General features: G+C 56.0%; 5 protein-coding genes across 9 annotated transcripts; all 5 read left to right on the top strand.

The window, feature by feature from the left end:
- Positions 1-2,181: 2,181 nt before the first annotated feature.
- IP6K2 (inositol hexakisphosphate kinase 2) lies at positions 2,182-22,338 on the top strand. Of its 2 annotated transcripts, XM_057417571.1 has the most exons (6): positions 2,182-2,246; positions 15,700-15,998; positions 18,109-18,331; positions 19,130-19,305; positions 19,988-20,163; positions 21,556-22,338. In XM_057417571.1, the coding sequence occupies exons 2-6, from the start codon at positions 15,797-15,799 to the stop codon at positions 22,051-22,053; spliced, it is 1,275 nt and encodes a 424-aa protein (XP_057273554.1). In that variant the 5' UTR covers positions 2,182-2,246; positions 15,700-15,796; the 3' UTR covers positions 22,054-22,338. The 2 variants fall into 2 exon arrangements, with proteins under 2 accessions (XP_057273554.1, XP_057273552.1); XM_057417569.1 differs by lacking the exon at positions 2,182-2,246 and having other exon boundaries at positions 15,618-15,998.
- A 5,346-nt stretch (positions 22,339-27,684) lies between these two features.
- NCKIPSD (NCK interacting protein with SH3 domain) lies at positions 27,685-62,779 on the top strand. Its single transcript, XM_057417567.1, has 13 exons — positions 27,685-27,946; positions 43,274-43,386; positions 44,150-44,351; positions 47,342-47,426; positions 49,463-50,085; positions 51,388-51,558; positions 52,452-52,538; positions 53,307-53,445; positions 57,725-57,805; positions 59,066-59,194; positions 59,601-59,693; positions 61,136-61,308; positions 61,841-62,779. The coding sequence occupies exons 1-13, from the start codon at positions 27,776-27,778 to the stop codon at positions 62,042-62,044; spliced, it is 2,271 nt and encodes a 756-aa protein (XP_057273550.1). The 5' UTR covers positions 27,685-27,775; the 3' UTR covers positions 62,045-62,779.
- Positions 62,780-66,381: 3,602 nt separating this feature from the next.
- Positions 66,382-95,440, top strand: CELSR3 (cadherin EGF LAG seven-pass G-type receptor 3). Of its 3 annotated transcripts, XM_057417638.1 has the most exons (36): positions 66,382-69,485; positions 75,077-75,709; positions 77,179-77,401; positions 77,830-77,945; positions 78,773-78,861; positions 79,269-79,426; positions 79,627-79,790; positions 80,188-80,313; positions 80,458-80,627; positions 80,831-81,016; positions 81,154-81,264; positions 81,518-81,686; positions 81,937-82,078; positions 82,221-82,341; positions 82,640-82,823; positions 82,903-83,004; positions 83,592-83,606; positions 85,099-85,193; positions 85,835-86,044; positions 86,443-86,626; positions 87,099-87,248; positions 87,541-87,721; positions 87,984-88,151; positions 88,474-88,600; positions 88,770-88,976; positions 89,078-89,252; positions 89,663-89,775; positions 90,085-90,164; positions 90,762-90,888; positions 91,471-91,584; positions 91,729-91,865; positions 91,970-92,076; positions 92,638-92,811; positions 92,938-93,138; positions 93,496-94,567; positions 95,233-95,440. In XM_057417638.1, exons 1-36 carry the CDS (start codon positions 66,407-66,409, stop codon positions 95,258-95,260), a joined length of 9,438 nt encoding a protein of 3,145 aa, XP_057273621.1. In that variant the 5' UTR covers positions 66,382-66,406; the 3' UTR covers positions 95,261-95,440. The 3 variants fall into 3 exon arrangements, 1 of the variants encoding a protein (XP_057273621.1); XR_008973244.1 differs by lacking the exons at positions 90,762-90,888; positions 91,970-92,076; positions 92,638-92,811; ... (1 more) ...; positions 93,496-94,567; positions 95,233-95,440; XR_008973243.1 differs by lacking the exons at positions 90,762-90,888; positions 91,729-91,865; positions 91,970-92,076; ... (2 more) ...; positions 93,496-94,567; positions 95,233-95,440 and having other exon boundaries at positions 89,663-90,164; positions 91,471-91,527.
- Positions 95,441-98,141: 2,701 nt separating this feature from the next.
- On the top strand, positions 98,142-104,307 carry SLC26A6 (solute carrier family 26 member 6). Of its 2 annotated transcripts, none has more exons than XM_057417641.1 (20): positions 98,142-98,313; positions 99,422-99,576; positions 99,839-99,978; positions 100,063-100,173; positions 100,435-100,607; positions 100,693-100,857; positions 100,945-101,097; positions 101,264-101,346; positions 101,434-101,581; positions 101,678-101,791; positions 101,895-101,972; positions 102,100-102,195; positions 102,277-102,383; positions 102,466-102,535; positions 102,687-102,779; positions 102,858-102,962; positions 103,422-103,607; positions 103,742-103,796; positions 104,055-104,176; positions 104,258-104,307. In XM_057417641.1, the coding sequence occupies exons 2-20, from the start codon at positions 99,449-99,451 to the stop codon at positions 104,279-104,281; spliced, it is 2,151 nt and encodes a 716-aa protein (XP_057273624.1). In that variant the 5' UTR covers positions 98,142-98,313; positions 99,422-99,448; the 3' UTR covers positions 104,282-104,307. The 2 variants fall into 2 exon arrangements, with proteins under 2 accessions (XP_057273624.1, XP_057273625.1); XM_057417642.1 differs by lacking the exon at positions 98,142-98,313 and adding an exon at positions 99,050-99,127.
- Positions 104,308-104,679: 372 nt separating this feature from the next.
- Positions 104,680-112,977, top strand: LOC130603690 (cytochrome b-c1 complex subunit 1, mitochondrial). The gene is made up of 13 exons (XM_057417645.1): positions 104,680-104,798; positions 105,230-105,370; positions 105,813-105,899; positions 106,849-106,978; positions 107,162-107,360; positions 107,974-108,053; positions 108,191-108,306; positions 108,700-108,843; positions 109,567-109,727; positions 110,720-110,805; positions 111,292-111,380; positions 111,925-112,000; positions 112,800-112,977. The coding sequence occupies exons 1-13, from the start codon at positions 104,727-104,729 to the stop codon at positions 112,862-112,864; spliced, it is 1,446 nt and encodes a 481-aa protein (XP_057273628.1). The 5' UTR covers positions 104,680-104,726; the 3' UTR covers positions 112,865-112,977.
- Positions 112,978-117,653: the final 4,676 nt, after the last annotated feature.

Here is a 117,653-nt window from a genome sequence, read left to right as displayed (position 1 = left end):
GGGGAGAGGAAGGTGTTTGTGGGATGTTTATTGCCTATTTATGTTGTGAGTGATTTTGGCAGTGGAATGAACAGGCTCCTTCCTGATTGCCTCCTCAAGCAGATCCTCGCTGCCTGCTCCTTCGTCCTGGCGAGGAGGAGGGCTGAGGGGCATTGCAAGTGCAGGGACTCCTGCAGCCGGGTGCCTCACATTCACCAGCCCCACACCATTGCTCAGGGTGAAATTCTCAAGCAGTGGCACAGGGTCACCCGGAGTGCCTGGTGACCCCAGGACCAGCCTTGTCTCTGTGCTGGAAGCACAGTTAGCTTCAGGCTCACCCCAGAGGCGACAGGATGGGGGCTGGAGGTTCAGGAAGTGTCCCCAAGCCGTGTGTGGGCAAGGGCAGTGCAGGGATGAAAGCGTTGCCAAGCCCAGCTCGACGGTGACATCTTGGTACAGGCATGAGCTGTACTGGGGACACTGGTGGGGGGGAGGCGGGAGGAGGCCGGTGACTCGCCTGCAGTCACTGTCCTGCTTGTTAAGAGCAGTGGAAAGAAGCGCAGCGAGGAGCAAGGCTTGAGGCAACCTAATGCTGCTGTGAGCATGGGGGAATATTCCCAGCCTCCAGAGGCGTCGTGCAGGCACCCACTGGGGAGGGGTCCCACGGGGGCACCTCAGCTCCCCTCTCCCCGTGGCTGGGGAGCACACATCTGCTCTGGGCTTGCGAAGGGAGGTTAAAACCAGCAGTATGGGTCGATAATCTTCAGCTGTAACTGCCAGGCTCTTGGGTAAATGACAGGCCTGCCCTCTCATGACCAGCTTCAGCCCAAGGAGGCACGGATTTCAAACAAAGCCTTTCAATACCCAAGGAAAGTCATCAGTTTGCAATGGTGAGAGACACATACAAAAACAGATTTTGAAATGAAGATAATCACGATGGCGCCAGCCAGATAAATGGCGAGACTCTCAACAGGCAGCCCTGCTTGGCTTCGACCCGCAGCCTCATGGACAAGAGAGGCATATTTTAAGCAGTGAGAACCAAGGGGTATAATTGTTTCTTACACAAGACCGTACACATGCTTGTACTTTAGAACAAGGAGAAATCAGAGCTCTCTCGCCCTTTGAATCTCATTGATGAACCTATGCTCACCCCCCAGAGCAGGGAGCTGCTCCCGAGCCAGGCAGGCCCGGGCCCACGCACGGATGGCAACGGGGAGCGGAGGCGGGAGGTCTGTGTGGGGTGCTCAGATGCAGCCCTGCCTTGGCAGCCCATGGCAGAAAGGCTGGGTCCCTTGTGGGAACAAAGGATGCCTTTTGCTGGGTGTGTTGTACAGCAGGACTGCGGTGGCTTGTGTGGCTTTTAGCTCTCTGACCTTTATTTAAATGAAATGCAGAGTAATTTGTATCTAAGAGGAGTTGTTCTGTCTGATTAGTGTGATTAAATAGATGGCAGAGCGTTACTAAGTTCATTGTCAGAGAGACTGTTGCTTAGTAATTTAAACTGCAATAATCTCATTATTCAGTTGTGTTTCCTCACAAGTGTCCTTGCGGGCACTTCAGGAGCTTGCTGCAAACCCCGACAACCGCAGTGGCATCTAAAACTTTAGATCACAGGCTTCAAGCGGTCCCTCAGGGTGAAGCTGAGCCGGGGCAGCCCCCGGCGCTTGCGGCTGCGTTTGACCGACGGAGATTTGTGGTGGTACAGAAACAGAAACACAGCACTGAGAGGTGAGCTCGGGCACACGGCCCGTGAGCCTCCTCTGCGTGAATGGATCCACACCTGCCCTTCCTCTGCCTCCTCAGCCAGGGCCACGTCCCGGCACAAACCGAGATAAACTGTTTGCAACCAGCACCGGAGTTACGGAGAGCCCTGTCCATGGCTGCTGCTGCCGCAAGTCAAGGAGGTGAACTCCGAAGGCTGTATAGGGCATGGGGAGAGGGAACCAGGCTCACACCAGGCAGGGCTGGCACCGGGATGAGGGCACCTGGGGCCTCCAGCTTGGCCAGAGGCACTTGCCTCCCGAAGGCAGAAGCCGTGCCCTGCGATCACCTCCCGGAGCCAGAAGCCGTGCCCTGTGATCACCTCATATGGCAGAGGCAGGGCCCGCACGGAGGCTGGGAGCCACGGAAGGGCTGCTTCCCCCGGGTGCTGCCTCCCGTGCAGCGGGCGCACGCCTGCCGGGCCCGGCTCCCCGGGCAAGCGCTGCCCCGTTGACGTCTGAGGAACAAAAGAGGCGAAGCCGCCGCCGCCGCCGGGCTGATACCAGGTAACGGGCGCGTCCCGCCGCTCCCCGCCCGCCATCGCTTCCGCGGTGTCCCCCGGGCCGCCCGGCCCCGACCGGGTACCGGGCGCTGCCGCCGGTGTGTGCGGCGCCGCGGGCGCTGCTTCCGCAGGGCCCAGCCCCACCCGCTGCGGGAGCTCGGTGCCGGGCCTGGGGGAGCCGGGCGGCTCCCCGCGGGGGATGTTCGGCGGCGGCAGGTCAGCGGGAGGAGCGGGTTCTGGTCTGGCAACACCGCGGGGGTAGGGGTTGTGCGGATGGGGGGAAGCAGACAGACAGCGGTCACGGAGCATCCCCGGCCGCATCGCGCTTCCTGCCGAGCCTTGGCCCCGCTGCGGGGCTGTGCGGGGGGGTTACCGGGAGGGGGATGCTTCGGCAGCGCTGCTGCGGCGTGGGGCTGCGCTAGTGCTCCGTGTCCGGGTGACCCCGGGGCTGGTGGTCGCCCCTTGCCGTTACTCAGCAGTTCTCGGCTGCCTGCATTATGAGATGCCGGGGTGATGGATGTGCTGCGGGGTTGAGGGATGCTTCATGCACTCACTCAGAAATGACACGAACTGCCGTAAAAAAAAGGTGTTCGGGGATCTGTTGCATAATGGGACGCGCTGCTCGCGAATACCCCTCTGTGTGAAACGGAAATAACCGGGTGATGTGATGTTACGAGCTGGTTTGAGTGTCACAGATGTGTAATACGTGTTTAACGTGGCTGAGGGCCCTCAGGCTCTCAAACAAAACGATGAAGGAGGCTTTGGGGATCGGCATTCCGTTTAAGAAAATAAATGTTATCGCTGTTGATAGTATAACAGGCTGTTGGTAGCTACACCCTGATATGTCCTGGCCTTAATTCCACTGTGAAAAGTACGCTGATATCTTTACTGGTATGTGCTGGAATTTAATTGCCTTCTACTTGTAGCCTATTTCTTTTTTTCTTTGGCACAGTGCCTTCTGTGACCCATATACTCAGGTGTTTTCAAAATGCATTCTGTGCCCATATGCTTTTTTAGACTTGTGAACATCTAAGGGGGAAGTTCTGTGCCAAATATTGCAGTCAGAATTGAATATTTGGTCCTGGAACATTGAAGCTAATGTGAGTTAAAACTTTTTAGTCAGCTGGAACGGTCATTACTCAACATGTAACACTCAAATGAGGGCAGAACAGTTCAAATGTGACTCCTGAGAATGACAAGTTCAGGGTTATTTTGGTTTTTAGACATCTAAGAATTGGCATCTTTGCTCATAACCTTGCTTATGTAAGAGAAAAGGTTTTTGTAAAGTTCTTTAAATTAATTTGTGTATTTTTAGGGCTTACAATGAAATTAAGGGCTGGAATCGGGGTTTTTTCCGTACAAATATGTGCGTTTTAGGAAAAGGGTGGTTAATTTGTTTACGTGTGGCCTGTTTAGGCTAACAACATTTTCCAGCTTGTTAGAGTCTTTTCTTGCCTGGAGTGTGTCACTGGGGGAGGAAGAAGCCAATGATTGAAGTGCCAGAATTAAGGAAAAAAGCTCTTCAAAAAAGAGTTTCAGGTGCTCAGGAGTGCTCCTGGGTAAGGGTTGGTTCCAGCCATTCCTGTGTGCTTGTTTGTGGCACTTTCAGAACTTAAACTCGGCCGTGTAGCTTTTAATAAATCTGTGAATTTAGTTAATTGAAAATCTGTTCTCCTGCCTTTTCCGTCTTCACTGCTTATTCCTTTCTGAAGAAATTAGCTGTTGTCCGTGGTACTTTCGTTGTACAGGTAATGTCAGCCTTGTGTTGCTGTTTCCCCTTGAGGAAAGGTAGATCAGAGGGGTTGTACCCATGTGGTACGGTAGCTTGGAAGGCAGCTGGAAGGCTGCATAGTGGTCAGTCCTGTGAATGCCTGGCCTTGTGCTCTCAAATTCTTTCCCTGCCAGTTGCTTGCAGGGAAGACTTCAGATTTGTCAGGCATGTGGCTTTGCAAAAACGGGATGAGAAAAGGTCTTAGAAACTCCTTGTTGCCTGTCAGCAAATGGGCCTCCAGCCCGGTCACTGGTGTGCTGGTACTTTGGTTATTCTCTGATCAGCTGGGGAGTGTGAAGGGGTATTCGTGAGCTGGTTTTTCTTTTGAAGGGGAGGGGATGGTTGTAAACCTGGAGGCACTGAGGCTGTCTCAGTCTGTCAGCTGTGGTGCTAAGGACACAAATATCTGCCCTTTGGTTTAGGCGTAGGTGGAGGCAGGGAAGTGTGTGCTGCCAGGTTAATGGTGGAAGACTGACTTCATTGGTGACATAAATTCCACAAGGATATTATATCTAAAGAGAAGAATTAAGTAGAAGTAACTCTTGGAAAAATCTTTTAATTCTTTACTGTCTGAATCCTCTGATGAACTGATTCAGATAAGGTCTGGGGGGGATTCTGGAGTAGCTGATACTAAATGTCGGTTACTTTTGATGATTCTCATTTGGTGGTGGTTGAGAGTCAGGAGACAGCTGAGGTGTTCCTCTGGGAGGTCAGGAGTGCTGCTTCTGTAGCTGAGTCCGTGCCTGCCCGAGGTTGGGAGCAGTTCCAGATCCAGGACAGGCAACACAAGTGTGTTGTCAGCAATGCTTCTCAAGCTGTCCTGCCCGGGTAGCTGCGCTTTGGGTGGGAAGGGCTGGGGCAAAGGCAGGGCTCTGAACTGAAGCACGATTTGATGTGGGTTTTATTGTGAAGCTGAGGTGTAGCTTCTTCCTGTTTGATGTAGTTCATTGGTTTCCTTAATATTTCTGCACCAGTGCTCAAACACAGAACTTGTTTAATGAGTAGAACCCTATTTCAAAAGTTCAGTTACTGCATCAAAAGATTGAAAGGGCAGAAATTTAGTTGTGACTAAAAATGTTAACCTGTATGTGCTCTGCTGCTCTGGCTGTGCCCAAAAGTGTGTAGGTAAGAGCTGAGTGCAGTGGGGTTTGAAGCTTTATTAGGCTGACATCTTATATTCATAGTAATTCTTGTGTATCTGGTGAGCATGGGCCAGAACTGAAAGCTATCATGGGCTGGATCTGAAAGCTATCAGGTTTTTACACTGCTGTGTGGAAAAAGCTTGCTGCCTCTCATTCAGTTCATCCACTTATCAGTTGTTGAATTTGCTGATGCTTAAGCCTGTCCCTGTTGGCAGGAGCTGCGGTTGGTCTCCAGGCAACGCTGGGCTCTGAGCATCTCTGCCTGCTCCAGAGAGGAAAATTTTCCATTGCGGGGAGAGGATTTTTCCTCCTGCTAATTCTTTTATCTGGTTTTGTGTTGTCCAAGGTTATTGTATTTTTGAAACAATACAGGGACAGTTTTCAAATATCAAGAGGCTACATTTTAGGGTTTTCAGATATAACTGCAGATGTGTATTTCTATAGCTTTTGTTAGAAATACTCATTAGAATGTTATTTTTGCGCCTTTCTTAATAACTGTGTTTCAGAATAATTCTTCCCTCCTTTTGCAAAAACCTGTATGCTACGATATAGCTACATACAGCACAGTATGATGTGCTGTAAGTAGCTAGAAATTTCTCTCCCTGCAAAATCTGAAGTACTGGAAGCAAAACTGCTTGTTCAAATGAAGGTCTGATGTTGGTTATGTTTAATCAGGTGTTAGTGAAATCATCACTGAAATCTTTTGCAGCTTCTTTGCTCATGTAGCACCAAGTCTTTGAGGTCTGACTGTCTCTGTGGGGGCAATATGATGGCAAGTGAGTTTTTGGTGTTTTTTTTTATGGTGACATCAATTACATGAATGTTCTCAGTTTCACCTCTCTTCTTTGTAAGAAGGAAGTACATGACATCATCTTGCTGTATGTGTTGTTGGCTCTTTCAGGTTGACTCAATTTAACTGGAGATAGGAGGTTAAATCAGTGGTGGATGTGTTCATACTGATCTGTAACTGGTGGTGTAACTGGGAATTTGGTCAAGCTAACTCAGGAAAGAAATGGATCTGGCGTAATGGAACCAGTCAATTTCCTGACATCTGTGAATGTTAATGTTAAGGATATAGTTCTAGATGGGGAGGGAACAAAATAGTTTGGAGAATCATTTTGGAGTTCATGGAGATAGTCTCTCATGGATGAGCAGTAAATGTAGTAAATGCTGATTGAGCTGCAGTGAGTGGTGTGTGATGAGAGATCTTGCTGTTCCTTCAGTGCAGCACCACCTTCCCTGCATTTAAATGCAAGTGCCGAATGGTGATTTCTTGTTTGAAAGTGCAAATAATGTATTAAGTTCATTTTGCACAGTTTGCTTTCTAAAATAAACTATCCTTCAGAAGCTTGTTGAATTTTTACTTTTCTCCTAACTGCTGATTTTAGAGATACAGAGTTGGAAGATGAGCACTAGGGGGGATGGAGGGGCTGTGTTGCAAGATTTGGTAGAGAAAGTGGCACTCATCCTGTCTGAGTCTTCCTTTTTGGTCAGTGACAATTTCTCTGACAGTTGTGCAAACCAGACTTGCTTGTGCTGTAGATTCACTACCTGCTATAAAATTTGCCTGTAAAGCAACAGATGTATCAAGGGGAATGAGTCTGACTGTGGTTGTGTCCCTTACAAAAGCAGCAGCTCTTCTGCAGTGAATGCCGCATCTCAGCCTGCAGGGTGCTGAAAGCAGAGCAGCCGGGCCCCTGCAGAGCTGCCTTTCACAGGTTACTGACATGGATAAGGGTTTTCTCAAGTGGTTTTGTCACTGCTGTTTGAATATGTAAACTGTATGAGATTAAAATGGATTAATTCTTTGACAGTGATTATTCTGGTGAGCCTGTAATTGGCCCCAGATGGTGTATGTGAGATCACTGAGCAGTGAAACATGAAATACAGAAATAATTCTTGGAATTGTTTTTTGGTTGGTTTGGTGTCCCGTCCCGCCCCCCCCCCCCCCGAAGTGTTTTTGGATGACTGCAGGTGAGCTTTTACAAAAGAGTCTTGTCCCTCTTACTAGGGAGAAACTGGGGGTTTACCATGGGAAACATTCACGACTTTCCCCTTGGGTTTGTTCCATTTCTGAGTTTGTCTTGTAAGACTCCTTTCCTTTCCTTGATCTTCTCCAATCTACTGTAGTTTAACAGGAAGCACAGTGAAATGATTCTTTAGTGTTCTGAGATGAGCATCCAGGTATTTTCATAATTTTTTAGGGAAACCATGTAGAGGTCACTGCATCATGTACACTCTTTCCTTTAAGATGCGAGTCTGGTTTGTGTTACCTGATTTGAGATGTGTTTTCAGTAATTTGGAATGTTTTGAAACAAATACAGTTGACAAAGATACATTAAATGCATCTCATGAGCTTGAGCTGCTTTGGAACAAAACCTCCCCATCTGTCATCAGAAGTAAAGGCTTGGAACCTACACTTGAAGAATTATAGTTAAAAATGTGGATTGGTGTTTGAAGCCTGGTGACTGTCTACTTCTTGGGGTGCTTGGCCATTTTCAACAAAAAGGGACTAAACTTCTTCACTGTAAGTATGTTGACTTCAAATGAAGAGGTCTGTATGGATGAATGTACACATGAATGAAATATGTAATAGTGCATTTTGGGCACCATTCTTCCTGTAATAGTTTATTTACTGTTGATCTTTGCTTTGTGCTCCTGGAAATTTTTGGTCGAAGAGTTAAACTGGATTGTAGGATTTGGGCATCTGAGCTTAAATTTAACAATCTCGTTCTGTGGGCTGCTAATGTTTATAGTGTAAAATGTGTTAGGGACTGGGATTTCTGAAGGGAATACAGGTAAAGTCTTTCTGTAGTTCAGTGATGTGTCCTTTGAACAGGACTTCACAGTTCTTCTCTTGAGCAGCTTTTCGTTTGTGGCGAGTTGCTCACAGCTCAATGGCCAATCACAAAGATACTGGGTTCTTTTTCTTGAGAGGCTAGAAATACAGTTCCCAGACTGCTAAATTCATGGTAACAAGAAAGCCTGGGATGTATTTTAATCTTGGTGCTAGAATTTATGGCGGTTTTGGTATATTGAATAATACTTCCATGTGTGTAATCCACACAATTTAGCTCTTGCTGTCATATTTTTGGGAGATTAAAGGCTGAATGCTATTTTGGTTTCTCCACGACAAAGGGTAGTATTGTCTTTTTATAGCAACTGGTGGTTTAAGTGCTGGTGCCAAATACTGTTTTAAGATGGATCAGTTTCTAAATAGGAAGTATAAGTAGCTTAGTTTTGGTGGTTCGGGTTCCTTAGTTTCCATGGCATTTTTACTTGGAAAAGAAGCTAGTTCTTAAATTACATATTCCCTGGAAAAACTGCATGGCTCAGGACTGCATGTTCTTTTCTGGCTGAGTATGCTTAGTAACCTGTAACTTGGCTTTATTTTAGTTCTAGAGAGATAAAATAGCTTTACTTGAGAGGTAAAGCTGGCATTTCTCCAGAGCTTTGTGTATGTGGTTGCTGAGTTTGCAAATGGTGTTGAGAAAGCTGAAAGCTGTTGTATTTTGGGGCATCTCTAAATACTAGTTGTATTGAGCATGTAACCTCCTGACTGAGGTTTTGGGAACTGCAGCAGAGGCAGTGCTCTGCAAGTTCTGTTAAGCAAAAACTGGAAGCTCTTGGTTACTCTCTCTGCTTTACCAAGCACAAGGATTGGGGCACTGGGTTCCTCCTAGGAGCATAGAGCTGGTTTAAGGACGATGGGGATAATTGTGCATGAAGAACAACACTTGAACATTACGCAGCTTCAGGTTGTTTGTTCATAGCTTGCTCCCTTCATAGGTTATTCCTAATGTTCTGCAATTCTTCATTTCATCTGTTAAAGCTGTATTCAAAAGTCCTTCTGGTATTTGTTACAAGAGGTGGCTCTGCAGCTGTGGTGGTAAATTTACAGGTGCAAATACATGTCTTAACCTGTGTGGTAGTGTTAATTTCCTATAGTAACTACTATGGTGTTTTGGTTATAATTAAAGGAGTCAAAACTGGAAGTCCATGTTTAGAGAGTAAAAGGAGATAACTTGCACATGCTGCTGGCTTAAAGAAATGGCTTTTTGCTGAGATTGCATCTTTCTGTGCACTTTTGAGCATCTGAATGCACTGCCTTTTCTATATTACAGATGAAATTCTTAGTTTATAGAAAAAGCCTGATAATCTTTTTACAAAAAAAGAGCTCTCAAGGCTGGCCTGTACTTGAGCTCAGAGCAGGATCTGGAATGTAGCACTTGAGAGGCCTTTGTCATGGTAGCCAGCGTTGTTCTGCACTCTTTCTGTAGAGAGGAGGGAAAAGACCCAGAGAAGCAGTACCTTCAGGTGTGACATACCTGACCCGAGGCCCTCAGAAGATTTCAGGGTGATGTTCTGCAGTTTTAAACTGCCCAGAGATTTATAAAAACCATTTGGTAGTTCTGAAGATCTGGTAAATGTTTACAGAATGTTGGAAACCTAAATGCTCTGCTGAGTGTGGCTTGTCCTGTGCCAGTGATGGGTGAGCTCTGGCACACAGCACAGGGTTTTCTCAAAGTCTTAATGTCAGTGGATTTTGTTCAGTTTTACTGTATAAACTTGCTCCAGCAAGTTTCTGTAACTGGTGTGGAGAAAGGCTGGGGCTGCTGCTTGGATGAACTGGTGAATGGGTGCTTTCCACCTTGTAATGAGCATCCCTTGTTGGTGAGAATCTTTGGTCCTTAGCCTAATGTTACAATAGGATCAGGTCTGTACCTTGCTAGGCAGGCCTGCAGATCTGCAGCATTCCTAAAGAGCGTTACAAATGTAGTTTGTAGAAACTTTGTGCGTGAATTCATGTGTAATTCTGTGTTCCTACGTTCAGTCTGGTTTGTGTGATTAAGTGAATTAATTCAAGAGATTTCTTTTTCCATTCTATCTGGATCAGTTTTCATTTTTTCCAAGCTACAGCAATGTGGTGCTGCAGTTGTCAGCCATTTAATAATGACAGATTAATAAAAAGAGAAAAGCGTATCGGCACTTCCAGCTGGCTTCTGTTGTCTTGTGCAAGCACCCTACATTGAGCAAGAACTTGCTCTTTTTTGGCTTTTGTATCTGTAGGTGATGGTAAATGCATCCCTGCAGTGCCCGACTCCATCACCCTCATGATTTACCAGTGGAAGCTACAGCTAAAGTGATCCTGCTTGGAAGGGGAATGCACATGTAGCCTCAACATGTAGGTGCAGACAAGCTTGCAAGTGTTCCTGCTGAGTATTTTTACAAAGCCTCATGCTTACTCATCTGTGGGTAAAGTCATGTGGAGATAATTTAATGATGGCTACATTGATTTGCTGCAGCAGAGCTTAAATAACCTTGACTTGTGTAGCAACTTACAGCTCAGCATCCTCTTTTTTTCTTTCCATTACAACCACTTGGTTTAAAGTTACAGTTAATGGAAAAGAGGTTTGTTTTTTTTTTCCCCCACTCTAGTCTGTCTTTTAAAGCAAGCTCCATGGAGTAGTTTTCTGAAATACCTCATGGGTCTGGGGGTTTCCAGACACTGCCCATACTTGTCAGTGACCGTTGCAGAGACCTGCAGCGTGTTGGTGCCTTGTGTCACATTTTGTCCTTCTCCATGGGGGAGACCGAAGATGAGAGAACTAAAAGCCATGTGCTCACCTGAATGGTATATTCCTCCCAGTGTGATGGGGGCACTGCTCCTCTTGCCCCTGATGCTGAAAGCTCTGAAGTTGCTGGATCACACTGGCATCACTTTCTGTTCAGGGGAAGCTTTTTGTTTACAAGGCGGGGAAAAAATGTCTGAGGATCAATAATGTCCATGAAGCTTTGTACTGTAGATAAACGTTTGTCTTCAGATGAGTTACCAGGATGAGTGCTTGCTTCCTGTAATCATGCAGAGTTTAAGGTTGCTCTTGAGGCTTTTCCCAAACCTGCAGGATTTTTATGAGCACGTTCTTACGTGGGCTCTGCATTTCTAGGTTGATCTGATAAAAAAATCGGAAACCTCCAGTTTATTGCTTTAACAGAATTCAATTATTACCATGCAAGATACAAAAGACTTCAAAAGCCATCCTAGTATAGGACTTGAATTATATTTAGTGGTATAATGAATCCTCAAAGCAGGGAATTTGTTAAAACCATTGTGATGGGTGAATGCACAAGTTTGGTTTTTCTTGTTTGTTTTTTGTTTACCATTAAGATGTAAAAAATCTGTTGTACAGGGTTTGCTCCCTAATCTGTATGTGGCTTATCTTAAAAATGTGATTTTTTTTTTTTTTTTTTGTCTTCCTGGTGCTGTTTTAAAGCGGCTGACTGGGCAGCAGAGGATTTGAGTAGCTCTGCTCTAGTCTTCAGACTCTCATTTTCTGATGTCGTTGCTCAGCTGATGCTCATTTCTTCTTGAGTATTCTATGGGTTGAAGCAACACTCTTTGGCTTCTCTAATGGGTCACCGATAACTCTTTTTTTTTCCTTCCTGTTGGCTGGCTGTGCCATTCCTCTGCTTCCTTGAGACCTCCAGAAGGGACTTTGCTTTGGTTCAGTGGGCTGTGGTGTCCTACAGCAGCTCTGCTCTGCAGGTACCTGGCCTATCAGCTTCCTCTTTGAGCTGCCCACTGAACTGAGGAAAGGGCAGGCAGAAAGCTTTGCTGCTTGCTATTTCTGTTGCTGGGAAGCTGATTTATGGCTATTTGGAGCTGCAGAACTGACCTCCCAAAGTAAAATGTCTGTGCTTGGGAGAGCCCTGTTCTAACAAATGAGTTAGGAGGCCAGCTCTGCATCAGTTACTCTGCTGTTGCAGAGCTTTGGGTAAAGGTGTTATTTTTGAGACTTATGAAGGAAAGAGCTGCTGCTTAGTTGAGAGCTCTGTGCTCTGCAGAGGATCTGTTCTTCAATGCAGTTACATGTGGGATGTGACTTTGTAATGACATGAAATACCTTCCAAAGGATGCAGTTACCTGAGATAAGTGTCTGACAACACTATTTCATTGTGTTGTTGTTTTGATGGTCATTGTCTCGTGTGAGAATAAGATGTCTCTGCATGTCACTTCTATTTTACAGACGGGTTTTAAACACCTTCTGATGCTTACTGTATGAATGTCATTGCTCAAGCTTCTGTTATTGTGTTATGGCAGATTTTTCTCTGAATGCTTGCTGTTGATATGTCCTTTGAACAAAAGATACTGGCCAAAGGCCCTTAGAAGCACATGGGAGGAAAAGGGCAGGTACACTGAGCCTGCATTTGGGATCTGGAGAATTGCCTAACACCAACTGTTCTGGGCTCTTTGTTGCCCCAGGTGTTGGAAACAGATGGGTGTAGAATGAGAGGAAAGGCAGTGAATGGCATTGTGCCTCCCTTGGTCACAGCTATGCTGCTGAGGCTCTTGGGCTTAGGTCAGAGGGTTTATTTCTAAGGAAGTGCAACCAGTTTGATGTACTTGTGGAGTTGTTTATGGAAGTGAGGTATTTGTAAATGAAACAGCAAAGCATTTCTGATGAACATTGCAATTGTGCTCCAGGTATTGTTGTTAATCTGTAAGGCACAACTTGCAATATGAGTAGAGCCATAATGACAAACAGATCCTGCTTGTGGTGATGTTAAAACACAAAGAGAAAAAAACCTAAAGATCTTGCTAAACTTTTTTTTTTTTTTGCAAGTGAGAGTAACATTGGATGAAAGCAAACTGAACTTATTGGTGAACAGGGCTTCTTATCTTGAAAAGCGAAAATACTCAATTGTTCAAAGTACAAGGTAAAACCTCAGGATTCATTAAAGTCTAAGTTACTGGCAAGACTGGGGGCTTGCTTCTGCCCTGAGTGCTGTTGCTCTGTTCAAATCATGTGCATTACAGGTTCAGTAAGAAGGCAGCAAATGGCTTTACACAAATCAGGAGCTGGATTAAAGGCCCCGTAGCAAGGAAGCCCTTGCTGATGCTGTTGAGTCCTTGAGCACAGTACTGTCCGCAGAGCTGTGTTAATACAGCTTCATCAGGGGCACACACTGCACAGGTCTCATACTAGAAATAACACGTGGGAGCTGTGCTGTGGTTTCCAAAGATAAACCCAAGGAGAGCTCGCTAATGCAGGCAGAGTAGATGTCTTCACTTGTCAGAGTTTTGCCCTTTGTCTCTGGTAGGTTTGCATTTGCCTTGTGGTCATGCAGTCTGAGTGCACTGCGTTTGACTATGTTTAGATGCTTCCAACATTTCTTAGAAAAACAGCCCTGCCTAAACATTTCATAACTGATATTTTTATAACATCAGGGCTATAAAAAACTTTCTTTGTTATCCCTGAAATGGGAAGTGACCCTGTGTGATGTGCTGCCAGGTCTGACTTCTTCAGGAAACAGTGGAGTAGTGTGAGTGGTCCTGCCCAGCTCTGTGCCTGGCAGGAGCGCCTGGTGCCTCTCCAGCACTGGCGTGTATGTTCAGGCAAATGGCTCTCTGGGGATGAGCTGGGTAAACAAGGTGGGTGCGTTGGTGCACTAACAGTGTTTGAGGTTGGGGATGTTGCAAGGTGCTTTCTCAGTTCGAATTGGTGCAGCTGCCAGTCAGTGTGTCTGCCTCAGGGGTAATGAGGAGGGCAGCCATGGGATGATAATACTGGTCTTGGAAAGAGTTGCTGCTGTGATGCTGTTGAAGTGGCTGTGCCAGGGTAAAGCTCTGTCACCACAAGATCATGCACGCATGTAACTGTGCCTCCCAGTGAAAGCTGGCACTCTTATGGCTTTCCCTGGGAAATTCCAGAAGACGGGAGGCATTGTTGGCTCTAAGAAAACCCGATGAAAACTCCTGAGGCTTATAAAATTACTGGTGTGCTATACAAACACAGATAGATGCTGAAAGTTTCTCTAATAGAAAATGGAAGCAACTCTCAGGCAGAGCTTACTCGTGAACTGATGTGGCTTGCTAAGTACACATTGGCTGGCAAGTCATATAATTGTAGAATCCCAGACTGGTTTGGGTTGGAAGCTCATCCAGTTCCAACCCCTGCCACGGGCCAGGGACACCTTCCACTAGAGCAGCTTGCTCCAAGCCCCATCCAGCTTGGCCTTGAAGTCGACTCCTTATGTGAGGAGCAGTACAGCCCTGTGTGGAGTGGTGCTCCTGCGTGGAAGCACGGAGCAGATGTGTCTCCAGAGCCTTCTGACTGCGGTGCCTGCAGAGGTGGGTGCGCTGCCTGGGGCATGGGGTCAGGCTGGGGCACGTGGCTGTCCCTGCTCCCTGTGCAGTGAGGCTCTGCTTAGTTGCAGTTAAATAGGTTTCTAAATAGGAACGGCTGGTATCTGGGGTGGGAGTGGGAGGTTTTTGCCTGTGTGTCTTGAAGCTGAGTTGTGTATGTTGAGGTGGGTGAGAAGCTTCTCTGGGGATGCAGTAGCTGCAATGATGATTGAAGCTCAGTGATTTTGCTCTCATCTTAAAATACAAATGGCATATCAGGAGTGTTGTTTCCAGGAAATACTTTTGAAGCTTGAATTTGACGTACTCTTGTCGAGGTGGCCTGAGCTGCTTCTGTATTAAAAAACCCCAAAGCCCAACAAAACAAAGCCCCAGCAACCCGGTAACTTTTTACCAAATATGGCTCTGAAAGACAGGAATTAAACCCAAGCCCAGTGCAGCGGTTGGTGTGTGGGGTTGAAACTCCACTGCCCTGTTGCCCGCGGGTGCAGGTCGGCATTCCAGGAGTTCAGCTGATCGATCTGTTTTTCTGTAAGCAGTTTAGTTGTTTAATGCAGTTAATGCCCTTACGTGCAGCGCACGCCGTGGGTGCCTGCAGGTCCCTGCTCTTCCAGTTAACTGAAAGCTGGTCAAGATCTAAGGAGGACAAATAAAAATAGACCTGTGACCTAGAACACTTTGTAGTCTCTTTGAATTAAGTGCATTATTGTTCTCATAATGATCTTGAGACAAAATAAGTATGAGCTTGTTTTTAGCTGCAGAAAGTTAATGATTAAAGCTTGGGTCTAAAATTAGAGCAACTCGACTCTAAAACTTTACTGGAAGGTGCTGGCCGGGCCGTGGGGCTGAGGTTTGGCCCCGCTCCCATGCGTGCGTGCTGCCGTGTGGAACGGGGGGCAGCGGCACAGCCCGCTCCTGCAAAAGGGCTTCTTGGCGTTACTTTTCCATGCGGGAAGTCATCACCCATGTCAGACGTGAAACGTGCGAGTGTCGTTGTGAGCCAGCCGCTCTCCGGCCTGGCCCCGCGGGTCTCTGCGGCTGCGGCCGCTGTCCGGACGGAGAGGACCGCGCATGCGGTGCCACGGCGGGTTCCCGCGGGCTGTGCGCGCGGGAGGGGCGCCGCGAGCTCGGTGCGCGGCCGCGGGCCGGTCTCCGGCGCGACGTGCCCGCAACACCGGAGCGGCGCCCACCGCGCACTCTGACCCGCGCATGCGCTGCGGCGCTCCGGGGGCGTGGTCGCAGCGCGCCTTGTCTGGGGGCGCCCCACGCTGCCCCGCAGTCGGCCGCCTGCGGATAGCGGGTGGTGGTCGGCTCCGTTCGGCTCGGCGGCCGGTTTCGGTACCGGCTCGGCGTGCGGCGGCACTGACGGCCCCGCGCTCTCTTGTGTTTGCTTTAACAGACTGTTGGATCGGCATAAACACCGTCAGGTCCCGGAGACTGCTGGCTCTGAACTGCCTTCACGACTGTCGCCGCCTTCTGTCTAATGTACTACAAGGATGAGCCCAGCATTTGGAGCCATGGAAGTGGAGCACTATTCCAAGGGAGTTCTGCTCGAGCCTTTTGTCCACCAGGTCGGAGGACACTCCTGTGTCCTCCGGTTTAATGACAAGACCATCTGTAAGCCCCTTATCCAGAGGGAACACCAGTTCTATGAGACTCTCCCAACAGAAATGCGTAAATTCACTCCGCAGTATGAGGGTGAGTATCCAAACCTTAGGATGGGGTTGGGCTTTTTTTTTCTGTAAACACAAGCGTGCTGTGCTCTCTGTTTCCTCTGAAATCTCTTCTGTGTATTTTGATGTTGTCTGAGGCAGGCTGTGGAGATGTTGTCTGTTGTCTGTCTCTTTTCGTGTATTTTGATGTTGTCTGAGGCAGGCTGTGGAGATGCAGGGTGGAAGGGCTTGCCAAGTTGGTGCTTGGGCTGACTAACAGCTTTAGGTAGGGCAGCTCTGCTGGTGATAGCCCATGTATCTCCCTTAGGCACAGGTAAGCAGCTGAACAGCTTGTGAAAGTTTCCAGTAATTCCCTGCTGCTTTCTTCTTTTCTTTCTTTTTTTATCCTTTTCCCCACCACTGGTGTAATGTTTGTGTACAGGATTTGGGGAGATTGGTTGGCATGTTTTGTGTAAACTCAGTCGTGCTCTCCCTTGTTTTGGGATTTCTCCTCTGACTCTCGTTTTGATTGCAATAAACACACGTCAGTAAGGTGTCTTGTTGGATGTTTGCAGTGTTGTTTCTGCCATTAAGGAAATGAAAATTCATGCCATTTAGGTAGGGAAGGATCAAGTAGCTGTGATGAAGCTGAGTCAGATGTTATGAAGGAGTGGAAATTCCAGTTCTCCTAAGAATTGCGCTAGTTAACAGAAACACTTCTCCTTCTCTTGGCTATTCCATCCACTGCCACCTGGTGATTAATAAATAATGTGTCTGAAGCACTTTTTTTAAATGGAGTTGCTTTTTATGGCTGTTCAAATCAATGTGCTTTAAGGGTGATGAAGTTTTCCATACTGTGTGAAGGTGGCAGAAGACTTCAGAGGAGATCTGTCACAGTTAACACTCCCTGCATGCTTACAGAGACTTTTGACACATCTGACTGCAAGTTCTGTTGGACTGGAAGAAAATGGCATCTTTGATACTTCTCAAGATGTACTAGTGTATATGGCTTTGGGGGAGTGTGGGGAGGGAGATTTAGGGGTAAAAGGCCTTTCGGTCCATCTCTGTTACTTTTTCCAGGATAAAGCCAAAGGCCGTTTGCTGCTTGGCTCCCCCCTCTTTCCTGCTGTCCTTCCTCTGTGGCAGCAGGACTGTGAGTCGCTGCTGTTGTGCTCCTGGCCTGGCTCTGGCAGTCTGGGAGCCACCATCCCAGCTCACAAGTGCCAGTCTCTCACCAGGAGGTCTCCCCAGCTAGTGTTGAGCTGCAAGAGCTGTGCTTACTGATGTGAGAATACAGAGAGAGACTGAAAGGAAAATTAAACCCAGCGCAGGGCATTGTTATGGCTTCTTCGTTAACCATGGAAAGTCGCATCTGACTGAGGCTTTTGAAGTGCAGTGCTCTGGAGACTCGTGAGGGGAGGACAGGGGGAAAATGCTTTCAAGGTTCACCATGTTTCTGTACCACAGACAGGTCTGGTTTGTAGTGTGTTTTTGTTACTTATTTCATAAGACTGCTGCATAACCACTATCAATAAAATATATCCCAAAATGGACAAAAGAACTATGTATAATTCAACGTGGTGATTCTGAGTGGAAGCTGTGGGACTAGTTTCTGTTGTAATGTGACGTTTTCCCTGTTTTGCTCTACTTGCAAGTCTTGCCTTTCCCCTGGGGATCTATTAACCAGATCTTGTTTGGATAAGTGCTTTTTGCTTTGCTGTCACGCAAAACTTAAAGCTTTTTCGTGAGAGATTTTTGTGCAGGTCACTTCTCACTACAAAATGTTAACAAATGTTTTACATCTCACTTAGGGTCAGACCAGTCAGGTTTTTTAGATTAATAAAAGCATTTATTAATTGAAATTGTCTCCTGTTATTATTTGATTCTTATTTGGCTGCATCAGAGAGAGAAAAGAACCTTTTGTATCATTTTGTCAATATAACGAATTGTCTTTTATAAGGTGTCATTTTTGTCTAGGTCTTTTGATATTTGTTAGGTTGGCAGATGAGGTTTGGCCTGGGGCAAGATAAAAACTAAGGACCAGGGTAAGAATAAACCCCAAAAGTTGCTGTATTCTCAGTGTAAACTCATGTACTCTAAAAGGCTTTCTTACCACTTCAGCAATTCCTGATGGTCTCTGTCCTTTCTCTCTCCAGGTGTGGTGTCGGTGAGCTTTGAAGAGGATGAAGATGGAAACTTGTGTCTAATAGCATATCCACTGAATGGGGACCATGATAACTTAGAAAACTTAGATAATTCTGACTGTGAACCCAAAAGTAAACTGTTGCGGTGGACTAACAAAAAGACAGTGTTGTTAGAAAATGAGAAGATATCCAAGGAATGGGTCCGGCAGCACAGGAAAGAAGAGAAAATGAAAAGGTCAGTTTGAGGGAACTGGAATGTGGAGTGTTGGAGCGTAACAATTTTTGCTGTCCAGTTAGGATGTGGTCTCCAGAGAACTCCAGGGAATTCTCCAGAACTCTTTAACTTTCAGTTTTGGTTCTTCTCTTGTTTCTTCTGTTTTTCCTGACCTCTGCAGAGCAGATGGGGTCAGTGGTGAGACAGCCCCGTTGTGCTGGGTCTGTGCATTTTGTATTTCTTTATTTTGCTGTGGCCGATTAAAAAAGGTCAAATTTGAAGCTTCTGGGGAAAAAAAAATAATAAAGGGGGTGGAGAGGAAACCCCCCTCCCTGCAAAGCACAATAGGTGTGAAAACCAGGTCAGAAATACATGTGTGAGAATCCTGCTTTATCGCTGTTAACATTTTCCCCTTTATTCAGTTATGTGAATTGTGCTCACTGCATAGGGTGAGCTGTGCTGTGTGTGCTGGAAGCAGCGACCTTAGCAAAGGATAAATCTTACAGCTCCTTCTGGCATTACTGCAAGAAGTAATGCAAGTAATGGCAGTAATTGAGGCAGGTGGAGAGTGTAGAAGTAGCATTACATGTTTTGCAATGTATTTGCCTATATGCTAATTTATATTAATATAGAAGTAGCTTTATAAAGGTTGAAATATTACTGATGGGCAACTTGTCCACTTGTACAGAAAGCAAAATAAAGCTGATGCTGTTAGTGATGGTCAGCAACGTAGTTTGTAAAGTTAAACCCACTGACAACTTTTTTAAAGTGCTTTTTTTGTACTTGACCTCTAATTTGCTGCTTTGTTCTGTTTTCTAGTCACAAATTGGAGGAAGAATTCGAGTGGCTGAAGAAATCTGAAGTCTTGTATTATACTGTAGAGAAAAAAGGGAATGTCAGTTCACAGTTTAAACACCATAATCCTTGGAGCATGAAATGCCACCAGCAGCAGTTACAGCGGATGAAGGAAAATGCAAAGCACCGGAATCAATATAGTATCCTTTCCTGAAAATACCTCAGGACAGTGAGCAGGGCTCTGGTGTCTGTTCCTTGTATGTGCCGGGTAAAGTACAGAGCAGGCTCAACAGCAGCATGGAGACTCTCTGAAGCTGTGATTGATTTGGTGACTTTGTGGCTATTCTAGCATGTCATAAAGTAGCTGGGTTAGGAAGTTCAGATGCTTAAGTCAGACCTACAAGTTGTGGATTAGTCAGTGTGCTGCTCTTACGGCTTGCTGTGGTTTGAATCTTCCACAGAGAACAGAGACTGCTGAAGTGCTTTTTAACTGCAGTGCTTCAGAGGTGGCATGAAAACACTTCATTGTTTGTTAATGATACTGAAGCACACAAAATCCTCATTCCAACCCCCCATGAAAAGTCTCATGCTAGACAGGAATTATTTTGTAATTCCAGATCTGATGCCAGGCTATATTTCCATATGATCCTGGTTACTTTTTTCCCCATGCAGTGTGGAAATCAGCTTGTCTTCTTTAGAGACCAGTGAAACTGGAGCTAGATGCCCCTTCTGCTTTATGGCAGTTTTATGGGACTATAATCTGTGATAGGCTTCTGCACACTGGGCATATTTTGGGTGTGCTTGAAGTTAAGACTGTGGCACTGTGGTAATGGTTTCAAAACCTGTATTCCTCGTTGTGAGGATTGTTCCTTAACTAAGCAGAATTCATCCTGCTGGAAAACCTGACATCTCGATATGAGGTACCATGTGTGTTGGACCTTAAAATGGGCACCCGGCAGCATGGAGATGATGCCTCGGAGGAGAAGAAGGCCAATCAGATCCGCAAGTGTCAGCAGAGTACATCAGCTGTTATTGGAGTACGAGTCTGTGGCATGCAGGTGAGAGGAAAAACAGTTATGTGCAGGGCAGTGGGCTTGCCCCCGCTTCTGCTAGTGGGGTTTTGGCTTATGTAGTCATCCATGTGTTACCATCTTGTGTGCTCGTTTCGTTCAGCAGCGGGAGTGAGGCTTTTGAGTGTCACCCGGTGAAGGTGGCAGCATCCACAGGAGCACCCTGTAGCATGTCTTCTGCATCACTGAATGCATTCTCTGAGCACAGCAGCAGCACTTCCAAGCTGTGTAGTGAAATTACCAATGAGCTGATGTTCCAGGGTAGCACAGGAGCCAGCTGGAAAGGGGGGTCTGGCAGTGCCCACGTGTTGAATACAGCATGTGGCAATTTGCCAGCATTGTTAAGAAGCTGCCAGTGCTGTCTCTGGCTTTGAAGAGCCCCAGACCTTTCACTGCTTCCAGCAGGGTTGTTGCAAAGTGCAGATGAGAAGTGGTTTGGTCAATGTGGGGAGACTCGTGGTCAAATAAGGAGACAGTCATGTGGACTTTCACCTGAGTGTTTTGTTTACCTGTGTCTGTATTCCTAGAGGGAGAGATGGAAAACAACTTGTTTGTGTTTGAGGCTTTTCTGAAGCCTCTTTCCTCCCATCCAGTCGATTCCAGGAATGCCAGCAGTGTTTGCTGGGACTTGTTCCACAGCATGGCTGTTGGCATGTTTGGTGTTCAGCTCACTGTTTAACTTCAGGGAAAAGCATGAGGCTGAAGTGGAAGCGTGGGTGCTGTGCTTCCAGCCCCACTGTGCCAGGATGTGATCAGGGCCTGGTGGTTGTTCACCTTCCAGTACAGATCTGTGCTGGGAAACAAAGAGGAGCTTTGGAGGCACCTGCAATCCCTGCTCAGCCCAGCTGCTGAGGCATTACTGAGCTGTGTGGGGCACAGACCATTCTGCTGTAGGAAGGAATCTTCCTGCAGGAGCACCTCTAATTTCTTCAAGTGCAGAGGCTGATGGGCACACCCCAGTTTTACACGGGAGTGTTTGCTGTCCCGTAGAGCCGTGTTCTGGGAATGACTGGTGTACTGTGAGTAGGACAGGACGTGAGCTCGGTGAGCAGCTGTGCTGCCAGTTGTAGCCTGACTTTGGCGATCTTGGCTGCAGCTTTCCTAATCGCATTTAAACTCCTTCTGACATTCCCAGTGGAAAAGCCCAGATCTTAAACTGAAGGAATTTTCCATTTCCTCTGTGCCTCCGAGTTCCAGAACTGCTGGATTTCTTGTTAGCGGTTGTAGCTGTGCAAGAGTAATATTTAAATGAGTAGTAGCACGTCATCCTGTAAAAGCTTTCCGTGGCATGACTTGTCTTTTGGTTTTATTCTTCCTCAAGGCTTTGAGTGTATCCCCAGCAATTCACCTATTCGTGTTCTCTTGTGTTTGTGTGTGCAGGTCTACCAGGCAGGCACCGGACAGCTGATGTTCATGAATAAATACCACGGAAGGAAGCTCTCGGTGCAAGGGTTTAAAGAAGCACTTTACCAGTTCTTTCATAACGGCAAATACCTGCGCAGGGAACTCTTTGAGTCTGTTATTAAAAAGCTGACTGAACTCAAGTCTGTCCTGGAGAAGCAGGAGTCGTACCGCTTCTACTCCAGCTCCTTGCTCATCATCTACGACGGGAAGGAGAGGCAGGAGGTTGCTGTCGACTCGGACCCGGAGGACTTGGAGGACCTTTCGGAGGAGTCTTCGGACGAGTCGGCGGGAGCGTACGCCTACAAGCCGAGCACCAGCACTGTTGATGTGCGGATGATAGACTTTGCCCACACGACCTGCAAGTACTATGGTGAGGACAGTGTGGTGCACGAGGGCCAGGACACGGGTTACGTTTTTGGACTTCAGAATTTAATAGATATTATTAAAGAAATAAGAGACGACAGTAGCGAATAAACTGTGGATGCACGTCAGTAGAAAGCACTATTGTGACTCTTTGTATTCCAGAATTATTGGCCACTTTCTGGTGGTAGGAATCTTTACAGGCTCTGCAGGGATGGTCCCCTCAGGGTCAGACTTGTTCAGAGGGCATTTACTTACATTGGTGCTGGACCTAGCACTGGCAAAACTTGGTATCCTTATTTATTTTAACTTTCTTAAACATTCCATATTTGATTACTCAGATACCTCTGTTATCCCTGTGTGTATACGTTCCAATAAAATTCTTTTTGTTCGTTGTAAGTGATGCTTCTGTTGCTGGTGACTGAGGAGGATGTGGAGCTTGGCTCTTTCTGGTGCTGTGATGCTAAAGCAGCAGTTAGCGAGGAAGGCTGCCCTGCCTCATGCGACCAGCTGTGGAACAGCACCTCTGCTCCGAGCATGCTGTCATGGTGAGGAGCAGCACGTCCAGCAGAGCCAACGACCACCGGCCCTTTGCGGGGAGGCCAGGGCAGCAGGGCCTGTGTGGACAGCGGATGAGGGACCCAGCACAGGAGATTGGATGAAAGACCTTCAGGGTCCCAGCCATAGTGGTACAACTGATGAGTGAGAACTTGTCTCTTAAAACATATCCCAACGCTAGCACAGGGTGCCCAGAGAAGCTGTGGCTGCCCCATCCCTGGCAGTGTTCAAGGCCAGGTTGGATACAGGGGCTTGGAGCAAGCTGCTCTAGTGGAAGGGGTCCCTGTCCGTGGCAGGGGGCTGGAACTGCATGAGCTTTCTTTGTCCTTTCCAACCCAAACCATTCTGTGATTCTGTTTCCCATTTCAGGCTCTCTCACCATGGAACCTGTTTCTAGAGCTGTTGACATTTTTTAATCTAAACTGAGCTGAAATACCTGTAAAACTCCTCCAGGATTAGCTGCAGCAGCAGCACCTGGGGCAGAGCTTGGAAGGTCCCAAGCCACTTAGTGCCTTCCTTGGGACAAATGAACAGGAAGTAAGTGTTGGAAAGTGAGAGGACAGTGAGTAACTGAAATAACAGTAACACCAAACCATGGGCTCTTCTAAAAGGGACATGTGTTTGTCCAACTACAGATAAATGCCTCCTCCCATTGTGAGGTAAGAACACAGAGCGTGGAGGAGCCGAGGAGCACGTGGAGATGTTGTTGCCTGTTCAGGTGCCCAGGATGGAGCAGGAGCAGGCGCTTGATGCTTTGGTTGGTTGATGCTAGTGGTTGGTGGGGCCGGAGCCTCTCCCGCTCCGCTCTGGAGAGCAGGATGCAGCAGGAGTGCTGTGTGTCCACAGTGGGAAGGGACATCCATCCCCCCCCCAGTTGGCTGCAGCTTCAGTTTTGTATTCCCTGGCTGCTGCTATCAAGTTCTCCTGATCAAAGTCTCCCTGACTGCTGTTGGGTGGTGCTCTTGCACTTGCAAAGAGGTTTCATTACCTTTGCTCTTGGAGCATTAGTGTTTGGTTGCTTTTCTTTTGTTTGTTCCACAGTGTTTGGGCACAAACCAACGTCAGAATTAAAGGGTTATTTTCACATGGTGCAGTCATCTCACTGCTCCGTGCCTGCACACAGCAGGGTTCCCCGTTGGGTGGGTTTGCTGATCCTTCTTGATGCTGTTTGAGTGTCCAGTGCTGGGTGCCCCATCGCTGCTCCTGGCACTGGCTGCAGCCACCCCTGGGGCTCTTTGTTCTGGTTTTGGCACCATCACTTGCCAAATGCTTTGGGCAGCACTCCCTGCCTGCTGCCCCTGAGATGTGGAGCTTGGTGCAGGGTGAGGGGATGCAGGTGCTTGTAGTGGGGTTTGCCTTTGGTTCTCCTGGCTGGGGCACGATGCCCTCTGCTAATGAGCTAATGGGAGCCTGTCACTGGTGCTGCATTTGAATGAGCCTGTGCAGATTCATCAGATACACGGTTTGACTTTGTAGTCTGAAATTAGCAGGGATAAAGTCCTCTAATGCACTTGTGTTACGTAGGAGCTCCGGAGGGAATTCATAATAATCCGATGAGAACAATCGCATTTGCTCTGATGCAAGCTGCCTCCAGAACAAGTCCTCTTTGTTTGCTGCCTGCAGGCAAGGAGCTGCCTTCTCAGAAATGCTGCTAGTGGTGTGTGTTTGGGCAGCAGCCAGCCCAGAGCACTTGGGGGTGCAGATATAGGTACAGACAAAGCTCCTCCAGCTCCAACCCCTGTCACAGGCAGGGACCCTTTCCACTAGAGCAGCTTGCTCCAAGCCCCTGTGTCCAACCTGCCCTTGAACACTGCCAGGGATGGGGCAGCCACAGCTTCTCTGGGCACCCTGTGCCAGCGCCTCAGCACCCTCACAGGGAAGAGCTTCTGCCTAAGAGCTCATCTCAGTCTCCCCTCTGGCAGCTTAAAGCTATTCCCCTTGGCCTGTCCCTGCAGGCCCTTGGCCAAAGCCCCTCTTCAGGGGAGGGGCCTTCAATAAAGTTTGTATTAATTACTATATAATCATTTAATCCCCAGGTGGAGCTGGTGCTGCTGTAGGAGGGCAGGGCACAAACCTGGCCCCTGGCCTGTGCTGCTACAATCCCTTTGCCAATATTGGCCCAAGGATTATCCGAGGTGGTGCCATCACTGCAGAGCAGCACCCAGCATTTGGAAGCTTCCCGGGCCTGCAGCAGGGGAGCAGGATGGGAATGACCTCCTTGGACAATTGCTTTAAAATCTGCCAGAGCAAAACGTCAGCAGGAAAAGTCTGCTGCCCACACGTTGGTGTAAACCATGGCTCACCCAGCCCAGGCCATGTCCTGAGGGGTTAAAGAGGGGTGACTCAGCCGGGTCCCTCTGACTGACACATTACTTCATGAGGTCAGGACCAGGTTTGTTTTCCTTCTGTGCTGCTCTGCACAAATCCCTCCGAGCAGTTCCTTGTGTGTGTGCAAAGGCAGTTGTGTAACTGCCAGCCTGGGGCACGCTGCCCATCACCGCTGCGCTCAGAGGGCAGGACTGGGACCAGCAGGCCCCGGGCCTGGGGAGGGGTGCGTGGGTGCTGGGGGGGGCGGGAGCTGCCCCTCTGCCAGGGCACGGAGCGATAGATAACGGGAGAGCTGCGACCGGGCTGGGAAGAGGCTCGAGGGCTCTGCTGCTCCTGCTCTGCTGCTGCTGCGGTGGCACCAGGCTGACCCAGGGTGCAGGAGGTGATGTCCGTGCCCAGGGCTGCCAGCGCGGTGGGGATGAGGCAGCCCCTCAGAGAGACAACCTCGGGCAGGCTCTGGAGCCGCGGCAGCCTCTGCGGAGCGCGTTTCCGCACGAAGCCTTCCCCCGCTGCGTGTGCCCCAAGCGCGGCTCCCGCTGCTCCCTGCGCTCTGCCTCTGGCACCGGGCAGGCGGACGGGAACCCCTCTCTGCGGCCGCTGCTCTGTGCAGGACGCGCACGTCCTGCGGCTCCCCTGGGTCTGGTCCCCTCCCTGGTGGCTTCCGGAGGTTCGGGCAGGACCCACCTTTTCCTGCCAGCCCGGCCCAGCGAGGCCATCGCCCGGGGAGTCTGCAGCGGGGCCTGGCCCTGCCCCGGGGGCTCTGCAGGGCGAGCGGCAGCGCCTGGTCCACCCTGGCTGAGCCCTGGCCCCCGGTTGCCCACAGACCCACTTCCCTTCGGCCCCGGGCTCGCGGGGAGCTCATCTTACGTAAACTGGTCACTTTTAGCCCCAAACTGGGGAGGGGGCTGCCGGGAATCGCCACGGGTCGGCTGGCCAGAGATGAAACGCATTCCTGCGGCCGGCGCCGGCTTTCCCGGTGGATGGAGCTCCGCTTTGATGGCGCTGGGGACCTGCCGGGGCGTGTCGATAGTTGCCCCCCACCTCGCATTGCGGCTGGGCAGGGCAGGAGCCATAAGAGGCAAAGGACAGCCCGTGGGCCCCCCAGGGCAGAAGACGCCTCTGTCCCTGTCCTGGGCTGCTGCCCCTTGAAGAGCCGCTGGATTCCTTCCCCGAACTGGGTCCTTGCCAGCGGGGATGGACACAAACGTGGCTTTTATGGAGCCAGAGCACAACATTTCCCCGTGCCCGGGCAGCAGCATCCACGCAGGTCAGCGGCCCAGTGTCACTGTGACCCCTGCCCAACGCAGGGCAGCTCGCCCCGCTCAGCAAACGGCCCCGGCGCTGCGGAGCACTCAGCATCGGGCACGTCCCGCTGTCCCCGGCCCTGCTCCGGACACGGTGGCTCCGTGTGGAGCCGGGTGTCCTGTGCTGTCACTTGGCCACGCTGCAGCGGTGCCCCAGCCTGGAGCCAGAGCAGGGCAGAGGGGACCGGGAACGGCGGCAGTCTCGGCGGGGAGCCGGCTTCCTTCAATTGTATGGAAATGAGATTGGCCAAGGGGCCTCCTGCAGCCGCCTCTCGCCCGTCCTTCACTCGCAGCCCGTGTGAGGGCAGAGCAAACCCCTATACCCAGTGGGGTGCCTGGAGCCAGGCCCCGCCGTGCGCTCCAGCGGGATCCGCATCCCGGCGCACCTCAGTCACCCGCCAGGCCTCGTGCACCCTCCCTCCGCCCAGGGCACCGCTGAGGCGCGGGGTGCTGCGGGGACACGTCCCTGTCCCCCCGCCCCATGGCCACTGTGGGCAGCAAAGGGCGGCGCTGCCGGTGCCGGGGCTGGCCGGGGCTCTCCAGGTCAGGCTGTGACCGGGGAGTTAATGAAGAACAGGGCGCTGCCGAGCGCAGCCAAAGAGCTTGTTTGTCCCAACGGAGCGGGGCCGGCCGCGCTTGGTGCTGCTCCCCTTCCCGTGCAGCGCCTCCGTCCTCCTGCAGCATCCCCCCCCCCTCACCCGCCCCAGCCCTCCCGACCTTCTGTGTTCCCCGTTTCCAGGAAGCGCAGCTTTGGCAGGGACCGGCCGCTCCTTCCCCGCCGCGGGAGGGGCCCGGGCCCCCGCCAGCCCCTTGGGTTGCGCAAGGAGCCCCGCGGGCGCCTCGGCCCCGGGCAGGTGGAGCAGAGCGGGTCCGGAGCCGCCACCTCTTCCCCGTGCATCGGGATCGCAGGGAGCGGCCATGGGCAGAGCAGCCCCTCAATGGAGTGTCGGGGCACCGTGTCCCGGCAAGGGGCTGGGGCAGAGCTCCCCTGGGCGGCAGCGCGGGTTCTGGGGAGCAGATGGAGCTGGAGGGGTAGGATTTGGAAGCGATGGGTGGGGAAGGGGGAGTTCGACCCAGCTCCGCTCGGGACAGGGACATCACTGTCCCGGCCCGGCTGAGCTCAGCCCCGTGCCCTCACTGCTCATCCCCGGTGCTTTTTTGCCCAGCGAGGGCCGGTGGAAGCACAATAATATTTGTGCACCTAAAAGTAGCAGGATCGATCCCGCAGCTGTTTCGCAACGTGCTGAGGACCCGGCGCTGTCAGCTGTGTCAGGAACGTGGCGCTGGCGAGGCGGTGCTGAGCTCATGATGCTGTTGTGCAACGCTGCCCTCCGCCGCCCCGGACAGACCGGGGGGGGGGGGGAGCCCCTCAGCGCTCCTGGGCGTCCTGCGGGGAAGGGGTGATGTTGTCTGCGGTCTGCAGCTTCAGAAGTCACCCGGCAGTGATGCAGCGAGGATATTGAGCGGGGGCGGAGCCTCGCTGCGGGCAGCTCCGCCGCGCCGGCAGGGGGCGGTACGCGTTGGCGGTTGGGGGGCGTGGCGTGGCGGTGACGCGAGGGGCGTGTCCCGCGGAGGTGGGGGCGTGTCCCGCCGGTCCGGGCCGCTCCGCTCCGCGCCGCTCCGGAGGAGCCGGTGCCGCCGCTGCCATGTACCGGGCCCTGTACAGCTTCCGCTCGGCAGAGCCCAACTCGCTGCCCTTCGCCGCCGGAGAGACGTTCCTGCTGCTGGAGCGCAGCAACCAGCACTGGTGGCTCGTCACCCGCGCCGGCTCCGGCGAGACGGGCTACGCGCCGGCCTCCTACCTCCAACGGCTGCAGGTGCCCGGGGCCGGGGCGCGGTGGGACCCGGGGCCGGGCAACTGCGGGCGGGCGGCGGTGCCTGCGGTCCGGTTTGCGGTGACGCCGCTCGGAGCAGCCCCGTGCGCTGCCCGCGCCCCTCCCAGTCCCTTCAATGCCCCTTCTGGAGCCGCCGGCTTCGGCCGAGGGAAGCGGGGAGTGCGGACGGGGTTACCCCTGCAGCACCCGACCCGCGTGCGGCACCGTGCGCCTGCCGGGGCAGGGCCGGGGGTTGAAGGGAGGCAGGAGGCGCGTCCTGTGGGTGCCGCGTCCCGAGAGCGCCAGCGCTGCGGGGCAGGGCGAGAGCTCCGTGGGGACTAGGGCCGGGTGAGGGTCCCGGGCAGCAGCGCGCAGGTCGAGGCCGCTTCACTCCGGCAGAGCTGGGAGAGGAAGGCAGGGAAATGCCGAGGTGCTGCGCGGGGCCCTGCTCCCGGAGCGCACCCGATCCCGGGTATCGCTGGGGTCTCCCACCAGCAGCCCCGGTGGTGTCAGTGCGTAGCGCTGGTGCGGTCACCTCCGTGCCGGCCGCTCAGCCGCGGGGGCTTCCATTGCCCCCCAGCACCAAGGGGTGATCGTGTTCCTGGGGGACTGGCGACACCAGTACTAAACCCACACCATGCCGGGGCTGGGAGGCACCACGGCAGCTGCCCGTGCCTGTAGTGGCAGAAGTCACAGCCAGGCCGGCGATGCTGGTGATTGAAGAAGCTCCGAGGGGGCTGCTGCAGCCCTCGCTGGGTCGGAGCAGGGAGGAGGCACCTTTCGGGTGCTGCAGCAGTGGGTGAGAGCCCTGCACCCATGCAGTCATGGGAGAGAGGTTGGTTACGGCTTGTGCAGTGCAGGGGCTGTGTAGTGGGGGCTTCTGAGGGACAACGTGGCCCCTGAAATTAAAGCAGGCCTTTCATGTAAGGCTAATTCACTTTTGTGCTTTTGGGCCTTGGGATAGCTGTGGGGGCCGTGTGCTTGAAACCCTTTGCATCTGTGAATGGGGAACTGCACACAAATGCTGTGAATGTTACAAATGGGGTGTCTGGCTGCAAGGGGTGGCAAATCCTGTGTTCCAGTGAGCTGCTGCTGCTCCTTCAGGTGCCACTGAAGTTGTGAACAGCAGCCCCTCAGCCTCTAAGTGTGGGCTTAGCTTTGCAGAACACTCCAGTGCCACCAGTGTGACCTGGGGAGCCTGTACTAGTGTTAGGGCACTGCTGGGCCCCTAAGCTGGCTGCTTGGTCCAGGAGCTGCCCTTCCTGCGAGCCTGCACCTGGCCTGACTGGAGGGGACATGTTGTGTGGCAGTAAGCCCTTAAGCTATTTACAGGAGCTGTTAGAGAGCACGGATCGCACTGAACTGCTGGGTTTTAAGCCCTGTCGTGGCACAGCTCCAGGCTGCTGCTCCTCAGTTTCCCCTCTGCAGTCCCCTGCTCTCTGCCCGTGTGATGTGACGTCTTCTCGCTGCTGCCGTGGGTGCAGGAGCCTCCTCCCCGGCTGCCTCTGGAGCTGCCTTCCTGCATCTCTCCACCGTGCTCCTACCGGCTCCCGAAGCTTGTACATGAAGGACATTTCTGCCCTGACTTTACATTCATTTCTCAGATCGTGTTTTGCTGCAGCCTTAAGGCAGTGTGCAGCCTGCCAGGCTGACTCCTAGCACCCAACACAAACGCACTCACATCAAAGCAGTGCTGCTGGTGGCTTTGTGAGCCTTCTCCTCTGGACCAGATGAAACTTTCCCAAATGCCCTTAGAGCCGGCAGCGCGAAACAGAGGAGCTTTCCCTGCATCTGCTCATCCCTTCTGGCTGCTAAATTTCTGGCACCTGAGCTTGCCTGATGGTGCATGAGGCAGCAAGATCTCATTTGCTGCTCTGCAGTTGCAGTAATGCTCTGTGTCTGTGACTCTCTGCTGTTCCTGCCAGCTCTGAAGAGCTACTCTGAAGTCAGAACCTGCTTTTATTTATGGGAGAAGGCACCTGCTGGCTGGGAGCTTGCTCGAGACTTTGCTGCGTGTCCGGGATGAGGCCAAGCACTTGTCACCCAGTTTTGGGTGCTGGGACTAATTGGTGTCAGCAGTAAATGCTGCCCTGGTCAAGACAGAGGGAAGCCACAGCTGATGGTGGTTGGTGCTTGGCAGGGAGGGAAGGGGGCCAACAGGAGTCCCCTTGCAGGGGTGCACCGTGGCTTCCTCAGCAGCGCAGGCAGGTTCAGGTGAACAGGAGGCTGCAAACAGGCACAGCCCTGTGAGGAGGCTCAAGGAACGGGTTTGGGCTACTCGTGGTGCTGCCCTTGGCTCTCCAGGGCAGAAGCTTCCTTACCCGCTCCTCTTGAGTCTCAGCGGGTTTTGCTCGGCGTTCACAGGTACAGGAAATTCACGCCTTGGCTTCTGTGGAGGAAGAAATAATTCCTATTTATTACTTAAAGCTTGTTCTTGGCTGATGCCTTTTCATCACAAATGTGGCAGAATTTTGTACTGCAATCCTTGTGGCTCAGTGTTGCTGTTAAAAGAGGGTTAGTTGTGTGTGTGTGTGAAAACAGCTAACAGATCCTTCTTAGAAACACATAATGCCTCTAAGAAACAAATCAGGGCTGAGCCAGGGCACCAGAAGGTGCAGATGATGTGAAGTTAATTAGAAGTCATTTGGAAGCAGCCAACTTCAGTTGATGTTCCTGCTGATTTTATTCTTCTGTAGTTCTCATTGAGTTCCATTGTGGGGGTTTAAGAGCCATTCCAAGTTGGGGGCCATGCTGGGATAGATACTGATGCCATCAGGCAGCGAGAGGGAAGGATGGGGCAGCAGCGCAAGCTACTCACTACAAGGCCAAATCCTGCTGCAGTGAGGCTGATGGCACAAGTGCCATTCCCACGGAGTGGAAGGTGCTGTCAGCACCAGACTGGGCTTTAGTATCCAGCTTGGTGCTGATGCTTAAGAGATGTACGAGTGGCAGAGAAATAGAGGCTGCACTGGAGTTTAGCGTGTCCTTTGGAGTCGGCCGCTCCAGGAGACCTTCTGAAGCTTTATGTGCACTCACTCAGTTTTGAAAGCTTCTGTAGGAGCAGGAGGTCCCTCGGTGTCAGGGAGGCACAAATGCTGAGTCTAGCAAACAGTGAGTGTCCTCCCTTTGGGTTGAGCAGCCTGTATGTCTCTATGCCTTCACCAGGCACCACGGCTGGGCTTGCCTGCTCTCTGGTCTGCACTGCCCCAGGCTGTGTTCCCTGTCAGGGGGCGTGTTAATGCACTGAGGAGGGACCTGCAGCCGTTCGGTGCTGTGTTGGTAAATGCCAGGGGTGCAAAAACAAGGGCTGAGTTGCAGGGTGATGTTTCCCGGTGAAGTGGGAGTGGGTTAGCATGCACCTCAGCTGCATTAAGCCATTAGGAAACAGCTTTGAAATTACTGTTGATAGTGTTTTCCAAATGACTTTATTTGGAATAACAAAGAACTTGTTTGCAGTGTGGGGTTAGAGCCTCTGCTCAGCCAAGGGCCTCTCTGGTGGGTCACGCTTTCCCCCTGTACCTCTGGGGGGAGTGGGAAGGGGCTGTCTGGGTGGGAAGCTGCAGGTGCTGATGGCCAAGAAGCTTTGAACCGTCTGGTGAGAAAATGGACCCAGCCGGGAGCGCAGTTTGAGGATGCTCTCGTTGCTGTTCGCTGTATCTGCCACAGGAATAAACAGGCTGTGATAAAAATACGAGTCAGCTCGGTGCAGCCTAGCAACAACCGAAACCCTCCTGCAGGCTGAGCCCTGCGCAGCACAGGTACCACCGGGCGGGTGGGCGCAGGAGCAGTGCCTGCCTCCCGCGCCCTCCGGCTCCTGTGGAGGAGATAGCTCAGTTCACTGCCTCGCTGGAGAGCTCCCTGCTTTTAATCTGGTTGCTTTTCTGCCAGGGTAGCAAATGTACTGATTCGGTGGTGCTAAAGCGGAGATGATGATGGTTGTGAGCACGGTGTTGGTTGTGCAGTGTCAATGAAACAATCAGATACTCCCATCGCAAATCCCCAGGCGCTGGAAACTTACAGAAAAGCACAATTGCCAAGGCTCAGAGTTCCTCTCTCCAACTATGCAAGACCAGCTTTAACCTTGGCATTCCTGAGCCGGGCAGAGCTCCTCTGGTTGCTCCTGGACGGAAGGCAATGGTCGTGGTGCAGACCATCTCCTGCACTGGAGCCTGCATCACTGCTTGTCATCAGCTGCAGGTTTGGTGGTGCTGTCGATGGGTGTGAGAGCTCAGCTGCAATACTCACAGATCCTGAATAAGAGCTTAGGCTAAAATTAAAGCTTTATTTTGGAGGCAGAGCAGCTGGGAGCACGCTGCAGCTGAGGCTGCTTCACACACGCGAGAAACGCGGAGAATGAAGCATTCTCCTGTGAGCTGTCACAGTAGCAGACACTATCGTGCCAGAGCTGCTTTGGGGTGAAGTTTTGTTCTTGAGGCTGAGTTACAGTCAGAGGAATTAGAGCCATTTCTGATTACTGTAGCTGAAGACTTGGAATTTTAGCCACAAGTTCTGCAGTCTTCCACAGTTCAGGATGATTAAAGTGGAAACACGCTAATGATCTGTAGTGTCTGCTTTTGCTTGGCTGTGAAGACATGTTCTCGCTTTTACTCTGATGAAAAATAAGTAGGCTTTTGATATCTCATAAACATTGTCCTCGACAGCCATCTATGAGCAGTGCTGGTGATCGGGGCTTACTGCAGCTGCACAGTGGCTGGGTATGGAGATGTCCAAGAGCCTACATCTGCTCTTGAGCAACGTGGCTGCTTGCCTGCTCATGGTAAAGTAGGTTGTATAGCACAGGTATGTCTCTACAATAACAGTGCCAACAGCAAGTCAAGCTGGTGGATGTGCTACACAGCAGCTCTGCTAAAGTTGTCCCACCTCCAGCCATCACTGTCTTCTGCCTCGAGATTACTCCATTGCTGTCCTTGCCTTGAACAGGGTACCAGCAGCTCAGCAGGAGGTTGGCAGATGGCTTTGAACATGAAGGGTGCATGTGCCTGGGCTTGTGTTTGGGCATCTCTTGTCATGATCCCGGGCTTGTGTTTCCTTCCAGAATTCCCAGCATCCCAGCAGGTGACCTCTCAGTAGGGAAAAATCCCAAACAAAACCAGAGGAGAGGTTTGTCTTGAAAGCAATAAGCCAGAAAGTTCATGGAAATTGATTTTTCTGAGATTTTTGCTGTGTGTGAAATGCAGAGAATTTGTACAGAGAACACATGAGAATACAGAGCTGGGATACAGGAAATGCTTGTCCTTGGAGAACAGCGTGCAGGTGTTGTTAGTGATGCTGGAAAACAGCACACAAGAGAAGAGTAACCTCCGTGCTCAGAGCAGCCTCTGCACTGGGAGTGGCTTTGGCAACAGCAGGCCATATCGTGGTCACTGGCTGACCTAAGAAAGTCCCTTGTAAGGTCTGAGGCATATTTAATCCCCTGGGGAGGGTCAGATCCCGTGGTGTAAAATGGGTATTTACATCCATGGAAACCGGGTGAACGTGTCTGTGGAGGTGGCTGTGAGGAGAGCTCTGGTCCTGAAGCAGAAGCAGCCGCCTCTTTGTCTTCCCTACTCATGTAGCTCAGATGTACATGAAAACAAACAGAATTTTAAAGAGCATCCCAGCATCCCCCCCCCATGAAGGATTTAAACACTCTCTTTCCCAGCCAGGATTATGTATTCAGCAGATGAGCTGTCAGTCTGGGTGCTGGAAAAAGGATAAATTCCAGAAGTAGTTTGGAAGGAGGGAAGGACAAGCAGCCGTAGTGCGTGACTGTAGCATTAGATAGTCCACACGGATGCTGACATCCTACATGGCCAGTGCTGTAACCAGAATCTGACAAGGCTGTGCCTGCAGACTGCTATGCTAACGGGTGCTATCTCGTGATGGGGAGGAGGTCCCGTTCCCAGGGCTGCCTGGGGAGTGGAGATGACACAGCAGAGCCATGGGCCCAGGAGAAAGAATTGCTCTCAATGCTGGGACTGCTCCTGCTGATGGGCTGTGAGAGCAGTTTGGTTCCTGTGCTGAGGCATAGAGAAGTGGAGGCCAGTGCTCCTGGAGGAATCCGGTTCATGCTGCTCCTGTGAGTTGGCATCTGGAACTGCAATGGCTTGTTGTATTCAGAGGAGAAATTCTCATCTGAAATGAAGAGTCCATTGAGGTCCCTGGAGACCCTCCTGTGGGCCCTGGCTGTGCTCATTGCCCTCTGGCCCTGAGCCAAAGCAGGAGCTCTGGTGGGTCCTGGTCCTGCCTCTGGAGGAGCATCCCTTTGCTTCCCCAGTCAGTGGCTCACAAACAGAGTTTTGACCTTTACAGGAAGGACTTGTCAGGCCTGATTTGTCTTGGTCTTTATCACATGGCAAAGCCTTTGATTTCAAACAAGGGTTCTGTATCCTGTCACATGGGAAGTGGCACAGGACACCATTCACAGGACTGAGCTGTTCCTGCCCGCTCCTCTCCAGCCCCCATCGCGCTCTTGCTGCGGGGATGTTGAGCATTATTCTGGGCAAAGCTCTGTTGATGCTAACAGAGGAACAGGGCTGTCCCGAAGACAAGCCCCAGCACCCTGCAGCAGGAGAGCGGGGTTGGCTTCGTTTCAGCTCCTCTGTGTCCACACCCTGACACGAAGAGCTGTTCGCTTCCCTCTCAAGGGAGCAAAGCTCTAATAATCCTTGTCCCCTTTAGCATCAGGCTTCAGCAGGAAGGGAAAGTAACGTTTTGGCAGCGTGGGCTTTTTTGGAATGAGGTTCATGGGTTTGTTTTTCCCTGGTTGTCTGTTTGCTGAAGTTGTTGAGGAGAAGCTGTCTCTCCCTTCCTCCTTGGGTGCTGCTTACTTCTTGGTTACTGCGTTGTGAAGCTCATGTCCCTCCTGTCCATCGGCACAGCTCAAGGGACGGTGCTGCCTGGCTGCAAGTGTAGTGAGCCCATTCCCCTGACTCGGGCCACCTTTCCTGCTAGGGAAGTGTGCCTGTGGGTAGGTGGCCAGCTTTGCTGTCGTGCTGGTGGGGTCTGATCTGCACGGCTTCGTCCCTCTTCCCTGCTCAGGCAGGGGTGGTTGGGGACAGTGCTCTGTGAGAGGCTGAGGTTGGTGCCCGTGATCTGGAGCTGCCACCGCAGGCTGATGGTTTAGTTTGTTCAGCTGCTCAAAGCTTTCATTACAAAAAGAATCGAGCTATCGGGCTGAGCGTGCTTAGATAATGCCAGGCTGTGGGGCGTTCCTGCTAAATCACCGTGCCGAGGTCGGGTTAGATCTCTGGTAAGTCAGAGCTAGCAATTATTTCTTGGTTTATTTGTTTTTCTCTTACAAGTGGGGACAGTGTCTTGTACAATGGAAACCTGAGGGCAGGCCCCAGATCCAAACCTTCCATTATAGTGAGTAGAAACGAGGAGATGAGGGAGGAGATGAGGGAAGAGCTGCAGAAATAGACCCTCACCCACGACGAGGGAGTCGCCTGGAAGCTGGGATCGTGTCCTGATGAAAAGGCCTCCAGTGCCCGTCCGTCAGGCCTGGGGCTGTATCTGCAGAGCTGCTGCTATCATGGTTGGGGTGGCAGCTCCCACGGTTCCCGGTCCCGATCCAGCGCCCTCGAGCTTGCTAGCCAGGCTGAGCTCAGCCTTGGAGCTGTGTCCTCCTGCTCCTGAGGTGGAGGAAACCCTGATGGCCACGCAGGTGACTTCCACCCCTCGCAGGTGGCAGAAGGCAGAGGTGCCAGGCAGGGCCACATCAGTCGAGCTCAGCATGGTGCCTGTGCTGCGGTGGTTGCACAGAGCTGTGGCAGCTCCTGTAAAGCACAGATGGCTGCCTAAAGAGATCAGGCAGAAGCTCCTCACCGAGCAGACACATGCAAACCTCCGTGGCCTCTCAGTCTGGTGTGGTGACAGTTCCTTGCTGGGTGAACTCGGTGAATTCTGCATTTTTCCAGGCTGCTTGAACACAGCCTTTTTCCTTGTCCTCCTGAGGACATCCCTGTGTTTGCAGGGGGATGGAGAGGCACTCTGGTTTGACCATCAAGTGTGCTGTGCAGGTCAGCAATCGCTCCAGGAGGCAGGTCCAGAGCCCATTTCCCTCCATGCCCAGGCTTGGCTGTCCCTGAGGAGTATTTGGGGAGAAGCTCAAGTGTTAGAGAAGCCCACGTTCTTCAGAGTGTAAAGAAGAACTGTGTGAAAACCCAGCACCTCAAGTCAGAAGGATGATCATAACAGTCGTTATGCACTCACTGCCGAGGCTGAGGGTTTCCTGAGCCAGCAGAATCAGTGCTTGCAGCTGAAGACATTTTCCATTTGACATCAAGAAGCCAATGTCCCTTGAAGTGCTGGGTTCTAAGTAATGAAGATTTTGGCTGCCCCAGAATTACCTTTGCTGATTTAAGCTGAAAAATGCATTCCTTTTCATTTGGTTTCGGAATTGATTTTGTGTGTCTGTGTTCCATGAGCCTGATGACCCCCATGGCAGGGGTTGGAACTGGATGAGCCTTAAGGTCCCTTCCAACCCAAGCCAGTCTGGGATTCTGTGACCTCAAAGTTATATTGAGCTCTGGTCACTTTGAAAGCTTTTGAACACCTTTAATACGCTACTAAAGGCTGAACAGAAGAATTCTCCCAGCAAAGCCCCTGTTGGCAGCGTTTGGTGACTCTTTGGATGTGTGGGTTTGTCCCGCTGGAGGTGGCTGGGGAGATTCCCTGAAATACAGCACTGCTCTGGGTGATGCGGCCGAGCGAGGCGGATGGTGATGGGGTGGATGCGGTGTATGACGAGGGGGATGCACTGATTGATGCTGTAATGAGGTGAGCTGGGTGCAAGGTCTGTGCATGAGCAGTGAACAGCCCAGCTAATGCAGGAGTCTTGTTCTCTGCCCTGGGAAGCGAGGAAAACAGGATTAGGCTGTTCTGCTGCCTGGGGCACAATGTCCTAAGAGGACATTACCCCCCTGTTCCCATTTCTTGGTGCTTTCTGGGCAGCCTGTGCTGCTTTAAGCTGCCACAGGAGATGGGATTATAACCCACAGCTAGAGCAGTTGGCTGTTTTCCTCTACAGACAGTGTGGGACACCAGTGAATTGCTTTTCTTCACAGCTCGCCTCTCACTCCTCTATGGTGAACTGTCAGCACATCCAGCTGAACCGTGTAGTCTTTTTTTAACATCCAAACCCCACTAAACAACCCCCAGAATTTGTTCTGGAGCTGAATCTGGAGATAACAGCGAGTCAGCCTCATCACTCTGATAAACAGAGCTCAACATGTGCTTCTCAAGGTGCTTTTGTAGGGCAGTGATGCTGTCAGCCTGCCTGAGTTTGCAGCTCAGAGCCACCATGTGCTGTCCACTCCCACTGCCTGCCAGCCAGAAAGAGCTCCGGAGGCTGTTGGGGCTGCAGCTCTCAGTGCTCTGGGGGTTTTTGGCTTTATGATTGCGCATGTAACAGTTGTAGTTGTAAGACACTGCTATAAATCTCAGTGGTATCTGTGTTTATTTTTGTGCATGAGTTAGCATCAGCTTTATCATTGTCACGGCAACACTCATTGCATTGCTTGCCTGGTGCTGGTTGAGTATTTGGGTGCTGGTTGCTCCGGCAGAAATAGCTGCTTTACCAGGACTAAACGTGCTTGCAGGGGCAGCTTCACCTAACAGGCGTGTTGGCAAACTCGGGTGTTTTGTGCATGGCCACTGAGCATGATCCACCTCTGGAGTACAGCCTGTTTCAGCCCCTCTGCCCCCTCCCTGGCTGCCCTGCATCCTTGACAGTGTAGAAGTGGTTTTGCTGTAATGAGCTGCTCACCCGACCTCGAGTCACTTTTGTGTGGAGCCCTAAGCCAAAAGCATGATGAGCATCCCCTGTTTGATAGTGCTGCTCTGAAATACACAGCTGCCAAAACCCATGGCGGGAGTGAGGGAGATGTCTTTTCTTTCAGAGGTGTTCCTTCGCCCCTTGGCTTTCCCATGGCTCTCCTGCAAGCAACTGAGCATTCGAGGGTTACCTTTGCTGGGAGCCTGGCTGTCATACTTCTTGTTTAAATCCCTAAAGAGTACTTTGTACCCAGGTTAAAGTGCTGAAGGCTGCTGGCAGCTGGAGGGAGGCTGCTGGGATGGATGTGCCGTTCTACTTGGGTGGAAACTTGTCTGGGATTCCCATGTGGAATCCCCAGCCCAGCACACGGGAACTGTCTGGGATGGCCTGAAAATGTTTGAGAGGTGGTTGTTGGGTAACCCAGGGTTTCCTAGCACTGATATTCCACATAGCTGTGACTGAGACCCGAGGGGGGGGGGGGGAAAGTGGGCAGAAGAGAAACTGCTGGCAAGATCCATATTATGAGAACATTATAGAGAAATGATGTTTTTTTGGGGCGCCTACTTTGTAAGTGTGCTTGCTCTCCTGGGTCCCTGGCCTGAAACACGCCATTACATTACAGCTCCTCCAGCTCCAACCCCTGCCACGGGCAGGGACCCCTTCCACCAGAGCAGGGTGCTCCAAGCCCCTGTGTCCAACCTGGCCTTGAACACTGCCAGGGATGGGGCAGCCACAGCTTCTCTGGGCACCCTGTGCCAGCGCCTCGGCACCCTCACAGGGGAGAGCTTCTGTGTATCCAAACAGCGCTCATGCTGGTGCTGCCCCTGGTGCATCTCCTGCCAGGAGCTCGGGCTTGTGCCCCAGCTTGGTTTGCACAACCAAAGCCCTTCCCTGGCTGCCCCTTCTCTTGCCCCCCCCCCCTCTCCGGTGCTGCTGGAGCTGCTGCGTGGTGCAGCAGCGCTGGTCTGTCTGGTGGAAACCCCGCACAGCAGCAGGGATTCAGCCCCGCTCCTGGGCTGCCTCTTTGTCAGAGGAGCTCAGCCGTGGCTTTGTTTGCTCGCTGCCGAGTCAGAGATGCTGCAGGTCTGGTCCCATCTGTTTGCTCAGTAACCAGGACAGTTGCCCGTTGTTTCACTTGCGGTTCTATCGTGCGGTTTCAAGTGCTCCGAGGCACAATATCTTTGTGCTGACAAGAACAAGTTCATGCATATCTGAGCCAACAGCCTGGGGGCTGGAGATTTCTGATTGGGGTTGCAAAAAGAAGAAGAGAAAGGAGCGGAATCTCCCTCAGCAATGCAAAAACCGAACCTCAGCCCGTTTGCCTGCACTGTGTGGTTCAAACGGGGAACCGTGGTACAATCTCTCCGCCATGAAAGGCGAGTTGATGTCTGTCCATTTACATCTGGAAGGGTACGGCACGTGGACAGGCTGGTGGTGGCTGGGGATGGGTGCAGTGTGACCCGAGAGGTGGCCATGAGCTGTGATTCGGGTAACAAAGAGCCAGGCTGTGCCTGTGCACACTGCCGGATAAATACCCTGGTTCCAGCAGTGCCGGTGCAGCTGTGTGACTGCCGAGCTGTCCCTGCAGACAAGACTTGGTCTGTCTCGTGTTGTGTTGTGGGAGCCGGAGCAAGGGCACGAGGGTGGGAGCCAGCCCTGCCTGGGCACCACCAGGGCTGCAGAAGGAGCCAGAGGCACGAGGGCACCGGCTCCGGTACACGCAGAAGAGCAAAGGCCTTTGAGCACTAGAAACTGGGGAGGCAGGAGGGAAAACCACCCTGTTTTCCTGGATGAGCCCCCTGCAGAGGTGAAGCTGAGCCTGCCGGACACTGATGGGCCACTGTTGTAAATGGGGAGGCTCAGCCCCTCCGTGCTGTCAGCACGTTTGTCTGGAGAGCGCTGTTCTGGAAGGGGTGATTATTCTGGACCGTTGAGCAGGTTTTTCTGTGTGAGTGCGTTCAAGCAGCGCCGGCAGAACGGGAGGGGGACTCCAAAGAGGGATGGGGACAAGGCTTCCATAGCCCCAGAGAGGCACCGTGCTGCCGCACGAGGACACCGGCAGAGCTGGCTGGAGCGCTGGGGTCTCATCAGCCCATGTGCAGAGACATGTCCCGTGCTCGTGTGCTGTCTCTGGGGTGACCCTTTTGTGGCGGTGATGCTGATGCTGGTGTGAGCTGGGGTGATGGCTGTGCCCATGCTGGCCGTGCTGAGGGACGCAGGAGGCATCCCAGAAGGATGCTGCTGAGCAGCCTGGCTTTGGCCACGGGGAAGGCATCCTTCCTGCTGGCCTCAGGATGGGATGCGGAGCACCCCAGGCAGTGCTGAGCTCTAGAGCTGCCCTCATCAGGGGCAGGAGGAAATTGGCAGCAGGCTCTGGGGAAGCCCTTTGTTTGCTGGTGTTATTAGCAAGGAGAGAGGAAGTAATGATTTATTGATGCTTCTGTGATTCTCCTACACTGGGCTGTGAAGGAAGAAATTCTGTTTCCCAGCTGATGTTCCTGGCTCTAATTGAGCTGTGATTTGCTCCTACCAGCAGCTCGCCTGCAGGATGCTGATGCTGGCACTGCCCTGGTTCTCCAGCACCCTGCCCCATCAGCCTGTCCAGGGTCACTGCTCTGCTCCCACAGAGCCCGGTCCTTGCAGGCTGTTCATAGCTCCCAGCGTTCCTGTGCTGCAGAGTTCGATTGGATTAAAGCAGGAATCTCTGACGAGTGGCAGCTGCTCCCTCTGGGGTGATGTACCACGTCAATGGGGGTGATACCTCACTGAATAGCCCTCAGTTTTCCCAGTACGCTGGGCAGAAGGTGCTGTCCTGTTGCTGCCCATGGTGCTGTGCCACCTGCATCAACCAAGGAGACCCTGTGCCCACCCCTGGGGCACGTGTGGCTGGTTCCCTGCCACTGGCACTCCCATATCCCATCCTTCTGGGACTCGCTGTTTGGCTGTGCCAGTGGTGAGCTGGAAGCTGGTGAAGGATACAGCAGTGGTGGGGCTCTGCCAGCCCCCTCCATGTGGTTCCCAGCCCAGCTTCAGTAAATCCCACTGAATTCCAGGGCTTTACTTGGTACGTCTCCTCTGACAGCAGCAAAGCACATGAAAAGGGCACCCTGCTTCTGTGTGAGCCTCAGCTCAGTGGCGATGAGCAGAGCTTCATCTCTGCATCCTGGAGCGTGGGAGAGGGCAGGGTCCTGTGGTGAGAGCTGACTGCTGAGCACCAGCCCCTGCCACAGAGCTCACAGGCTCTGTCCCATTACCGTGCTGCTGGCTTAGAATCACAGACTTCCAGCTTGCTTTGGGTTGGAAGGGACCTTGAAGCTCCTCCAGTTCCACCTCCTGCCATGGGCAGGGACCCCTTCCACTAGAGCAGCTTGCTCCAAGCCCCTGTGTCCAACCTGCCCTTGAACACTGCCAGGGATGGGGCAGCCACAGCTTCTCTGGGCACCCTGTGCCAGCGCCTCAGCACCCTCACAGGGAAGAGCTTCTGCCTAAGAGCTCATCTCGGTCTCTGGTGCTGGCCCCCAGTGCTGGGTGTCCTGCAAACCCCCAGTGCTGTGACCCTGCTCCAGCCAGCTCTGCTGAGCAAGGGGGAAGATGATTTACAGTCAGCATCCACCCCATCATAAACTGAAAGTGGCAAGTTAATGCTTTTTATTCCAGCCCTTGTGACAGGGCCCCATTAATAGGGGGTTGGGGAGTGGGAACAAAGAAAAGAGTGCAGCAGCTAAAAGCCGGTTGTCACAGCGTGGCTGCATTAGTGTGAAAGAGCTGTTTTATCAGGAAAGAAGCACCCTCTCCATAACAAATGGCATCGGGCAGGCTCCAGCCCTGGGTTCCTGGGGGATGTGGATGATGTCTTGGTGCTCCGAGCAGTGCTGCCATTCCCCTGGGAGCAGAGCCCTGGAGACTTCTGCTGCTGCCGTTCCCCAGAGGAAGCGTGCAGCTTGTCCTCATTTTCTCAGAAAATGAGATCCGTGCTCTGAAATAACTTGCCTTTCCTTCCAGCGCACCTCTAAATGTGTTCCAATGCTCTTTGCTCCGTTTCCTTGCTTAGGTCTGTGGTTGGAGGTGATGAAATGCTCCCTACGCCATATGGGGCTGTAAGGGGCTTCATCCTGAAGTTGGGTGCTGAGTGTTGGGTTTGCCCTGGATCCGATACCTTAAATTTGGGCTGTATTGTTAACATTGTCCCAGTTGCTTTCTCCCATCTCTCTTTCTTGGAAAACAAACCAACAAAAAAAACCTATCCTAAATTTTTCGTGTCCAAGGCTGAGTATTGCAGAGGGGCTGCTCCTACCACCCGGGGGGGGGGGGGGGGGAGGGGATGGTTTTCCCCCCAGCCTGCAGTAGCTGTTAATTCATGTTTGTAATTAATCAGGCTATAAATAATACATTGCCCGTTACCAGCGGCTGGGCTGGGGGTGCTGTGGAGGCCGTGCCTCCGCCCCGTGGGGAGGGCTCGCCTGCTGCAGCCTCCTAAGGCCAATTAAGGTGGATCCTTGATGAGATTCCTGCCACTCCTTGGCTGGGTAGATGGATGCTGTGGTGCAGGGAGGGGGGCACAGCAAGTGAGGATGAAGAGGGTTTCAGTGCTCAACCAGCTGGGGTCTGAGTGCTCCGCTCCTCCCTGTCCTCAGGGGCTGAGGCTGCTGGCGCTGGTACCCAGCAGTGGTGCAGAGATCCCTGACAGCCTGTGGGAGCCCTGTGGGTCTGCTGGAGCCAGGGCAAACTCAGCACTTGTTCCTTGCCTTCAGTCCCATCAAGGTGTTTTCTTCTGAAGGCTCGTCAGCTGTTGGTAAAGCCTTGAGGAATGCCCCAGCTGTGGGAGCCTGCTTTTCCTTCCTGTGCCCCTTCACTCCAGTTCTCCCAGCCCAGGGAACGATGTCTTCGCTGTTCTTGCTTCGAGGCTGGTGTTTATTTCAGCTGCAGTAAGCAGAGTTAAACGGGCTGGCAGGAGGGATAAATGTTGCTATGACAGCTTGGGTGGAGATTTGGAAAAGGCACTTCAAGCTGCAAAACAACCATCACGAAAAAAAAGCAAGTGAAAACGCAAACCCAGAGCCAACAGACTCCAAAGGCCACCAGGTTTGGGTCTGTAATGTCCACAGCTGTGCCTTTGTTCCCCAGCAGGGCAGCAAGAGCAGAAACAGTTGAGCTTGGGGTAAGGTGGGCTTTGCAGTGGGATCTTGAAACCTCCCTGCAGTGGGCTGAATATTCAAGGCTGCTGCATGGTCCTGAGGCTCTGTCCCTGGTCTTCCTGCAGGGGTAATTGGACTGTGGTGCTTGTAGCAGTCACTTTCTTTTCCAACCATTCACCTTGAGTAGGCAGACTCAGTTTGAAGCATGGGTTCAAATATGTTTCCTCTGGAAGAAGGAGGGAAAAGTGTGATGGTTCTGGGTTGGGGCTCTGGCTCTGGGAGCTGTTTTTAGGCCATTGCCTGGTGCGGGGCCGGCTCTGGGGGTTTGCCACGGCCTCTCGTGCCCTAAGCTCTGGTGCCACAGGGCCACAGCTGCAGCAGTGCAGTAACACGTGGGATGTTGTGTTATTTTCTCAGGTGCTGGAGCAAGATGTGGTTCTCCAGTCAATTGACCGCGCCATTGAGGCTGTGCACAATGCGGCCATGAAGAATGGAGGGAAGTACAACCTGGAGCAGAGGGATGTCCTCCAGTGAGTGCAATGGGTGCCTGGGAGAGTGAGCGGGTGGAGGGTGGTCAGGGTGTGATGCTTGTGTCTGTGTCTTGGGAATCAAGTGGGATGCCGTTGATCTGAGTCCCTGTGCTGCGAGTGCTGCTTCATTCAGTGTCCCAGTGTTTGCGCTGGCAGCCGGTGCTGCTCCTCCTGTCAAACAGCACCCAGCAAAGCAGAGCTTTGGTGTGGCCCCTCTAACCCTGTGCATGTAAAGAGGAAACTCTCAGCTGCATTATGGGGCTGGAGGAGAAATCCAAAACCTTTCTGGATGCATTTTCTCCTCTCTACCAGGCAGCAATTGCAGAGGCTGTTGGCACATAACGCGAGGTCCTTAATGTGTGCTCAGATAATTGCTTGTGAGGAGCATTTTGTTTTTCTCTGGCACCTCGGGCTGTGCTGGGGACCGCTGGTTTAATCTCGGTTGGACAGCGAGTCTGAAGTGCCGGCAGTTCCTGACGCTGGCGATGCAATATGTGACTCTCCCCCGAGGAAGAGGCATTTTTAATCCAGCAAACTAATGAATAAATCATGGGCTCTGGCAAAGCCTCTTCCTTCCTCCCCCAGAAGTGCTTCCTTGGTTGTTAATGAAACCAGAGTTGGTGTTTTAAGTACTGTAACCCGTTCTGGTACATATATATATATATAGCCCAAGTGCTATAAACCATTAAAAATATCACTTGAACATTGCAGCAAGGTCAGTCCCTTTCACTTTGCTCTTCCTGATGTGGCCGCTGTGTTCCAGGAAGCTGATCCATCACCGGAAGGAGACGGTGTCCCGCAAAGGGCACTCCCCCAGCCCGCAGGGGATGGTCATGACACAGTCCTCCAGCGACCACCACCTGGACGTGGCGCGGCAGCCCAATGGTGTGTGCCGGACCGGGTATGAGCGGCACCACAGCCTGCCCAACACCGAGGTGGAGGAGGACGATGAGGGTCTCTATCAGGTAACAGTGCCTGGGCGCTTTCTTGGTTCCTCTGGTGGCAGCACACGGCTTGTCCTGTTGAACAGAAGGACTTTGTAGCTGAAGTCACAAATCCGGCGTTTGTGCTGCCATTACTGCAGTGCGAGCTGATGCTGTCCCTTTGTAAGAGGTCAGGGATGGTCCCTCTGCCATTTACACTGGCGATGCTTTTTGGGATCCTGGAGGGTCTGTGGTTTTACGGTGACACATGAGATCCACGTTACATTGCGTGACCGTCTCTTGACAGAAGAGTTGCAAGCCCACTGGAGCTTGAAGGACGGTTTTGAGGTGAGCAGCAGAGCTCCCTTGAGCACCTGGCACGTCTTTGCTTGCCCTTCGTTAGATCCGCACAACGAGATCCTTGGTCCTGCAGTATTTCATCTCCTGCGGTTGCCTATTTGTACTACTGAAAATATAAAACCCCCAAAGATGCTGCTTGGTCTGCATGTTGCTTGTCGTGATGAATTAAAGGTGAATTGCAGGAAGCATGGTTTAGAGCAGGTTGTTTTATCTCAGTGGCACACAGTCCCAAGGTCTCCGTGCAGTGCCCATGAGGCTTCAGAGAAGTATCCCAGGGTGGATGCAGTGGCTGGGGATGAGTTGATGTGGCTGATGACACTGTGTGGATGTAGCTGGATGTCAGGGGTAACGGCACCAAGCGAGAATGAGCGCAGAGATAGTTTTCCCCTCCAGCTGAATGTGTGCACTGTGGTTTTTCTTCATGTCCCTGGGATAAGTGGTTGGAGGCATGGTGATGAGGTGTGACACACATTGTCAGTCCCAGATGAGGCTTGTTTTACACTTGGAGAGCTGTGGGTCAGCAGAGGTGAAAAGTAGCTCTGGTTCAGGCACAGCACCAATCCCTGCTCACTCCACTTTGCTCTCTCATTTAGTTTTCCTTTCTGGGCAGCTCCGTTCTCACACCGGTGCATGGTGGGCAAAGCAAATGGAGCTCCTTACAGCCCATTCCCAGTGCTGATTCCCCGTTGGGGGGGAGGACATTTTCTTCCCTTCCTTCCCCTTCCTTTGGGGGGTTTTGGTGTTGTTCATCCTCCCCTCAGCCCCACACCTTGGCTAGGATGTGGGGTGAGGGAGGGAATGGCCCCTGGTTGTCCCTGGTGGTTCCTGACCGTGCAGGGGCTCATAGTTTGGGCAGCACCAGCACAGGGAAATTCATATAATGCTTCAGGCTCTCACCATGGCGCTCGGATTGGGGTGCGTGGCTCTGATGCTGGCGGGGCTCTGGGCTAACATTAGCTCACAGCTATTAACGTAAGCACCAGCCTGCAATAGCTGGGTTAAACTTGCGTGGTCAATTTGCAAGGGCTCCTGAAGCCATGGAAGTGCTCTGGGACCACCCAGCCTCAGCTCTCTCCAACACTGCCATGTGCCTGCTTGGAGCTACGGGGCTAAATCCTGCTGGGCTGGGAGCCCCAAGCATGCTGGAACCCTCCTGCTCTGCAGAGAGGGCTCTGCCTTGAGCACAGCTGAGCTCTGGGACCAGCCTTCCTTCCAGCCATGCGGTGCAGAGGCCCCTCCCGAGCTGTTTTGGCCTCTCTCAGCTGTGCAATCTCTTTTTGGACCCACATGGATCATTTTTGGGGCTGGATGCACATATCATGTAGCACTTACCCTGAGAACAATGCAGGGTGGATTGACAGGAGCAGCAGAGCTCAGGCTGGGTGCCTGCAGTGGTACCTCGTACTAACCCACCAGCTGAAGGGGCTTGTAAAGAGGTGACCTCTTACATTGACACAGTAGAAGGCTGGGTGTGTTGGGTGTGGGTGGGAGAAGGGGGCTGAGAGGTCCCTTTGTAACAGCCTTGATTCGCTGTGCACTCTCCTGTGTCTTCACTTGCCTGGTCGGGTCTAGGCATGGGCTGTGGACGCTGTGTTGTCAGCTTCTGGCATTGCATCTTGAATGTGACATCCTGAAGATGTCTGTCTTGCAGGAATAGCTTTGCTCCCATTCCAGGGGAGATTTCTGCCTTCCCAGACCCAGGAATAAAAGAAATACATTTTTCATCCTTCTTGGTCTGAGCTGTTTCAGATGGAGACCTTCCAGGGCCTCAGCCCTTCACTGCAGCGCTGGCAACACTGGCAGGTCTCAGCAAAACTCCTCTTCCAGGGCTAAAACCCGTGCAAGGCTGGCACTGTGTGGTGGCTTGAGTGTTGATGCCGTGTGCTCCCACCTTGCATTGCTGCTGCAGGCAGGGGGTGTTCCTGATCAGGGTTATCCCTGAGGTTACACCTCACTGGAGTAGTCCTGGGTGAAAGTGGTGTTGGTGACCATGGTGTTTGGGTCTCGCAGGAAAGGGTGAGTGTAGAAATCTGCATTGGAGACAGATTCCTGCTGCCTTGGTACCCCTTGACTTACAGGAGAAACCCCAGGTGTGGAGAGCCAGCACAACCCCCAGCAAAAGCTTCTCCCACTGCATCTTGCTCTAGGATTGCTCGGAGGGTCTAGCCCTGTTTTCTCCCTGCATGAGCAGAAATAGCTCTGGAAGCATGGAAAAGGCATTTACATGGCTCCAGCCCTTGGCTTTGTCTTTCTGCAAGGGTGTTTGTGGCTGATGTAATGGATCTCTCCAGAAGAGTGCCTAAATACATGCTCTGTTCCCAGCCTCTGCGGGGCTATTGAGGGGAATGTGGAGGCACAGTGAGCGTGTGGGATTGCGTGTGGAATAAAGGAGGAGTAAACACTTGACAGGTCTACACAACGTGTGTGCTGCGTGCTGCTGAACACAGCAATTAAACAAGGGCTGCTTTGCCTGTCACAGGGAGGGGATGAAGCCAGCTTGAGTCCTGCTTTGTTCTTCTAGGAAGCCGCCTATTAATATCTGTCCTCCTGAGAAAACTTCCCCGAGTGATGAGAGCTGTAAGGACAAATGCACACGCGCCAAAAGGAGGTTTCATAACCGAGAACGTCTCTATTGCCACCCTCCTCTGACTGCTCTGCATCTTCCCCCACAGATCCCGCCACAGCCCCGGCGCGCTGCTCCTGTCACCCCCCCGCCTCCGGAGAAGCGCAGGAGCGCGCAGGCTCACCCTGGGAAAAGTAAGGACAAGGCAATTCCTAAACCTCGGGCACAGATGGACACTGGGCGATGGAGCAGTCACAGTGCCCGCGTGCTTTTGCTTTGTGCTTAGAAGAGCATCCTTTTATGTATACATATATATATCCATACACACATCCTAAATTCCTACAAGTTTTATATTCTTACATGTATATGCACACGTATCTCCTAAACCCCTACAGGTTTTGATGCTAATGACCATGAGCTGGTGGCCAGTGCTCCTTCAAACCCTCTCTGCTGTGGGAGGGTCTGGGCAGTCTGGTGCCCGTGGACGGGTGAATCATCCTGGTGCTGTGGTGCCGGTGCCCTGTGGAACATCTGCCTGCTGATGTGGTTGGCCTGGCTAGCACACAGCCACGGCAGTTTAAGGTCCTTGCGGGTGTTTTTCTCCCGCAGCCACCATGGCCATCCCCCAGCCAGGCAGAGGCTCTTCCCTGGCAGTCCAGTGTGGCAGCTCACCTGGGGAGCTCACTGGTAGCTCTTAGAACAGGCTCTAGCTTGCTTTTGCCTCCCAGTCTATCAGGTGCTTTCCTTGTGCAGTGCTCAGGTGGGGTTTCCATGAAATCAGTGGCTGGTGCCAGCGGGGAGCAGCATTAATAGCAGGAACACAGATGCCCATGTGCTGCTCATAGGCAGGGAGCAGATAGTCAGGAGCACTTGAGAGCAGGACCACAGGGCTGGGGCAGGAGCTTCTCCATCATCAGTGCAGTTGGGCTGATGGAGGCTGCGGTCATCCTTCCAAGTTGCTGTCACTAACCTGTGTTCTGCTGTGCTGTGACAGTCACAGTGTCACTCAGCCCATCTCAAGCTCACTCATGTGCCTGTGTGAGGAGCAGGCAGAGCTGCTGACTTGCAGGTAGTTAATTGAAACCTGGGGCTGGCACCAGTTTATTTGCGGGTACTTAATGGTGTTGAGCCATGTTTTTCACTATGGAGGTAGGAGTTCGCAAAGGTCAGCTTCCTTCAGCTCATTATCTCCAGCTAATGAAGCATGGTGGGAGCGGTGACTCATGAGAACTGTGAGGAGGAGGAGGAAAAAAGAGGGATGATGATCCCCTGTGAGAGGGAAGGGCCCTGTTTGCCTGGCCTATGCTTGCCTTAGGGTGGGGTGATGGATGGAGCAGTGGAGGGCTCGCAAAGGTGTTTCACATACCACTGGTCCTTCCTTTGGAAGGGGAGCTCCTTTCCCTGAGAGCTGGGAGAACCCCTGAGTGCTCTTCTCCCCTTTCAGCACTCACGTGAAGCTCTAGGTGAAGGTAACCCAGGGTTTGCCCAAGCGACTGTTTTCTTAGGACTCAAATACATTTCTGCCCCCTGGAAATTAATGGCTAAGGTTTACTAAAACTGCATATTAGACCAGGTTAAAGGAAAGAAAAGTCTTAGCATCCCTTTGCTTGTAGTGGATCTTTTGCCTTGGCTGGTGGGGGAGGTACCACTGCTGGAGCTGCTCAGGACTAGAGCTGGGAGAAACACAGTAAAGCAGATAAGGTGGAGGCTGGTGAAAGCGGTGGATGCCAGCAGGGTTCATGATGAGATGCTGGAGGTGATGAGAGGGAGAGACTGGAGGTGTTGTCAGCTTCCCCGTCAGTGCCAGCTGTGGCTGTGGTCAGCGAGGGGTGAGGGAAACCTTCTGGGTCCTGCAGCTCCCAAGCACCATCCTTCAGAAGTGAGGGCTGAGATGCCAAGCACAGGAACAGGCCCTTGCTAAGCCAGGGGGAAAAGACTTTTCTGTCCCTTAGTCGGGTCCCTCCCTCCCTTTCCCTGCCTAAAACAGGAAGCCCTTTGAAGGGTATTCATCTCAATAGAGCACTTTTGCCCTTTCTAAAGAGGTGATTGTGTGGGAATGCTTCAGAAAGAACTGGTCCAATTTTGCTTTGAGATAAGTGAGGCAGGAAGAGGAGTTAAACTGTTCTGGCCCGTGCACAATGAGCCGTTTAATGGGCTGCACCGGAGCAATGTGTGTTTTCTCTGTTCCTTTGGTGCTGTCGCTGAGGCGGTTTTCATTGTTTCCTTTCAGGCGCTGTTGAAATTATCTCTGGGTCAGCTTCGAGTGCCTCCTCCGTGAGCACCACGTCCCTGGATACCCTGTACACCGCTTCTTCCGCGTCGGAGACCGCGCTGCCCACGGCCGCCTCCAGCCCTGCCACCACCCCGCCGCCCGTGCCCAGCCGCAGCGTCCACACCACCATCACACGCAACTTGGACACGGGCTCCGTGGCCCACTCCCGCCACGGCTCCTCCTCCAAGGACGGCACCAGCAAATCCCCCCAGTCCAAGAGGGTTGCCCCGGCACCGCCAGCTGAGGGGGGGTCCCACCGGTCCCATGCCGTGGATGGGGAGAAGGCTGCTCAGGTGAAGAAAGCTGCCCCGGTGCCCGCTGCGGGCCTGGACGCCTTCAGCACCCTCTGCCTGGAGGATAAGAAGATGGCAGAGTCATTGGCAGCAGAGCCCAGTGCTCTGGCAGTGTCCGTGCCCAAGACGATAGGGGCTGAACTGATTGAGCTGGTGCGCAGGAACACGCACCTCAGCTACGAGCTGTCCCGCGTGGCCATCGGCGTGGTCATCGGCCACATCCAGACCTCCGTCCCGGCCACCAGCAGCATCATGGAGCAGATCCTCATCTCTGTGGTGGAGAGCAAGGTAATGCCAGGGGCTGCTGCAGCCTGGCACCAGGCAGAGGGTGTTGTGAGCTCAGTGAGCACTCCTGATGTCTGGAATGGGAAGTGTGGTGAGATCCCAAAGAAAGGGAAGGTGTTAGGGGTAAACATGCTGCCAAGGGAATCAGGTTTAGTGGCCCAAGAGCAGCATTATCCACCTGGTGTTTATACACGGTGCTGTGCTGTGGTTGCAGCAGTTTGCTGCCCAGAGAAGGGAGAACTCCCAGGGCAACCCCACTGAAAAGCTTCTAAAGAGCTGCTGTATGGTTTACCTGAGATAGGCCTGTGCTCGTCTGGAGGAAAACTGCAGGTGGGTGTGTGCACCCATGGCCCTGGTGATCCACCGTGTGGCTGGTGGAGTGAGGAAGGAAGGGGAGGAAGAGCTTGGCAGGATGGTGCTGGGCTTGCATGGCTGGTGTGACCACCGCAGAGCAGTGTGGGTGCGTTGAGGCTCCCAGAGTGTTTGGAGAAGGAGCAAAACCCCTGCAGCAGTTTGTTCTGCTGGGCTGGAAGGAGGGAGCTGTTTGAAGCAGCAGCATGAGGCAAAGAGGCACCGTTAGAGATACCAAAACCTCCTCCTGCTCCTGGGTTCTTCAGCAGATTCCTGGCAAGAGCCATATGAGGAGGCTGCAGGTTCCAGCAGCTGCCAAGATGTTTAATAAGCAGACACCTGACCCCTGGGGGGTGGTGCTGAGAGTGGTGCTGAGGGTGCCCTGAGGTGGTGCGTGGTGTACTTACAGCAGTGGGCTGAAGAGCTTGATAATGGATTGATCTCATCCGAGCCCATTAGGAACTTGGTGCTCAGTGGAGTCGTAAAGGCTGAGGATGAAGGATTGGAGAAAGTAGATTAGTGATAAGAGGCTGAATGGAGTGATCGTTAAAACGATCATTAAAATGCTCCTCCAAAAGCCCTAGGTTGCTAAATGCAGTAAGAAGAGAGGGGTGTAGCTTTGAGTGAGGTTTCTTGGGTTCTTTAACATCCTCAGAAGACAGCTTTAACATCCTCCAGCAGGATGGTGGCAGCTCGGATTTCAAGGCTGTCTGACCGCACACCAGTTCTGGCACCTATTTAGATTCATTCACTGCATTAGCCGTGCAAGGGAAGGAGGTGGGTAGAGCTCCGGGAGTACGAGAGCTGCAGTAACACGTGGCTTAAACTCGCTGGGTTTCTGCTGCCAGCTCTTGGCTGACTGAGGTCAGCTGCCAGTCCCGAGACAAAGGGGGGGAGAGGAAACGGGCACCCACGGTCCCGACCCCACTTAACCTGCGCTTTGCTGTCGTGCAGAACCTGAGTGCGGGGCTGCCCTCGGGGCAGATCTGCCACGACGAGCAGCGCCTGGAGGTGATCTTTGCAGACCTGGCCAGGCACAAGGATGATGCTCAGCAGCGCAGCTGGGCACTCTACGAGGACGAGAACGTCATCTGCTGCTACCTGGAGGAGCTGCTCCGCATCCTGGTGAGCAAACCTCCCTCTTTGTAGGCAGAGCAGAGCAGATGCTCCCAGTGAAGCTCTGTTTTCTGCCCTCCTTTGCCCTGTGTTGCCATCGGATCTGTTGTTTGAGGCCACAGGTTTCTGGTGGATTCTTTGCCGCTGATGTGAGGCCCTGCCCTCCTGTGTGTGGGGTGCAGAGCTCCTGAGCTGCTTTCCATTCCACCTTTCCAAGCTGTTCTGAAGGTCCTTCTAGAGCTGCTCTCATGGCAGCCGTGGTATTTACCAATCACAGGGGAACATAAACCCACACCTCCCAAAGACCCCAACCTCCCAGAGAAACCCTGGAAGTCTGATTCTGCCCGTCTGTGTGCAGGGAACGTGATGATACAGGAGCTGCCACTCAGTGCAGCAACACGGTCTGTGTTATGGGTGCTGGTGCGGGCTTTGCTCTGGCACCTATTGTGTATCCCTTCCCAGCTCTGACATAAGCACAACAGCTCTTTTTTGGTGTCTGTCACTCAGCATGGGCTGCCTTCTGTGTGCCTCTGGGGCAAGGTGGAGGGGGATCTTGTGTGACCTTTCCTCATAATTTAGGGCTGGGAGGAGATGCATAATACTTGTCAGGATGGCAATAGTGATGGAGCTGCCCTGTGACTGCAGGATGCACTCATCAGGTGCTGCTCAGGTCATGGGTTTTTCAGATGTTCAGCCCAAACGTGCTGTGTGGCAGAGACACTTCTCAGGAATTCACTTTGATGCAGAGTCTGCAGGGTGGAGGTTCCTGAGCTGCCTTTGTGCTCTGCCTTCAGTTCCTTTGAGAGGTGGTTGGGCTACTGAGATGTGAAAGCAGCTGGCCTTCCTCCAGGTCCTTGCTGCTTGGTGTGCCCCTGGGCTGACCTGTTCATTCCTGCTTCCAGACAGATGCAGACCCAGAAGTGTGCAAGAAAATGTGCAAGAAGAATGAGTTTGAGTCCGTCCTGTCCCTTGTGGCCTATTACCAGATGGTAAGGTGGTAGAAGGCATCGAATCTCCCCTGGGATTGCCCTGCAGGGGCAGGGCCAGGCTTGCTGTGCCGCACAGATGTGAGACCTCCTCCTGGGCAGGGCGGTTCTGTGAAGCAGCAGGAGCTGCAGCGCATCACCTGCCTGCTGGCTGGTGTCAGTGCTGTGCATGTGGGTTGGGTGGGAGAGCAGAGGGTGCCAGAGACTTCGCAGCGGTCCCTGCACTACAGAAGGTGAAGTTTGCTGCTCTCATTAGCTCTGCTGAGGGACAGGATTGGCATCGCTGGTATCCAGAGGAAGGATTTCTGAGGATGCCCTGGGAAAGCGGACAGGCTGTGACTGCTTCTCCTTTAATTGATGCACTCCCGTGCATTAGTAAATAGCTTTGCTTAGGAAAGTAGGTTATGAGTAGGAGCCTTGGGAGTGAGGAAGGAAATCAATATTCAGCGGAAGAAATGGAAGTTTTGCCTTCAGTGCCTGTGTGGTGTTGCTTTGCCCCTCAGCTTCCTGGAAAGTGCTGTTGTAGGACTCTGGGGGGGTTAGAAACTTGTCCCCATCATGTCCGTAAGTCCCCAGCTACAGCACATCAAGCCTTGTGGTGTTTGGCTTTCATCTGGCACTACTGGTAAAACCTCATACAGCTTCTGGGTTCACTGTCCCCCTGGGAGGGTCTGTGGCTTCCTGACAACTGGAACTTCCAGACAGTTATGTCTCTGCCTGAGCATGAGCCCTCCTCTGGGGCACTGTTTCATCCAGTGATTGCCTCTGCAGGAGCACAGGGTGCCATTGCGGCTGCTGCTGCTCAAGTGCTTTGGAGCCATGTGCAACTTGGATGCTGCAGTCATCTCGACACTCGTGAACTCAGTGCTGCCCATGGAGCTGGCCCGGGACATGCAGACTCACACTCAAGGTGAGCCAGGGCTGCTGTACCCCGCTCCCTAGGAATGTGTCTGTCATTAGGTGACCTCCAGCAGCACTGGTGGCCCCTTGTAGTCTGACTGCTCCACATGCCAGTGCTTGGGGGAGAAGGGCGTCTGGTTTTAAGTTATTTGGGTTCCTACAGCTCTAAGTGGAGAATGCATGGAGGGGATGCTTCAGTCCAGTGGTACAAGGTCCTCTGGCTCTTGAACATGCCGCTAATGATGATCCTGTAGATGTCTTAAAGCACATTTTGAGCTATTCCAGTTTTGTTTCATGCTGCTGACAAGAGACTCTTGCACATCTTAAGGAAAATCTCTGCAGCTTCTTATTGGCAGCTTTCCTTAGCACTTTACGCCATGTCTTTGCAGTGTTTCTTGCTGGTGAATGAGATGTGTGCTGGTTAAAGGAAAGGACCCTTCCTGCACCACTGCACCAAGGGGGGATGTCAAATACAGGGAGTGTTTGGGGGCAGGGTGAAGCACTGGTGGTGTGGTGCAGGACTGGCACCACCACGTTGGTGCTTTCCCTTTGTGCTGCCGCTGCTTATCAGTTCTATGCAGTGAGCTTATCACAAGGTTCATGTTTTATCTGGTTATGCATGAGAAGCTTCTTCCCTAGGCTGAGGTTTCACTGCCCTAGCAGCAGATAATACTTGGTTATGGGACTATGACTGTGCTTCTGTGGTGACATTACTCCCGATTTAGCACTGCCAAAAATAAGCTTCATCATGCATCCATCACTAATTCATAAAGATTGTCTCTGGGTGAGGGTTCTGTGCACCATGCTCAAACAGGCCTCAGTGCCCTGCTCTGCTCCCTTGTGCAGCAGGGCTCCTGCCTGGTCTCCGTGCTGTCCAGGGCTGCGTCCTCCCAGATGGCACAGGGAGCTCAGGCTCTTGGTGTGATGGAGCAGTGTGCTATGACCTGGCTGACTTCTGCAGGTAGCACTTGTGGCTGAAGTAGGGCTATCTCCCAGCAAGTGTTAGCTCTGCTTTGGAGACCTCAAGAGCATTGCAGTGAAAAGTGGCTCTGCTGTGTCCTTCGAGCTGCAGCCCTGCAGCAGCTCTTCTTTCCTGAGCTTCATCTCAACGTAGTGGATTCTTTCCCTCCTTGCTGTAATACACAGGCAGTGCAGTTGAAGGGTGAAAAGCTGCTCACCCTTTGCTGGCAGCCTTTGGTTACAGGCGCCTCCCAGACCGGTGTCCTGACCCCATGCTGCCTGCTGTGCCGGGCTTATGTTTGCACACATCATCTCTGTGTCCTCCAGCCCTCTTGGCCTTCACAGCAAGGCTGCGGCGATGGAACCATCCTCAACCCAAACACATCTGTCCTTCAGAGGTGTTTTAGGGCATTAGTAGTTCCCTCCTACCGCCCTGGTGCTTAGCGCTCCATGTCCTGCCAGCAAATGGCAAGTGTGAAAACATGACCTTGAATCCAGACTGACTTGAGCTTATTTTGGTACTAAAACCTGGGGAATAGCAGCTGATCCGTGACGTGCCGCGGAATCGCTAATCCTTCTGCGGCAGCAGGGGCCAGAGCGGTCGGTGCCAGCGCTCAGCAGCCAGGGAGTGCTGAGCTGGCTGCAGCAGCTCTGGGATCCCTCCTGGCTTGTTACTGAAGAGCAGCCGCGGCAGCAGCTCTGTGCTGGATGCTGGCGCCTTTGATGAGCAGGCACCTTGCCCTGGGGCTGCTGCAGGCGCGCTGGCTGCTGGCCACTTCTGCTGCCAGATGCTTCGGTCTATTGCTCCTGGACAGCCCTTCCCTCTGCTGCGCTTCCCTGCACATCTGTCAGGGTTAGAGGAGCTTATAATAAGCCACAGCAGGGCAGAATTAGCCAGGAGAACTCCAAAGAAAACAGATAATCCAGTCTGGAACCGGGACTTTCTCCTGTGCTGCAGCTCAGGGTGAGTGCAAGTCAGCTGCTGGGCTCTGGTGGCTTCAGCTGCAGACCATCGTGTCTGCTCCCAGAGACTGGCTTGTGCACTGCTGTGGTTAGGGGTGGGAACAAGGGCTTTGAAGGCCTCTGAGAAATACCTCTCATAGGTAATAGCAGCTTTCTCACCAGTACTTCAGCAGGCTTTGGAAGTGCAGGCTGGGGAGCAGAGAGCTGCATCTCTCCTGCCCTCCACAGTCACTTGAAGTGGCATCACTTGAGGGATGCTCATCACCCTGTCATCAGCAGAGTCCTACTGATGCAGCCACTGATGCTGCTCTGGAAGGAATAGAAAAAGCTGTGCTTTGCCTGGCAATTACTCTGTTCCTCTGCATGGGGCGTCTTGGATGTGTCTTGCTGCAGCTGGGGCACTCCAAAAGCTGCTGAGCGAGTGCACCAGGTTAATGTGGATTTGTCCCGAGTTCAGCTTTCTGGCTGTTTTCAGCACCCTTTCTTTGGCATCCTCAGGCAAATAGGACAAGATTTCCCATCTAGTCATGGAGTCTGCTGCCAGCCGAGATGAATGGATTTCAGCTCATGGCAGATGGATCACGGATGTGTAGAGCTACCTGCCCCTCCCATCTCTAGTTAATCTTTTCCTCCTTATTTGCTAGAACCACATGTACATCGCTGGGTTCTGGTTCTCAGATCATTATTTCACTGCTCCTGATGTGATGACAGAAAATGTTTTGCTCATGCAAGCCTCGCTAGGAGCAGGAGCAGCAGGTCCCTGTGTCTGCCTGCTGCAGCATCCTGCTGCTGATACCCAGCTCCTGAAGCCATGGAGGGAAGAATGAAGAAATCATGTGCTAAACAGTTTGTCAGATTCTTTTTCTGCTGCAGTGAGCCTTGGCATCGCTGCCACCTCATAGCTGAGAGCTTCTTATGTAAGTGTGAGTTATATTTCAGTCACTGAATATCCTCCCTCTCTATTTACCAAGAGTAAACAGCAGTTTCCAGCTTCCCTTTGCTGCCACATGGTCTAGAGTGTTCTTCTACAAACTCTTAATCTTGTTAATGCTGTAGTATCTCTGTTTAAGCCCCAAATGATCTATTTTTACTCAAAGATTTGCTATTTGAAAACTCCGGCATCTTGTGGAGCTCTGGCACAGTGTGTGTGTCCTGTGTTTGTAGAGGCTTTGCTCACAGAGCTGGAGGCACGAGGCTGGAACCAGTCACTATCAATCCCCCCCCCCCATGCTAACTGTGCACCTGAGAGCTGCCAAGTGCTGCACGTCCTTTGGCCAAGTCCAGGAGCAAGGTGGTGACAGTGAAGGCATCAGCCTGAGCAGTCACAACCAGACTGCAGCATGCAGATGCTCAGGGAGGGATCAGTCTGTGCACAGACATTGGGAACCAGCATGTGTCGTGCTGGAAGCAGAGCTGTTGGGAGAAGCATCGTACATTGAAGGCACTTTCTTCTCCTTTAGTGAAAAGTGGCTTTGGTCAGTTTTTTATAAATACACCCTCAGTTTTCTTGTAGCAAGAGCCCCTTGATCAGATGAAGCTGAACTTTATTTAGGCACTATGTGTGCTGACCTACCTTATAAAATTGATGCTCCTTTTCCTTCCATCTTTGGACTTGGTGAACTGGTTGGAGATAACATTTGGTGATGACACAGATCCTAGTCCATGATTTTGTTTTTTCTCCTATAAGTATCTATTGAGATGTATCTGTTAATTCAGATTCAGGAAGGGCACTGGCTGTGCTTCTGTGGAGCATCCATGGAGAGCTGCTGCCAGGGAAAGCTGCTGGACCAGGAGACTGTGGGATGTGCCAGTGCTGGAGATACATATGTGGCCCTGCTGTGAGCAGTGATCTGTATCCCCAGAGACCCCTTGTACCTGCAGGCAGAGCTGTGGCAGCAGAAAGAGCCGGGGGGGGGGGGGTGGGTGACAGGCAGCGGGGCTGGCTGGGGGTGGCGTTGGTGGGAACAGGCAGTATTTCACAGTGGCCAGATGGATGCTTTTTCTGGGTTCAGCAGTTGCATAACTACGGGATGTGTCCTGAGACTGTGCAGGGGAGGGCTTTAATTATTCACATTGAGTTTGCCCAGATCCTCGCAAGTGGAGGGGAAATAAAAGAGGATTCTTCTTGTGATTATTTTGCAGTTGCTTTGGAAGTGTGTGGCACAGGGGGGTGCTTGAACAAGGTGTGCTTGGGGGGTGCTTGAGCAGGGGCAAAACACGCTTACAGCTCGGTAAGCACAGGGGTGAGGAGCAGTCCAACCAGTGCTGAATGTCTGTGTTAAATGTGTGACACCCCAGCTGCAGCTGGGGAGCGGTGTTGAAACAGTGCTCCTCAGGAGCATTAATGCAGGACCTTCACCTTTCAGATCATCAGAAGATGTGCTACTCTGCGCTGGTTCTGGCCATGATGTTCTCCATGGGGGAGCCCCTGCCCTATCATCACTATGGTAAGAGCGGCTGATGCTTAGGGCTGGGTGAGACAGCAGAGCTGATGTGAAACGTCTGAGGGGTCCCAGCAGACAGGAGAAGGAACCTTTCCTTATGGCCAAGGAGGCGACAGCTGGGGAAAGCCAGCACCAGCAGGGCAAGGGTAGGGTCTGCTCTGTGTCAGCAGAGCCTGGCTGCTGAAACACTGGGCTGAGGTGCTAGATTTCCACAGAGGACAGCACAGACCCAGGGCAGAGCAGGAGGACTAATGCCATGCTGCAGGGGAGGTGGATTTGTCCATCGCTGTGACTAAATGGCATCTTGGATTACCTCTGCCCTGTGTAAAAAGACCCCCTCCGCCCCGAGATGTCTGTTCTTCTGCTGAGGCTGAGCCCACATCGCTCCATGTACACTCACTAAAGCTGTCAGGTGTGTGATGTGGCCTCTTCCTGATCTCCCTCCTAAAAGGACATTGCAGCCCTGTGTGCCTCGGGGACAGCAGAGATGATTAAGGGTGTTGTGTCAATAAAGTGCCAACATTGTGCCAGATCTGCCTGTTTCATACTCTGTCCCTTCATTCCAGCCCTCAGCTAGGAAGCCCTGCCTGGTTCTTGCCCAGGCCATGCTGTGTTCCCGTACCTGGGACACTGGGCTCCTTTCTCCTGGAAATGCAGCAGAGATCTTCATAAGTCACCTCCTCAGCAGCTTCACCCTCATAGCCCAGTACATACGTACAAGCTTTAAGCTGGTGCAGTGGAGTCTGAGGCATGAGCCCCCACACCTCCTGCTTTCCTCTCCTCGGGTAACCCTGGCAGTTATTTCCTGCAGGACTTATTTGCATGAGCTCCTGAGCCTTCCTAATGGCAACGTTGAAAACTGGGTTAGTACTGATGATCGGGATGACTACTGTTTTAAAACAGATGGATGAAACCAGTGGTCAGGAATACAAAACTTCCTCCTGATGCCTTCACTGGCAGCAGTGATGCTGCAGCAGCAGCTAGAGCAGCATTTGGTGTTTAATTCACTCTGAAATGCTGCCAGTGGGGGACCAAATCTCAGTGTTTCCCTGCCTTGGGGGCAGTTCTGAGCCCAGGGTCCCTCACACAAAGACACTTCAGTGGTCTGTATCATGCACTTGCAGGTTGTTCATTCCCTGGGTGCTGATGCTGGCACTACGCTGGTGGGTTTTGTGCATAAAAGCCCAGAGAAGTGGCTTGCACACTCCCCTGTTGCTCGGTTTGTGTTCCCAGTGCTGTAAATGTGTCTTTCTCCTGGCGCAGAACATCTCAACTCTCAGTTTGTGCAGTTCCTGCTGGATGTGATTGAGGACGGGCTGCCCTCAGACACCACTGACCAGCTGCCTGACTTATTTGTCAACGTCCTGCTGGCCTTCAACCTCCACATTCCAGGTCAGTTGGTGCTGCTCTGCCCTGGCAGGATTCCAGTGCTTTGGAGCTGGGGTGTGAAGAATGGGGAGGGAGAATCTCCCTGGCTCTCCCTGGTGCTGATACCCAGCCCAGCTGCCCCAGGCTTGGGCACTGCACTGCCTAAAGGTCTCAGCAAACCTTCTGCTGCCTCTTGCAGCTCACTGAATGCCCGTGTGCTGGGGCCAGGCTCTTCAGCATTGGCATGAGCTGTGTTCTCTCCTGGTTGTTCAGCCATGTCGTGGGGCTGAGAGTTCTCATACCCCTGACAGACTGTGGCTCCCCAAAGCTCTCCAGAGCTCTGGTGCAGAACAGGAGCCCTCTGCTATCTGTTGTTATTATTGTGGCCTTGAGGAAACAAAGGGATGAGCTGAGCAGGTTTCTCCCTTAGTTCCAGAGCACAGTGTGATCATGACCACAATAAGCAAGCACTCGAATGTAAAGACCTTCACAGAAAAACTGCTGCTGCTGCTGAACAGAGGAGGTGAGTGTTTGGGGCACTGCGGGGGTGTGTGTGTGTGGGGGTGTGCAGCTGATGGAGGCTTGGGGAGCCCTGTGCTCACTAAGGGTGGCTGTGTTGGGGATGCAGGGAGCTGAGGAGTTGTGGGTTTCTGAGTTGAGACCTGTGCTGCTGAGGGTGGAGCTGCGCAAGGGATCAAGTGATGCCGGTGGCACGTGGGGTGAGAGGGGAGGCTCTGGCTGGCAGGTCCCTGTGCGCCTGGCTCGGATCAGCCCAACTCGTGTTGCGGATGGCTACAATGTGGGCAAGCTCTTGTCTGGGAGCAAACCTGGTCCTGAGCCCTCCTGTGCTTGGGCAGACAGGACCCCTTGGCACCGGCACACACAGACCTGCCTGTGCTGGCAATCGCCTGCCCCAGGGGACAGATCCAGAGGGAGGTTTTGCCTTCTGAAACGCTGCCCGGAGTAGCCCTTCCCATGTCAGAATGGCTTGGCAGAGGCTTAGCTTTGTGTCTGCTCCAGGTAGAGTGAAACCCACAGAACGTGCAGAGCTTTAGCAAAGCAGATTGCTGGAAGGCTGGAGGTCTCTGCAGGAGAAGTGGTGCCAGGCAGTTCTGCCTGTGCTGCACACCACTCTTGTGCTTTCTAATACCTTCTGGAGCACAGGGGCTTTGCTGCCCGAGATTCATTCTGTTGATTTGCTGATAAAAACTCATCCTGTGATGCTTGCAGCTCATCTTTGCCTGGCTTTAATTCTCTTTGGGGTTGCAAATCACTGTCTCCACACTCTATCAGCTTAAGGGCAGCCAGCATCTCAGCGCTGTTCTGTCTGGCCTCCTCCCAAAGCCTTTGTTTAGCCCTTTCCCTGCCAGATTCCCTGCAGGGATCACCTTACTGCAGGGGGCTGGTAGAAGAAAGAGGGGCCCACAACCTAATGAAGATGCATCTCCTTTGCCTGCCTTCCTGATGACTGCTGGGGGGCTTCAGTCTCCAGAGCCCCTCTTGGGGTCTGCAGGGATGTGTTCTGGAAGAGAACAGGATGTGGTGGCTCATTTAAACTTGAGAGTGTTTCTTCCTTCTGGGATGGTACGAGCCTGGTCCCTGAGGGGAAAGCTTGTGTCTGGTACAGGCTCTGATGGGCTTTTTGGAGGGGTCATTGGACCAGATCTAATGAACCAGGGGGAAGAGGGGTGGGAGCTGTTGAGCTGAAGGGGGCACAGGGAGGTGATGTGCTAATGAGCTCTCACCTGGGGAGGTGAGTGAAGCACCTGCAGTGATTGATGCTGATGGGTTTGCTCTGGGCTCCGTGCCCCACAGAGCTCCATCCCTCCCATTGGGCAGTTCTGTGCGAGGCACTGAGCTCTGCCCGCACGAGGCACCGCGGGCACCAGGGCCGGGGCCGGTTCCTCTCCAGGCCCTGGGATGCAGGGAGGGGATGGCTCAGCAGGAACCCTCTGCCTTCCCCAGATGATCCGGTTTGTATCTTCAAGCATCAGCCTCAGCCCCCGCACTCGGTGCTGAAGTTCCTGCAGGACATCTTTGCCAGCAAGGACACAGCCAGCATCTTCTACCACACGGACATGATGGTGCTGATCGACATCCTGGTGCGGCAGATCGCTGATCTCTCCCCAGGAGACAAGGTGCTCGCAGTAACCCCAGGCACTGGGGCAGGGAGCTGAGTCCCAGAGCAACTGTGTGTCTCTTGGTCCTCTGTGGGGGCCAGCTGGGGCAGGCATGAGCAGGGTCATGGTATGGGTATGATGCTTCTGGATGCTCAGATCAATCTTGGAGCTGAAGAGGAAGGGGGCTGTTATCCTGCCCAGCACCAAGCAGTGGAGACACATGTTTAAGGAAAGATCTGCCAGGCCTTTGGTGGTCTGCACCCTTCTGCAGGGACATTTGGGAACAGGGACCCCATGTGAGTAATTGGAAGTAAGAGGGATCCCTGTATGCAAGAGGCAGGGATGTGCATGTCTGAGAGTGGGTGAGGAGCAGCACCAGGCTGCTGGGGGAAAAGCAGGGTTTTCCACAGCTACTCATGAGCCTTAAGGAAAAGCAGGTGCCTCTGGAGTCACTCCCTGACTGGTGGAGCAGCAGCAGCTGCTGTGCTTGTTTATCTCACTTTAAATCCTTCATTGTGCTCTGTGTTTTGTCTCCCCTCCCACTTGGCAGCTGAGGATGGAGTATCTGTCTCTGATGCACGCCATCATCCGCTCCACAGCCTATCTGCAGCACCAGCACCGCCTTTCCGACCTGCAGGGCATCCTGCAGCGCATCCTGGGCGAGGAGGAGGAGGACCAGCAGTGCCAGATGGACAAACTCATCATCCTGGAGATCTATAAGGAGTTCCCAGAAATCTCTCCTGGTACCAGCTAACCGCCCATCGGCTTGAACTGGAGCCTGAACCACTTGGATTGACAACGTCTCTTGTTGACACTTCCTCCCCATTCCCTTCAGTACAGCTCATACCTTGTACCCCTCCCTGCGAGGCCTAAGGTTGGGACAGTGTTCACCAGCCCTTTAGCAAGGCCAGCGGCAGAAAGGGCCCGGGATGCCCCGGGGCTGGTGCTTGGGGAGGCTGGAGCACAGCAGGCGCTGGTGGTGCTCGGGCAGCTGGTGATGGTGGGAAGGGCAGTGAGTGTGAGGGACGTGGCAGTGGGGGTGTTTGGCTGTGCTGCTGTCCCAAGGTCCCGAAGAGAAAGGCCTTTGCCTTAGAGCATCACTTCTTTTCCATGTGCATCTCTCCCTGCAGTGACCAAGTGGAGTCTGCTGGTGCTTGGAAGAAGCTTCCGTAACATCTGTTCTGTTTGCTGCTGTAGTGCCAATGTGCTGCCGCCCTGCCAAAGGGGAGCAGCCCGCTCGCTGTCTGACGCCTCGTGTAGTGAGCCTTCCCCCTCCCGGCCCGCAGCCTTGCCTCTGGGCAGCAACTCGCCAGGGCCAGCAGATCTTACCCCAGCAGCTGCTTTTTCGATCTGCTTTCTATAGTGCTGTTTAACCAAGGTCCTTGCACCCTGAGGCAGCCTCCAGTGACGACCACGCAGGTGCTGCTGCCCTGGGGAGGCCACTGGCCTGGGCACAGCTCAAAGCTGTGTCCTGCCAAGCAAAGGCTGCTGCGTGGCCCCGGGTGGGCAGCACGGCCCTGGGTGGGCAGCGTGGCCCTGGATGGGTAGATGCGCTCTGCTCTGTGGGTTTTGCTTCGTTGCAGCTCTGCCTCACTGCCCGCCCCTCACGCGGCAGCGCTCAGAGGCAGCGTCAGCCTCGTGTCCAGTAGCTGTTTGTGACCGTGCACGAGTGTGGGGAACCCTTATTTATATTCCCTCTAGGTTTCTAGCAAGTGGGATTAACCTGTCACACGCACTAACGTGGGTCTCTTAGCTGTTCATGTGCGCAGTCTGGTCAAGCCCTGTCCCTAGCTCTTCCTTTACAGTACCCAGTGTAGGAGCTATTGGAAAGTGGAACTGGAAATGCTGGGCACTGTGTTGTTTTAGCTTGAAGTGATCCCTGAGCTCTGCAGCCTGGGCTGTAGCCCTGGGGCAGGGATGCTCAGGAGCAGAGGGGTTGGCCTGGCACTTAGGGGGGTGAGGCCCTGCTGAAGGCAGCCTGGCAGTGCCCAAGCTCAATAACACCCTCGTAGAGAAACCTATTTTTTCCCCTGTAAAAATGTATGAATGTCAAAACGGATCCTGTATTTTCTTAAACACTCGGTGTAACATGCAGAGGAATAAAATGTCTTTAACCGGAGTTGTGTGAATATAGCCCTGCCTGCCTCTGCCAGGGGGACTGATGTGGAGGGGTGCCTGCAGCCCCCAAAGGCAATGCTGTGGGTCCTGATCTCGAACAGGAGCCAGTGGGCAGGAGCAGGGCTGTATGTGCTGGGTGCAGGCTGTGACCCATTCATGCAGCAGCCAGCAGGAATGGAGCCAGGGCTGTGTCCCAGACCCAGTGTCTCTTGTGTCAGGCTGCACCCATGGGGAACAGTGTACATGAGGGCTGCCAGCAGTTACGGGTGCTCCCCCTGTGGGGCTCTCCTGTGCCCCCTTGTTTAGCTGCACATTCCCTGGGATAACCTCGGCTTGCTCTGGGTGCTGCTTGTGCTTGTGTTGGCTAGTGCCCGGCTGCAGTGGTGGCATGTGTTTGGCACTTGCCCTCAGTGGCACTGCCCAGGCTTTTCTCCACCAGGCTGGGGTGCGGGCAGGCACCTGCCCTGGGGAGCGGGCAGGATCCATGGCTCTGGGAGCCAGGGGCACAGCCTGGCAAAGCCTCCTGTGACAGTGCCCTGATGGGGCAGAGCCGGTGGCTCCTTCTGCATCCCTGGGTGTGCTCAGCCCTGTCCCACCACACGGGGTGACCCCTCCTGCACCCTGGCAGAGCTGCGCCTGCTCCCGGGAAAGGTGCGATGCAGGGAGCTGAACCGCAGCATTATCCCTGGGGATACTTGGTGGCTCCTGCTCTGTGTGTGGGTGACAGGCACAGCTCATACACCGCGCTTCTGTTAGCTGTAATAAGCCTTTATTAAAGCAGTATCTCCTGGTATGGATGTGTTTTGTTGCGCAGCAGTGATGGGTGCTGGGGATGCTGGGGGGGAGCGATGCTCTGGCTATGACCCCCACCTCTGCTTTATTGTCTGGAATGATTCAATTACAACTGTTTTGTGGCAGCAATACCCTGACGATTTTCTCCTCCTCCGCTGAGCTGTCAGTCGGGTAATTACAACAAATACACTTGAAAGCCTTCACCGTGTTTTAAAAGTCTCTCCCCTCTCCTGATTGGGTTTCTTAATGGCAAATCCCCACTTTGAGGAGGTGGGATGTAGGATCCAGCCGGCGCCAGGGGCTCGTGTGAAGCCGGCACCTTCCTGCCACACGGGTGCTTCAGCCATGAAATGTGCTCAGCCCAGCGTGATGGAGGTGGAAGGGAAACACCAGCCCTGCAGTGGAAGCCCGAGGCTCCGGCTGTGAGGACGGTGTAGGGTGGCTGGGGACCAGCCGGGCATGCTGCAGACCCCGCTTTGTGCTCTCTTAGTTGTCACCCTGGGAGCGGGAGGCGCTTGCAGCCGAGCCCAGCTCAGCGGGCAGCAGCAGCGCTTCCCACCGCCGTGCTTACACTGATGGTAACTGATAGGGGACCATCTGTCACCATCGGTAGGACCGGAGCTGCGGGAGAGCCGGCGGTGGCCGCGGTTGCTGGGGGAGTGCAGGCACACGGGGCACTGGGCAGAGGCGCAGCGCCGGTGATGCCAGGACTCGGCGCTTCCGCAGCACCTTGCGGGATGCTGCGGCCCCGTCCGGTGCGGAGGACACCCCTCGAGGTCCGCAGCCCTGCTGTGCCCTGCGGTCAGCGAAAAGCCCGGTGTGAGTCTGTGCTGTTAACACCAGGGGTGCCGGCGGTGCCCAGCCCGGCTGCGGTGCGGGCGCGGGGCGTCCCCTGCTCCCCAGCCAACCCACCCCAGAGCACAGCCCGCCCATCACGGTGACGGGGGGGCTCCTGCAGCCCCCGCGGGGCTGGGATGTGCATGGAGGCACGGTGTGGCCGGTGTACTCCCTACCCCATCCTCAATTCTCCCATCTCCCAGATTCTTTCCCTCCCTGCTGTGGCTCTTTCTTCCCCAGCCACCACGCCTTGGGCTCCGCTCTTCTTCCCAGGACACAGCTGAGGGTATTTCCTCCACTGAACACTGACGAGGACCTAAATCCCCGTTATTCCTAAACCTATTACAAGCTTCAGTGGATTAGGCTGCGATATTAGTTGATTGAGATCAAACCAACAGCAAAGTTGGAGGCTGATTGCGCTAATGAACCATTCCAATGGGAATGGTTCAAGGGCCCTAACCTGAACTTCCCTTGGAAAATCAGGTTTTATTTTTCATGGATGTTGGAAGAAAAACCTACAGCTTGGAGCCCTCAGGAGGACTGGGGGTGCCGGGTGAGGAGGAGCTCCCTATGACCCAGCTTCAGCGTGTGCTTGAACCCAGACCCCCCCGCCGTGTGCTGGGCTGCACCCCCAGAGCGTGAGCAGCAGCTCAGGGAGGGGATCCTGCCCCTCTGCTGTGCTCTGGGGAGACCTGAGAGCAGCTCCAGTGCCTGAAGGGGATCCAGGAAACCTGAAGAGGGGCTTTGGACAAGGGCCTGTAGGGACAGGCCAAGGGGAATGGGTTTAACCTGCCAGAGGGGAGACTGAGATGAGCTCTTAGGCAGAAGCTCTTCACTGTGAGGGTGCTGAGGCGCTGGCACAGGGTGCCCAGAGAAGCTGTGGCTGCCCCATCCCTGGCAGTGTTCAAGGCCAGGTTGGACACAGGGCTTGGAGCAAGTTGCTCTAGTGGAAGGCGCCCCTGCCCGTGGCAGGGGTTGGAGCTGGAGGAGCTTTAAGGTGCCTTCCACACAAACCAGTCCGGTGCTGGTTCTGCCGGCAGCAGGCACCAACCCCACGGTCTGCTCTCGGCCGCTGCTGAAGCCGCCGGGCCCGGCGGTAGCCGCAGCACAGGCTCGGTGCGGCCGCTGCCGGTGCCCGCAGGTGCCCGACCGCGGCGGGGCGGAGGCCTGGCGCTGCCCGCCCTCCTCAAGATGGCGGCGCGGGGCGGGCGGGGGCGCGGGGCGGGGCGGCGGGAGCCATGTTGGGGCTGCGGGAGGAGCCGCCGCCACCCCCAGCAGCCGCGGCGGCGGCGCTGAGCGGAGAGGGGTGGGGGGCGGCACCGAGCCCAGCCGCCGAGCGCCGGGCCGGGGCGGCGGCCGCCGAGCCACCATGGCGGCGGAGGAGCCGGTGCCCGCCCCGAGCCGCCGCCGCCACCGCCGCCGTCCTCCTCCTCCGCTGCTGCTGCCGCTGCTGCTGCTGTCTTTGTTCCCCCCCGGGCTGGGGGCTGCCGATCCGCCGGCCCGCGGGGGCTGCCCCGCCGCAGAGCCGTGCTGGGCTCCGCCGGCTCCGCGCTGCCCGCCCCGCGCCGCCGCGCCGCGCCCGTCCCCATCCCCATCCCCGTCCCCATCCCCATCCCCGTCCCCGTCCCCATCCCTATTCCCGGGGCGGCGGGGCCGGCGCGCAGTCCCCAACCGGCACCCGCTGTTCCCGCAGTACAACTACCAAGCGGAGGTGGCGGAGAACCAGCCGGCGGGCACGGCGGTGGTGGCGGTGGCCGCGCAGGACCCCGACGGCGGCGAGGCGGGGCGGCTCGTGTACTCCATGGACGCGCTGATGAACAGCCGGTCCCGGGAGCTCTTCAGCATCGACCCGCGGGCAGGGCTCATCACCACCACGCAGGCCCTGGACCGCGAGAGCATGGAGCTCCACTACTTCCGCGTGACGGCCGCCGACCACGGCGCGCCCCGGCTCTCGGCCACCACCATGGTGGCCATCGCCGTGGCTGACCGCAACGACCACGACCCCGTCTTCGAGCAGGGCGAGTACCGGGAGACCATCCGGGAGAACGTGGAGGAGGGGTACCCCATCCTGCAGCTGCGGGCCACCGACGTCGACTCCCCACCCAATGCCAACATCCGCTACCGCTTCGTCAACGAGCAGGCGGCACACGCTGTCTTCGAGATTGACCCGCGCTCCGGGCTCATCACCACCAGCGGGCCCGTGGACAGGGAGAAGATGGAGCGGTATTCCTTGGTGGTGGAGGCCAACGACCAGGGCAGGGAGCCAGGACCCCGCTCCGCCACAGTCAAGGTCTACATCACGGTGCTTGACGAGAATGACAACACGCCTCAGTTCAGCGAGAAGCGCTACATCGTGCAGGTGAGGGAGGACGTACGGCCCCACACCGAGATCCTGCGCGTCACCGCTACCGACCTGGACAAGGACAACAACGCGCTGGTCCACTACAACATCATCAGCGGGAACAGCCGGGGGCAGTTCTCCATCGACAGCGTCACTGGGGAGATCCAGGTGGTGGCCCCGCTGGATTTTGAGGTGGAGCGGGAGTATGCCCTCAGGATCCGGGCACAGGATGCGGGGCGCCCTCCCCTCTCCAACAACACCGGCATGGCCAGCATCCAGGTGGTGGACATCAACGACCATGCCCCCATTTTTGTCAGCACGCCTTTCCAGATCTCCGTCCTGGAGAACGCTCCCCTCGGCCACTCCGTCATCCACATCCAGGCAGTGGACGCAGACTACGGCGAGAACTCGCGCCTGGAGTACAAACTGACGGGGGTCTCGGCTGACACACCCTTCGTGGTGAACAGTGCCACGGGGTGGATCACAGTCAGCGGGCCCTTGGACCGCGAGTCGGTTGAGCACTACTTTTTTGGGGTAGAGGCTCGGGATCACGGCTCCCCATCTTTATCCGCCTCCGCCAGCGTCACCATTACTGTCATGGATGTCAACGATAACCGCCCTGAGTTCACCCAGAAGGAGTACTTCATCCGCCTGAATGAGGATGCAGCCGTGGGGACCAGCGTCCTCAGCGTTACGGCAATCGACCGGGACGTGAACAGTGCCATCACCTACCAGATCACAGGAGGCAACACGCGGAATCGCTTCTCCATCAGCACGCAGGGTGGGACGGGGCTCATCACGCTGTCTCTGCCGCTGGACTACAAGCAGGAGAGGCGCTACGTGCTCACTGTGACGGCCTCCGATCGCACCCTGCGTGACAACTGCCATGTTCACATCAACATCACTGATGCCAACACTCACCGGCCGGTGTTCCAGAGCGCCCACTACTCTGTGAGCATCAACGAGGACCGGCCCGTGGGCAGCACCGTGGTGGTGATCAGTGCCACGGATGATGACGTGGGGGAAAACGCCCGCATCACTTACTATCTGGAAGACAATGTCCCTCAGTTCCGCATTGATCCGGACTCTGGGGCCATCACTCTCCAGGCAGAACTGGACTACGAGGACCAGGTCACATACACGTTGGCTATCACTGCCAAGGACAACGGGATCCCCCAGAAAGCAGACACCACCTATGTTGAAATCATGGTGAACGATGTAAATGACAATGCTCCCCAGTTCGTGAGCCCTCACTACCAGGGCATGATCTCCGAGGACGCGCCTCCCTTCACCAGCGTGCTCCAGATCTCTGCCACTGACCGGGATGCCCACACCAATGGGCGAGTGCAGTACACATTCCAGAACGGGGAGGATGGGGATGGAGACTTCACCATCGAGCCCACCTCGGGCATCATTCGCACTGTCCGCAGGCTGGACCGTGAAAACGTTCCTGTCTACGAGCTGACAGCGTATGCTGTGGACAGGGGCATCCCTCCTCAGCGCACTCCTGTCCACATCCAGGTTACCATTCAGGATGTGAATGACAATGCCCCTGTCTTCCCTGCCGAAGAGTTTGAGGTCTTGGTAAAGGAGAACAGCATTGTAGGCTCTGTCGTGGCCCAAATCACAGCTGTTGACCCAGATGAGGGACCCAATGCCCAGATCATGTACCAGATTGTGGAAGGCAACATCCCAGAGATATTCCAGATGGACATCTTTTCTGGGGAGCTCACAGCCTTGATAGACCTGGATTACGAGACAAAACCTGAGTACGTGATTGTAGTGCAGGCCACCTCTGCCCCTCTGGTCAGCAGAGCCACGGTCCACATCAAACTCATTGACCAGAATGACAACAGCCCCGTTCTCAAGAACTTCCAGATCCTGTTCAATAACTACGTGTCCAATAAGTCCAACACCTTCCCCTCGGGTGTCATAGGGAAGGTCCCAGCTTATGACCCGGATGCATCTGACCGCCTCTTCTACACCTTTGAGCGGGGAAATGAACTGCACTTGTTGATTGTCAATCAGTCGAGCGGGGAGCTGAGGCTGAGCCGTCAGCTGGACAACAACCGGCCGCTTGTGGCCTCCATGCTGGTCACTGTCACAGGTAGGATGGTTTTCACACCCTATCGTTAAATCCTGAGTGCAGAACCCTCAGGGGAGCCTGTTCTGCACTGGGGGGGGTTGGGGGGGGTGGACTGGCGACTGGCAGCAAGATTTGGCTTGGAAGCCCCTTCCGATGGAGGATAATCCTGGAGGGGCTGGGAAGCAGTGGGAGTGCCGGGGAGCACTGTGTGAGGGGGCCGAGGCCGGAGGTGGCCTGCGAGAACAAAGCAACATTGCTGAGCTGTGAGGATCGCTTGTAGCTGCTCCCAAGGCACCTTTGAGGCTGCTGTTGCCAGTGAGGCTGTGGCGTGGCTGCAGGGTGCTGGCTGGGCACGCAGCCGGTGCCGCGGTGGCCAAGCTGCCACCCTGGGGGCTGCCAACAGTGCTTGTGTCCCGGGCCTGGTGGCTCTTGTCCCTTCTGGGACCGGCTGTGCTGGGGTGGGAGCCTCTCAGAAACACCCGTGTGCTGGCAGCAAACGGTTCTGTCCCAGTTCTGGCTGCGGCGCGTGCCGGCACTGGTGCTTTGTGCTGTGGCCTCAGAGCTGGCACCACCTTCTGCAGCCACATGAGTGCTGCGAGGGGCAGATGTGACCAACCCCACAGCACCGTGCTTTGAGCTCTGGTGTCATATGTGTTGCTGGAGTATCCCCGTGCGGGTGAGCGATGGCTTTGGGGGGCATTGGGGTCCCCTTCAGATGCACTGAGGGGCTGTGTGTGAGCAGGTGGGGTTGGGACCTGCAGCTCCTCATTGCCTGATGCCTTCACATCAGCCTTTCTTTGCTCGTGGATGCGTGATCTGAAATGGAGGCGTCCGGCTGGCCATCGCTGAACCGAGGAGCGGCTCTGGGGGAGGGCAGGAGCCCTCCCTTGAGGGGCCAGCGCTGAATTACCTGGGGAGCCTTAAGCTGTGGAGCTCCCCTGACCTCAGCTTCCAGCTGCCTTCCCCTTTCCCTCTCTATCAGCTCATTCAGCAAGGGGAGGATTCCCTTCCAAAGGTGGAGCGAGGCTGGAGGAGCAGACGTGCTTGAGGCAATCCTGCACGGCCAGCACCAGTCTGGCACTGGCTTGGGGCTCTTCGGGGGTTAATTGTAACTGCAGGGCTGGCTGAGACACGCACTTGCCCATCGCTAGAGATGGGGTGTTTGACTCCTCCAGCCCCTGCCCTGTGTGCTCAGGCAAGCCCTGCCTCCTGCACACTTAACCCTGCACAAAGGCAGGAGACAATCGCAACCCGAAGTCCTGCATCGAGGGGGCCTTGCAGTTAGAGTGTCGTCATCTTCCAGTGGGAAGGGCAGCTGGGAGAGGTGTGCTGGTGATGGGGGAGAAGATGGAAGGGGAAGAGCTGTCCTGGGGAGGGAAGCCACCGGGAAAGGGGCCTTTTGTTGGCCCTGGTGCTGCTCGGGAGGTGGAGGCTGCTTTGGTGGCTGCCGTTGTTGTTTGCAGCCTCCCGTGTAGCCGGCGGCCCCGTGGCCCCGCGCTGGTGCTGGGTGCAGGGGGGCTTTGCAGGGCTGGTGGCCAGGACATCAGAGCTGTCTGCATTGTTTGCCCAGCACAGCCCCGCACAGCACTGTGCCGGAGCACCTTCCTCTTGCCGGAAGGCAACAATAGCACCATGGAGGGTGCCCCGAGGGTCAGCACCCAAGGAGGGGACAGCTTCTGTGCCTGCCTGTGAGCTTTATGGTCCCTTTGAGGGAGGCTGGATCTGCCTAAAGCAGGGCAAGGGGGCTGTGAGCAGTGTGTGTCTTCAGCTCAGCCCCTTGCTGGAAGCAGGAAAGACTTGGGCCAGATGGGGCTTGGAGCACCCTGCTCTAGTGGAAGGTGTCCCTGCCTGTGGCAGGGGTTGGATCTGGGTGAGCTTTAAGGTCCTTTCAAAACAAACCACTCTGGGATTCCATGGTCACAAACCAGTTCCTTTCCGGAGGGACTGAATACCTCAGAACTTACCCCAGTTCCTTGCAGGTGCATAGTCACCTATGGCTGTTAAAAGGGTCTCTTGGCCACTCAGGATTCAAGGCAGAGGTGGTGGGGCTGTGTCCGTGGCCGCAGCAAACTGAAATGGGGGCATTGTAGGAAGCTGCCATCATGTTGACTTCAAACCATCCCAGCCTGGTTTCGCTGGGCCAGGCTGATGGCAGGGGGGAGGCTCAGCTCTGGCTGTTGCCTTGGCCGGGCTCCCCTCAAGCTCTCTGTGCACAGCGCAAAGGCTTGCCCTGAGGAGGGGACCAATGTGTCCCGGTTACCTCACTTGAATCCCAGCCTGCAGGGAGGACTCACCCAGAGCACGTCTGTCCTGGCTCCTGGGGCTGAGCACGTCGGAGCTGTCTTTTCAGGTCAGCTGGGGGTCCCAGGGCTGCCCTGGCCTTTCACAACCTGCGTGCCTCCCCTCCCGTGAGGAGCTCACTCCAAGGAGCTTCCTCCCCTGTTGGGTCCATCACAGCCGGAGGTGAGGACCACAGAGTTTGGGTGCGAGACTCAAGGCTTTCCAGTCCTGGCTAGGGCACGGTTTTGGAGTTATCTTGGTTATTGTACTTTAGCCCCAGTCTTTGAGCTGCCAGGAGGGTGACATTTGTGCTCTGTGCTGGCTGAGGGAAGTGATTTACGTTTGAGATCTCTTAACCTGTCAAGTGCCATCAGCCTTGAGAGGTCTGCCCAAGCCCTTCGGAAGCACTGGGTGCTGCTCACCTTCCCGTGCCTGTCTCCTCCTTTCCCAGCTTTTCCTCTGGGGATGTTTCACTGCTCCTCAGCTGCAAATGTGAGCACTGCCCCTTGCCTGTCCCAGAGGCCATCGCCACCCCGGGGTGTCCCGGGCGGAGCAGTGGCTGTCACTGTCGGATGCAGGCTCTGCTGCTTGGCACATGCAGGGGATCATGCACCATGGCCTGTCTCTGAGCTCCTGGTCCCTGCAGGTGAGGGCAGGGGTGCATCCCCTCTGGGTCAGGACCTGTTTGAGCTGCATTGCTGCCTGCACCATCCCTGGAGCTCCGTGCGAGGCTGGAGGCCCAGGTGTTTGCTGCAGGGGATGGGGAGCCTCTGCCAGTGGCGTGGGGGCTCTCGGGATGGGAGTGTTGGCAGAAGCCTGTGCCTGGTGCTGCCCAGGGTCTGGAGAGCTTCTGGCAGCACGGGGGGGCAGGAGAGGTGGGCTCCTGCCCTGGCAGACACAGCACACAGCCGGGCAGCGGATGGCAGCCCTGTTCTCCCCAAGAGGCCTCCAGCTCAGGCCCAGAGCTCCTGTCCCAGGTGGGCAGGCAGCTCCCAGGAGGAGTCTGCTGCCTGTCCGCCTCTGTCCAGAGCTCTTCCTTCTGCAGCTTCCCTGCTGCTGAAGCTGGTTGCTGTCAGTTGTGGAAGTGCAAACAGGATGCCTCGGTGCTGCCCAGCCCCTCGTGTCCCCTCTCCCTGCTCCTTTCCCTGTAGGCAATGTTTCCAGGGCTCTGCTACATGAATATTCGCCAGACACCAGCTCTCTGGCCACAGGATTTAATCAGAAAGGCTGAGCAGTCGTGATGACAATGCCTCCCAGGGGGGTCAGTGCCTCCAGCCAGCTTTGGGTTTGCCTTTGGTAGCTTCCTCCTGCCATTTGCAGCAGGTCATTCTCTAACCATCTGCTTCGCCTTGCACAGAGCCAGCCCTGGGTGTGATGCTGTGGTGGGACAGGGTTGTATGGGGGAGCTTACCAAGGATGGCTGTGGGGCCAGGGCTGGCTCCACGCTGCTGTGGGGAGTGGGGAAAGGGGTACTCAGTGCCATGGGCTGGGCAATGCCAAGGGTGCTGGGCACCCTGCAGCCCACTTTCCCCAGCCACAGCCTCCTTGCACTGGGAGGTGTTGCTGGCCTCCAGCCTGCTCCAGCGCTCAGCATTGTGCCAGCCGAGGCCTAATGGGAGCCATAAATCAGGCAGATGTCTGCCTGCCTATTGCTGGGCGCTCGGCAGCCCCTGGGGAGGGCGAGAGCTGTCCCCTGGGCCTCCAGGCTGCTTCCACATGAAGCGGGAGCTCAGGGAGCAGAGGAAGGGGTTGCTGGGCTGAGCCGTGCTCAGCCTTGCCTTGGCCAGAGGCAGAGTGCAAGGAGGGGACAAAGGGAGAAGAGCTGGAACGGGACATGCACAGCTTCCTGCAGAAGAGGGAGCTGCTCTCAGGGTGCTGGCGTCCCAGGGTGCTGCCTCGCCAGGCTCTGGGGGTATGGGAGCATCTCCTGCCAAGTGCAGCTGAGCCAGGCTTGTGGCTCTCACCGTGCTCCAGCCTCCCCCGGCCTGGGTCAGCCTCTTGCAGAGAGAAGGTGCCTCAGGAGTGCAGGTGGCGATGCTGGTTCCTTGTGCTGAGCCCAGGCAGCACAGAGCTCTTTGTGACTGCTCTCCTGCTGCCCTGCATTGTCAGAGCCAGCGCACCACCGAGGGGTGGTTTCTCACCTTGCTTCCATACGGCTCAGGAGCAGGTGGATTTCAGAGAGAAGCAACCCCCCTTTTCCGGGAGATCAGCTCCCAGGTGACTGTGCTGGCACCGCTGCTCCCCAGCCCCACGCGAGCCTTATCTCCAGAGCTCCAGCCCCAGTGCTTGCATGAGAATTTGCAGGGTCACCAGAAAGCTGTCACATTCTGAAGAGCAGAAGAGAGAGGGGGGGAAAAGGGAGATATTTCAGTCCTTAAATCCTCCTGCTCTGCGGGCTTCAAAAGGGCTGGGGGAAATCAAAGGCTTTGCAGCGCGGCAGCCACGGCAAGAGAGGAATAGCAAAGGCAGCTTTGCTCATGAGGCTCGGAGGTTGGATCCCCCAATAGCAGCGGGATCCGCTGGCCTTGGGGCTGGGTAGGTGGGTGAGGTGAAGCAGGGGAATGGTTGAGCTGCTGCCACCGGGCTGTATCGTGTCCTGTGTCCCTGCAGCCTGAATGCTGGCACATGAGTGTGCCTGACGTGGGGCTGAGATGCTGCTCAGGGTCATGGTCCAGGGAGAGAGCGGGCTCCAAGTGTGCTCCCGTGCCTGGGAGATGGCTCCGGTGGTACAGGGTCCCAGGGGGAGGGAGCTGGTCTCCAAGGAGAATGAAGATGAAAGAGAATTAAACAAACCGGAGATGGACTGAGGGAGGAAGAGATGCGGAGCAGATGGCGGGAAGGGGGGAAGCAGGGAGACAGGCACAAAAGCCTTGGAGACCCCAGAGGAGAAAGGAAGCAAACGGCAGTAGGAGAGTGCAGGAGAAGGCACGTGGGGCAGGCAGACGGGGCACAGTGGGGAAGCAAAACACCCCAGACCCTGGCATTGGCTCCTGTGTTTGCCCAACCTCCTGCTGGGACCTCTTCTGCCTGTGTCTCTTAAGCACCTTTGTTCTGAGTGCTCAGTTTGCTGCCGAGATGCAGCACAGGGAGGAGACCCGAGAGACCTGAGAGTTCTCTCAGTGGAGAGGCTGAAGGGAGGCAGAAGGTGCAGCCACACCGTCCGCTCCCCCTCCATCCCCAGTGGCAGAGCTGTGGCTCCACGCTTCCTTAGCCAAGGACTTGGGCCTTTTGGGGGCCACAGTGGAGCGCAGGGCTGTGCCCCGGGGTGGGAGGGAGGAGACCCTCCGGGCAGCAGGCAAAGACCTGCAGCATGTCCCTGTTCCCTCCCACAGACGGGATCCACAGCGTGACGGCCCAGTGCGTCCTGCGGGTGATCATCATCACGGAGGACATGCTGGCCAACAGCATCACGGTGCGGCTGGAGAACATGTGGCAGGAGCGCTTCCTCTCCCCGCTGCTGACCACCTTCCTGGAAGGGGTGGCCACCGTGCTCGCAACGCCCAAGGAGGACATCTTCATCTTCAACATCCAGAACGACACGGACGTGGGGGGCACGGTGCTCAATGTCAGCTTCTCGGCACTGGCACCGCGGGGCGGGCGCTACCTCAGCTCGGAGGAGCTGCAGGAGCAGCTGTACATGAAGCGCATGGCGCTGACGGGCGCCTCCATGCTGGAGGTGCTGCCCTTCGACGACAACGTCTGCCTGCGGGAGCCCTGCCAGAACTACATGAAGTGCATCTCCGTCCTCAAGTTCGACAGCTCAGCCCCCTTCATCGCCTCCCCCTCCACCCTGTTCCGGCCCATCCACCCCATCGCTGGCCTGCGCTGCCGCTGCCCGCAGGGCTTCACTGGGGACTACTGCGAGACGGAGATCAACCTCTGCTACTCCAACCCCTGCCGCAATGGCGGGAGCTGCACCCGCAAGGAGGGGGGATACACGTGTGTGTGCCGCCAGCACTTCATGGGTGAGTGCCAGGACATGGCCGGCGTGGCCCTCGGGGTGGCTGGCACCATGGCGGGGTGCTCTGCCCAGAAGGGTGCTGGGGCCCCTCTTTGTCTTCAGAGGCCCGGCTCTGTGTCCAGCTCTCCGTGTTTCCATGGCGCTGGATGTGCAGGGCTGAGGTTGCCATAGAAATCTGTCTTGCAGGGAGGTGGGATGGAGGGCTCGGGGGACCCCAGTGCTACCTCCCAGCTTTTCTCACAGAGCAGGACCAGGTTGGACCCTGCCAGGGGCACAGGAGGCTCCTTGGCCCTGCCCCATGCTAGTGCTGGGCTCTGGGACTATCAGAGGTGCTGGTCTCAGCCTGTGCCAGCCTTCAGCTGGCCTGCAGAGGTGTGAAGCCCATGCTGGCCCCATGTGCGCTCGGGGAGCTGCTGCCCCCCCAGAACAGAAGGGGAGGCTGGGCCCAGCTGCGCCACCAGGTGGGATGCGATCCATGCGGATCTGGTCCCAGCCATGGCGTAATCCCTGGACTAGGCAGTGTCTTTTAGCCACAAGTCCCCAGCAGGCTGTGGAGACCCATGCCTGGCCATTGGGGACGGTGGGCTGTGGCTGCAGGGGGAGTGCAGCAGCAGATGGCTGCCTCGGAGCTGCTCTCCCATCGTGGTTCCTGGTGAGATAACAGAGTCAGTGGTAATTAACCCCCGGCATCTGAGGCATGAACAGCCATTAGCAGAAGGGTTAATGAGCTCGTTTCCCTGTCACTTTGTGCTGTCTCCTCATCCTCCTTTCATGCCATTGAGCAAGTAATGGGAGCAGGGCCCTGGGGTGTAGGACTGTGGCTGAGGCTGAGCAGTTCTCTGTGTGGTGTGTGGGAACAGGGACTGGCCAGAACCCTGCACCGCTGAGCTGGCCTGGGACGTCCCTGGTGCCTACACCGGTGAGGTGCAGGAGTATTTGGTGTCCTCTCCTGGCTGGTTTCCTCTTGGCTTTTGCTCCTGCATCAGAGCCTGCAGGGTTAGGTTAGGGTGGGTGAGACTTCCATAGCTCTTGACAGGGGAGCTCAGTGGTCCTGGGCTGTGCCCACACCCCAGAGCCAGGGCTGTGATGCCTGTCCCAGGCTGGTACAGTTTCTGTGCCCAAGGAGACACTCTCAGCATTGCCAGGACTTCCCTGGCTTGTCCTTGCCTCTCCATCCTTAGGACTGCACACCCCAGCCATGGCCAGTCGCTTCCTGTCCCATTCCCATCCTGTCCTGGGTCCAAACTTTCCCCTTCAGCCAAAGCTGGCAATGCATCCAGGCTGGTTGCTTGTGCTGCAGGGCTGGCAGTGCTGGCTTGCCTGGGGGAGCCTTGGGTGACACCCGGGTTGTCATGTCCCTCGCTAGCTCCACCTCCCCCAGACCTGGGGCAGGGATGGTGGGTACAAGGCCTGCACTGGGGCAGGGGGTGGTGGGTGCTCACTGTGTCCGCAGCTCTCATGTCTCGCCCGCAGGTGACAACTGTGAAGTGGACAGTCGCTCCGGGCGCTGCGCTCCCGGCGTGTGCCGCAACGGTGGCACCTGCACCAACGGCGCTGATGGCGGCTTCCGCTGCCAGTGCCCGGCGGGCGGCTTCGAGAGCCCCTTCTGCGAGGTGTCCGCACGCTCCTTCCCACCACGCTCCTTCGTCATGTTCCGGGGCCTGCGCCAGCGCTTCCACCTCACTCTCGCGCTCTCGTGAGTCCTCTCTTCCCTTGCCGGTCACCTCGCCTTGCTCTGGTGCCTTTGGTGCGCCCTGGGCCTGGCCAGGGCTTGGCTGGTGCTCCCCACACCCTGGTGTTAGGAGCTTTGCCTTGGCTTGGGGCTGCCCTTGCTCTTTCAGCCAGAGGGCTCTGAATCTGCACTGGCACGTCTCCCCTTGCCATCCGCTCATGCCTTCCTTCAGTGTCTCATCCCTTCCCTGCTGCCAGCTCTCTGCCTCCATGCCAGGCCCCTGTGCTCCCACAGCACCCATTGGGTGCTCCCAGCCCCTTCCCACCTCAGTTTGCACCCAGGGCCAGACCCGGGCCTCCCCCCATCCCCGAGCTGGGTGTGTGCACGGGGGACCGGGGATCCCTGCGTGCCCCTGGTGCACGCTCTGCCCTCCTGCTTCCTCCTTGCCCCAGGTTTAGCACCGTGGAGCCCAGCGGCCTCCTGCTCTACAACGGGCGCCTGAACGAGCGGCATGACTTCCTGGCGGTGGAGATCATCCAGGGGCAGGTCCAGCTCAAGTACTCCACAGGTGGGCTTGGGGTGACCCCAAATCCCTGCTATGGGGTTTGTGCTGTGGGAGCTGTGAGGAGGCCCTCGCAGAGCAGGGGAAGGAGGGTGCTACCCTGGGTGGAGCCTGTGTTAAGGCAAACGGGGCTGAGAGAGGTGTTGGTGAGTGTCAGTGGATGGCCCAGGGGATGGGTGTCTGTCCCAGGACTCTCCCTGGGCTTAGGAATGCAAGCACAGCAGTGAACTTGTCCTGGTTTGTGCTCCCAAAACCTTTTGGTGCCTTTGCTGCCCTTTTGCCCCGTTCTGTCACTGTGAGTTCCACCTCCTGCCTTGCTGTGAGCCAGTCCGGAGAGGAGGACCCTCTGGGGAGGGCGGTTGCTATCCGGTTGTTCCCATCTCTGCTCCTTTGTGCCCATACTGTGCCCCTCCTGCATCCATCCTGTCTGCCCCAAGGGGTGTAAGGCTCAGCTGCCAGGAGCACTGGAGTCTTGTGTTAACAACAGAGGCTTCCTTCCCATCCTGGGCCCTGCTCTCCTCCCCTGTCCGCTGCACACAGCATTGGGTGGCCACTCTGCCACTGCTGCAGCTGGGCTGACTGGCAGGAGGGCAGATGCAGGGTGCCAGGACATGCTGGTAGGGAGCCTGGACACGGGAGCCAGCACGGACGCTGGCTGCTGGTCCCAGGGCTGTGACTCCCCCACCCCACTCCTGCTGCAAGGCCACAACGAGCAGAGGCCGCTGTGCTGAGCTGTCTCCCTGAAGCCCTTCTCCATCCCTGCATGAGGCTGTGGGGTCCACCGTGGGCTTGGTGCTGTGGGAGAGCTCAGCTCACATCATCTCTGTCTGCAGGGGAGTCCAGCACGGTGGTGAGCCCCTACCTGCCAGGAGGTGTGAGTGATGGGCAGTGGCACACGCTGCAGCTCCGCTACTACAACAAGGTGTGTGTGCCACGGCTGTCCCCACGCATGCATGGTGTGAGTGCACCCCCTGCAAGGTGTGAGTGAGCAGATCTGGCTCTCCTGTTCTCTGACTCTGCCCCGGAAAGAAGGCAGAGGTGGTTTTGAGCTCTTGGGGATGGGTGCAGTGGAGCAGGCAGCCAAATGCAGTGGGTGATTGACCCTCAGGTCAGCCCTTGGGGCTGTCGGAGTCACCCAGTGTCACCTGCCTGAGTGTGAATGCCCATGTCCATCTCTGGCACTGTGTGCTGGCTTGGGCTCCTTCTGCTTCATACACACCTCCAGCAGAGCAGTGAGGACCGGGCTGTGCTCAGGCCCCTTCCTTGCTGTGGTGAGGACCCTGGTGCCTGGGTCTGAGTGTGTTCCTAATGCCCTGCCTTGGGTTTCAGCCCAGGGTCAGCGCCCTGGGGGTGGTGCAGGGCCCCTCCAAGGACAAGGTGGCCATCGTGACAGTGGACGAGTGTGACACCTCCGTGGCCCTGCAGTTCGGCAGCGAGATTGGGAACTACTCCTGTGCCGCAGAGGGCGTGCAGACCAGCTCCAAGAAGTGAGTTCCTTGGGGGCAGCTGGGCACTGCTGCAGTGGGGACACTGTTGTTGTGGGGACACTGCTGCTGTGGTGCACCTGGGACCTCGGCTCTGTGTGCCTGTCCCTGAGGATGTCTGCTTCCCAGCCCTTGCACTGGGGAGCGCTGGCCAGCCTGAGGTCACTGTGGATCTTATAGCCCTGGGCTTCTGTCCTTGGTAGGTCCCTGGACCTCACGGGTCCCTTGCTCCTCGGAGGGGTCCCCAACCTGCCAGAAAACTTCCCCGTCACTCACCGGGACTTTGTGGGGTGCATGAGAGACCTGTATATCGACAGCAAACGCATTGACCTGGCCTCCTACATCGCCAACAACGGCACTGCTGCAGGTACCAGCACCTCTGCTCCTGCCAGCCCCTGTCCTGGGAACTGCCGTTCACTGCTGGGCTGTAACAGCATCACGGCAGCACAGCTGGAGCTGTGCAACTTCCCATTGGAGAATGGGGCCTCCAGATCCCCCTAATCCTCAGTCCCCACCCCAGCTAATGTCCTGAGAATGTCCCCTGATCCCACACGCAGAGCCTGCAGGTCTAGCCTGGCATAAGGAGCAGCAACAGCCTTGACCCTAATCCCTGAGCAGGCAGGGCCTGTGCAGAGAGGCTGAGCAGCCAGGCTTGCCCCTCTGGCAGCCTGGAAAGGGCTGATGGGCAGTGCTGCCTCTGCCTGTGGGCCAGGGAGAGGTGGTGAGCAGGTGGAGTTTGATATGGGTGACCTTGATTCCTCCAGGCTGCCATGCCAAGCACACCTTCTGCGACTCCAGCCCCTGCAAGAACGGCGGCACCTGCTCTGTCAGCTGGGGAACCTTCTCCTGCCACTGCCCCGTGGGCTTCGGGGGCAAAGATTGTCGCTACCGTGAGTGCACAGGCAGGGGGTTGCGTGCAGGGCTGTGTGAGGGCTGCTGTGGAAGCAGAGTAAGGGGTTCCTGTGAGATGAACTGGCTCTGCTGTCCTGCATCTAGTGCTCATCCCTCCTCCTCACCTCCACTTTCCTTTCCAGCCATGCATCATGCCCACTACTTCCAGGGCAACAGTGTCCTGACCTGGGACTTCAAGACAGATGTGAAGATCTCGGTGCCTTGGTACCTGGGGCTGGCATTTCGGACACGCCAGCCGGATGGGGTCCTTCTACAGGCCCACGCTGGCCAGTACACCACGCTGCTCTGCCAGGTACGGCCTCAGCCACAGCACTGTGCCCCAGCCCAGGAGAGCAGGACCCTGCCCACCCTGCTGACCCCAGCCCCAGCAGAGGGTGGTTATGGAGGGGTGCTCAGCAGGGCTGGGTTTCCCTCCCCGAGTTCAGAGGGAGGGTAGGCTGGATGCAGCCAGAGTTGGCAATGCCTTGGCTCACAGCTGTGGTTCCCTCTCTGCAGCTGTCTGGGGGGCTGCTCTCCTTCATGGTGAGCAGGGGCTCCGGGCGCAGCACCAGCCTCCTCCTGGACCAGCAGCAGCTCAGTGATGGGCGATGGCACGACCTGCAGCTGGAGCTGCGCGACGTCCGCAGCGGGCGAGACCTGCGCTACGTCATCACCCTCACCCTCGACTTTGGGCTCTACCAGGTAGGTGCTGACTGAGACCCCTGCACCAGGACAGGAGCTGTGAGGGATGCTTGGCATAAACAGGCCCCAGTGCCCTCGGAGAGGGCTGGGGGAAAGCTTAATAGCACTTGTCCCATGTTAATGCCTTCCTTCTGCAGGACACAGTGGTTGTTGGAAATGAGCTGCATGGCCTGAAGGTGAAACACCTGCACGTCGGGGGAGTCCTGGGCTCTGGCGAGGTGCAGAATGGGCTGAGGGGCTGCATACAGGTGAGTCCGTGCTCTGAGCCTTCCCTTTCCATTGGCTCTGTTACATGGAGGGGTGGAAACATGGGTCCGTCCTGCTGGTGACACTCCCTCTGAGCCTTCAAAGCTCTGAGGTGCCATGAGGCAGCCATAAAACTACACAGCAGGGTGATGGGGGATGGCTGCCTCTGTGGGTCTGTGGAGGGCAGGAGAAGTGTAACCTGCTGTGTGTGTCCTACCTCCTACCTCCCCTGTGACTTTGTCACCTGCATTGCAGGGTGTGCGACTGGGTGACAGTGTCACTGGGACAGTGCTGCCCAAGCCCAGCCATGCCCTGCGGGTGGAGGCTGGCTGCAGCGTGCCGAGCCCCTGCGACTCCAGCCCCTGCCCAGCCAACAGCATCTGCAAGGACGAGTGGCAGAGCTACTCCTGCGTCTGCCAGCCAGGTAGGGCGGGCAGCACCCTGCCACCCCTTCGCTCTGCATGCCTGTCTGTGTGCTCCTTCCTCCCCATGGCTCCCTCCTGGCCTGTCACTGCTCTCCTGTCCCTCACCTGAGCAAGACACATCCCTGTCAGACACTCATCAACTCTTCTGGAGGGCAGAGTCCCTCCTGAGTCCCTCAATCCACTCCTTGGTACCCTGGCCCCTCAGGGGGAAGGTGCCTGTTTACACGGTGCTCTCTGGCCCCCCATCAGGGTACTACGGGGGGGACTGTGTGGATGTGTGTCACCTCAACCCCTGCAAGAACAAGTCCGTGTGTCGCCGCAAGCCAGGCTCACCCCTGGGCTACGTGTGCGAGTGCGGAGAGAACTTCTTTGGGCAGTACTGTGAGCACAGGTGAGATGCAGGGCACGGGGCAGGGCCATGGCTCTGTGACCAGGGACCTCTCGGTGCCACCTGGCTCCTTGGAGCACCTGGGCTGGTGGGGAGGAGGCCGGGGGGTTGGTTGCTGTAACAGTGGGACTGTTTCTCTCCCCAGGATGGACCAGCAGTGTCCGAAGGGCTGGTGGGGGAACCCCACGTGTGGGCCCTGTAACTGCGATGTGAACAAGGGCTTTGACCCCGACTGCAATAAAACCAATGGGCAGTGCCACTGCAAGGTGAGGGGCACTGGGGATGTGGGGACATGGCCCATGGCTTTCCTGTAGCCCTGCTTTTCCTTGATGTTGTTCCTTGTGCCATCCAAAGGCCTGGCAGCTACCCAGGCCTTGCTTTGTGTGCCCACTTCTGAGCTGGGTCCCTGCTCAGCTCCTCTGGGGCTCTCCTGCCCTGGCTCAGTGACAGTGGGGGCAGCTCAGGAGAGCCTGGCCCTTCTCTGCCCTGGCTCCAGTGGCTCTCCAGGCGCTGGCCTTGCCTGCTGTCCCCATGGGTTGTCTGATGGCTGTCCCTGGCCCCCAGGATTTCCACTACCGGCCCAAAGGCAGCGATACCTGCCTGCCCTGCGACTGCTACCCCGTGGGCTCCACCTCACGCTCCTGCGACAGGGAGTCGGGCCGGTGCCAGTGCCGGCCCGGGGTCATCGGCCGCCAGTGCAATGGCTGCGACAGCCCCTTCGCTGAGGTGACACCCAGTGGGTGCGAGGGTGAGTGTGGGGACTGGGTGCGTGGGCTCGGTGTGAGTGAGCAACCTGGTGACAGCCCCTTGCCTATGTGTCCCCACAGTGCTCTATGACGGCTGTCCCAAAAGCCTCAAGGCGGGTGTGTGGTGGCCCCAGACCAAGTTTGGCTTCTCAGCTGCAGTGCTGTGTCCCAAAGGCTCCTTGGGTGAGTGTGGGATGCGATGGGGAGGGGGCAGCCTGGCCGTCCTGCTGGGGGCTGTAGCAGCCCCAGCAGTGTCTCTGTGCTGACCCAGTCCCATTTAGCTGGGCTTGAGGGCTGGGAGGAAGAACTTGAAGAACAAGATACCACAGCCTGGGCAGAGCAGAGAGGGCTGGGAACAGGCTGTGGGGTCTGTCACCCACCCCAGGACTGTGCTGTTCCCTTGGCCTTGTTCCCCACCTTCTCCCTGCTGTTTTTTAGTTTTGGAGGGCTTGAGGCTGGGGTCAGGCATCTCAGTGCCTGCAGTGCCTTGCTGTGGCTCCACCAGCCCCAGCCTCGGTGTGTGTTGCCAGGGAAGCAGGGCACAGCGTGCGTTAGGTGAGTGTCTGGGTAGGAGTCAGTGTCCCAGGCTGGAGGAGGCCGTCCCGGGTGACAGCAAGGGCACAAGCAGGGGTCTGGGGCTGTAGGGCAGTGCAAGCCCCCGGGGACAATACAAACGCTGTCCTTCTCCAGCCGCTCACCCCGGGAGGAGGCAGGTTCGGCTCCTAACTGTTGTCGCTTCTCTCCCCGGTTCTCTCGCCCTCCGTGCTCAGGCTTGAGGGGTGCAGGTAAGGTTGTTCCCATCTCCTTCCCCCTGTGCTGTAAGGGCTGTGCCGTGTGGCTTTCCCCCCCTGCTTCCTGCCTGGCACCCTGCTCACCCCTGCACTTTCCCCACCGCTTCTGGAGCTGCCGAGTGTCTTCCCAATGCTTTGCCTGGCCTCGCTGCTCCTCCACGCTGTTCCCTGCTCCCAGCACACTAACCGGCACAAACCTGGCTGCAGCTGCATGCAGCCCCTGCCACCCCCTGCTCTGAGCCTGCAGCGCTCTGCTCCCGCTGTGATGAGTCCTTCTCTGCTGGGCTGGTACCTGCTTGCTTAGGCTGGGAGGGAAGGAGCTGGCGATGAGCAGTGGGTGGTGGGGCCAAGGAGGAATGGCCATGGGGTGAAGGAAAGGGGTTGCTTTTCGAGCAGGGGCAGGAACTGATGGACATGCACAACACAAGGTCCAGTGCCCTCTGCCCACTGGCAAGGGGGATAGAGGGACCTGGAGGCTGGATCCTGCCCAGGTCTGAAGCTGAGTTGATCTCTGTTCCCTGCTGATGCCTGTCCTTGCTGGGGGAAGGCCAGCAGTGGGGAGGTGTCCTCCCTCTTCCCTGCTGCAATGGTCCCTGGGCTTCTGCAGCTGGGGAAGCATGGTTGGAGAGGACAGGTAGGAGCTGGAGGTGGTGGCGGGGGTCACGCTGGTCACTGGGGCTTTTCTGAGCAGCAACAAGAGTGTGCTGCAGGCTCCCCCTCACCATCCTGGCCATGCTGCTGTCCTCCCCCAGGCGTGGTCCTGGGTGGGCTCCTGTGCCCTGGTGCCATCTCCAGGAGGTTCTGGTCCAAGTCCTGCCAGGTACACTGGGGTTCCTCATGCTCCGAGTGTGCAGAGTGATGCTCCCAGCCCAGGACACTGCTCTGTGTGCTGGCTTTAGCAGTGCTTTAGTGGTGGTCAGTAGCTGACCCTGTTTGTTGCTGGTGTTTCCATTGCTGTGTGGCAGCCCTTGGGCCCCAGCCAGAGCTCATCTGTGGGGTGGGTTTGCCAGCTCCACAGCAAGCCTCTTGTCCTCCTCTGGTGATGTTGCCCTGTAGAGAAGCAGGCCCTCAGCAGACATTGCAGGCTGTCAGCAGGGGACGCCTGGAGCTGCATGGGCTTCACAAGTTCAGAATCGGATGTGCCCTGGGGACACAGACACATCCCCAGAGGGACCAGGAGCTTCTCCAGCCTGAGCCCTGCCAAGGCACTTATTCCTCTGCAACTGTGTGTGATGCAGCCCAAAGGCCCGCAGAGGAACCCAGCTCCTGCAGCGAGCAGCTTGCCGAGGTGGTGCATACCAAGGGTGAATGGACTGTACTGGTGCAAAGCAGGACGATAGCCCTGAGGTGTTACAGGCCCTCCCCATCACTTGCTGGTGCTGCTCTTTGGGATTAGCTGGTGCAGAGGGTCTCTGTGGTGGGGGATGCAAAGGGGAGGCATCTATCCTGTGCTGAACTTCCAACATGCCCTTTCTTCTGGCTCTAGGTGCAGCCGTCAGACACTGTGATGAGGAGAAGGGCTGGCTGGAGCCAGATCTCTTCAACTGCACGTCACCTGCCTTCAAGGAGCTCTCTATGCTGGTAATCCTCTCTCTGATCTGCAGCCCTGGCAGAGCAGGAGCTCTGTGAGCAAGGTTTCAAAGAGCTCAGCTTTTCTTGGGCACCTGGAGTTGGAGAGGACCTTGCCACAGTGCTCAGCACCTTTCTCATCTGTCCCAAACCCATCATGTGGGAGCACTGAGCTCAGCTGAACTTCCCTTGGTTCCATCTAATCTAATCTGAGAGTCCCTGTCAGAAATGACCTGTGTCCTGTCCCTGTATTTGAGAGGAACACAACTGCTCCCTGAAGGCAGTTTAGCAGGGCTGGACTGTTTGGAGCTGGTGGGTGTCTGTTCCATGGGACATCTGTAGCCCCCAGACTCTGCCAGTGACAAATCCCTTTGAAATATCCAGGCCAGTTTATTGAACCCATGCACCAATTGTAACTGAAACCAGGAAGGCTGCAGGGAAGGAGCACTAGATGCTTGCCCTGTCCTTTCATCTCCTTGGCCCCAGTGCAACCCTGGTGTGTTGCTGGAGATGCTCCCTGTTCTGGTGACCACCACTGAGAGTATCTGTGGCTTCAGAAATAATCCCTGGGTCCAGCAGTGCCTGCAGCCTCCCAGTTTCCCAGTGAGAAACTTGCTTAATGGTTTAATCCCTTCCTTTCACCCCACTGGCAGCTGGAGGGTTTGGAGAGGAACAAGACTGAGCTCAACACAATTGAAGCCAAGAAGCTGGCCCACCGGCTCCGGGCTGTGACTGACCACATGGACCACTACTTTGGGAATGATGTGCACATCACCTTCCGCCTGCTGTCCCGCCTCATGGCCTTTGAGAGCCAGCAGCGTGGCTTCGGCCTCACAGCCACACAGGATGCCCACTTCAACGAGGTGAGGCCCTCCCCAGACCACAGTGGCTTCTGCTGCTGCTTCTCTTCAACAGCCACCCTGAGCCTGGGTCTCTGGGGGGGTTCAGGATGTGACACCACGTCAAGAGCACTGGGCTCTCCGGTGCCACACAGACCCTGTCCCACAGGAGTGACAGCCCTGGAGGTCACCTCTGTGGTTGGGACTGGAGCACAAGGTGCATGAAGAGTAGCAGAGAGCTGGGTTTGTTCAACCTGGGAAGGCACAGGGATGTCTTATTGCTGCCTGCACATCCCTCCTGGCAGTGGTGCAGGGAAGGTGTTTCTGTAGAGTGCTGGTTGATGAGTGTTGAGGGTGGGAGCCTGAAGGGGCAGCCAGGAGGGGCCCAAGGGCAGCAGTTCCCTCCCTCCCTGTCCCTGCAGAACCTGCTGCGTGCTGGCAGCGCGGTGCTGGCGCTGGAGAACCGGGAGCACTGGGCCATGCTGCCGCACAGTGAGCACGGCAGCGCCAGCCTCATGGAGCAGCTGCGGGACTACTCAGGCACGCTGGCCAGCAACATGAAGCTCACCTACCTCAACCCTGTTGGCGTTGTCACCCCCAACATCAGTGAGTAGGAGCTGGCTGCTGGTGGGGCCTGGCTGGGGCGGTGCAGAGCTGCTCCTCCATCACACCCGTCCCCTTCTCAGTGCACTTCATCTCTGCGAGGGCTCTCTTGAACACGGGAGGTATTTGTGAGAGACATCCTGCTCCCATCCCTGCCTGCAGTAGCTGACACACCACCAAGAGCCAGCAGGCCCAGGAGTGTGCTGCCCACTCCCAGTTCCCTCCCAGTCTCAAGTGAAAAAGCTCAGTGGCAGAAGGAGTCTGCCCTATAGCAGAGCAAGGACAGCAAGGACCTGGGCTGGGAAGGAGGCCTGTGGGTACTGGGATTTCATGTCATGTGCAAACATGGGATGTATCCACAACCCAGCCTATGGCTCATACGGTCCCTTTGACGATAACTTCAAACATGGGGTGCTCTGGAGCACAGTTGTCTCCAGGTGGCCATTCTGGAGCTGCCTTCCCTCCCCTGCTGCAGTGCTGAGCATTGACCGCATGGAGAACCGCTCCCACGTGCGCCGGCGCTACCCTCGCTACCACAGCAACCTTTTCCGGGGCCAGCCCGCCTGGGACCCCCACACGCACGTCGTGCTGCCGTTGTCGGTGCTCAGCCCCCCGAAAGCCGAAGGTGAGCGTGTGAGCATCACTGGAGGAGCAGTGCGGGGGGGGCACGGCTGGTGGGGAAGGTGTAGAGTCATGGGATGGTTTGGGTTGGAAAAGTCATAGAATCATGGAATGGTTTGCATTGGAAGGGACCTTTAAAGGTCATTTAGTCTGCATGTACCCTGCTGAGACCTGCCACCTCTGAGGGCTCAGAGCCTCTGATCTCACCCATTCCAAAGGCTCCTGCCAGCCTCAGAGCAGCCTCTATGTGTGTGTGTGTGTGTGTGTGTGTTCTCACCACTCGGCCGTGTCCTCAGCTGCCCCCACAGCAGTACCCACGGTGGCTGGGGGTGAAGGGAACTACACAGTGGAGAGCTCCTCCCCAGGGCAGGCGCTGCCGGAGCCCGAGCCTGCTCTCACCGTCATCATCCTCATCATGTACCGCACACTGGGGGGGCTGCTGCCTGCACGCTACCAGGTGGATCGCCGCAGTGTCAGGTACATCCTCCCTTGCCCTCAGTGAGCACCAGTGCAGAGGGGCTGCTGGGCTCTGCTCTGCTCCCCTGGCAGTGGCTGGGGTTTGGTTCCAGGCACTTGGCCCAGTGGTGCTCTGCCTGTTCTCTCCTTGGTGTTGCTCAGCCCTGTGTTTCCTGACCCCTTGGTGTGGCCTGGGCAGAACTGGTGCATCCGGGGTGCCCAGGAGTCCCTGAAAGTGACATCTCCAGGCACACTGATGGCAGAGCTCCATTGCTGCTTGCAGGCTTCCCAAGAATCCTGTGATGAACTCTCCCATCGTGAGTGTGTCCGTGTTCAGCAATCACACCTTCCTGCGGGGGCCCCTGGACACCCCTCTCGTGCTGGAGTTTCACCTGCTGGAGACGGCCAACAGGAGCAAACCTCTCTGTGTCCAGTGGAACCACTCCAACCCGTGAGTTGGGCACGGCGAGGCCACTCTTTGAGCTGCTTTTCCCAGGCACCTGCCTCCGCAGTCCCTGAGTTGCCCTGGCCATGACAGGCTGTGCCTGGGCAGCACTGGGACGTGGGGTTTCTGCCCTCTGCCAGGGGTTTCATTCCTGCTGGGAGGGCACAGTAGGATCACTGCAGAGCTCTGGCTCCAGTACTTGAGCTGTAGGAGCACAGTTGTATCTGCTGGTGGAAAATCTTTGCTATTCACCCCTCTTCTCTGCAGTTCATTCCCCTCGCACCCTGCTCATCTGTGTTCTCTCCTCTCTGCTCTTTGGTGGCTGCAGGACCAACCCCTCTGGCTTCTGGACAGCCAGGGACTGCGAGCTCGTGTACCGAAACACCACACACGTGCACTGCCAGTGCTCCCAGTTTGGCACCTTTGGGGTTCTGATGGACAGCTCACACAGAGAGGTAACTCTGGCCTGAAGGGCTTGGAGGGGGCTGTTAGCCACTGAGGCCCACAATAAGCAGGCACAGGCAGAAAATTCCCTGTGGGACACAAGTAGAGTTTGTGAGCTCAGCAGTCTTCCCATGCCTCCCCCTAACACTGCTGTTTGCCTTTGGTTCTCTGCTGCTGCAGCAACTGGAAGGTGACCTGGAGACATTGGCAATTGTCACCTATTCCTTGGTGTCTCTCTCTTTGGTGGCTCTGTTGCTGACTTTCTCCTTCCTGGCCTGCCTCAAAGGCTTCAAGTCCAACACACGTGGCATCCACTCCAACATATCAGTCACCCTCTTCTTCTCTGAGCTGCTCTTTCTCCTGGGCATCAACCGCACTGAGAACCAGGTCTGTGGCTTGAACAAGCACATGGGGTGGGGACGAGGCGTGGTTGGTGCAGTTACCATGGGCACCGTGGGACCATCTCTGAATGGCTTTTGTCTCCCCAGTTTCTTTGCACTGTGATTGCCATCCTCCTCCACTGCTTCTTCCTCTCCACCTTCGCCTGGCTCTTCGTCCAGGGCCTCCACATCTACCGCATGCAGACGGAAGCTCGCAACGTCAACTTCGGGGCCATGCGCTTCTACTACGCCATCGGCTGGGGGGTGCCTGCCATCATCACCGGTACGAGCTGCTCGTCCTGCAGCCATCAGTGCTCAGCAGCCTCCTGACCCCCTGGTGCTGCCCCACTCACTTACCCTATGGGGGGAGCTGAGGGTGGGCTTGCCACAGCCAGCAGTGCTGTGGTGCTCAGCTGGAGACCACGTATCAAGGGCCAGTGGGGACAAGTAATTCCTCAGCACATCTCCCCATGGCTTCTTCGGTGGGCATGGGGCTCCTGCGGTTGCGGGGCTTGTGGTTACGGTCTCCTGGCTGCCCAAGCCTGTGTACTTGAGTGACCTGTTGCTGGCAGTGAATGCCCATGGGCTGGGCAGAGAGAGCCCTTTGGGGCTTTCAGTGGTGGGATGAGACATAGCTTGGACAAGTCCAAGGCTGCTGTGGATCTGCACCTGACCTCTCCCATCCTCCCACAGGGCTGGCTGTTGGCCTGGATCCCGAGGGCTATGGGAACCCTGACTTCTGCTGGATTTCCATTCATGATAAGCTGGTCTGGAGCTTTGCAGGCCCCATTACTGTCGTCATTGTGGTAAAACCCTGTCCTGTTTCCCCCACAGCCCTCTCCTGCCTCCCTTCTGCACACCACGGGCACTCACCCCTTCTTTGGCTGCCCACTGCCTGCTCTGTTCTCTGTACAGTCCTTCCTCAGCCAGGGCCCTCGCTCTGTCCCTCCTCACTCCAGTCAAACCCAGGGGAGGCCATGGCTCAGGCGTGAAGGGGAAAGGAGGGGACACTCACATGGGCCTGGCAGAGCAGGGGTCTGCCCATGCTCTGTGCTGGGGATGTCAGGTCAGACCCAGCCCTTGGCACTGCTTCTAATCAGTGCCAACACTTTCAGATGAATGGGGTCATGTTCCTGCTTGTGGCCAAGATGTCCTGTTCCCCTGGCCAAAAGGAGACCAAGAAGAAGTCGGTTCTGTGAGTATCAGTGGCCCAGCTCCCAGCAGAGCTCCTGTGGCTCATGGTTTTTAGCAGTTTCAGTGACCATCCTCCTCCTTCCACCATCGCAGAGGGCCACTCTGTGCATCATTGTCAGCCTTGCAGCCGCCCTCCTCTCCCACACCTCCCAGCCACGTTAACCCTTCCTAAACTTTGTCCTTTCCTCTTGTTCCTAAGTCCCCATCTCCACACTGTCCCGCCAGCGTGTCCACTTCACTGGCTGCTCTCACAGCCACCCCTGTGTCTTCTTGAATTCAACACTGCCCTCACCAACTCTCAGCCCATGCTTACTCCTCTCCTACATGCTCCTTCTGAGACCTGTCCCTGCTCCTTCCTGGGCCAGCCCTGGAGCTTGGCTCCACTCTTTGTGCCTCCAAATGACCCATGTTGTTTGGGGCCCTGTGTTTGCCATGTGTGATCCAGAAGGGAAGGTCTGGCAGCTGGGGGGAGCTGAGCTGCTATGTAGGGATGTTCCCCTCTGGATCTCTGTCTGTGAGCTCTAAATGTAGATTAACAATGCACACTAACCTCTTGGTGTGTGTCTCTGTGCCTGTCTGTCTGTCTCTCTCTCTCCAGCATGACGTTACGGAGCTCCTTTGTTCTGCTTCTAGTTATTAGCACTACCTGGCTCTTTGGCCTCTTGGCTGTCAACAACAGTGTCCTGGCTTTCCACTACCTCTACACTGTCCTCTGCAGCCTCCAGGTAACTGCCCAGGCTCTGCCAGGGGAGGGCTTGGCTTAGCCCAGGAGAGCACTGGCATCTATGGAGAGCAGGGTCCTCGTCCCTCCACTGTCACCCCTGCAGCAGTGGGTGACTCTGCCACTCCTCACAGCTGTGCCTGTGGTGAGCACGGCATGAGCAGGAGGTGGCTGCAAGGTGCATGGTTCAGAGGTGACATTTAAGGGGCAGCAAGAACCATCTTTGGAGGGAAGGCGCCTCCACACTCTCCAAGGGCAGAGCAAGAGAGCAGCATGAAGTGGAGGTGTTGAACACCCCACATACGACCCACAGCAGCATCCCACAGACCTCCTGCCACCGCCGTGGCTGATGCTGCTGCAGGGGACACTGAGAGGGGCTCCTTGGCTGCTGCTAGCCAGGGCTACCCAGCCTGTCCTCCTTCACCCCTGCCCACTGCAGAGGCACTGGGGAGAGATTTGGTGCATCCCAGGCCTGGTGCCCACCATGGCTGATGTGCTGGACCACGGAGGAGGCAGGGCCCGTCCTGGTGCTGGCGCTGTGGGTTGGCTGGCAGCGAGGGGCTGCTTCATGGTGTCTCTCCCGCAGGGGCTGGCTGTTCTGGTCCTGTTCTGCGTGCTGAACGAGGAGGTGCGGGAGGCCTGGAAGCTGGCCTGCCTCAGCAAGAAGGGGCACAGCGAGGAGGCCACGAGGAGCACGCAGGTAGGCGACAGCAGGAGCAGCCCAGGGGCTGGGGACAGGCTGCCTGCCTGGGACTGGAGCTGACGGGAATGGTCCCGCTTCCTGGGATGCCGCCGCACCTCCCTCACAGGGCACGTGCCCTGTCTCCTCTCCCTGCCTCGCCAGGGCCCCAGTGCCTACAACAACACAGCGCTGTTCGAGGAGAGCGGGCTCATCCGCATCACCCTGGGGGCCTCCACCATCTCCTCGGTGAGCAGCGTGCGCTCGGCCCGCACCCACTCCAGCCAGCGCGCGTACCTCAGGTAGGGACCGCGGCACCGGCAGAGCCAGACTCTGGGTGCCAGGGGGAGCGCATGGGCAGAGCCAGGCTCCTGCCGCTGTGACCCTTTGGCATCCTGCTTTTCAGAGACAACGTGACGGCCCGGCAGGGCTCTGCTCTGGATCACAGCTTGTTGGCTCATGCCGGCCCCACGGACATTGATGTGGCCATGTTCCACCGCGATGCTGGGGGAGGTAAGGTTCAGCCCCATGCCTGCGTGGTGGCTGTGTGGTTACCTCTTTCACTCTGTGTTCAGTGGTGACTTCCAAATGCGCTCTGGGTAGGAGAGAGAGGCAGTTACCGTGCTGCTTTAGCAGTCTCCTCCCAGGCAGATGCAAAAGGCAGTCCCCAAGGAGCTAGAAATGGAGGAGGCAGGAGAGGACAGAGGCTGTTGTGAGTTTGCTGGGGACATTGAGCTTCCCAGCACAGCACAAGACATTTGACTCAGTAGGGTGAGGCCAGTGAATGGGTCGTGAGACAGGCGAGCAGAGGCTGAGGGAGGTGGGTTTGCTCAGCCTGAAGGAAGAGGAGGCAAAGGGGATCTTATGGCTATTTGGAGCTGTATTAGGAGGAGGTACAGCGAGCAGAGAGAGGCTGCTCTCAAGGAGGAGCAGCAGGCGCAGGGCATAGCCGGGGGGAGGTCAGTGGGGCTCAGGCAGGCTGGGTCCTCGTGAGTGTTTTGCCTGCCTGGCCCTGCCACCGGGAACCTCTCCCACTGTCATCCCAAATGTCCCCCCACCGTGCTGTCCCTACAGACCAGGACTCTGACTCGGACAGTGACCTGTCCCTGGACGAGGAGCGCAGCCTCTCCATCCCATCCTCAGAGAGCGAGGAGAATGTGCGTCTGCGGGGCCGCTTCCAGCGAGGGGCAAAGCGCTCAGCACACAGTGAGCGGCTCCTCACTCACCCCGCCAACACTGCACCCAAAGGCAGGTCCCGGGGCTCCGGTGGGAAGGGCTGAGCTCAGGCCTTGGGGCCTGGCTGTGTCCTGTGGTGCCTTCGAGTGCTGCTCACACATTCTCTCCCTCTTCCCCTTCTGCTCTGTCCTTCGCCAGACGTGGATGGCAATGAGCTCATGTCGTACTGGCCAGCTCTGGGCGAGTGTGAGGTGCACCCCTGCTCCCTGCAGAAGTGGGGCTCTGAGCGGAAGCTGGGATTTGACATCAACAAGGATGCAGCCAACAATAATCAGCCAGACCTGGCCTTGACCAGTGGGGACGAAAACTCCCTCACCCAGACCCAACGGCAAAGGAAAGGTAACAGCCTGGAGCAAATGGGCAAGGGTGGCCTTGCCTGTATCAGGTTGATGTGGTCCTGAAGGCTCAGCATCAGATCCGTCTTGTCATGGAACAGGGTGCCCAGAGAAGCTGTGGCTGCCCCATCCCTGGCAGTGTTCAAGGCCAGGTTGGACACAGGCCCTTGAGCAAGCTGCTCTAGTGGAAGGTGTCCCTGCCTGTGGCAGGGGTTGGAAATGAATGAGCTTTAAGGCCCCTTCCAACACAACCTGTGCTGTGATTCTATGATATCCTTGGGGAGGTATTGCTTATCTCCCCCAGCTTTCGTGCTCTTCTCACTGCTGGGCAAAGTTTGACTTCTCTTTCTGTCTGGTGCAGGGATTTTGAAGAACCGGCTCCAGTACCCTCCTCCTCTGCAAGGGCTGCCCTCCGTCGGCAGGATGACCAACGAGCTGACTTGGTACAAGACCTCCACGCTGGGCCACAGGGCTGTCCCTGCCGCCTCCTATGGCAGGATCTACTCGGGGGCGGGCAGCCTGTCGCAGCCAGCCAGCCGGTACTCATCACGGGAGCAGCTTGACATGCTCATGAGGAGACAGATGTCCCGGGAGCAGCTGAGCAGGCACAACTCAGGAGAGTGCCTGGAAGCCGTGCCCAGCCGCCGTGGCTCCAGGGAGGAGCTGGACACCATCCCGAGCAGGCATGGTTCTTCTGAGCACCTGGAGAGCGTCCTGAGCAGACATGGGTCCAGGGAGACCTTGGATCTGCTCGCTGCTAGGCCCAGCCAGCGCGACCGCGGGAGCACGCTGCCCCGGAGGCAGGGCTCCAGAGACCACCTGGACACCTTCCCCTGCAGATTTGGGTCACGGGAGCAGCTAGACTGTGGGCCAGTCAGAGAGGTGTCTAGAGAGTGGCTAAACACATTGCCAAGCAGGCAGGTGTCCAGAGACCGAATAGACACGTTGCCAAGTCGAGATCCTTCTCGAGAACAATTGGATTTGCTTTCTAGAAGACAGCTTTCAAGGGACCAGCTAGCATCGGCTAGACAAACTTCAAGGGAGCAGCTGGACTTTCTGTCCAGAAGATGTAATTCCAGAGAGCCTCTGGACACAGTGCCTAGCAGGCATCCCTCGCAGGACAACCTGGGGAGTCTGGCTCGGAGGCAGCTCTCTAGGGAAAGCCTAGAGCCGCTGGCAAGGAGGCAGCCTTCTCGAGAGACCCTGGAGGCCATGCCCAGCCGACACCCTTCCACGGAACAGTTAGATATCCTTTCCTCCATCCTTGCTTCCTTTAACTCCTCCGTCCTGTCCTCGGTGCAATCTTCCAGCACGCCTTCGTGCCCGCAGACCACCGCCTCTGCCATGCAGACCTCGACGCCCTCCGCACTGTGCCCCTCGACGCCTCACTCCACCACCTCCCACAGCATTTCCGAGCTGTCGCCAGACTCAGAGTAAGTCTGTCCCTTCCTTGGCCAGGCCTCGGGTGTCACCTGCCTGCCCGGCCTCTTCCCAGAGGGGCTGGCTTGGGGGGGAGTGGGCGGTGGGAGGGGGAGCCCCTGTGGCCAGTCGTCTCCTGGCCTGGAGCAGTGAGCAGGCAGGAGAACCTTCAGGAGCAGCAGCTCTGGGTGCTCGCATTGCAGCACGAGCAGACACATCGGTGGAGCTGGGGCTGCTGGAGGGGACTGCTGAAGTAACAGTGAGGGGACGTGTGCGAGGGCCAGGCTGGAGAGGAGGAGGGAGCCCAAGACCTGCAGGAGCCCTGCCTGCCCCAGCCGTGTTTCTCCCCAGGAACCCTGTCCCATTCATTCCTTCCCCTCCAGTTCTGCTCCCTGCTGGCATCGCTCCCGTTCCCATCCCTCCTTGGAGCAAGCTGCTCCAGCGGAAGGTGTCCCTGCCCGTGGCAGGGGGTTGGAGCTGGATGAGCTTTAAGGTCCCTTTCAACCCAAACCAGTCTGGGATTCTGATTCCTTTCCTTGAGCTTAGGGACTCGGAGATGGTTATTGCTGCCCCAGTGCAGGTGTGGATTCTGCCCTGTCCCCGTTGGCATGGCTGGGAGGCAGCTGGAGCCCGGGGGCGATGCCACGGCCTAAACGCTGCTTTTCTTCCCTCCGAGAAGGATCACGAGGAACGAGGGGCATTCCTGAGGGCCGGAGCTGAGCATGGGAGAGATGGAAGCCGCAGGGCCCTTCGCCTGGCGCTGCCAGCTGAGGTTTGGTGTCCCACGGGCAGGGGCCAGAACTGGTGGTGGTCAGAGACCCCAGCCCAGCCCTGCCTGTCCCTGCCCGAGGGGGCCGGGAGCCCCCCACCCTTGCCTTCCTGGGGTGATGGGTACAGTGTGAAGGTGCTAGGTGAGGGTGGCATCTCCAGCCCACCCTGGACCTGGCTCTCTGTATGCGGGGTGGGGGGCAGGGACAGGGGCAGCCCCGGACGTGGGTTGGGGGAGGGTTTTCTACCTTTTTGTATCTTTGTAATCAGAGAGAAGAGAAATTTCTATGGTTATTTTTACGGATGGTCTGTTCCCAGGACCTGGAGTGTTTGTTTCACCAAGAGCCCTTTGCCCGCCTCCCTGGGGTACCAGGGACCGTGATCCCAGAGTACCGGGGGCGCCGTGCGGGGCAGCCCTCCCGCTCTGTGCAGCACTGCCTTGTCCCGGCCCTATGGCAGGGCAGCCGCCCTCCTGCCCTGCACCTCCACACGTGTCTTGGTGCCACCCTCCCTGCTGGGGTCCCTCAGCCCCACAGCCAGTCCTCCCCTGCCCTCCTCTGGGACCCCTCCAGGGCTGTGAGCGGGGCTGTGGGTCAGTGAGAGCACAAACGAGCGCAGCAGCAGCAGATTCCATGTTAGGGACCTGTGTTCTCTGCTGTTCGATCCCATCCTGTACCAGGATGGTCCCACCCCTCTGAGCATTGTCTTTGCTGAGCAGTGAGCACATGGGTTTACTCACTGTGTGCTGTGCTCTTCAACCTGTGTTATAGAGCAAACCTCTCGGCTGTGGGTCCCGGTGAGGAGCTGGGTGGCCACAGCCCTGCTCAGCAGCGGGCTGGGCTGGTCCCAGAGCTGGCACTTGCCCTATGGGGGATTTATAGCCACAAGAACAGGAGCCCTGGGCTCTGGCATTGCCCACAGGAACTGTGTAGCAGGTTCCTTGCGGGCTCTGTGTACGTACCCACATCCCTGCGGCTGCAGAGGACCCCAGCTCAGAGCACCCGGGTTTTGGGAGGCGATGATGAGCAGCACTTGGCCCTCTCTGGGAACTCAGGCTGCGCTGACGGGCGGCTCCTCTGCTCCCGGCTGCCTGGTGCTGCCATGGGCTGACACCACTCCTTATGCCTACCCCAGCCCAGCACGGTGCCCTGCTCCCTGCTCCTCACTGCCTTACAGCCCCGCGCAGCCCCTGCTGCCGTGCCACCATCCTTGGCTACGGCCCCACTCGCATGGAGGGGACACAAGGGCTGGGTGCTCGCTGTGCCCCGCTCCTGGGACAGGGCCTGCTGCCATGTTTACATGCTGCTGGGACCAGTGTGCCACCCGGCTTCGCCTTCGGGAGCAAGCTCCCTCCCACGTGCCACGGTCCTGGGCCCGTGCTGCTGCCGCACCGGGTCCAGGGCTCTTTGTGCTGGTGCCAAATGGGGAGCAAGTGACAAGTGCCAAAAAGAAGCGAGCGGTGGAGCTGGCGGCTGCCCCCGCAGAGCCGGGCCGGGCGAGGAGCAGGAGTCAGTCTGTGGCTTCCTCCCTGATTGTAGTGCTGTGGCCTGGGCTTGGGGAGCATCCTGCTTGGTTTGGGTTTGTTTCCTTGGGGGCTTTGGTTGGTTTTGGTTTCTTTCCTCTGTCCATCTCCCAGTGCTGTGGGCAGGGAGATGCCTGTGCCCTCCCTCGCCCCGGCTGTGTAAAAGTGTATCATGGAAGCGCCAGATTTGGAAATAAAGGTCTATAAAGTGGTGCTGGGCTCACTGCCATCTGTCCTGCACCCACACCTGGGGCTGGGGCTCAAGGCGATGCTGGGGGCTGGGGCTTCACGTGCTGCTTGAACCTGGCTGTGCCTGCGCTGGTGACAGTGCTGGCCCCGGCTGGCAGCTCTGTGGGGCCGCAGGGCTGTGGTTTGCTGTGGGGCCCAGCCGGGAGCTGCCAGCACCCCTGGCCAGCAGCCGGGTGAGGCCACGGGCATAAATCCACTGTCCAGGCAGCGCGGCCCCGGCTGCACCTGTGGGCTAGGAACGAGAACGGCGCGAGCCTGGTGCCTGCATCCCTGCCCCACGCTGCTGCTGGAGGGGAAGGAGCAGGTGAGCAAAGGGCAGGATTGATCCACGGCGCCTGGGCAAGGGTCGCCACCAGCCCTCACCCCCCGGCCCTCGACTCCGTCCTTGGCACCGGCCTGAGCCCAACCCAGCCCAGGGCAGCCACAGGGTCCAGGCTGACGGTGCTGGGAGCTGCGGCAGCCCGAGGCGAGGGGCGAGGGGTGGGGGGTGAGGGGCTGTGGGGCAGGGAGCAGCAGCACAGGGTGGGGACGGGAGCAGCGATAAGGAGGCAGTAAATAGCGCCCAGCGCTATCGGGCGCTATGGGGCAGAGCCTGTGACAGCCTCCCTGTGGTGCCGGGTGAAGGAGAAGCGATGGGCAAGCAGCAGCCACATGCCACTGCCCGGCCGCGGTGGGACCATGGGCACGAGGGTGGGATGGCAGAGCCAGGATGCGGGAGCAGGATTGGTCCCGCTGCTGGCAGACCGAGGGGTCTGCGTGTGGCTGCTGTGGTACCCCATCGTGCTGTGACCCACAGGGAGGAAGGGGGTGGCCACGGGTTGTCCCCCTCTGACAATGATAGGAACAAGTGGCTCTGACCCCGGTGAGCACGGTCCCGGTGTCACCCTCTGTGCCTGTCCCAGCCCCATCCCACTGCCCAGGGCACCTGGGACTCCCCAGCTCCCATCCTGCCCCTTGACTTCACCCCATACCTTGGCACCGCTCAGCCCAGCTCTGGTGCCCATGTTTCCAGTGCCGTGCCCCCATGGGCATGGGCCAAGCGTGACTCAAATCCTCCAAAACCTGCAGCGGTACCAGGTCACGGTGGAGCCCAGGAAGGTGTGATGGGATCAGCAGGATTCCGGTACCCGCTGGGGACCTTTGGAACAAGATAACGGCCGGGTCTGCGTGTGCTGTGGAGAGCGGGGCAGTTCACAGGGCGCAGCACACCCGTTCCTGCAGGTAAGCAGGGCTCGGGGCCCATGGAGAACACCCTGATGCGGTAGCTGGAGGCTGCAAGGCCCCTCCCTGCCCTGGGCACAGCCCCTGCTCCATGGGGTGGGCAGGGGGCACCCGCGGGGGGCACAGGAGGGTGATGGCTGCTCCCTGAGAGGTGCCCTGGGGAGGTGAGTGCTTGGCACCGGGTACCCAGCAGCAGCAGCAGATCCATCCCTGTGCCCGGCACTGGGGGCATGGTGGCACTGGAGCCATGGCTGCAGCTGGGAGCCAAGAGTGGGCAGGGCAGTCCCTGGGATGGGGTGTCCATGGGGACAGCGCTAGGCCTGCTACAGCCGGGGGAGCCAGCGCAGCAGCAGGGGCTGAGCCGGGTCTCAGGGCTCAGGCTGGTGTGAATCCATGAGGCAATGGAGCCGGGCTGGCAGCAAGTGGGGACCACCAGGGCAGGGGGCTGGGGTCTGTGCACCCCACGAGTGGCTCGTGAGGCCGCTTGCCTGTGGGTGAGCATCTCAGGACCCACCCACTGGGTCAGCGTGGGGGCAGCTCTGGGGCTGTGGATCTGGGCAGGGACACCTCGGTTCCCCCATCCCATCCTGTGAGGGGCAGCCCCCAGCCCCGCTGCTCCATGCCCTCAGCTCACCCCGGTGAGTGCAGGGGCTGGGAGGGCGCCGGTGGGAGACGGCAGGTCCGTGGCACTGGCTGGGGCTGACATTCCTGCTCCCCTCATGTGTAAAGGGACAAAGTCTGCGGATGGGGTGGTTTGGGCTTTGCTCGGTGGCTGTGCTGCAGCACGCGGAGGAGAAGGGTGGTTGGCACCGAGGTAGGTCCTGCGGGAGGAGATGGAGGGGGAGCCCCCCCTGCAGCCCAGCGGGGCAGTGGGGCTGGTGTGGGGCAGTGAGGCTTGTGTGGGTCAGTATGGCTGGCACAGGGCAGGATGGGCAGTGCTCACCGCAGGGTCCCAGCTCCCCCCTGCCTTCACATTGGCTGCTGCCCCATTCCCAAATCCTGGCACCCCTGGCCTCAGGGCCCATCCTGGCTGATGGCTCCATGGGGTGAGCGGGGCTGTGGGTGTGCTGGGGCCAGGCATTGCTGAGCTGCTCCTGCTGTCCCACAGTGCTGGCACGTGCAGGGCCGGGTGGCCATGGCGGCAGAGATGGTGCTGAGCCACCGGGCACCCCACGGGGCGCTGAGCGAGGCCGACCTGGAGGAGGTGGCACCGCGGAACCCCCCTGCCAAGCCCTCGATGCGCCGCTGCCTCCACAAGAACAGGTAGGACTGGGGGCATGTGACGGGACCCCAGCCCCACGGCCACTGGGAGCCTGGCTCCGGCTGCCCCATCCCAGTGGTGGACACAGTGCGGACCCAGGGGTTGGTTCCCCCCAGCCCATACACCCGTGTCCGCACCCGTCCTCCTGTCAGAATGGACACGCAGCTCCAGTGGATGGAGCTGCATTCCCATGGGACCCATTGCTCCCCCCACTGATGTCCCTGAGCCCTTGTGCTCAGCCCGGCTCCGGCTCTGTCCTCACAGATGCTCGGCCTCCACCGCCAAGTCCCTGCTGTTCCGCTTCCTGCCCGTGCTGCGCTGGCTGCCGCGGTACCCGCTCAAGGACTGGCTGCTGGGGGACATCACCTCGGGCTTCAGCGTGGGCATCATGCACCTGCCCCAGGGTGAGCGCCAGACCCAGGCTGCCGGGGTCCTGTGGCGGGGCCAGGCTGGGCCGTCCCTCACGTGTGTCCCTGCTCCGTGTCCAGGGCTCGCGTACGCGCTGCTGGCTGGGCTGCCCCCCGTCACCGGCCTCTATTCCTCCTTCTACCCCGTCTTCCTCTACTTCTTCTTCGGGACGTCCAGGCACAACTCCGTGGGTAAGCTGAGGGACCACGCGCTCCCACAGGGATGGTGGGGATGGAGCGAGGATGAGAGGGGCAAGCCTTCATCCATGGCACAGCATGGCCGCATCACTGGTTGGAGGGGACCTTTCTCGCCTTTACTTTGCCCCTCCAAGAAGGTGGTTGGCCAAACCAGAGCCAAAGCACAGTGAGTGGTGAGCCCAGCCCATGGGCACAGGTATCTGTGGAGCTCAGAGACCTCCTGGTGCTGACCCTGTGCTCCCTGCCTGTCCTCAGGCCCCTTCGCTGTCATCTCTGTCATGATTGGGAGCTTGACGGACTCCCTGCTGCCCAGCGAGAACTTCCTGGAGTCCATCAACGGCAGCAACATGACCGTCAATGAGGAGCGGCGGGACGCAGCCCGCGTGGAGCTGGTGGCCACCATCACTGTCCTGACGGGCATCTTCCAGGTCAGGGGCCCCAGCCTGGCTGGGAACGGGGCCCGTGGTGGCCCAGGCCACAAGCTGTGGGTCACTTCTGCCTCCTCCCCTTCAGGTGGCCCTGGGCCTCCTGCAGTTCGGCTTCGTGGTGACCTACCTTTCGGACCCGCTGGTGCGCGGCTACACCACAGCTGCCTCCGTGCATGTCCTTGTCTCCCAGCTCAAGAACGTCTTCGGGGTGTCCCTGGGCGAGCACTCGGGGCCGCTCTCCCTGTTCGTGGTGAGGGACTGCTCACCCCCAGGGCTCACAGAGCCCCCAGACCTGCCCTGGGGCTGCCCCAAGCCCATTCCCTGCTGTGTACTCTAGACCGTCATTGAGATCTGCCGGAAGCTGCCAGAAACCAACGTGGGCACCCTGGTGACCGCCATCATTGCCATGGTGGTCATCTACATTGTGAAAGAGCTCAACCACAAGTTCGCCGCCAAGCTCCCCATGCCCATCCCAATCGAGCTCATCACGGTACCGAGAGCTGCCCCAGCTCCTGTGGGGACGCAGCCGTGGGTGGCCCTGTCCCCTCCAGGGTGGGATGGGTGCCTCAGCAAGTGCAGCTCCAGGGCACCCATCCCCTCCTCCTCCTCCTCTGGTCCTGCTCTGGGCCTTGCCTCACTCCATCCATCCTCCCCAGATAATCATCTCCACTGGCATCTCCTACGGTGTCAACCTGAACGCCAAGTTTGGTGTCTCCGTCGTGGGCAACATCCCCAGTGGGTGAGGAGCCAGCACTGCAGGCACTGCGGGGGCCCCACATGCCCATGGCACCCCCATTTGAGCCCCATCTCCCTGTCTTGGCCATAGGTTGAAGCCGCCCGTTGTCCCTAATGTCAGCTACTTTGGGCAGGTGGTGGGCAATGCCTTCGCCATCGCCGTGGTGGGCTACGCCATCTGCATCTCCCTGGGCAAGATCTTTGCCCTGAAGCACGGCTACAAAGTGGACAGCAACCAGGTGATGCTCCGGCACGCAGGGCCCCTTCCCTGGTTACACTAAGCCTGTGCGCGCAGCACGATGCATGGCTCTCCCACTGCCCCTCTGTCCCTGCAGGAGCTGATCGCACTGGGCTTCTGCAACTTCCTGGGGGGCTTCTTCCAGTGCTTCGCCATCAGCTGCTCCATGTCACGGAGCCTGGTGCAGGAGAGCACGGGGGGCAACAGCCAGGTGGGTCTGGGCAGCTCCACCTCCCTCTGTGGGGCTGGATGGGGCAAGGAGCACAGCGGGCAGTGTGGAAATGCCCCTCGCCTCCTGCCCTCCATCCGTGCAGGTAGCCGGTGTCATCGCATCCCTGGTCATCCTGGTGACCATCCTGAAGATCGGAGAACTCTTCCGGGACCTGCCCAAGGTACATCTGGTCCCACAGCCTCTGCACCATGTCCCACCCCTGTGCCCATCCCACGGCAGGGGAACAGCAAGAGCCCTCCCTAGACCTGCCCTCAGCATCCTCATAGCTGCAGGGCCTTCTCTCCTAGGCCATCTTGGCTGCTATCATCATCATCAACCTCCACGGCATGTTCAAGCAGTTCAAAGACATCCGCATGCTCTGGAAGTCCAACCGGGTGGACCTGGTGAGGCATCGACCTGCAGGGGGGCCCCGGCCCTGGGGAGGTTCCCTGCAGGTGCCATCACTGACATGCCCCCCCCCACAGACCGTCTGGATCGTGACGTTCGTGGCCACGCTCATGCTGAACCTGGACATCGGGCTGGGGGCCTCGGTGGCCTTCGGGCTGCTCACCGTCATCTTCCGCACCCAGCTGTGAGTGTTGGGCCTGGGGCTGGGGCCTGGGCCCAGGGGTGGGGGGGCCTGTGGTGACCTGGCCCCTGCTCTGCTCCTGCAGGCCCCACTACTCCATCCTGGGGCGCATCCCCAACACTGATGTCTACAGGGATGTGGCTCAATACCAGATGGTAACATAGCGAGTGGGGAGAAGCTCCGCTGCAGAGAGGGTGCAGCACCCCAGGGGCTGATTGCTGGGGAAGAGAGCGGGGGCAAGCTGGGGAGGGAGGGAAGGGGAGCAGGGGCTCTGTCCCTGGGGTATCACCTCCCCATCTCCCTAAGGCACAGGAGGTCCCTGGTGTGAAGATCTTCCACTCCTCCTCCACCCTCTACTTCGCCAATGTGGAGCTGTATGCCGAGGCCCTGAAGAAGAAGGTACGAAGGAAAAGATGCCAACCCCCCCATGTCTCTGCTGCTAGCACCAGAGTGGTGATGGGGCACATCGTCTTGTAGAGTGGCATCAACGTGGACCGCCTGATTGAGAAGAAGAAGAAGGCCCTCAAGAAGCTGAAGAAACAGCAGAAGAAAGCAGAGAAGGAGATGGCAAAGAGGAAAAAGGTGCTTCCCTGCCGCAGGGACCTTGCCACTGCCCTCTGTGCTGTTTCCTCCTGGTCCCAGCCTCCTGCCCATGCAGGGTCCCGGTTCAGGCTGGGCCATGCTGGTGAGAAGGGGCACTGGGGCATAGCCGGGCCTCGGCGGCACACCCAAGGTCGGTGGGGAAATCGGGGCCGTTAATGATTAGGTGGTGGAGCCAGTGAGTCATTGGCCATTTAACGACTTAATCACAATTAAGAGCAGGAACAAAGGGTGTCCGGGTGCCAGCTAATGAGCCCGGCTCAGAGAAGGGCACCGGTAGAGGGGTGGGTATTGACGCATTCGGAAAGAGCCTGAAAGTGGGTGAAGGTGCGAGCGGAGCGCCCGCTGCCCGTGCTCTGATGCGGCCAAGAGCCAGGGCAAGGTGAGCCGGGGGGACACTGCCCGGCCCCCCTGCAGCGAGGCCGGTGTCGTCCCTCCCAGCACACGCAGGATGGGCAGAACGGGCCGAGCGTTGCGGTGATCGAGCTGAGCGGGGAGGAGGGCGGCGCTCCCCCCGCGCCCACCCTGCGCACCCTGGGGCTGCCGCAGCCCAGCTTCCACACCGTCATCTTGGACTTCAGCCCCGTCAGCTTCGTGGACACCGTCTCCATCAAGATCTTGAAGAACGTAAGGGAGGGGCTGGGGGAGCTTGGGGGGGTTAGGAGCCCCATTCAGGGCATCCCCGTGGCGCCGGAGGTGGGGGCCCGAAGACCGCTGCCCGTCTCCTTTTCCCTGGTGGAACGTTCCCTGCCGGTTTGCAGATCTTCAGGGATTTCCATGAGATAGAAGTGGACGTTCTCGTTGCCAGCTGCCCAGGTGAGCGATGGCAACGGCTGCAGAGACACCCACCCCTCGGGCATGCCCACCTCTGCGTCACCGCTGCTGGCCTGGGGCTCCCTCCAGTGTCCCCATCGCGGGGGTGTCCCGCGACAGAGGTGCTGCAGGTTCCCATGGACCTGCAGCCCCCAGCGAGGCAGCTGGGTCCCCGCTGGTGGTACCGGTGTCCCCCGCAGCACAGGGTGGGTCCGGTGCTGAGCCGGGTGCCATAGCCTCAGGTACTGTCCCTGCACACAGTGCCTGTCCTCGCCCAGCTGGAGAGGGGCAACTTCTTCAGCGCATCCATCACCAAGCACTGCTTCTTCCCCTCCGTGCACGCCGCCGCGGAGCACGCCCGCAGGGAGCAGCGCCCGGCCCCGGTAAGCGCCAGCACTCACGGTCCCCATCCCCGTCCCCGTGACGGATGGGGGCCGCCACGTGAACCCCGTGTGACCCCGCAGCCGGACCTCAGCACCAGGATGTAGCCCCGCAAGAGGAGGACATCTGCGGAGCTGAGCCGGGACCTGCCACCCTCATGGCACCGACGCACCCCGGGCCCCATCGGCCCCCTATGGACTCTGCCCGTTCCTGTGCCACCGGCGGGCCTCGTCTGGGGCCAGACCCGGCGGAGGGGCGGGATGAAACCGTCGCGGGTAAACGCGGGCAGCGTTCCCCGGGCTCCGTTTAATGCACTTTCCTCAATAAACCTTCGGCCTGAGCCCCCCTGCGGCCCCTCTTCACCCGGACCCGCTGCGGGACCGGCTGAAGGCGCGGTACGGGCGGGACCCCGCACCCGGGGCCTCCCGCCACCAGGGGGCGCCGCCGCCCGCCCGGGCCACTCCGCTCACGGTGTCTCCGCCCGTCAGCCGCCGTTGCCCCGCCCCGGTGCCGCGCAGGCGCGCCGCGCGCGGTCGGTCGCGACAGGAGAAGATGGCGGCTTCCTCGGTGTGCCGGGCCGGTGGTGCGGCCGCGCGGGCCCTGCTGCGGGGTGCGCGTCCCCCCGTGAGTCACCGCGGCCCGGCGGCGGCGGTAGGCGGCGGTGGGAGGCAGGGCTGGGCCGGGCCGGGCACGGCAGCCGCGGCGAGAGACCCCGAGGGCAGGGACCCTGCCGGGCCTACTGGCTGGGAAGGTCACGGGGACGCGGCGGCCGGGCGGCGGTCGCTATGGAAACCCGGGCCGGGTCGGGGGCGGTGTTGCCGGGTGCCGCCGGCCGCCGTGGTGCGGGGCTTTGGCCGGCTCCCGTCGCTCTGTCCGGGGGTGTCAGCCCGCCCGGAACCTGCGGCGCTGCGGAGGGTTTGCAGGCACCGGTTACCGAGCGGCACCTTCCCAGCGCAGCCGTGAAAGAGCTGCTCTGGGCAGTGCGTGCCCCCAGCCTGCGCCCTCGGGGCTGCCCTGCTCGGGGCAGGCGGTGACGGGAGCCTTTGCTCCTTCAGGCAGCTGTGCTGACTTTGACAAGGAACCGAGGCGCTGCCACGTATGCTCAGACGCTCCAGAACGTCCCCGAGACCCAGGTCACCACTCTGGAAAACGGCCTCCGGGTGGCTTCGGAGGAATCCACCGGGCCAACATGCACGGTGAGTGCGAGGCAGGTGAAGGGCTTGCTTGGAGCCCTCAGCCCTGCCTGCTGCAGAGTGACAAACCTACCGGAACCAGAGCTTTTCACAGAGGCCAACCTGCCTCTTTGTTAACTGGTGGGGCTGATGGAGCAGGGAAAGCTCTAGTCTGGATTTGTATGAAGCCTGTAGTCAAGTTCAGGTTTCCTCAGCCTCACTGTTGTTGTGCAAGCAGCAAGTGACCAGGAGGAGTTACACCTCATGCAGAGGGTTTTGTGAGGCTGCTCTGTGAAAACCCAAAACGTGCACAGGAAACAGCTGCTGGTGCTTATTCTGATTTTGGTGCTACTGGTACAGTGCCTGGGAACAGACTTCTTGTCCCTGCAGTTGTATCTGTGACCTGAGGCTTGAGCACACTGTTTGCTTCCTCTCCTGACATGTGTCCTCGATGCCTTTGCCATAGGTGGGTGTGTGGATCGGGGTGGGCAGCCGCTATGAGAATGAGAAGAACAACGGGGCTGGTTTCTTCGTGGAACATCTGGCCTTTAAGGTAAAGAGCTCTGCTGGGTCTGGCACAGCAGTCCTGGAGAGCTGTTCTCAATACAGCCACAGAGTGGTTTGGGTTGGAAGGGACCTTAAAGATCATCCAGTTCCAAATGTGCATATCTATTGAGCTCTCGCTTTGGAGGCTGTAGCTATTAAGAGCATAAATTGGGTCATCTGAATCCCAGAGACTTTGCACGTAGTATAGAAATAAACTTCAAAAGGTACCTAGTCTGTGTGATGCTCTTTGGGTATGCGACAACTTGCAAGCATGCATGAATTAATGTAATTCTTATTAACTGGTTGGTATTTCCCCTCTTAAAGGGAAAAAAAGTTATAAGTACCAAGTGAGACTGAATCTCTGCTGTGGTTCCTGTCCCTGGCTGGCCCAGCTGCTGTGGTGCACACACAGATGACCACGTTATACAACAGGTTAGCAGGCAGAGCTCAAAGCAGCATTTCCTGTAGCCATTTATTTTCCTTTGGTTTTCTTAGAGGACCAGCAAAGTTTTGAGGCTACAGCCCTTACTGCTCTCCCAGTGTGTCTACAGAACAGCCCTAGGGCAGGAGGTGTCTGAGCCTGGGACTTGCTGCCTTGAGTCCAGCCTGTGCCATCATAGGAAGCTGCAGCATCTGGCTTGCTCCTTAAGAGATGAGCTCTGTGTTAGAAGTAGTTTTCTGCTCCTACTGATGGATGTGATCCTCAGTCAGTGTTGTCTCTTCGTGTAGGTTTTCTGCTTCCCCGCTGGGCTTTTATTGGTCTTTCAAAGTACACTTCAACATCCTTTGGGTATTGTAAAGCCAAGTGTTAACTCTCTTGCTTTCTGCACTTGCTCTTGCCTTTCATGAATCTTGTGACAGGTTTTCTTGGTTTAGGTTTTTGTTGTTCTTTTCCTTGCTTTAGTTCTGCCCGAGAGGGAAATCTGCTCATTTCATAATTGTGTTTATTCTTTTAGGGCACAAAGAATCGTCCTGGTGCTGCCTTTGAGAAGGAGGTGGAGAGCATGGGTGCTCACCTGAACGGGTACACCTCCCGTGAGCAGACTGCTTATTACATAAAGGCCTTGTCCAAGGACATGCCCAAAGGTAGGGTGGCCGGGGACAGAGCTGCATTTGGAGTTTAAGCAAATGCATGTGCCTGTGTTTCTCTCCCACCAGCATCCCCTCTAACAACAGGCCAGGGAGCAAAGTAGCTGGGAGGTAAATTGGAGGTTCTAGTTGGTAGCTGGAGAGAGCATTAGCACTGCTAACATTGGAAATGTGTTACAGCTGTCGAGCTTCTGGCTGACATCGTGCAGAACTGTGCCCTGGAGGACTCTCAGGTCGAGAAGGAACGTGGTGTCATCCTTCAGGAGCTGAAAGAAATAGACAGCAACATGGAGGCTGTTACCTTTGATTACCTGCACGCCACTGCTTTCCAGGGCACACCACTGGCCCACACTGTCGAGGGGACCACAGACAACATCAAGTGAGCATCAGCAGGCTGGGTGCAGCAAACAGCCCGTGGGTTTGGTCCTTGGGGTGCACAACTGCAGCTTGTCAGCAGTGGTGACTGCACGAGGCAGCCCCAGTCTGTACTTGGAGGCGATCTGTGCCCATGGGCTTCTCGCTGTGTCATGGCTGTGCTGCCCCGTTGGTGCTAGTGACAGTCAGTGTGCTTGTCCACATTCTTTAGAATCCCCTCATGAAGGCATGAGGTTGGTGGGGCCAGGTTGAACCTTCTCCCATACTTGTCAGTTTGATGCTGTTAGGTTAAGAGCATGGGGTACTCATTAAAGCAGTGGCCTTGAGCATACATGCCTGTTAGCTCCATGACCAGGGTCAGCACTCTCTAGGCTATATCAAAGTCTTTTCTTAACTCTCTACCTTGGCCACCATTTTCCATTTTCTGTGTTCTGGAATTAGTGCACAGGGAAGACACCAACACCAGTCTTGCCTCTAAAAAGCATTGTTAGCCCACAACTAAGAGAATCGACAACATCCCTGCTGTCTATGTACTGTGAACTTGCTTCTCCTAAGCTTCTCATCCCTCCCGGCTCAGAGATGCTGATATAGTGGGTCTCTCTCTCTGTTCTTTCTAGGCATCTGACTCGAGCAGATCTAGCTTCATATGTTGATAATCACTTCAAGGCACCTCGTATGGTCCTGGCAGCTGCTGGAGGTGAGTTCTAGATCCTGGTGATTCTGGGAAGCCTGGGTATCTTCAGGCTGATGCTCAAACCCCTGTCACACACCTTTAATGTAAAATACTGTTAAATTAAGCTGCTTTAAGACTGCAACTGTCTCTCCCATTGCCAGGTATTTCCCACAAAGAGCTGTTAGATGCAGCTAAGCAGCACTTCAGTGGGGTGCCTTTTAAGTACAAAGAGGATTCTGTGCCTGTCCTCCCGCGCTGCCGCTTCACAGGGAGTGAGGTAAAGCTTGCACAAAACAAGCAGCTCTTGCCAAGCTGTTGACTGAATGTGAAGCAGTTACAGCTGCAGCTCAGAAGAGAAATTGTTTGTGTATCTCTTGAGAAGCTGATGATGTGGCATCTTGGTAGTGTCCCTGTTCTGTTCTTTGGGCTTATTGCCGCAGCGTGTTGGGTTTTAGATGGGACCCAACTCCGTTAGGAATGTGAGGCTGTTGCTCACATCATCTGCTGAAAAACTCCTAAACTCCTATTGGAGCAACTGGTTTAGCTCAGTAGTGCCCGAGACTATTTAATTTCACTGGGGTAGTATCAGGTGCCCCGTTTTGTCAGCCTGGCATTGCACAGGCTGCAGCAAAGCCACTACTCATGCAGTTCTCCCCTGCTCATGTTCTAGATCCGTGCCAGAGATGATGGCCTGCCCGTTGCCCACATTGCTCTTGCTGTGGAGGGGCCAGGATGGGCTAATCCAGACAACGTTGTCCTCAATGTGGCCAATGCTATCATGGGACGCTATGACCGCACTTTTGGAGGTGGAAAGGTAAGAGGCTTGTCAGTGTGACAGGGAGAGCCTGGAGCCTTTTAATACAAGTATTCTGGAGACCGTAAGTGAAGATGCCTTATGTTGTGCTTAGCTCCCAGCTGTGCAGCAGTTACAAGTCTGGGAAGCAGGGTAACAGTGTAATCAAGTAATCAAGGCTAATCCAGCACAGTTTTGAGAGGAGTTGCTGACAGCTAAACTGAACCTTCTCTGCTGAGTTAGGAAGAGGTTTAATTGATGAGTTCTGAGCAGTTTATGTCTGCCCTCACAAACTAACCATTCAGTGGGGATGGTGATGGAAGCAGGACAGAGTAGTCTGTAGTGTCAAGCTTGCTTTTCAACTGCAGAGCGAGTGGAACTTGTTTAAAACCTGATATTGGATCCATTCTCATCTGGAATCTGTCTGGCCAGCATTAACTGTGCTAACCTCTGATACTGGGAGACCATGCATTTCCCATTTGCTCCCACTCCTATGATGGTGCATGCCAGCTCCTCAGGAGCCTGGGAAAGGAAATGGTTTTGCTGGATGGACTCCTAGGCCATTGTCTGTGACTTCTCCACCAGTGACTCTCATCTGTTGACCACATGAAGGGTCTAAATTAAGCTCTCCTTAAGCAAAGTGTTCCGCTCTGTCTTGTCTGTGGTCTTTGTGAAAACAGCTCAGTTGGAAAGAATTTGAGCAGTGAGGAAGCTGAAGTGGCTGATGGCATCTCTTGTTCACAGAATCAGTCCAGCAGGCTGGCTGTGCTTGCTGTGGAGCACAATCTCTGCCACAGTTTCCAGACATTCAACACCTGTTACTCTGACACTGGCCTCTTCGGTTTCCATTTTGTTTCGGATCCCCTGTCCATAGATGACATGATGTTTTGTGCTCAGGGGGAGTGGTGAGTACAAGAAGTTCCTTTTCAAGACCTGACACTCTTGTGGGAGATGGACCTGGGAGGGAACACATTAGCTCTTCAGAGAGCTGTGTCTCTATGAATGTTATGGTAACTTGCATTCTGGTTACATGATCCTGTAAGTGGTTTCTTTAAATGTCTTAGGATGTGGCTTTTGAGGAGCTGTTTTAATCCCCTTAGGGCTCTTCAGGTCTTTGTTCGTGCTTCCAAGTATTAGTGGTGAGGCTTTGGTTTTTTTTCCATAGACAAGTGAGATCATTCCTTAGAGACAAGGCTTTCCCAGGTGCCTAAAGACATCTCCATTGTCTTGTTAAACTTGAGCAAAGCAGGCAGAGAGTTCTTTCAGACCATTGTGTTGTGGTTGATAAATGCCCCGCTGCTGGAGTCATGCCAGTGCTTGGGGGCCTCTGTCCATCTTACTGTGTGCGTGTGTATCCCAGTGGTGGTTTGAGGCTACATCTGAAGTTCAGAGCTGAGCCATGCTGTGTGTGGAGCAGATGGAGTTAGCCCTAGCCCCAGAGACATTGCAGTTGGCAGGGGAGGAAGGGATTTAGCAGCTGGATTCCAAGCAGACTCTGTGGAGCTGTCTTGTTCTTTCAGCATCAGTTTCCATAGCAGCTTGCAATGCTTGGCAATACTGACACACCTTCCAGCTCCTGTGGCAGTGTACTGCAGGCTGCTTGTCACTGTGCCTAATGGGTGCACCAGAGTCAGCAGCAGAGCTACTTCAACCTTTGGAGTGTAACTCTGTATAACCTGCTGGCTGATAGCCCCTGCCTACAGGCTTGAGCTCTTGCCTCCTGCTGTTCAGTGCTTCCCATTTCTTAGCTGTGTTCAAGGATGAGTCTCAAGGCTGCAGGACAAGTGATGCTGACAGTAGCTTATTTCTGCAGGGGCCTGGGAAAGGGAGGATTTAACTTTCTGTTAGAGCAGACAAGCATTTAAAAGGTTTGGTGGTTTTTCCATCTCCTCTCCAGGATGCGCCTGTGCACTAGTACCACAGAGTCAGAGGTGGAGAGAGCCAAGAACTATCTCCGGAATGCCATGGTGGCTCAACTGGATGGTATGTTCTGGTTTCTGGATTGCCCACTGCAGCTTTCAGAAGGTCACCACTTGTGTCTCTCCTGGGGAGCAGGAGCTCTGCCAGACATACAGTACTGCTGGCAGGCACTAGGCAAAGCTTCCCTTGCCCTGCTCCATGTTCCTCCTGCCAGTTGTGAAAGCAGCTGACCCCAGCCTGCTGTGCTCCAGGTTAGCTCCAACTCTGTAAACTTCTACTTATTCCATTGCTGAGAGGAAATAATGTGGTGAAGGTAGAATTGAGACCCCCAAACTGGCCTGCCCTGGCTGGAACTCTTTGGAGACCAATGAAGCAATCTTTGGATTTCTGAACTCCTGCTGGAGCTGCTTGTAGTGGCAACTACGAGTTCTGCTTCATTGAGAGCCAGTTTAATGGCTGGAGTTTCTTCTGTCTGCTTTGACTGATGATGGGACTGTGCAGGTCTGGGAGGCTTTCTGTTCTGATGACTGTGCTATTTTCAACATCTAGGGACTACACCAGTGTGTGAGAATATTGGCAGCCATCTCTTAAACTACGGACGCCGTATCCCTCTGGAGGAGTGGGATGCCAGGATTGCTGTAGGTATCCCTTTGTTTTGCTGGGGGTACCTGAGCATGGTTGGTTTGGGCATTTGCTGGTGTCAGTTTGCTGTAATAACATGAGGGTTACTTATCCCTTAGTGAAGCTGCCTGGAGTCGAGGCAGGTAACTCACTGGCACTGATACATGTGTGTCAGAATCTGGCATAGACTCAGGGTATCCTGTGTCCCTGTGGCTGCATTCAGTCCCTCCCAGAAAGAGGGCATTTACCTGAGTTAAGCAGCACAACATGAAATTCCTTTAACAGTTTTCTTGGAGGTGGCCTACATAAGGGTTGTGTAATTCTGCAGCCACTGTATCCCTTGGAAGGCTTCAGATTTTGGTCTTCCATGCCCTCACAAGGGTATTCTGTGTAGAACATCAGCCACTCTCACAAACAGGAGCTGGGCAGTTGGTGCACATGGCCCAAGGTTTTGCTGGTGTCTTTTTGATGATGTTGATGTGCAATGGCAACAGTAACTTCCAGCTTTGGGAATGCAGGTCTGCCAGAAGGGTCATTAATTGTGTGTTTGATATCTATTAGGCTGTTGATGCAAGAATGGTGAGAGAGGTCTGCAGTAAATACATCTATGACAAATGCCCAGCAATTGCAGCAGTTGGTGAGTAGTTGTGGGAGCTGATACATGGGAGCTCAGAAACGAGGCAGGGGTCAAGAGCTGAATGGAAGGGAGCTGCAGGCAGTTCCTGTGTCTGTTCTGGCCTATATAACTGCTCTGGCTCTTCGTTGCTGTCCTACCTCTGCCCATCAGATGTGCCAGGGTGCGCTTGCCAGGGGATCAGCACTGCCCATGCTGGAGGTGGCAGGAGCTCTGGCTGTGCTCCACCTCTTCACTCACCCGGCAATGCCTGCCCTGTGTCCTTACACTGAGGTCACACAGGTTTATGTAAGGGAAGTGAAGGGACCTGATTCCCTTGTGCTGCTCTGGCATGTCTGTCTGGCCAAGGACAAATTCCTCTCTGAAAACCTGCCTGAGCAGCTCACTCTGCTCTGCTGCCTCCTTCCTGTGTGTTGTGGGTTCCCCTCCTCCAGGCGGCTGTTTCCTCTGGCCTTCAGAACGGAGCCGCTTGGAAAAATGAGGCAGTTCTTGAACAGGAAATAAACGAACCAGCCAGAGTCTCAGTGACTTGGTGGCTCCCTGGGAGTCATACCTGCCTGTGGAGCTGTACTGAGCAGTGCCAGAAACAACTTACTCTGAGGAAATAACAGTTTGTGTGTCAGGAGATGGTACCTGCTGGTTTTCCTGGTGCAGGTTTGAAGTGTAGTCGCCTGATTTTGGGCACAGCTGCCCTGGGCAGTGAGCACAGTCTGCTCTGGTGCCATCTGCTTTAAGACCATGGGAAACTGTGCAGGGATTTTGGCTCCATTTCTGGTGACTAACTCTTGTTCTGTTAACTTAGGTCCCATCGAACAGCTCTTGGATTACAACCGCATCCGAAGTGGCATGTACTGGGTCCGTCTCTAAGACGTGTCCCTGCAGTGGGAATGGTAAAGCTGTGCACTGTGGCAGGTTCCCTCTGGCCCTGAATGTCTTGTGCACCCAGGGGCAAGATGAGTCCTAACAACTACATCTTCTCGGTGTTAAATGTATAAAATAAACGTATCCTGTACGGAGCTGGTTCTGCCTGAGTCAGCTGTGTCCTGCTGGGTCATGTGTGAGTTACTGTTAATCTTGCCAAATAGATAAGTTACTGGACCACAATCTGGCTTTGTCAGGGCTCATGCTAGAATGGTGTCTATCTGCAGCCCCACCTCCTCTGTCCTGAGCTGGCAGTGTGCTGAGGGAGAGGTCCTGGCTTTAGGCTGCTTGAAGGAAGTCTTTCTGTTGGGATGAGGCTGCCAGGGTAGCTCTGGCTGTTTCACTGTGCCCTTCTGTGCAGGCAGCAGCATGGCTGTGGCAGTGCTGTTTGTGCAGACCGAAGAGCAAAGGGCCTTGAGGGGACTTCTGTGCTCTCCCATTTGTCAAGGAGATCGGGACCTGTCTGTGGAAGGTTGATTCTCTTCCTGCCCCTGGGTGTGGTGACAGCCAGTCCCACTGGCCTGGCTGTTGGGGACCTTCCTGTTGTGGTGAGGGGGCAGGTTGTGCCACCCCTCTCTCCCCAGTCAGTTACAGACAGTTTTGGGTGCTGAGGTCCCACCAGCTCTAGAGGCTGGTGAGGGCGAGCAGCCCAGCCCTGCCTTGTGCTGCCTCAGGACGGTGGAGGTGGTTGTCATGATGGTGAGAGAAGCTGGAGCTGTTGCTACGAGCCTCTGTGGGATATGTTACCTCTCACCTTAAGCTTCCCAGTTCCCTGGAAGCCAGCTCAGTAAGGAGCAGACTGTGGTGAGTATGTTGGTGTTGGTCTCCACATTCCTCTTGCAGATGAGCCTCCATCTGTCTGGTCAGTCTCAGCTATGCCATAACTGAAGGTGCTGACTGAAATATAGGGTGGCCTGGCCTATACCTAGAAGGTAATCTCTAGGTCCGAATGGCTGGAGGAGCTACCCGGCCCTTCCTGCTCTTCCTGGTGGTAATGTGATTGGTGCTCCCTTGTCTTGCCTCCGGGAAGCTGGAATGTGGAACCCAAAGGATGAAACTGGGGAAGGGGGATGGCAAAAAGCTTCCCACCAGGCGGCACTCGCCTGTCACAGCCACCACAGGCTGCGAGGTGATCCCTGCTTTTATCTTCAGGATAGAGCTCCCTGGGATTCTCATCTAATTTCCAGGTGCTGCCCTGACAAGTGGGGTTTAAAGATAGTGTAAAAGTTTCTAGGAGTTGTCATTACACTGGAGACTACTGCAGTGCTCTGAGCGTTTGTGCTGGATGTGCATTTTTGATGAGAGAGTCAGTTTCTGAACCCATTGCGTGTCCCAGGCAAGTTTGAAGCTGTTCAATGTTCTTGATGCAACTGGTTTAACTGTGGTTGCAAGCTCTGGCTCGTTACAAGTGCACAGAGGGCTGGAAGCTGAACAAGCTCCTGCCTCCAGCCTGTGGAACCAGTAAATGGTGCCTTGGCTTTGTGTCTGCAAGCAGACTGTAATCCTCTTTGTCTTCCATTGCTGTATGTTTCCCCCCCTCAGGTGAGCTTCCAGGCTGTTTTGCAGTTGGTGTGAACACAAAGGGAGATGCACATCCTTGCCTCAGCATTTCCTACACGTTTTCTTCTCTGGGTGTATCTGCTTAGGAATGGTGGTTTTCCTTGAGTAATCCTCCAGGCCCTTCTGCACTAGGACCAGATTCAAACCCCTCTGCAACTGCTACTTTCCAAATTGCTGTTTGGGCTGATGTGGCCCAGGAGCTGTGCCCTGGTGAGTGGCACTGGGTGCAGTGAGGTGGATGCTGCTGGCAGCCGAGGCTGAGCCTACCCACATGTTGGCATCTTCTGGCTGCAGTTCCAATGGATCCCTGCCTTGTAGTGCCGGTGGTGTTTGGGTGCTCTGGCTATCTGTGCTTCCAGAAGCATGGAGTGAGAGGGTTGAGGTATCGTTTCCTTTTGGTAAGCAAGCAGCCAGACTGGGGGTCTAAAAGGTGGGGAGAGGGGACCTATTCAGGAGTCGGGAGCATTGGTGCTTGGCAAAGGCATTGGCACTTGGTGCCTTGGTGAGGGGCTTGGGAAGCATAACCTGGAACTGGTGCAGACCAGGCATTTGGCACCCGCATCCCTTGGTGCTGGAGGCACGGAAGCTCTGGCCTCTGACAGCTCCTCCTGCTTGAGCTGCAGGGGTGCTGCTGTTCCTCCACCGGAGAGGCCTCAGTCCAAGGGAATCCAAACTGGGAAGCGTCCAGCATGACGGAAATGCCCAACCTCTGCTTTTCCTCAACCTTGGAAAAGTGACATCTCCCGCTGCCCCCACCCTGGCCTCGCTGCGCTTCCGTTGCCGGTGAAGGACAGCGGCGGCAGCGCCAGAGGAGAGAGCTGGAAGTGGCGCTGGGACAGGGCAAATCCCCTGGGACTGGAGGGGGTCGGGGTGACCTCCCAAGCCTGGATCCTGGCTCCCTCCCTGGACAACGTGGGATTGGTCAGCGCGGCTCTGACCACTGGTTTTCAATGGCTGAAGGGTTTTGTTCTGCTGCTTCACTGAGAAGGTTCTTGCGCACCCCAATTAGGCTGTGCTGGTGAGCTCAGCCTGGGGTATCAATGGGCCTTTGCTCCCTGCTCCTCTGCTCAGCGCTGTCTTCTCCTCTCCTGGTGAGGTTCCCTCTTTGAAGCTTGCGCTCTCCACCTACCTCTAGGTAATTGCTTTCCCCCCCGGCACCTTGGCACTGTTGGCTGGAAGAGAGGAGGATTTGGAAAGGAGGAGGCTGCGCGTTGTTGTGTGCTCCCTGGCAAAGGCTCTGCTGCCTGCACAGCACCTGGGTGACTCTGCCCCAATCAAGAGCTATTCAGGTACATGAAACCCAGCAGCGAACATGGGGGGTATGTGCTGGAGCCCTGTGCTCTGGGTTCCCTGGTCCCCAGCAGGAAAAGCTGTGGGAACCAGGGCAGATGCCCAGGGTGGATCTCCTGGATCCCTTTGATATGTGAGCTGCTTATTTGGGATCTAGGCACTTGCCAGGAGAGGCCACAGCAGCCAATTGTCAGCAGTTGCCTCACCTGAGCTAATTACCCACCCTGGAAAGTACATCTGATAGGGATCATGGGTGCTGAGCCAAGCCTGGCCTCGGGGCCGTGGGGAGCTGCACGGAGGCTTTCACAGCACCAAGAGACTTGGAGCCGTGCCCCTGCTCGGTGCCAGAGCTCTGGGAGGAGAATGCAGAGCCCAGGGCTGCTGCTCTGCCCTCTCTGCCGGGGCAACGGGAGCAGAGGGTGAGCAGGTTTGAGGTGCAGCTCTGCTGAGGTCTGGTGCTGCTGAGGCCTTGCTCTGCTTGGACCCATGGGGCAGGGGCTGACCGAGGCATCAGCGTGGCTGAGACCAGGGATTGTACCCCCAGGTGTCACCAGCAGGGCTGCAGGGTGGGACAGGGCACACACACAGGTCCTGCCCATCCGTGTGTGCACCCGGAGAAGGGAATGGTGAGCAGTGGTGGCTGGAATCGTATCCAGAAACCCTATTGGGAAAAGGAAACAGCTCATCTAATGTTTTAGTGTATTCATTGTGTGGCAAAGCAAGGGACAAAGGGCCCATCCAGGCCTGACTGCCAGCTCCAGCCAGCCCAGGCTGCCACGGACACGGGGCTGCAGGATGCCTCCTCTTTGTATTGCCTCTTTCTTCAGTGGCGTGTCTGGAAGAGGCGAGTCTGAGGCCTGAACACCCTCATTAAAAGCTGCTTTACCCTACACACCATCCAAAGAGGATCAGTGGCTCTCATGTTCCAGCTCTTTCTCTCTTCATTCGTGTTTTCCTTCCCGAGGTCTCAGAGGTTTGCAGTGGGGCTGCCCATGGAGCCCGTAGCTGGGGATGCCCAGAGAAGCTGCTGGAACCATGGTGCCTGAACGAGGCTCTGCCTGGGTTCCTCCCTGCCCAGAGCTGCTGGGGGCAGCATGGGGAGCTTTGTGAGAGCAGCAGGGGTTTTACTGATAGAAAGAGGCGCTGGTAGAGTGGAGCCTGTGCTGGACGCACCAGAGACCCTGGAGATGCTGCTCCTGCTCCATGTCCCAGCACCATCACTGAGACCCTTCCATGTGCTGGGGCTATTGAAGGCTCCATCTGCTGCCTCGGCGTGAGGAGCTGGCACAGGAGGCAGTCCGGCAAGTCCCTGCCTTTTCCCCTGGTGCAGGGGCAGCGCTGCTGTGCCCAGGGGCTGGGTGTGTGGGTGAGCCCTGGGCACTGGCATCCCCCCTTCCCTGCATGGCTGCTGCGAGGCTGGAGGTCCCTCGGCCCCAGCTGCTCCCTCATCCCCTGCTCTGTTTACAGCTGTTCCAGATGTGCAGCGCTTGGCAGCAGCCCCGGGGACACAGGAACACGGGATCCTGCCTCTGCCTCGCACGCACGGCAGTGACTCACAGTGACCTTGCCCCGGCTTTGCTGGGAGGATGGACAGGGATGAGGAGCTCCCCATGATGCGAAGGGTTAACCAGTGTACAGGGGGGGTAGGGTTAAGCCACTTGCTTAACAATGTTACTGCTTACTCGTGCTTATTCAACAAATACATGCTCAACGCTTATTGTGCTGGCCGGAACAGAGTGGGAGGACCAAGGCTATTGATAGGAGGAAGGAACAGTAACTCCTGTTCTCTGGACCCCTAAACTGGCTGAAATCAGCTTTGCGGTTTGGACAGTGACTAAATCACCAGGGAACATACACAGCAACTGGAGATGGAAAGTTCAGGAAA

Source organism: Pezoporus wallicus, unplaced genomic scaffold (assembly GCF_028554395.1).
Source record: "Pezoporus wallicus isolate ANWC-B61680 ecotype Strahan unplaced genomic scaffold, APGP_CSIRO_Pwel_v1 contig_8542, whole genome shotgun sequence".
Taxonomy (NCBI): Eukaryota; Metazoa; Chordata; class Aves; order Psittaciformes; family Psittacidae; genus Pezoporus; species Pezoporus wallicus.
The sequence above is the reverse complement of the archived record's forward strand: the minus strand, read 5'-3'. Positions and strand labels throughout refer to the sequence as shown.

Bases quoted from the DNA above. Each gene is read 5' to 3' on its own strand.
- LOC130603690 (XM_057417645.1), top strand. From the start codon at position 104,727: ATGGCGGCTTCCTCGGTGTGCCGGGCCGGTGGTGCGGCCGCGCGGGCC. The intron at 104,799-105,229 runs GTGAGTCACCGC...TTGCTCCTTCAG, and splicing joins TGCGGGGTGCGCGTCCCCCC to GCAGCTGTGCTGACTTTGAC. The intron at 108,844-109,566 runs GTAAGAGGCTTG...TCTTGTTCACAG, and splicing joins GCACTTTTGGAGGTGGAAAG to AATCAGTCCAGCAGGCTGGC.
- SLC26A6 (XM_057417641.1), top strand. From the start codon at position 99,449: ATGGCGGCAGAGATGGTGCTGAGCCACCGGGCACCCCACGGGGCGCTG. The intron at 100,858-100,944 runs GTGAGGGACTGC...TGTGTACTCTAG, and splicing joins GGCCGCTCTCCCTGTTCGTG to ACCGTCATTGAGATCTGCCG. The intron at 101,792-101,894 runs GTGGGTCTGGGC...CCATCCGTGCAG, and splicing joins GCACGGGGGGCAACAGCCAG to GTAGCCGGTGTCATCGCATC.
- IP6K2 (XM_057417571.1), top strand. From the start codon at position 15,797: ATGAGCCCAGCATTTGGAGCCATGGAAGTGGAGCACTATTCCAAGGGA. The intron at 15,999-18,108 runs GTGAGTATCCAA...TTCTCTCTCCAG, and splicing joins ATTCACTCCGCAGTATGAGG to GTGTGGTGTCGGTGAGCTTT. The intron at 18,332-19,129 runs GTCAGTTTGAGG...TCTGTTTTCTAG, and splicing joins AAAGAAGAGAAAATGAAAAG to TCACAAATTGGAGGAAGAAT.
- CELSR3 (XM_057417638.1), top strand. From the start codon at position 66,407: ATGGCGGCGGAGGAGCCGGTGCCCGCCCCGAGCCGCCGCCGCCACCGC. The intron at 79,791-80,187 runs GTACCAGCACCT...TGATTCCTCCAG, and splicing joins CAACAACGGCACTGCTGCAG to GCTGCCATGCCAAGCACACC. The intron at 81,017-81,153 runs GTAGGTGCTGAC...TTCCTTCTGCAG, and splicing joins TCGACTTTGGGCTCTACCAG to GACACAGTGGTTGTTGGAAA.
- NCKIPSD (XM_057417567.1), top strand. From the start codon at position 27,776: ATGTACCGGGCCCTGTACAGCTTCCGCTCGGCAGAGCCCAACTCGCTG. The intron at 50,086-51,387 runs GTAATGCCAGGG...GCTGTCGTGCAG, and splicing joins TCTCTGTGGTGGAGAGCAAG to AACCTGAGTGCGGGGCTGCC. The intron at 59,694-61,135 runs GTGAGTGTTTGG...TGCCTTCCCCAG, and splicing joins GCTGCTGCTGAACAGAGGAG to ATGATCCGGTTTGTATCTTC.